The 144,179-nt window shown below is 36.3% G+C and overlaps 3 protein-coding genes and 1 pseudogene across 6 annotated transcripts; 1 reads left to right on the plus strand and 3 right to left on the minus strand.

Moving 5' to 3' along the window:
* Positions 1-14,238: 14,238 nt before the first annotated feature.
* Positions 14,239-37,452, minus strand: LOC149833362 (ribulose-phosphate 3-epimerase, cytoplasmic isoform-like). The gene is made up of 8 exons (XM_090015086.1): positions 37,310-37,452; positions 25,649-25,653; positions 23,879-23,941; positions 23,662-23,768; positions 23,455-23,552; positions 16,170-16,262; positions 16,032-16,073; positions 14,239-14,639 (listed from the first exon to the last, which is right to left on the minus strand). Exons 1-8 carry the CDS (start codon positions 37,421-37,423, stop codon positions 14,484-14,486), a joined length of 678 nt encoding a protein of 225 aa, XP_089871212.1. The 5' UTR covers positions 37,424-37,452; the 3' UTR covers positions 14,239-14,483.
* Positions 37,453-41,111: 3,659 nt separating this feature from the next.
* On the minus strand, positions 41,112-43,944 carry LOC149833363 (uncharacterized). Its single transcript, XM_090015087.1, has 3 exons — positions 43,616-43,944; positions 41,980-42,060; positions 41,112-41,878 (listed from the first exon to the last, which is right to left on the minus strand). Exons 1-3 carry the CDS (start codon positions 43,821-43,823, stop codon positions 41,382-41,384), a joined length of 786 nt encoding a protein of 261 aa, XP_089871213.1. The 5' UTR covers positions 43,824-43,944; the 3' UTR covers positions 41,112-41,381.
* A 20,805-nt stretch (positions 43,945-64,749) lies between these two features.
* On the plus strand, positions 64,750-70,030 carry LOC149833364 (uridine/cytidine kinase UKL1, chloroplastic-like; annotated as a pseudogene). Its single transcript, XR_016433231.1, has 6 exons — positions 64,750-64,828; positions 66,538-66,598; positions 68,030-68,123; positions 68,209-68,281; positions 69,262-69,345; positions 69,462-70,030. The product of XR_016433231.1 is annotated as a uridine/cytidine kinase UKL1, chloroplastic-like (transcript).
* A 2,707-nt stretch (positions 70,031-72,737) lies between these two features.
* On the minus strand, positions 72,738-103,759 carry LOC149833365 (uncharacterized). Of its 3 annotated transcripts, XM_090015090.1 has the most exons (28): positions 103,642-103,759; positions 103,330-103,501; positions 103,031-103,217; positions 102,813-102,937; positions 101,935-102,051; positions 101,659-101,805; positions 100,860-101,530; positions 100,162-100,283; positions 99,965-100,056; positions 99,640-99,871; positions 99,465-99,534; positions 98,151-98,299; positions 97,975-98,045; positions 97,697-97,870; positions 97,507-97,578; positions 95,012-95,113; positions 94,841-94,930; positions 94,146-94,221; positions 93,910-94,006; positions 93,747-93,816; positions 93,421-93,600; positions 77,127-77,249; positions 76,959-77,042; positions 76,614-76,798; positions 74,878-75,016; positions 74,725-74,784; positions 73,294-73,398; positions 72,738-73,179 (listed from the first exon to the last, which is right to left on the minus strand). In XM_090015090.1, exons 2-28 carry the CDS (start codon positions 103,468-103,470, stop codon positions 73,066-73,068), a joined length of 3,795 nt encoding a protein of 1,264 aa, XP_089871216.1. In that variant the 5' UTR covers positions 103,471-103,501; positions 103,642-103,759; the 3' UTR covers positions 72,738-73,065. The 3 variants fall into 3 exon arrangements, 2 of the variants coding, with proteins under 2 accessions (XP_089871216.1, XP_089871217.1); XM_090015091.1 differs by lacking the exon at positions 103,642-103,759 and having other exon boundaries at positions 98,277-98,299; positions 103,330-103,590; XR_016433418.1 differs by lacking the exons at positions 72,738-73,179; positions 73,294-73,398; positions 74,725-74,784; positions 74,878-75,016; positions 103,642-103,759 and having other exon boundaries at positions 76,746-76,798; positions 77,127-77,215; positions 103,330-103,590.
* Positions 103,760-144,179: the final 40,420 nt, after the last annotated feature.

Here is a 144,179-nt window from a genome sequence, read left to right on the forward strand (position 1 = left end):
CTTCACAACCCGAGCAATATTAGAGACGTATCTATCTGAAAATCTCAACTGTCTCAACCATTGACATACCTGTTTTGCTTGATCTAGTCCAAGCACATACCTTTCCTTTGCTTTCAGTATTTTGCCATTGTACTCTTTGAGTTTCAATTCTAGTCTTTTACATATTACTTTTAAATCCATATGAACCTTCGGATTATCCTTCATTTTTCCTTTCATATTCATTACTATATCAAACACATTATCAAACACATTTTTTTCCACATGCATCACATACAAATTATGTCGTATCAATAAGATCGGCCAATATGGTAGTTTTCAAAATGTAGATTTCTTTGTCCAATTGTGATCCTTCCCAAAACCAAGGGAGGGCGTCGGGCTACGGGCATCTGTCAGTCCACATGAAAAGTATCACAATCTTCTTAAAATATCTATGCCAAACAACCTTGTGGGTGGACCTTTCATTTCAATTGTGCCTGCTCGAAACACATTCCTTTGTCGTCAGAACAGAAAGTCGTTGGGTAGAAATTGACGGTGACAATCAAACCAGCATGACTTTCTTTCATGCGTCAATCTAAAAGATTTTGTATCCTCCATGCAGTACGGATATGTCAACCTCTCATGTGTGCTCCAATCAGATAACATATCATATGCAGGGAAGTCACTGATTGTCCATAGAACAACACCCTTCATATTGAAGTTTTATTTTTTGTGGGCATCATATGTTTGAATACCGTCATTCCATAGTATTTTTAGTTCATCAATCAATGACCTTAAATATACATCAAGATTTTGGCCCGGAGAAGTCGAACCAGGAATCAATAAAGACAAGAAAAGATTTTGACGCTTTATATACAAGCTTGGAGGAAGGTTGTATGGGGTGACAAATAACGGCCAGCACGAATATGGGGTTGATCTACCCCCAAATGGATTAAATCCATTTGTACATAAACCTAGCCTAACATTTCTCACTTCCATTGCGAAGTTCTGATGAGTACGATCAAAGTGCCTCCAAGCTTCCACGTCAATAAGATGTGTGATCTTGTCTTCATCATGTCAAACTTTATTTGCATGCCATATCATTTGTTTAACTATTCTCGAAGACATATACAATCGTTGCAATCCAGGGGTGAGAAGGAAGTAGCAGAGTGACATGTATGACACTTCTTTTGACCTCGTGTTACCATTTCCCCTTGTCTTTGGCTTGAACTGAGGATGTCCACATGACGGACATGATCTACTATTTTCTTGATCTTTGAAATACAACATGCAGTGATTTAGACAAGCATCTATCTTTTGATACCCCATACCTAGATCATTGACCATAACCTTCACACAGTAGAGATTTTCTGATAATTTCTCATCTTTGAACAACATACTCTTCACAATGGAGCACAGATGGTTAAAACATGATTGACTCAAATTATATTCTGACTTCAAATTTAATAGTTGAAGAACTGCTGACAAGATAGTGTGACTATCGCAACCATTCCACAGTGGCTCGTCAACATCTCTAAGTAAGTCATAAAATCTACTAACTGCATTGTTTGTTGCTTCTTCTTCTACTACAGTTCGTGCATCACTATGTCCCATAGCAGAACTTATTTCTGGTCCTGCAGCATCAAATATCAAATCCATATATGAATTATCGTGCACCATATCTATCAGTGCATCAAAATTATTTCAAAACTCTTCACCATGAAGCATCCAATTCTGATAACCACTAACAAAACTCTTTCTGTATAGGTGATGTCTAACGCCACGAGGTTCTACAAATTGATTGTTCTTACACATCGTGCAAGGGCATCTGATCCGACTAGTAGGATCCATTGTACTAATACTTGCCGTTGCAAATTCAATAAAACTGTCAACACCATCTATATATTCATACAACACCTCATTATCAACTATCCTACAGTACATCAATTTACGATTTGCAGTCATTTTGTCCTATAATGTTATAGATATTATCATCACAAGTTAAAAGAGAATCTTAATAATGCTATAATAAAAAAAATATTCAATTTATCTACTAACTCTTGTTTGGTGATTGTTTGTGAGCAATTTTTTGTTTCAATTAATGCGTAAATTTTCTTCCCCTCTATAGCACAAACATGCTTAACATAAAATGCGATTTCATGAACTATTATGCATACATTTACAAACTCAATATTTTTGTGTGTAACACCATCACATCATATTTATACACATCATGATGATATTTAGAAATATGAAATCACATTCCATAAAATGATACATTCATTTGAAGCATGTTTTCATGATACAATTTTACATGGAAGGCATAATCAAATGGAAAATAGCTTCATGCAAGCATGGATACAGATACATCAAACATTGCAATATATTCAAATCATTCATATCAAAATAATGTCAAACATATACATGCAGCAAACACATTCCAGTATCCCGCTAACTACTACTATGCCTAGCATGGAATCCGTACTCCAAAAATAAGAACACTCATATTTTCATACATTAAAATCCTGCTCAGCATGATCTCCAAACTCCATCAAAGCAATCCTAGATATCCACAACTAAGTGAGTGTGTGAACAGAAAAGTATTGCATTCAATAAATTAAATAACATGTGATGCACTTGCATCACTTACTCACCACGGTTATTTACCCGATTTGCATTTTGCTTGTTTATTTTAGCATAGCATTTTAAGTCACATGTGATGCTTAGCATCAAGCATCGCGCATTTTGCTCTGTTACGCACCTGCAATGCATATTATTCTTGCCCGCCAAAGACAAAAAAAATACCATCCCGACAGAGCAAACACAACGGTAGGCGACGGATCCCTCTGTTGTTGTTGCTTAAACGAGGGCAAGGGGCAGGAGCTTCTTGCCGAAAAGTACCAGCGGCAAGGGTGCAGGCCCCCCCTGCCGACCGAGCAAACACAACGGCAATGGGGAAGGATCCCCTTGCCGCTATTGCTTAAACAAGTGCAGGGGGGTCCGCCCTCCTGCCAGAAAATAACAGCGGCAGGGGGGGCAGATCCCCTGCCGCCCTTACTTAAACAAGGGCAGGGAGGTCCGCCCCCCTACCAAAAAATAACAGTGGCAGGGGGGAAGGCGATCCCCTGCCGAAAAATACTGTCGATAGGGGGGTGGGTCCCTTGCCGATAGTATTTTATAAAGAGGGATAGAGGGGAGGTGCCGGTACGGGAGGCTCACTGGCGTACTTTCCTATCGGTGGGTCGCCGGAGAGCGAGGGTAGTCGACGAGAGAAGGGGGCGGTCGTCGGAGAGCAGCACGGGGTTGTTCGGTGGAAGAGCAGGTGCGAAGATCGTCAGGGCGATCGTCGGATAGCGGGAGGTGGATGGGGCAGTCGCTGGATAGCGGAAGGTGGTCGGGGCTGACGTCGAAGAGATGAAGTTGGCCAGGGCAGTCGCCGGAGAGCGGGAGGTGGCCGTGAAGGTCGCCGGAGAGTGAGAGGTGGCCGGGAAGGTCGCTGGAGAGCAAGAGGTGGCCGGGGCGATCGTCGGAGCGCGGAAGGTGGCCGGGGCGCATGACGCAGATGAGAGAGAGAGAGAGACAATAAACACATTTTCGTGCCCTAGATGGGCGTTTAACATCGAAACTTAACGACAGATTCGTGACGAAACAATTCTGTCGCCAACACCGACGCTAATTAGCGACAGAATAATATTCGTTGCTACGCCGTCGCTAAGTTCCGACATGTTTTGAGATGGAATAATATTCGTCGCTACTTAGCGACGGATATTATTTTGTCGCTAATCCCGCTTCAAATTTCAATGTTAGGGACGGCTCGTTTCCTCTCGCTAATCTGTCACAAAATTGTGACGGATTATTTTCGTCATAAATTTCCGCCACTAATTGACATTTTTCTTGTAGTGATAGTGACAAACATTTTTATCGGCAATTTCTTGTTTTTCAAAAACTCGTGAGAAATTGAAAAAAAATCATAAATCTTGCATTTTTTTGCAAAATCTTGATAATAAAAAGTTTAATTAAAAAATATAAAAATTATTTTTGTAAGAAAATATTAATAAAAAATATTTAAAAATAAAAGTTCACAATTTTTTTCATGATAAATAGCCGTTTAAAACATAAATATCGCATTTAAATTGCATTATTTATGTTTTTTCATAAATCTCATGATATTTTGTAAATCTCGTGAGAAATTGCTGTTTTAAACTTTCAGGCAATTTCTCGCGATATTTGTCACATTGAGTGTGGGCAATGTTGTCAGCAACTGCCAGTATCGACACTTATCGTAAAGGCAAAAAATCGATACGATACTAACTTGAATCAGCTATTTTTTAATAAATGTAAAATATACTTTAAATTAAAAAATAATTGTTTTAATATTTTTTTAATAATTTTTACACGTGACACTCGTTCTGATTGACAATTTTTTTTAGCCAATTCAGAACGATTCACTTGAGAATCAGTATCAGCCAATTCACCTGAATCGTTACCGATACTGACAACTTTGAGTGTGGTGCTGACTCAATGGAATCTCATAGATGGATTCAGCATAGTCGAACGAGTTTGGTGAAAAAAACATGATCTTATGAGCTGAAAAAATATCGGATATTATAGGCATCAGTATGCACTGTGAAGTATCTGTCCCTGCTCGGATGGAGGTCTAATATTTCTATTTTTTTAAATTTTAATTACTTATTTGTCTATTTAATGAAATTTTGTACATTTTTTATATATCGAAGAATTGATAATGAAATTAAGAAGTTAATGACGTGTCATGTGATAAGAGTATATTTGCAATTAAAAGATACTTTTTAATAAGACTATTATAAGACCAACACACTTATACGGTGCTAAATCCTGGGCGACTAAAAAACTACAAGAAAATAAGTTAATGTTGTGGACATGAGTATATTAGAGGGATATTTCAAATTACAAAAAATGATAATATTATAAATGAATATATTAGAACTTGTTTAGGGATCTTATTAATAAAAAAAGTTTAAAAATAGCATTTAAGATGGTTTGAATATGTTGCATTAACATCAATAAAAATGGTGAAAATAATAAAAGTTAAAAGAAATTAAGAAAAAAAGTTTTTTTGCTTTAGGCTGATTGACATATTGCAATTTAAACTTAATTATATAAAAAAAATCTAAAACTTATCAACAATACGTTGTGTGTTGTAGTGGTTAGTCCCCCGTCAAGAGTACAAGTATCATTTTAGTTAAATAAATTTTTTACATTAAATAAATTCTGTTGGCAGCCCTATACATCTACCATCAAGCTTACTTTATTCGTACTTCTAGAATAAGGAAAAACTAGTAATTCTATTTCACTAGTTATAAGGGTAAAATAGTAACTTCGATTTATGATTTAGTGTTAACCAAATATTAATCAAACATTAATTTATTAGACCCAAACGTTTGGGGGGTATTTGAAAATTTTGTAGATCATTTTAGTCATGTTAAAGCAATTAATGAGCAGCTCATGATTGTGAAAATAGTGTTTGACCGGTTTGTTTGATAGAGACGGGGAAAGTAAAAAAAAAAAAAAAGAGAATTATTGTTAAGTGGTTGGCCCATAGGCTAGGAGTTGTGAAAAGACCTGGTGCAACATGATTGCACAAATATTTGTGCATTAAGCAACTGATCACCTCAGGTGTGGGTCCCAGACCTGATGGAGAGCGATCATGTGCTTAATGCATAATTTTTGTGCAATCATATTGCACCCGATCCGGAAAGAAGATAAATGCGATGTGATTGTACACAAACTTTTAATGTACCGCTGCACCTGACAACCTATCATCTGATATTGAACCTTATAGTTGACAGGTTGTAAGGTTTGGCTGATTAGGTGTAACAATAATCATATTGCACCTAACCCACTTCGGTGCATCAAGTGAAAATCCAAGTGGTACTTATGATTGATGTTGATGGTCAAACGAAGATTCGAACACACAAAAATAATAATAGGACAAAGCGTCCACAAAGTTGGAAGGCAAAACAGGACACGTGGAACTCAAAGTGTGAGATTGTCAAAAACTCAAAACAAAAATAATTAAATGAAAGGGTACTTCTTATCCAAACGAAGTCAGGAATTTAAACTAGGGTGGCTACAAATGCATGGTAAAAAAGAAAACATAATTTCAATGACAATATACATATATCAAATACTCAAACAAATAAAAATGCACGCAAAGCAATCATCAAACCATGACAGAAGTCAAAGATGAAATTATTATTATTGCTATTTGAAAAACAAATACATGCTAATTGAAACAAAAAAAAAATAAAATTCTCATATATGGTAATTAAAAAAAACTAAAATTTTATGTTTTACCTAAACTCAAATATTCATTTTTTATGTTTAATGTTAATTAAAAAGAAAAAAATACACACCACCTCACATTCGTAACATTTGATCTACAAAAAAATATAAATTTTTGAAGAAAAAAGTGATTTCTATTCAATAGTTTCTTACCCTTCATATATATATATATATATATATATATATATATATATATATATATATATATATATATATATATATATATATATATAACGGCACTCACCACTCGGCTCAGAGTCACCTTAATTAAGTCGGGCATGAGTGGTGCCCACCCTGACCCATTACCCCCTTGGGGGGTTTCTCTGGGTCAGGGTGCCCTACCCACAATGTGGCTCTGCCCCTGCTTCATTTTGATGCATAGCAAGCTTGCCATAAAGTTTTGATACTCCACTGTCATTTGGACTCTTTATAGTAACATCAGTCAAAATATGGATACTTTGACAGTTAGATGTAAAAGAAATGTTTTTCTTAATAGAGATATCAAGGAAGAAATCTAAACGCGGGCATCTCAAAATTATAATGAAAAGGTGCATAGAATTTATCCAGTGTTATATGAACTAAAGCAAACACCTAAGGCTTGGTTTGAGAAGTTCAATACATCACTAGGTTTTCAACCAAAGTTTGTTATTTTTCTTACCAATTGAAGATATATTACTTTGTTGCTTTATGGGGATGACATGAACATTACAAGAGATGGTGATCAGACCATTCATGCATTAAAGGGTAGCCTCAAAAAGTTTTTTGAGATGACAGATTCAAAGGTAATAAAGTGTTTACTTGCTTTGGAGATTGCTTATTCAAAAGGAGGGCACTTCAAATCACAACTCAAGTATGCTACAGATTTGATAGCTCAAGCACAACTTGATGAATTCACTGTAAAGGTTGACATACCTTCAGAACCTAATTGTAAACTTAGACCAACACATGTAGAGCTACTTTAAGATTCACTACTAATTATTAGTAGCTTGTGGGAAGCTTCGTCTACTTGATGATTTGTCAACCAGATATAGCCTCAGTACTCCCTTACCACCGATTTTTTTATCATTGGTACATCTCTCATTTCATAGGGAAGCAAGAAGCAACAAAGGTTGCTATGACCTATTGCTGAGACTGAGTATCGTGCTATGGCATACACCACTGCAAAGGTTGTATGGTTATATTGGCTGCTTAAAGATAGTAGTGTGGAGATACCTTAACCTGCATCATTACATTGTGATAATCAAGGTGTCATTCATTTTTCCAAAATTCAAACTTCCATGTATCAAGCGCATTGAGATTTGATTATTATTACTGTAGTCAAGAGTACTTTGCAGGGATTGTCTCATTATGATACATATCATCTTGGGGCATTCATCCTCATAATTCCATTCTTTGGTTTCCAAACTTTTGGAGTTTGAGGGGGAGTATGAAAAATAGTGCTTAGCAAACATGTGTCTGGTAGGAGCAGTTAGTTTAAGTCACCTTGTGTTGGTAATATGCTGGTTCAAAACCCAATGGTATAGTTGTATACTTGCCTAACCCCAACTTGCCCTTAAAAAAAAATTGTGAATGTCACCAAGTTGATCAGATGTTACAAGTTCTAAACTCACGAGTGGAGTCCGGATCAGGTGCAATATCAATGCACAAAAATTACCCAAAAAAAAATTACCAGTAGTACTAAAAGAAATTAGGTATCAAAAGAAGCGTGTACATGATGTATGATAAGTGACTATAAAATATCGATGGAGCAGAGAATAGGAAATCAATCAATGGAAGGATACTTATCAATAACACCAAATAAAAGAGAGAAACCAAGGGCCCCATTGGAAAGTTGAAACAACTTGAACATGTTTTAGGAAAAAATCTATAAAAATAAAATAAAAAAAGTTTGTGAGATACAGTATTAAAGTAAATATTTATTTGAACTAACCATGGTTTTTTTGAAAGGCAAACTGGGGGTTAGGCAGACCCTACCAGTTATATTCAACGTACCATTGGGGTTTGAACCTGCAACGTCCCACAACGAGGAGACGTGCACTGACAACTCCTACCACCAACCACGCAGAGCCTTGCTGGTAACTAACCACAGTTTAACTATGAAAAACTCGCGTGAGTTGGGATGGGCGGTTGTTTGATCATTGTTTTCTAAATCAGGTGCTTTGAAAAGTTAGGCAGGTATTTGTAATTAGGTCAAAAATTAGGTGGGTATTTGTATTTTTTTTAAATAAGCACCTGGGACAAAAACTCGGCTTATCCAATACTCCTCTCTACTCGGCCAAGAATGTCCACACAAAGCTGTTTTACACAATCCTGTCCACTCAATCAAACGCTTAAAGTTCAAGTCCAAGCTAACCTTTCAACTAGGGGTATCAACGGGTCGGGTTTACCCAAACCCGACCCAAACTAAACCCTATAGGGTACGGTATCATGATAAATAATAAGACCCAGGTCCCAACCCAAAGGTCTGATTAATACATGGAACTGGGTTGTAAAATTTTATACCAGACCAGGACCCGACCTGAGTTCCAATTAAGACCCATAATTTTTCAATTAATGTAAAAATGATAAAAAAATATGGTTTTACCGGGTATGGTCCAGGTCTGGTTCATGTAGTTCTTGTTGGGTCTGGGTATGATTTTTTTTATAGTAGATCCGATTAGACCCGGGTCCAAACCTGATACCATACCTGAAAACTGGGTCCAAGTCTAGTATCACCTGGGTCCGAACCAGTTGACACTCATACTTTCAACCTATGTCACGTTGGCCCAAAAGGATGCAGAACACACCATTTTTGTGCAATTTCTAATTTAGCATAGTTTTATAAGGGGGTTGAGAGGTGATATTGAAAATCACCACCATTGAGAATATTTTCAATATTCACCCTCTTTATGGTAGTACAGTGCACCACCATGGGGTGTCATTTTAAGCTCCTCTCAAGGGCATTTTCGTACCGCCCTTTGGACTCCCTCAAGGGATTTTTTGTACCACCAAGTCATTTTTTTGGTAGTAAAAGCATGCCTCCCTACAAGATGTGTGGTAGATATTGAAAATCACTACTAGTGTGGTGATTTTCAATATCACCTGATCCCAACCCTTTATAAGGGGCCGTGCACACAATAGTAAATTGAGGTATCCTTATGACATAGCTTTAAACATCATATGACCCACTTTGGCTGGGGCAATTTGACCCCAACTCTACCCATGGTTTCTCTTAGGCTATTTGATCTGAATGGTTCTAACTCATATGTGTTGTGATTCACAGTGATGCATAGCACTAGACAAGCACTTACTACTTAGTTCATGGTATGCCTTCAAATTACCCTACAAGCAATGACATTTTTTTTTTTTACACAGAAAAAACACCCCCAAGAATAGAGACCTAGCAGCGCTGGCTCTAATTGCGATACTTACGATTACTGTCTTGACAGCGTAAAACTCCGTGGGCTTACCGGTTGTCGGACTTGCTTACAATCAATGGCAGCTGCATGCTTGGATGAGCTTATAAACCTGGGTCGTCCGATCTAAGAATCAGACGGTCCAGAATGAAGAACTGTCATTGGCGTCCATGTGAATAGGTGGGTGACATTGATGTTTCAGTCGAGCCATGCCACACATACTTGGCCCTCAAAATAGGGCAAGGGGAATGAAATAGCGAGGGAAAATGATTGCTTAACTTGAAAATCAGGTTTAAAATTTGTCATCTTACCTGTTAATAACGTAGTTGTCACTAGTAAGAATCTATCTCACAAAGATATGGTACGATGCGATCTAGAAATTTTCTTGAAAAATACGATACAAGGGCGTAGATGTTATTTATTTATTTATTTATTTTAAATCCATTTAAGGCCAACCCTTTTTCCTTAATTTTCATACATTCTAAATATGCACCAAACTTTTCTAGCAAACTGTCAAATAGGGATAAGAGGTGTCAATGGGTCGGGTTTACGATATAGGATTTGGGTATGGTGACAAATAAGAAGACTCAAGTATGAACCCGAAGGTCCGATTAATATATGGACCTGTGTATAGTTTGTGAAATTTTATACTAAACCAAGGCCCGACCTGAGTTTGGATTAAGACCCGCAATTTTTCAGTGTAAAAATAATAATAAAAATTTATTATTTTATTGGGTCTGGTTCATGTAGTTCTTATTGGATCCGGGTATGGTTTATCTTATAGTAGACCTAATTAAACTTGAGTTTAGACCCGATGCTATGCCCGAAAATCTGGTTCAAGTCTGGTTCTACCTGGGTCAGAACCAAACCTGACACCCTTAAACATGGACCTAAAAAAGTTTCTTATATTGTCCCTTGAAAACCAAAAATTACTTAATTATCCTCATAAAAAAGTAAACAGTGTGAACTTTTGATGATGAGTCACTATTGTAATTTGACATATGATTTAACTTGAGTTAAAGGACAATAATAAATGCAGGCCCTTGTTTGACAGTTTTCAGACAAGATTTGACTCATATTTGAAATTTCAGAAACGTGTGACCCATATTTGAAATTAGGGGTTTTTAATTTTTTATTTATAAAAAAACTAATTCTGATTTTTAAATATTTTATAAAAATATAATTTATTGAACTATAATTCAAAATTACTAAAAATATTTTAAAATATTAAAATAATGTCTATATGTATATCATGGTAATATAGTGTGTCTCGTGTCACCCTTGACATGCACCCTAAATGGCGTGTCACTGTGACATAATTATGAAAGGTAAGAAGTGATACGCAAAGCAGGAGGTGAGAAGTGCGTAAGAGATGCTCATAGATGGAGCTTTTAGGGGGTGTTTGCTGGTCACGGAATAGGGTGCTACGATCACTCTTTTCGTGGATTCCTCTGTCGCAAAAACTGAATGGACCCCCCACAACCCACAGGAACCATTTCATGAGGCCATGTTTGTTTTGGCATTGTGGGCTCCACGAAAATGCATGCCTGTCGATGCAGTTTTTTTTTTTTTTGCGAAAAAACTCAGATTTTTCTTAACACGCAAGGAGTTTTTAAGGAAACAAAGAAAATGCAATACAACAACAACAACTACGCCTTCATCCCAAAACAATTGGGGTCAGCGATATGAACCAAAAAAGAAATTCATTTTGGGTCTTCCACATGAATCCTTTTCCTCCAATCATTTCTATCCAATGCCATGTCCTCGGTGAGGTTCAAAGAAAATGCAATATTATAAAAAAAAAAGGTTGTTTTCTGAGGTTGATAGTTGAGGTTGAAACTAAAGAATTAGGTTGCGGAATGGTCCAACTACATTAATAATGAAATGGTTGTTTATTAGATAATATGGGTGGCCCAGTCAACGGGCCAAAAGCTCAGTTCGGGCTGGCCCATTTATAAAAAACCCAGCCAAGGTCTGTGGGTCTAATGGAGTTGGGTCGAGCCTATTATATTATATGTTATATAGGGCCGGCTCATGGTCCGGCCGGGCCCACCCCTATAGTGAGGTAATTGCAGAATTTATTTTTTTATATTTGCAGTCAAAGTTATAAGGAATCTAAGTCTTCCACTTTTCCAATTTCATCATCGGACACTTAATCCAGAGCCTAATGATTGAAATATGTAATTTTTATTTAAATACAAATTTTCAACCACTTTTAACTGTAAATACGCATAATACAAGCATGTGATGCCGAAAGAACAATTTTTTTAAAATTAAGCACACAAGGGCTCAGCTCATCTGGTAGGGGTGACTTGTGAACGCAGCCAAGTTGACAGGATATCACAAGTTCTAAACCCAAGGGTGACGTCTCTTGTCACAAGGTCTAAGTTGGGTTTACTCTCTAGTGGCAGAGGGGACCTCAAGGGTTTTACCAACCGGAAGCCAACCAATGTGCAGTCGGTGATTGATTTTTTTCCTTGAACAATAAAAAAAAAAATCTTGCAAAAAGAATTTTATATTAAAGCAGCTCAATTTCATAATGGGGGGAACAAGCTTCTCATTTTCTTGAAAACGTGCTTCTCCTATGTGAGTTTCCAAATAAAAAACACAATTTTAAGTTCCTAAGGAGCGTTATGTTTGCTATCATATGTCCTATGTCACAAGGACACGCCATTTAGGGTTCTGTTGCCTGTCTAAGGAACATGCCACGTGACACATTATAATGCATATAAAATATTATTTTGTAATGTTTTAGCACATTTTAATATATTCTTTATAAAAACTATATAGTTATATATCAAATTATAAGCAATATTTTTTAATCAATTAAATAATGAAAAAGTGTATCTTTGTGTCTTATTTTACAAAAAATTGTGAATTTGCATCTCATACTCATACTGAAAATACATAACCGTTTTCTGCACTTGACATTGCACAAATGCCAGAATCATTGCTTCTTTTTATTTTTACAGTATATTAGCAGTTGGCATATCACTTCTTTAGTAACCAACAGGGGCTCCACTTGTCTGGTAGGAGCAGTTAGTGCATGACACCTTGTGTTGGGAGGTTGCAAGTTCAAAACCCAATTGTACCGTTGCATAACTGGTGAGGGTCTGCCTAACCTTAGCTAGACTATAAAAAAATCACTTCTTTAGTAATAATTAATAAATAATTAATAGAGACCTTATGCCATTAAAGCCGTGATGAATAACTCATTAGAACCATATGCAGTATGCTTTCTTGGGCCACAAAAGTAGTCACAAAAGCTGGAAGGAAAATGCTCCTTTAGAGGCAGGCAGTCGAGGACTGCCGCTAAATGCCTGTTTTTTGTAAAGCTTGCACCCACCGCTGACTGTGCAGGTCATTACTCTGCTCAATTCAGCTTGTCACGAGCTGGTTCATGATCGGTTTGTATAGTTGGCGAACCATGAGCAGCTCAGCTTAGGAGAGCTGGAATATATATATATATATATATATATATATATATATATATATATATATATATATATATATATATATATATATATATATATATATATATATATATATATATATATATATATATGTGTGTGTGTGTGTGTGTGTGTGTGTGTTTTAAATATAAAAAATAAAAAGCTGAATGCAAAAAGAGAAGGATGAATAAAAAATATATACATAAAATATGAACTATTAAGTGTAATATATAAAAAATATGTATGTATAAATAACATGTAATGTTTTTACATAAGCCAGCTCGTGTTCAGCTCATTTCATAGAGGGGCGAGCCGAGCTTGTTGGAGCTCAATCCAATGGTAAATGAACCGAGCCCGAACATGCCCTGTCTGGTTTGTTTGGCTAGTTTACCAGCCCTAAATCCCATGCACAAGCTGAAGCATAAAAAAAGCTTTCTCGATAAAGTGGGAGAGTACTGTGAAGTTCTACACCAGGCGTGCCAAGAAACAATGCACGGTCAACGTTTCACCCCTGGGCAATTAAAAAATTCTGTAGTTTGTCTCCAACAAACAGTTAGGATTCGGAACAGCTAAATACATGGGGGAGTCGGATCCAAAATAGCTACAAATTGCAAAACCTCCATCCTGAATCCGGCCCATTTGCATTCCTACCGACATCTCAAAAGAAAATAGACACCTAGAGCTTTGGTGAATCTAAGGCTGCTGTGCCTATTCTTTACATGTTCAAACCTGGATATCTGTCAAATTCAGCAGCAAAACCTAAAACCAAATCCAAATCCAATCAGTAATTGGATTCAGTTCAGCTCACAGAATCCAACCAATCATAGTCAGGACGTCAGATAAAATCTGTTCCATTGACATCCCTATAAGGCCCTGTTTGATACGCAAGGAAATCCCACGCTGCAAGGGACACCGCATCCCCGCGGGTGATTGTTCCGGCATGTTGTTTTCCAAGGGACATGCCAGTCACATTCCTAGGGATGCGACTGGGGCATCCTGGAACTTTTGTCCCGCACATCAAACACGCCCTAACTTGACATTTGTGTTCTATAATTCACTGCTCTGAAGCAAACGAAACAAAAACCTTACCCTTTAATGGAACAAAATCATCTTCTGAAGCTTATACAGAAATGGAGTAACCTTTTGTTCAAGAGGAAATACAAATAAGAGCCACATCACTCCAAATCAAGACTAGGATCAGGAAGAAATTATGTACTACAGGCTACATCAGGCCATAGGTCACATAATGGCAACATCAAAACAACAGGACCAATCATGTAGAACACTAATTATTTATAAGAATTCCTATGCCTGCAATGATTTGGTACACACATAATCAGTTCTGCCCCTGAGCTTCCACAACACCCTTCCTCAAGATGGATACAACTTCAGCTGGTTCTTTTGCTTTAAATACTGAACTTCCAGCTACTATGCAATTGGCACCAGCTGATGCTGCTTGACCAATCGTATCTGGGCCCAATCCACCATCAACCTGTAAAGGGACAAAAATTAAATAGGAAAGTACTGCATTATACGTTTATTGTTCTTCCTAGTTCTCCTGGTTGTATTCATTTAGACAACGAATTTATGAACCATGCTTGGCATTTTCCGTCAAACATGAAAACTAGATATAGAAGGGGTAATGTATTGTTACAAACGTTTATCGGTACAAATGCCTCTGGATCTCCATGGTGCAGGTTGTTTTAATCCAATGGGACCTCATAGATGGATTCAGCATGTCCAAAATAGTGGGGATGGGCTTTTGAATAATGTTTTTTCGACAAAAAAAATACAATCTTATGACCAGGGAAACTATCGCACATTGTAGGCAGTTGATTTTTGAAGCCTGAGAAAAACCTGCCTATGTGTTGTAATCGGATGATCTAAGAGCCGATTACCACTAAGAAAAACATCCACATCACATATGTAAGGTTAGTTTTATGAAAAACAACCAAAAATGAAAAAAAAAGAGGCATTTGTACCTACAAACGACAGTAGCAAATATGGTCCCCAACAGAAGTATTATGACTTCCAAAGTTCCAAGCATCCAGCAGGGAGTCAAAATGACCATATTGGTTTGACGTTAACTTGAAAATATAGAAACTGATATCCTGACCAAGAAGTTGAGCTTGAAAGAAAGAAAGAGAACCTGGGGGAAGAGGAGTATTGGCAGTCTGCTGTCAATATGTAAGGTTATGGCAGGCATCTTTCCAAAATGTCCATACTTTTTGCTAATTACAAAATAGCATTGTTTACAAATGGCAGCATGACATGACACAGTGGGTGTGACTTTTAAAAACTTTTCTCAGTCACCACATCACCAAAAACAAATGGTTTAGTTAGTCTTAATAGAGCCTCTAACTAATGAAGTGGAATCACTTGCTTGATGAAACAGAGAAGACCCCACCAAGGAAGAAAAGCTTGCCTTTCGACCAGGCTCTGGTATAATGACAAAGATACATAGCCAGACTCAGCTTTTTGTGGGGGCCAAACCAACAACCTTGTGGCAAGGGACAACCCCTGTGGTTTCGAACTGTGATCATCCTATATCAAGTGACAATCCACAGTTGCCTGAAGCCAGAGAGAGGCTTTGTGGACTAGCCTGACTTTGGAAGAAATTGTGTCAAAGGCTTATATAGGAGAAGGAAACTCAGAAAGCTTCTAAAATAGTTGCACCCAAATCATACATACTAGGAACCGCTACTTTTACTCCAGTATACCAGTTTCGAAATTAACCCTCGATCACCAAACTAAATTGCCAGGGAAGCAGCCAAAAAGCAAAATCAGAATATGATGAACCAGGAGATTTTTTTTTGGTAATAACAAGGAAATATTTAGCACTAGTAAGAAAGCCGTTAATATCAGACTATCAGATCATATGTACCTCTACATCAAGTGAAGGATACTTCTGTCTCAAAGCACGCACCTGAAGAATGTAGCCAAAAGGAAAACGGAAAATGGTTTAAAGTCGAGCGAAATTGGCAAACCATTGTCTTTTAAGAAAATGAGTAAGCGACCTCACCTTCTCCATCATTTCTGGCATAAACTTCTGTCCACCAAACCCAGGTTCTACAGTCATGACAAGAACCATCTCAACAGGCACTTCATCTTCTAACTGAACACATGAACATGCATATCAACTTGATGTCTATTTCTGACTCAACATCTTCCCACAGGAAGGGACATAAGTTTTTGGAAGTTACATCATATGACATTTCCGAGCAACATGTTGGACAAGATTCCGCATACATAAATGCGTGGAAGGGACAAGCAAGTTCAGGTATTCAAGTATATGGAGATTCATGATGTGAGCATGTATGCAGAGGCAAAGAATTAGGCATGCCAATCGCTGTCATAATTCCATCAAATTCACTGAGTTTTCATTGAACAATCTTGCATGCTATGAGCTATAGCTTTGATATGGTGGTTTGAGCAAACTGTATGACTGGGGCACACCCAAATTTACTAATCAGATATAAGATCAATTTTGTAGAAATAGTAGCAACAGAAGCATGAAACCTGGACATGGAAAAGGACATGGGACACACTATTGTTTTGTAATTTTCCATTAAGAAGATCATACAAGAGGGCATGAGTACATGACATGACACAGGGTTAAGTTGATGAATCCATGTGGCATAGCATGAAATGGACCATAGAACATACAGCAGAAAGAGGACATGACTAGAGAGACTCTGTAGACTCCGTGCTACACACACGTCTGCAAATGTGCAAACCAGAAATTGGGTATCGATGAATAAAATCTCACAAGTAATACATTTTTCGTAGATCTGACCATGTAGATGGATTAACCATGGTTCACTACCATGAATCGTGTTTTGGATCAATAGATTTAAATATTAAAATTATCTTAAAAAACACACAAATGAACTGTTCAGGTTGTACCAGAATGTAATTCTTAAAAAAATACTTCACACATCCAAATTGCTGGATGTGAAACATGATTCATACTAAAGAATCATGGTAGTGTTAAAATATATATGTTCTCACATATATATATATATATATATATATATATATATATATATATATATATATATATGTGTGTGTGTGTGTGTGAAATACCCGATAGGGGTATTTTTGTCATTTTACATAGTTGTTTTTAGAAATAACTATTTTATGTAAATAATTATTTTTAGTTTTTTATTTTTTTCCTTTTTTTTTTGAATAAGGGATCCACGCATAAGGGGCCCCACATAGAGTCGTTGGGGCCCCAACGGTCACAAATGTGACCGTTGGGGCTCCCAACGTCTCTACGGGGAGCCTCCCAATGGCTCCCCTTTTTTCAGCCCTCTTTTTTGTATAAATCGGGGTCTCTAACCCATGTATTTTTATGGCCTTTTAGGCCCTCATTCAATGAAGTATGTGCAACTTATGCCTCTTCGTAGGCATCTTGTGGTGTCCCTTAGTGGACCATTTTGTTATTCCCCATTATGGGGTTGTGTTTGTCCAATATTGGATCTTATGAATGCATTATGCATTCTTGTAATTCATTTCCGCATACTTTCTATCATGGTATCAGAGCTCGGTTGGGATCGAGTTGTTCTTTGGTGCATTGGGAAGCGTGTTATTCAAGAAATTTTAAAGAAAAATGGTAAAGTTTTCATTTCTCTCTCTCTTTTCTTTCTTAAAGTTATTTGGTAGGAATTCTATTTCTTTCATATGTGTTCTCTTTGTCATTATGTCTTTTTATAAGAGTTTGGGTTACTTGATACTCCATTAAACCTTTTTCGTATATTATACTTTTTCGTATGTTTTTCTTTGAAAATTTGTAAATGATAATTTCTAAAAACCGGCGAACTTGTTTTCTTTTTCAATTAAATATATGATTGCTCAAAACGAGCTTTAATGGGTCGGTAAAAATTTATGACCATTGGAGTTTTTGAATTTATATTTAACTTTGTTTGTAAGAATACCTTTTATATGAATGATAAATCTTTAAAGAAAGTTGATTAAGTTTTAAAATGGTCTTATGAAATATGGTTATTCACTTTACATCTTTATACTCATAAAGATTCTTCAAATTTGATTTCAAGAGTTTGTCTCATTGTAAAATTTATGGTCTTCATTAATGTTTGTTGCATACTTATTGCATTAGGAATTGGTCATAACCTATTAAGTCATATGTTTTTGATAAACTTATGAGTTTTGAATTTTTTTTCAATAAATATTTGATTTTATAGATTTATTCCATAGTGCAATTTTATTTTGTTGTAAAGTTTTTTAATAAACCTATTATTCTTCTTTGTTGGGATTTCTCCCACTTTTATGAAGTTTTTCCTCTCCTTTTCATGTGTACCCTCCTTTGAGGATTTTGCGTGTTTTTTGTGTTTGAACTCTCTTTAAGGAGCCTTTCGGTCCTTGCAGTGTTATTAAAAACGCGCCTCAAGGCGCAAAAAGCGCGTCTCGCCTCAAGGCGAGGGGCTTTATGCCTTGAGGCGCATATATAAAGCGTAAAACCTTCGAGGCGTGCGCCTCGAGGCGAGGCGCGCCTCAAACTGAGGCGTGTATGCCTGGGGCTTTTGGTCAAATGAGGGTCAAAGCCCTCATTTGACCAAAAAATAGGGTTTAAAGTTTAAACAAACCCTAATATTTTATGTTTTCACGCAGACTCTCTTTCTCTCATGCAGGCTCTCTCTCGTCTCTCATGCGCAGTCTCTCTCTCACACGCATACTCTCCCTCTCTCTCATATTTTTCTCACACAGGTACTCTTACCTCTCTCACACGCAGTCTACTGCTTTTTCTCATTTTCTTTTGGGGGAGGGATCAAATTGTTTACGAGTTTTGAGTGAGGTTTCATTTAAGAAAATGAGACTTGTGAAACTTGTGGATAGAGAAGACCAGAAAATATTACTTTTGGGCAATGGTGCATCCTATGGCATGTGGTCCAGTTAGGCATTTTTTCAGAACTTTCAGCACTGTGCAACGAGTTCGATAAGTCTGGCAAGTTTACTGAGAAGAGTGGAGTGGATAATTGTTCTTAACGCAGTTCGTAGCTCTATCCAATTTCAGGATGTTACATATTTTTGTAGTATGCGTACCACCCATCATACAAAAGGATGCACACAACTTATTTCTTCCATTAAATCCCACTTTCAGCTCCATGAGCATTTCTGATACTGACCGCATGAAAAGGAGAAGAGTGGGTACTTTTCCACCACAAGTTAGTGCCTTTCTGTGAGATAGTTTTTTCATGTCCTGGTGAAGTAAAAAGAAAACTATATTCCAATCAAAAAGCTCTATAGAACTACTTGCCAGTTAGTAGGAGTTCATTTGGTTGTCTTCTGATATCGGTGTTCAATCTCTGATCCTAACTTGATGAAGTGTGGCAATGAGATGCTACTTAAACAGCAACTAGTTTTGTCTTAATAAACAACTGAAAAATAATACATAATGCATGCTTCAATAGACAATAAATTGTGAATACATCACCATGCCTTTCATGACATCCCTAAGGTTCATTGACACTTTTAAAAAGCCTCACATTACATCATTTCTTTCTGCCTTGCAATTCCTCATTATATGAACATCAGCAGTTTGAGGGGCAATATCGAGGAATGTGTGTTTAAGCCATATTGGTTACAAAAGATAAATCTCATATATTTTTCAGTTATGTAATCAGTTTTTAGTTACTTTTATATGTTAATCTCACATTTTTTAGTACTTATTTGAGATTTTCTTTTTCTTATTGGTTGTTATTTCATCAATAAAGCATTTCTTTATTTATTTTTATTTTTAGATATTTTTTTTGAAGTTTTCAAAAAAATTATTTGAGGCTTACGCTTTACGCCTCGAGGCTTACGCCTCGCCTCAGTTTTTGGTGGAGCGCCTCGCTACGCCTCAACGCTTTTCACAACACTGGGTCCTTGTAATCTTCTTATGAGTATATACTCTATCAAGATTTCATGGTTATTGTGAGAAGACTGTTTGTGAGTATCGTTCTCTTGCATAATATCCTTCAAAGATTCATTAATAATTGTAAACCTTTGTGGATCTTTTGAGATTGATTGTGAGCATCTTTTTTAAGTTACAATAGTGGTTTCATGAGATTTTCAAACTTCATAATCTTACCATATTTATGAAGGTCTATGTTGTCCTAAATTTGTTATTTGCTCATTCAAGATTATTGTCATTCGACATCCTATATTGCGTAAAAGTGCATGCTTGCTCACTTTTTTTTTTGTATTTTACATATTTGTGCAAGTGTGGTGTAAGTGCATTTATGCACATTTGTTTATCAAGTATTTATGCTTGTATGCTCATAGCCTTTGTGCACATGACGTTGCTTAATATTTCATATTGTGTTTGTTGCATAATAAACCTTTTTAACTTCTTTGAAGAATTGATCATGATTAAGCATAATTCGTGTTTATGCAAAATCGTTGTTATGAAGCATATTGTTGTGATTGATTATATTAAACCTTTGATTTGATTTTTTCAAATCGACCCTCTTTATAAAATCACCTATTTGGAAAATGATTTCCCTAAGTGTTCATTGCCTTTTTATGGCATTTATATTTATCCATCACAAGTTGTTATATGATGCATCAATTCTTTTTTGCCTTATTATTGTTATATTAGAGATGTTTGTTGAGGTGAGTTATGGGCACCTCGTGTTATGTCATTTTAGATTGTCAACTTGTAGTTTGATTCTAAAATGACTTGTTATGTGATCTCTAATTATGAGTGTGTCACTCGTTTATTTTTTGCCATTGTTTTTATGGATGCTCTTAATTATGTGTACTTGTGATGGATGTATGAAATTTGAAACCTTAAATGTTTTAAGGTATATTGAAATTAATGTTTTATTTGTTAAATGTTTGTCATTACAAATCTTATTGCCTCAAAAGTCTTCGCCTTTTTATACCTCTTATCTAAGTGTCATCATATGTAAACAAGACATATTATTACACCTTTGTGTGTTGGTAGCCCTTTAGTGGCATATTCTTATGCTCTTTGTCTAGTAGCTGAACACATTTGTCTTGAGTGCAATTATATGTAGACAAGGCACGTTGATTCACACCATTGTGTGTGATTTTAGTCCATGTTGGCATTTGTGTCCTTGTTCTAGTCGTTGAGATATGCCCATGGTTGGCTTCTTTCACTCATTTCAAGTGTCATTTTATGTAGACAAAAGATGTTTTGTCACACATTCGTGTGTGTTTTTGCCCATGGTTGGCTTGGTACTCTTGTTCTAGTAGCTGAACATACTTGATTTTGAGTGTATTTTGCGTAGACAAGAGATGCTTTTGGTCCATGTTGGCGTGTATTCTCTTGTTTTTGTCGTTGATGCACTTATTTCAAGTATTATTACATGTAGACAAGAGGTATTTTTACACAACTTTGTGTGTGTCCTTGACCTTTAATGACATTATATTTATGTTCTTGATCTAGTAGCTTATACACTTGATTTATGGGTTTTGGAGGACTAATGAGGTAGTTGCTTGTAGTGGATGAACTATTGTTGAAATTTGCAAAATTTCATTCATAACTTGTGTTTTAAGATATTCTAGTGGATCATATCATTGATATGCATATTTGGAAACCAATTTAATATTTTGGCATTTAACCTATATATTAAGTGTTTTTTTATTTTTCGGCCACCTAATGAGTTTTTGTATTTGTAAATATTTGAGTAAGAATTTCCTCAATGTGTAAGGGTTTCTACTCAAATATCTTTCACTCTTGACTCTTGGGTGGACATTTTTTGACATTTGTTTAGAATTTCTTCCCTCTAAGATGTGAAAGAGATCATTAGATCATCTTGTGTTAAAATGTCTCCCTATTATTGATTTGTGTGTCAAATATGCTTTTGTTCGTATGTTCTTTTTAGGGAGCCATTAGTTCTTATGTGAACATTGTGTTCTCAAAGATATTTGTAATACATGAAACCTTTTTAATCTTATTACAAATTTCATAATTTTGTGTGTCTTTGTGCACTTGTGAGTGTTCTCCGTGCACACACTTCTTACTACCAAATATTGATAAAAGCCTTTGTGAGAAATATCTTTGGCATCGGTTCTAAATATATAAATTGTGCATTTGTGGGTGTCCTCTCTTGTACCTTTTAGATACATTTATTTAAGTATTCTTAGTATGGCCTTTGTGCACATATCCTTCTTCAAGAACATAGTGTGTTTTATCAATAGAATATTTAAGTTTAAGTCATTTTTGCATGATACTCAATTAAAATGCATGAAATATCTTTTAAATAGTTGTTTTGATGAAATCATATGGTCAATCTTATTTATCTTTTATTTGATTAAGATACAAAGATATTTTTTACTTGGAGTTCTTTTGGCTTGTTCTAAAGGATCGCCGAGATGAGACGAAAGAAGTATCTATGATACATCGTGGAAGAAGCTTGAAGATGATTATTAAAGACAGTTAAAGGCTGACATTTGCAAAGTTCTTTCATGTACTCTAAAGATGGCTTCCATTGAAGATTCTTTGAAGACCTGAAACCCTCCTTTTTGTATCTTCAAACTTTTCGTTATCCCCACGTAAAGTTTGAGGGGGGGTGTTAAAATATATATGTTCTCACATATATATACTTATAAGTATATATATATATATATATATATGTGTGTGTGTGTGTGTGTGAAATACCCGATAAGGGTATTTTTGTCATTTTACATAGTTGTTTTTTAGAAACAACTGTTTTATTGAAAAGGAAACCACACATTTCCTTCTCAAATCACAATATCTATCACCTTTGTCCTTATCACAATATAGTTCCAAACAACTTCTGACTGTGATAAGCTTACAACCCTTTTAGCAAACAATGATTCCTCGTGCAAACTCTCCCTAATTCAACACATCCTTAGTCCCTAAAAGCCCCATGCCTTTTGAAAATGAGCAATGCAGTTTACTCTTGAAAAACAGAAAATTAAGACTTAAAATTTATAAAATTATATTTCAACTTGCTAAGTTCTTGCTTGCATGTGTTCGTCATACTTTTAAGCATTACAATCTGATATTGCAGTCTACTAAGCAATAGTTATCTGCATCTGTCCTCATACTTGACGTTTGAAAGCAACTTGCACAATGTTGAAGCAAAAGGATCCAAAAATTAAGCAGGATTAAGAAGAGATTAAAATTTCCATCACTGAACTAAATCACTTAAAATGATAATTTCTTTTCTTTCCAAAAAAGAAATATTTATATTTTAACAACAGATGCCACCATATTCTATAATCACAGTATTAACAACACGGAGGCAATTAGAAAAGACAGCTGAATAAAAATAAAAGAGAATTCAGTGGGATAAGAATGGCATGCATACCAATGGAAAAATCTCAGTGACAGGAGTTCCAGGCTTCAATGCCACACCAGGTCGCATGCCCCTTGTTTTAACTCTTCTAATAATTTCTTGCCAATTATCTGTTACAAGTGCCATATCAAAACCAGCAGAAAGTACATTAATGCATTTTATTACTTGTCGGCAGTTAAAATCCAAGATGACAGATGTATTTATTACTGTGGCAATCACCTTTAGAAGCTTCAATATGGAAAGTAAAACCTGATGCCCCAGCTTTTGCTAATGGCTCCACATAATCAAGTGGATTTGTAACCATAAGGTGGCAATCCAGATATGCCCTACCATACACACACACAAAAAAAAAAAAAAAGACAACCACCCAAGAGGATGACATAGTTAGGGCAAGTCTGCAAATAAAAAAAATAGGAACAAAAAAAATGTATATTACTTGGTGTGTTTCCTCAGACTCTCAATAACAGGAGCTCCAATGGTTAAATTTGGAACAAAATGCCTGACGAAAGTAAGGTCAACACAACAAAATAAACTCTTTATCTAGAGAAAAACAATTATCACACTCATCATAAAAGTATGTGCATAATAGTCATGTTATTGATTCAACAATCAATTCCAAAGTTCTCATTATCACAAGACAAATGGCACTCGTCAAAACAATAAATATTAGAACAGGAAATTATAGCCTATTTAACAAAAAACAATATCCTTGCATATCATAGAAGTTCAATGAACTCACTAAGCCTGCAAAACAAGTAACAAACGCCAGCCAAATGCGCATCGGAAAAACAGCATATTTAAAACATATAGAGTAGGAACTACAGAGGATAATTGATTTAGTCAGATAATGTATAGTAGTTACAGAAAAGTACCACAAGGGACAGAACATATCAGATGCCAAAAGCCCAAACCAGTGACCTTGTGCCAAATTCAGTAAGCACATGTTCATATAAGTTAAGTGTTCTTGATTACTAACAAAAGTACATTAATTAGCTTGTGCCACACATTTGTAACAGATTATTTCTGATCCACAGATTAACAGGTGTGAGTATTCTATATATAAGCATATCTTCCCTAGAAAGAATATCAAGATATTAGAATTTATGATATGTTCATTCATTATTTCCCTTTTTAGAGGACAAATTATGTGTCAGATATACTAATGCTCCACCCAATCCATCTGGACATCTTGCTTCAAACTCTTTACACTAGGATATGAAATGGTCCTTTGCATTTATTAAGATGCTTTCTACATAAGCATCATCATTGGAATAGCTTTATTAGTCCAAAGAATTTTTTTCAAAGAACAATCAAATTCTTGTATAATTCTCATGTATATGAATGTGAATCCATATTAGTTTTCCTTTGTAATAGAGAGAGAGAGAGGTGCACTTTGGGGATTTTGGACTTCATTTTCTCACCTCATTTCTTGCATTCTAGTATCGGCAAGATTAAAACTGGCATTAGTTATACCATCTTTACCAACCAAAGACCCCAATGATGAAACACCTCCATTTACTTTATGATGTATCTATTGCTCAAAAATGTCTAATACATTCTCATTTATGTGTTCCAAATGGTGTAAATTCCAAAATATTATTATCTTTGTCACTCCCATCATATGCCCCCTCAAACAAGCCTTGATTTGTTAGGATGTTTGCAAAAGGTAAGCAATGACAACTTCTGTTGGATAATGTATTAATAAAAGTTTTTTTATTAGGATTTAACATTATTATTCAAAAAGGATCTTTTATTTGTGTTATCAACTTATAATGCTACTTACCAAATGCAGGTATGGCCATTTAGCTTATGTTTGTATTCACATTCTTCAAACATAGAGGCAAGGACACTATCTGACAATGAGCTGCATCTTGAATGAGTTGACTGTTCAAAGAAACAAACCTCATAATGAAATCCACTTGGTTCTTTAATAGATTGGTGAGCTTCACAAATACTATGGCACATTAAGCTCACAAAGCTAGTCAAACTATGTTGTTGCAAAGAGATTAAAGATTAACTAGGAACAGTGAAAATTTATATGACAAAACAGGGAACATAAATCAACAAATATCCATGATTTAACCATTGTGAATGCTAAATTATATACACAAGTAGAACAAAAATTGGCATGCAAATTATAACATATTACTTAAGGAAACAACTAAAGGAAAATTCTTTACAGTGTAACTACACCCCCTCCACATACCCATCCTGCACAAAACCAACATTTACATTGTGTTAGTATCATTTATGCATAAAACTCTTCAGATCAAGCACAGAGATATAAGATAATTGAAAAAACTGGATCACTAATAATAATGCTGACAAGACATGCCATTAAACACATCATCTTATTCTAATGTGATGCACTTTAGATAGTAAACAGAATAAAATACACAAAATATTACGTCTAAACAAACATCTTAATCTAACCTATGAAGCAAGCAGAATTAAGAACTGCAGAATCTACATGTAATCTGTTTGTCTCCATGTAAAACAGAATAAGGAGATAATGACAACCTTAATAATCGAGCCTTCAAGCTTCAATATACATAAGCATAATTAAAAATGGGGCTTACAGCTTTGAATTGCATAAAAGCATGCAAGTCAAGGAATGTTTCCAAAGAGAGAGCAATTACGACATATGCCAGATGCTGCCAGCATTCACAGTAGGCTGACATGGACAAGGAACTGACAACTATCGTATCTACCACAACTTCTTTTATCTTGGCAATAGCATGCATGGTGGGGGGGAAATCGGTGGCTATGTCACATGGATACGGCTGCAGACATGGGAATACCGCCATTTTTGTGAAGCTTTAAATATGACTAGTATATAAGGGGCCACAATACAAGGACCAAATGGAGTATCCATATGACTAAACGAGCACAGAATATTGAGAGAAAGGAAGAACACACAAAGTTAACGTGGTTCAGTGCAACAGCACCTACCCTACGTCCATGAAGAGAACCTCACACATTTTATTCAATCAACGTGTGTGGGTATTTACTATATAAGAGCTTGGTTACATTGAATAGTGGATTGATATCCATATTACATATCTTATCACATGTCCCTTGTGGATTGACGTCTACCTTACACATCCGTGTGAGGCAGTTTCTACATTTTAGGACTTCAAGCTTATCTTGAAGTGAAGCCACTTGAGCTCTCATGGATAGGCCCTCATTTGGTGCAGCATCTGCCTTATCTTTTGTAAGGTCAAACTTATCATTAGGTGGCATCTCTTGAATCATGTTGGACAGATCCACATTTGATGCTATGATATCCTTTGAAAGAGATTTCTAGTTTGACGCCACATTTGGTTTCCCATGTGGTGTTGTAACAGCTCTTGGATCGGGATCGGGATCCATTACTCTAACATCCCCTCGCAAACTCAACGGGTCAGGATGGACGTTGAGTTTGGATCGAAGACCATGAAAGCGCTCGGCTGGTAACGGTTTGGTCAAAAGATCCGCAATTTGATCTGTGGACGACTGTCACAGGGATTCGGCTAGCAGGGTGCCGCACCCGCGTCAACGCGACTCGACGCGGGTGCGGCACCGGGTGCGGTCAACCCGATTCTGGGTGCGTTGACCGCACCCAGGATCATTTAGGTCCATTTTTTTTGGATTTTTTTTTTAAAATTTGCCCTATGAAATGGGCTGCGAAATTTTTTAAAAAAAATCTGCTGTCAGCTGGTGATGGGTTGCGAAATTTTTTTAAAAAAAAATTCTGCTGATAGCTCCTGCCTTTTCAAATCTTTTTTTTCGTAAAGGATTTTCTCTCTCCCCTTTATATATATATATATATATATATATATATATATATATATATATATATATATATAACTCTGCCTGTGTATAACTATTTAGTTATACACTGCCGGTCCCAAGCCCGGATAAAGGAGGAGGGTTGCGGTAGGCCTGTGACAGCCAGCATAAAAACTTAGTCATACCCTATGAAAATGAACCAATATGAGAATTTCGTTGGGGCGTTCCCTACTGAGCGACGCGCTGTACTCTCTAGGCCCGGAGGCAGTGATAAATGGGCAAAGGTTGCTAGGTCGTCGCCCAGAAGCGACGCGTCACACCGGCGCCCGGGTGTGGTGTCAAATAGGCAAGGGTTCCCTCACTTTGTTGGACGGGTGGGGGTAAAGAAGTTAGTCCAAGACCATAAAATTAGGTTAGCCACTTGGAACATAGGGTCTTTAACTGGTAAGTTGGTAGAGTTAGTAGATGTTATGTGTAGGAGAAAGATTGATATTTTATGTCTTCAAGAGACCAAATGGGTAGGTGAGAAAGCTAAAGTGATAGAACCTTGGGGATATAAGATTTGGTATACAGGAATAAATAGAAAAAGGAATGGAGTAGGGATTGTTATGAGTCGTAAGTTTATAGATAATGTAGTTGAGGTCCGTAGGAAGGGTGATAGAATTTTACTTATTAAATTAGTATTAGGTACGGATATTATTAATATTATTAGTGTTTATGCACCTCAAGTAGGTTTAGATGATTCCATTAAGCATCAATTTTGGGAAGATTTAGATGGAGTAGTACAAGGGATATCTTATGGAGAAAAGCTTTTCATTGGCGGTGACCTTAATGGACATGTAGGCATTAGTAGGGATGGATTTGAGAGTATCCATGGAGGCTATGGTATAGGAGAAAGAAATGAAAGTGGAGAAAGGATTTTAGATTTTTGTTTGTCCTATGATATGATCTTAGCAAACACTTGGTTTAGGAAGAGGGAGTCTCACCTAGTAACATTTAAAAGTGGGGTTAATACGAGTCAAATAGATTGTTTCCCACTTAGAAAGAGAGATAGGGGTTGTTGCATCGATTGTAAGGTTATACCGAGAGAAAGTGTAGCTACACAACATAGAGTCTTAATTTTAGATCTTAGAATTAGACAATGCCGCAAAAGGGATAGACATAGGATAGATCCTAGAATTAAGTGGTGGGCACTGAAAGGAGCTAAACAAGGAATGTTTGTAGAGCAGGTAGTTAAGGAAGCTGATTGGTGTCTCGAGGAGGATTCAGAATCAATGTGGAATAAGATAGCGGGTGACATGAGAAAAGTGGCTAAGGAGGTATTGGGTGAGTCTAAAGGCGATGCACCACTAGGTAAGGATACATCATGGTGGAACGAGGATGTCAAATTAGCTATTAAGGTTAAAAGAGAGTGTTATAGAAATCTAAGTAAGAGTCGTGATAATGAGAATTTGGAGAAGTATATGATAGCAAAGAAGGAAGCTAAGAAAGTAGTTCGAAATGTGAGGGCTAAGGTATATAAGGAGGTTTATGACAAATTGGATACCAAAGAAGGCGAGAAGGATATTTATAGGCTTGCAAAGATGAGAGATAGGAAATCGAGGGATTTGGGTATGGTTAGATGTATCAAAGATGAAACGCAAAGGGTTTTAGTCAAAGATGAGGAGATTAAGGAGAGATGGAAAGATTATTTTGATAAGCTATTTAATGATAGTCATGCTCAAGATCTTGGAGACTTCTCCATTCCTTTTCATGAGATAAATCGTGACTTCATGCGCAAGATTCAAAAGAAAGAAATTGCAAAGGCTTTGAAGAAAATGAAATCAAGAAGGGCAGTTGGCCCATATGGTATACCTATCGAGGCTTGGAAATGATTAGAAGAGAAAGGTTTAGAAAGAGTACTTTGGTGCCTTTATATAAGAATAAGGGTGATATACAAAATTGCACAAACTATCGTGGTATAAAACTCATGAGTCATACTATGAAACTTTGGGAGAGGGTGATTGAGTCTAGGTTGAGGAAGGTTGTCATGATATCGGAGAATCAATTTGGTTTTATGCCTGGAAGATCAACTATGGAAGCTATACATCTTCTTAGACAACTTATTGAAAGATATAGAGAGAGGAACAAAGATTTGCATATGGTTTTTATTGATTTAGAGAAGGCATACGATAGAGTACCTAGGGACGTTCTCTGGTGGACAATGATGAAGAAAGGTGTTTCTTTCAAGTACATTAGTATAATTAAAGATATGTATGAAGGAGTAGTAACCAATGTCCGAACTTGTGGAGGGGTGACAACCAATTTTCCGATAACGGTTGGGTTACATCAAGGATCTGCTTTAAGCCCTTTCCTATTTGCGATAGTGATGGATGAGCTTACGAGATCAATTCAAGAAAATGTACCGTGGTGTATGTTGTTTGCTGATGATATTGTTTTGATTGATGAGTCTAAAGCTGAGGTTAATGCTAAGTTAGAATTATGGAGACAGACATTGGAAGCTAGAGGTTTTAAGTTGAGTAAGAGTAAGACTGAATATATGGAATGTCGGTTTAGTAAGCAACGAAGTAGTGATGGAAGTGTAGTGAAGCTTGGTGAGCAAGAAATACCGATGAATGATTATTTCAAATATTTGGGATCCATCATTCAAAAGTACGGAGAAATTGATGGAGATGTAAATCATAGGATAAAGGTTGGGTGGATGAAATGGAAAAGTGCAACTGGAGTGATGTGCGATCGTAGAATGCCATTGCGGTTGAAGGGAAAGTTTTATAGGACGACTATTAGACCCGCTTTACTATATGGTACGGAATGTTGGGCTGCCAAGAGACATCATATTCAAAAAATGAGTGTAGCTGAGATGCGGATGCTTAGATGGATGTGTGGAAATACAATAAAAGATAAGATTCGGAACGAGGAGATACGTAAGAAGGTAGGTGTTGCACCCATTGAAAATAAGATGCGAGAGAATCGTTTACGGTGGTTTGGACATATTCGGCGAAGGCCTAATGATGCTCCAGTTAGAAGGTTGGAGAAATGGGAAAATATATTAGTTAAAAGAGGTCGGGGTAGGCCTAGGAAGACTTGGATGGAGATGATAGGAAAGGATATGAATGCTTTGAACCTCACCGAGGACATGGCATTGGATAGAAATGATTGGAGGAAAAGGATTCATGTGGAAGACCCAAAATGAATTTCTTTTTTTGGTTCATATCGCTGACCCCAATTGTTTTGGGATGAAGGCGTAGTAGTTGTTGTTGTTGTTGTTGTTGTTGTTGTTGTATATATATATATATATATATATTTTACATTTTTGCCCCTGTTGCACCCCCGCACCCGGGTTTTTTGGAAGTGCTGAATCCCTGCACCCGCACCCGCGCCCGCGCCCGCACCCGCACCCGCACCCGCACCCGCACCCATGTGACATAGGTGGACGAAATGCGTCTAACTACCAGTTGCTTTTTTGTGGATGCGATCACAAACAAAGTGGACATCAATTTCCACATGTTTGCTTTGTTGGTGGAAAATAGGATGTGCATGTTAAATTATATGCATGTAATTTCTGTTTTGAGTCAGGGGTATTTTGGTCCTTTTTCTTTATAATAAAATATCCACTAGGGATAATTGCTTTTAGTATTTTTCTTTTTTTCCTTTTTTTTGTCTTTTATCTAAAGAGCAGGGGCTCTTTGGGCATTGACCCAAAGAGTCATTGGGAGTTCCCAACAACTCTTTGGAGCTCCCAACAACCCCTCCTACATGGGTCTTTTTTGTGTATAAATAGGGGTTAAAACCCCCTTGTTCTTTAATATTTTTTGTTAAGCATTTGGTGAATAATATCCTATATTTTTTCACTCTTGTTATTGCTTTATTGGCTTTTGTTTAGTTCCATACTGAACTTGTGTATGTGCACATGTGTAAGTGTAATCTTGTAAGCCCTTAGTGGCTAGTATTTGTGCTTCTGCATATTTCATTACATGGTATCAGAGTCATTGTGCTATTGGACTTGTGGAAGGTTGCTATCAAGTGTTTGTATCATGACAAAGTTTGTTAAAACTTTGTGCTCTCATTCTCTCATTTCCTCTCTCTCTTCTTCTCGTCAATGGAGACCAAAATCAACCTAGCATTCAAACTCAATGGGAAAAACTAGATGATTGGGGCCTCTGTCATGGACAATAATATCAAGGGAAAGAAGCTTTGGGGTTATGTGATAGGCACAATCCCCGAACCTCAACTCAAGCTCACCAAACTAGAAAAAGGTCAAGAGAAGGCTCTAGAGGGAAATACCTTAAGGTCAAGCTTTGTTCTTTCTCAATAAACTTTCGGTGTTTATACCATAAGTTTAAGGGGAGATGTTAAATTATATGTATGTAATTTTTGTTTTGGGTTGGCGGTATTTTGGTCTTTTTCTCTTGCAATAAAATATCCACTAGGGATAATTGTTTTTAGTATTTTATTTTTTTTATTTTCTTTTGTCTTTTATCTAAAGACTATGGGCTCTTTGAGCATTGACCCAAAGAGTTGTTGGGGGTACCCAACGGTCATAAATATGACTGTTGGTCACTCCCAACGACTCTTTGGAACTCCCAACAACCCCTCCTACATGGGTGTTTTTGTGTATAAATAGGGGTTAAAACCCCCTTGTTCTTTAATGCTTTTTGTTAACTATTTGGTGAATAATATCCTATATTTTTTCACTCTTGTTATTGCCTTATTGGCTTTTGTTTAGTTCCATAGTGAACTTGTGTTTGTACCCGTGTGTAAGTGTAACCTTGTAAGCCCTTAGTGGCTAGTATTTGTGCTTCCATGTATTTCATTACAGCACAGCCATGTACGTAGCACTAACATTATCACACCATAAAACAAGGATAGATCTAGAAGGGAAACCCAATTCACGAAGCAGGTACTGGATCCAAATTAGTTCGGCAGTTGTATTGGCAATTGCACGATATTCGACCTTGGTACTGGATCTAGCAATTGTAGGTTGCTTCTTAGAACTCCAAGAGAGTAAATTGGGTCCAAGGAATACAACATAACCGTCGATGGACTTTCAGTCATCAAAACACCCTGCCCAATCTGCAGACAAAGAGAGATCCGTGGTGGGTCTGATAAGCAGACCGAATTGTATAGTGTGTTTAATATATCTCAGGATCCATTTCACCATGGTCCAATGATCCACAATGAGACGAGCCATAAATTGACACACCTTGTTAACTGCATAGGCCAGGTCCGGTCTGGATAAAGTTAAGTACTGGAGACCTTCAACAATACTCTTGTATAACGTCAGATCATGAAAGCTAGATCCAGAGCTAGAAGAGAGAGTTTGAGATAACAGAGGAGTGAGCTGGTTTTGAGATGTAGGGAGAGCCTCAATGCCTAAGAAGAAATGAAGATTCCCAAGATCTTTGACAGTAAAGGCATGGCTGAGTTTGGAAACAAGAGTAGTAATGTAGAAACTAAAATTGCCTGTCACCAAAATATCATCCACATAAACCAACAAAAACAATGTTAAATGTGGCTCTGGGGGCCTGTTTGAGCCCATAAAGAGCCTTCTGAAGTTTGCAAACATGTGTTGGATATCGAGAGTCCAAAAATCCTGGTGGTTGGTCCATATGAACAGTTTCTTGGAGGTTCCCGTGCAAGAAGGCATTTTAAACATCTAATTGTTTAATAGACCACTTATAGCTTAAGGAAATAACCCTTAGCAACCAATTGTGCCTTGTACGGTTCTAAAGACCCATCTGCTCTACGTTTGACTTTGTATACCCATTTACAGTTGATCACATGCGAAGATGGGTAAGAGGGTTCAAGAGTCCAGGTACCATTACGAATTAAAGCATCATACTCACTTATCATGGCAGCATGCCATTGTGGACTCTAAATGGCTTGATGAAATTTTTTGGGTTCATGATCCTGGATGAACGGGGTTAACAAGGCAATAGGGAGGGGGATATAGAGTACAAAGATAGACCTTAGGGATATGTGTTCCATCTTGGGAACGAGTGACCATGGAGTGAGTGCGAAGAGGCTCAACCACACATTCAGGGTTAGGTGGGATGGACACATGGGGAGATGGAGCATCGTGCTAGTCAGGAGATGGTAAAGGGGATTGGTCAACCAACGAATCAAAACAAACTGTGGAAGGTAGGAGCCTCAAAGGTTCAGATGGGGTCCGATCTAACGAAGGGAATGAAGCAACACTCCAGGGAATTGAACCAGATGAAGACGATGGAGGATGACTGACCAAAATTGAAGGGGTCTCTTTTTGGAGAAAAGGGAATTGACTTTCATCAAATATCACATGGTGGGAAACAAGAATTTTCCGAGAGGTGATATTGAGACACTGATAACCATGATTACTTGCACTATAACCAAGAAAGACATGTTTTTCCGTCTTATAATCCAGTTTATTTAAACGGTAAGGTCATAAACATGGGCAACAAGCACATCCAAAAACCTTCAAAATTTTATAATCAGAAGGTTGCTGGAACAAAACTTCAAATGGGGATTTATTTTGAATAACAAGCGATGGAAGACAATTTATCAAAAAAACAGTTGTGCAAAAGGCAAATGACCAATATTTGGTAGGAATGGCCACTTGACTCATCAAACTTAGCCCAGTGTCCACATTATGATGATGCTTTCTCTCCGCTGCCCCATTTTGTTCATGTGTGTGAGGGCAAGAGATTATATGTGAAATCCCACACTCACGTAGAAATGAGTCTAGAACTCTATATTCTCCTCCTCCATCAGTTTGAAAAGATTTTATTTTTCGTCCAAAAAGGTTTTCGACTTTTACCTTAAATTGTCGAAATACACTAGCAACATCAGATTTGTGAGCAATCATATAAAGCCAAGTAAATTAGAAAAATCATCAACAAAATTAACATAACAACGATAGCAGTCCAAACTAAGAGTTGGGGCAGAACCCCACACATCGGAAAAAATAAGTTTAAGAGGTGCAGAGGTTTTGTGAATAGACTTAGAAAAGGGCAATGCAGGGCTCTTCCCTTATTGACATGCATCACATATACTCTGTATAGAGTTCTGTTAAAAGGGAAGACCAAACCGATGCACTACTTTTTGCACTATTCGATCATTAGGGTATCCCAACCTCTGATGCCACTGATCTAGAGATGCTCGCTCTACTACAAGGGCAACAACTTTATTATTTCTTTTATTCTTTTCTGACATAAATTTTATCCGATATAGTCCTTCACTGCTCCTCCCTCCAATGATCTCTTTTCCTGAAGTAGGATCCTTACCAGAACAATGTTCATGGTGAAATTCAAAAACAATATTATTATCATGAGTAAACTTATTCACCAAAAGCAAATTTCTGGTGTAGAACGTCTCTGACTGCAAATTTTGAATCATTAACAGATAAAGAAGAGGAACCAATGTGATGAATTTTCCAACATGATCCATCACCTATCTTGACCGCGTCCTTTCCTTCATATAGAGAGTGCAAAGAAAGAGAGTTTAGATCATGAGTAACATGAGATGCACATGAATCTGGATACTCCATCCAAATTAGAGGCTGAAGCTTGATATATTTGAGGCTGAGATTCCCGAGAATTGTTTGGATTCTTAGGAAAGTTTTGGGAGATCTGAAAGCAATGTTTGGCCGAGTGGCCAGGTTTTTTACAATATTGGCATATCACAATGCCACTGTTTTGGTCACTTGAGTCCATTTTGCCTTATTTCTTCCTCTGAATTGTCCTCTACCTCTTTGTTGACCAGTACCTCGATTATTATTTTGGTACTGCTTAGATTGTCCCCCAATCGATTGGTGTTGCACAATGTGTGCAGATGGACTAGACGCCAAATCATCATGATCAACATCACTAAGAGCAGTAGTAGACTATGAAACTCGTCCACAATCACCGATTCGTTCAGTGTCTTGATGGATGTTTTAAAAGTGGCATACTCTTGAGAGAGGCCTCTTAAAAGGTGAAGAACCATATCTTCATCACCTGCGGGTCGTGAGGCCACATCAAGTTCATGGGAGAGCATTTTGGCTCTCTGAAAATATTCATTAATGGTCTTGGTTCCCTTCTTTAATCTATGCAGTTGTTCTTTTAACTGCAAAAACTTTAGAACTGAATTGGGCAGCATATGAATTCTTAAGAGGAATTCCTACGTCATAGGACAACTTCAAACCAACAAATTGAGTATGGATGGATTCAGAAAGAGACGAAATAATCCAGCTAAGAAGGAGCTAATCATGTCTCAACCATGTCAAGTATTCAAGATTCATAGTTTGAGTTTTTTCATCACTGGACAAAACATATTTGTCCAAGCATTTCTTAGATCCATCGATAAACCCATAAAGATCATATGACAGAAGAAGGGGAGTGAACTGCGACTCCCATAACAGAAAGTTGTCTGCATCTAACTTAGTATTTAAAAAGTATTGCAGACTAGTGGGGCAGGTAACATAGGAAGCAAAGCAGAACTTATCTAAGAGGAGATTGCTGCTGAAGGTGATCCTGCCATTGATCTTCAGCTTGAGGTGCAATCCTTAGGGTGACCGAGTAGTAATCTCAATGTTGGCTCTGATAACATAAACGAGCACAAATATATATATATATATAGAGAGAGAGAGAGAGAAAGGAAGAACACACAAAGTTAGCGTGGTTCAGTGCAACAGCACCTACGTCCACGAAGAGAACCTCACACACTCTATTCAATCAAAGTGTGTAGGTATTTACTATATAAGAGCTTGGTTACATTGAATAGTGGATTGATATCTACATTACATATCTTATCAGACGTCCCTTGTGGATTGAGGTCGACCTTACACAGCAGTGGGAGGCAGTTTCTAAACTTTATAGGACTTCAAGCTTATCTTGAAGTGACGCCACTTGAGCTCTCGTGGATAGGCCCTCGTTTGGTGAAGCATCTGCCTTATCTTTTGTAAGGTCAAACTTATCCTTAGGTGGCATCTCTTGAATCGTGTTGGACAGTTCCACATTTGATGCTATGATATCCTTTGAAGGAGATTTCTGGTTTGAAGCCACATTTGGTTTCCCATGCGGTGCTGTAACAGCTCTTGGATCTGGATCGGGATCCATTACTCTAACAGTGACATAGGTTGGCAGGTATCAAACCTGATCTCTCAGTTAAGATACCAATGGAGCTGAGAAATTTCAGCCTTAAAGCACATTATTTGAAACTTGAAATACTGAAGACACACACACACACACACACACACACACACACACACACATATATATATATATATATATATATATATATATATATATATATATATATATATATATATATATATATATATATATATATATATATATATATATACATAGAGAGAGAGAGAGAGAGAGAGATCGGTCCTTCCTCATAGCCAGTTTAGGATTGTACCGATTATTTTTTCAATGTTTCATCCCATGATCACGTGTTTTTTAAACTGGAGAGGTCAAATGTGATCTTTTATGGGAAATACTTATTGGATTAGAGATTTATTTAAGCTTAGACAGGTTTTTACAGGAACCAAAAATACAATGGCTCACATCGCATCAAAAAATCTACATTGTAAGATCGTGCTCTCCGCCAACGCAATTCCACCCAAAGCATGTTTTTCTGGCAAGCTAGCATCTTCAGACACAGATTAAGCAAAAAAGGTGCCACCCTTTCTATTCATCCGATTCAAATAGAAATATGCAAATATGCATTGAGCGAATATAAATAGTCTTTATTCTTCAAAAGAAAATATATAAATTGGCTTTCAAAAATTAATAGAAACAACATAAAAACCATTAAAAACAGCATAAATCATCAAAGAGAGATAAAGACCCACTTTCACCAACAAAGAGAACTAAGAAAGATCAAAACGTGGTCTCTAATAGAATTAGCAATCACCAACCAATCTAACTCCCCTCAATTGATCGTCATTTCAATAAACAAACACAACCGCGAAGATTCGACTCCGAGCATCATCAAACCCGGGGAAGGATTCAACACAAAACACCATAGAATCTCTCATTTCGCTACTCGCACATACAAATTCTCAATCACCCACAAAAATTACACAGATAAAAAACCAGACCGACAATCAATCAAATCGAGGTAGCATTACCATGATGTCCATGTGCAGCCAGTCGGCCCCACAACGAAGCATGTAATCGGCCTCCGACGCGAGATTCGCGAAGTCCGAGGATAGCATCGACGGAGCGATCTTGGCGGAAACCATGGTTAATCTCTCTCTCTCTCTCTCTCTCTCTCTCTCTCTCTCTCTCAATGTCAGAGACATTTGGGGTTGGTGGTCTTAAAGGAGAGGAGGTTGGGTTGGTAGGGGCGCGGATTGACATTTGACGACGCCGCCGGATGGTAAGCGTAGGACTGGCTGTCAACGGGTGCGAAAATAGAATTCTAAACCCGGATTTGCATAATTTTAAATTTTTATTTTTTAAACATATATATATATATATATATATAGTACTCGGGTCGAGTAGGGTACCTGACAAAAAATCTGGGTCAGGTCGAGTAGGGTACCTGACAAAAAATCTGGGTCAGGTCGGTTACCCGACAAAAATCATGACCCAAATCCGACTCACATATTGCTCGGGTCGGGTTTAGGTCGACCTGAATATTATTCGGGTCGGCACTTTCCATGCCCATACCCGGGAATTCAGGTTCGGGATGGGTCAGTATCTGATACAAACTGGACCCATTTCTGACTGAGTAAAATCTAAATAGGTGGATAAGCAAATTGATTGAATCTTTGACCCGGATCCAAACCTGATTGAGCTGTAGCATCTGGTTGGTATATGCCTCAATCCCATTTCTCACTGTGAAGAAATCTAATTGGGTAGATATGCAAATTGATTGGATTCTTTGAGCCGTCTCTGGATGGTGTATGTCTGAATCCTGTTCGATTACTTTCGAACAAATGCTGAATTTGGGACTGGATGTTCCCAAGATGGAAACTGTAACAGCAAATTAGATATGTTGGTACTCCATGCTCTCTTCTCCTGTGGAGCGTCCTTCCGTGGTAAATGAATCGGACGGTTTGCGTTGATTTTGGCCCCCGCTTTCCTCATGATCCATATTTGCATGCACATGTGGGCTCCACGAAAAAGGTGCACCCCGACCCCTTTTTCCGTGACATGCAAACAAGCCCTTTGCGTGTCACTTTTTGCAGAAACACATTTTGATGAGACCCATCATGTCAACACAAACACGGGACTCTCTTTACATGACACCCCCCCCCCATCCTTTTCAGCAGAAACATGGCTCCATCTCCATGTAGTTATGGTGTTGAACCTCCTTCTTCAGCACACAAATGCACCCTTAAGGAGGGCCTATCTGAATCCAACACCTTGGTCATGTGGCCTAGGGCTGATGAAAGACCCGAAATAATCAAAACAGAGCTTGTTCGCATGTTCATGCTTGGCTCATTCACCAGTGGATTGAGCTCATGACTTGACTTGTGCTCGTGTTTAGCCAAGCTGAGACGAATGAGACCAGCCCAACACGAGCTAGCTCCTGTGAAAACATTTCATGTTATATATTTTTTATGTTACACTTAGTTTATATTATACATACTAACATATATATTGGCGCTTTTATGGTGTGCATGCTTGATTTACATAGATTTAATCTCCAAATGCAAAATCTGTCGTATCATGTTTAACATGTTCAGTTTACTATTTCCATGAGTTAAAGTTGACTTAAATATTATGTTTTATACTATTTTTAAACCACCCTTATTTTCATGAATTGTGAGTTGTTGATTTTTCACCGTCTGAAAATAGAATCTTGTATTAAACATGATAAAAACCTGTTTATCCAAAAAAAAATGATAAAACCTTCTAATATAAAAAATAAACCATGCTAAACTCATTTGTACAGTTAGATCTATCATTTGGGTGGCGAGATCCAGGCAAGTGTACGACTGTATGTTATCAGTGTACAGAACCACCCTGTGTATATATATATAAAGAGAGAGAAAAAATGTGCTACTAATGAAGGTAAAAAACAAATGAGTTAGAAATCATAGGTGCAAGCCCTATTGACTGAATCTAACAACATAGATGTGTTCAGCATGGTTTGTTTGCTAAGTATCAAGCCTTGGATATTGCTTTTTTGTAAAAATGTGATCTTTTCAGTTATGAAATTTTGACACATTGTGGTCTATTGATTTTTGAACCCCTTTAAAAACGTAATTGCTTGTCATAATCACATGATTCAAAACAAGTTTCCTGCTAAACAAACCATGGAGATCACATCCGTAACATTTGATTTACAAAAAATTAATTTTTTTGAGGTAAATTGTGATTTCTACTCAATAGTTTTTTACCTTCATTAGCAAGCAATATATATATATATAGAGATATATATATATATAGAGATATATATATATATATATATATATATAGAGAGAGAGAGAGGGTAGGTGGACGATCTTAACAAATTACTTCTGAATAAAACAGTAAACCCTATATAAGAACCATATACCATAGCATTTTGTGGCTCATTTTGCCCGTCTTTACAAGGACGTGGGTTGGAGTTCTACATGAGAATAGGTAAGAGTTGATGCAAATAGTTTCATTGCTATGGTTTAAAATAATTGGAAGTGAAAAATACAAGGAACTTAGTTGAAAACGTGAGATCTGCTCCTTACATTCCTGACACTTATAAAAGATGTAAGGAATATCTCTCCAATCAGGGGCGTAGCTAGGATTCATGCGAGGGGGGGGGGGAGCAAACTGGGGTGTAGAAAAAAAAATTGTGTGATAGTTGGGGGTTCGGGGGCAGCACCCCCGAAAAAAATTTTTTTGAGATAAAATAAAAAATGGCTACAATTATTAATAAAAATCTATTTCATATGGACAAATCAAACTATTTGCTGCAGTCAGGGCTGGGCTAAAAAATGGATAAAAATCTATTTCATATGGAATCAGGGCTGGGCTAGGACTGGGCTTTTAAAAAAAATAAAAAAAATTAACTGTTTCGGGAGGCAGGACTGGGCTACAGCCCAGTCCTGCCCCCCCCCCCCCTAGCTACGCCTCTGTCTCCAATGGTTAAATGTGAGGAGTTAAAGGAGTTAGCTGCACATGTTCTAGATTAACACTCTAATATAGTTTTGGCATTATGGGTGTGACTTTTCACATCGAAATTCTAATTTGAGATTCATGAAGTGTCAGACTTCTATAAACTGTAAGACTCACATTTGGTTGAAAATAACAGAGATCATACATATAACATAACCAACACAGGTATGAGGGTTAAAATGTGACCAAGATATGGTATCAAGAAACAATAACTAATAGCAATTACAGGAGTCGATCTTCTTGTTTGATTCGTTAACAATATTAGAAATACTACTTTGTTACAAAACGTTTTGCTGATCCTCAAGATTATGATTTAAAGATAGAACAGAAATTTTATCTTATTTGATAATCTTTTCATGTCAGTTTTGTCTGCCAGAAGCTATGTCAGGACACAGTAAAATGGACACAAGACACGTCATTCTTCAGCAGTTTCCCATTAAGAATAGCATAAAGTGGACACGACACGAAACTAAATTAGAGTACCTCTATGATAGGCCAGAAGGTTCAGACTTCAGGCCATTACCTGCAGTAGAAACCAAACTTCACTCTTTCATCTGAAAAATCAGTTTTGCTGCAGGTTCTTTTTTCCTGTTATAGGATACTAATTGCATTAGAGACATGGAATGGCAGAACTGTTATTATGTCAGGTTTCTTCTGAGCACTTTAAATGTCCAATTCCAAGCGTGATTTTCACTGCACCCATGAGAACCAAGATCTGGTTCAGGAGCTAGTAAAGCCGAAGTTCATGCAGAGCTTGGAAGAGACGACGGCTATGCAAAGCGTTATCCTCTCAGCTGGGTTTCCCTGCATTTAGCTCCAACACTGTTTTCTTGCAATTAACATGAGCTGTAGAATATGATAATACTCATACAATCAAAACAGTGTATTCCTATACACTGTACACAAACCAACTTACATGTTTTAAGATATAACCATGCACTGATTAACCAGTACCTTGTACCAAACTTGCTGCTCAGCGCTAAGGCTTAATGCAATCTGCAGCACAAACTTTCAAACTTCAACATTGACAGTTTCTGTCTTCCTTCCATTTACACCTACGCAAGAGTTGATGCTTAAAAATTGCTTCAAAGGCGCCTAAGCGACCTTACTTTCTATCACATGAACAGGACTCGACAGCTTTTTCTTGTCATTAAAGCTAAAGCTAGGCAAAGGCATGCAACACTGGCTGCCTTTAGCTGCCTTTCCGTTCTCAAGATTTAAATCCATACCATTCGGGGTTGTTCCACCGATACCACTGGAGTTGGCTTCAGATGGGGTGGGGGTGGGGGTTGCGATTAACACTTTTAGTGGCAATGGACCATTTGGCTTCTCAATCTCTGGTTTTTTACCATCAAACTGTTGATTGGAAGCTGAAGACTGTAAAGGTGGTAAGACATCACTCGCATTCTCATCACTTTCCTTGGTTTCCCTGAACAAGTCCTCTAGTTTCTTCTTGTTATCAGTTGGAGATGTTGGAGATGCTGACGCTTTGGCATCAGACATTCTGCTGACAATAGAAGCCATAGTGGGTCGAGGTGCCTCAGGAGTGCCCTCATTGTGATTCAGAGTATTTCCTCTGGATGGGGTGAAATCTGAACAAGGACCAATAAAAATTAAAAGTCAAGCTAGGGCAATATGAGTTTGCACAACTGTGGGAAATCCTTACTTTGGCATCGAGATCAAAAGATATTACCTCCACAGACACTAACAAAATCATCGTCACAGTCAGATTCCAACCAAGCTAGGGAATCAAAGAAAGTCTCATCTTTACTACCTGCCATGACACAGTGCAAAAACAACAAAATACAAATCTATCAGAAATAATAAAAGGATGAGGTAAGTGCAAAAACATCAGCTAGGCAAACATGTATTTAGTAGAAGAAAGCAGACTTTTGGGATACAACTAAAAAGAGATGACATAACATATGGACTACAACATGTAGTTAAGATTGACATGAACTGTTTGAATGGAAAGATGCCCAAGTTATCTGCTCATGTATTCCGCCACCACTCATTTAGGATAGTGCCTACAAACACAGAAAATATATCCGATTCTTCTTAATCCATGTGGCATTTTCTTCACTTTTCTTTCTTTGTTTCCACCTTGCTTTTAGTATACCACATGCTGAGATAATCAAAATTTTAGTGTTGGTTTATGTGTTCTTTGAGGATACACCCTGATTGTTTAGGCAAACACCGAAAAGAGGCATATTATACAAATGCAGGAGATCTATAGGACATGTATGGCACCAACATCTTCATGTGTCACCAACACGTATGTCATGAAAACGGTCCATCATCAACAAAAATATCATCACGAATCACCATTACATGGGCATCGCCACCGTGTGCCCCACTACCAAGTACCAACACCACCATTATCATACATCCGCATCACCATGGCCATCATCATCAGCAAGCCCCAATCAAAATCCACATCATGCACCACCATCATGATCATCATGAATCATCACTTGCGACCACCCTTATTATCATCCTACCGAACCCAATCATAAGATATGATGGAGCACCTCGTGGTTACCTCTTCTTCCTCTGCAGCCGATCATTCTGATGATCAAGCAAATAAAGCTTCTAAACTCAAGTGCCCACCAAGTTGACCTGAATCTTGTAAGTGCCAAGCTAACCACGTGAAGTTTGTAAGTTTGAATGCAAAAAATGTTCATGAACAAGCAAAGATGCAACTCCACGTCCTTGGTTAATGGTCTTCCAAGACAAACATTTGACATAAAATTGAATAAGTCCATCCAAGATAACAAATTGCTACAGATTCAAACAAGAAGAAGAAAACAAAAAGAAGAAAAGGCAAAATGGTTAGACTTCCATCGAACCACAACACCAAATAAACAAAACCCACAAATCACATAATTCAAAACATACATAATTAGCAACTTAAAAAACAAGGAAACCACAAATCAGAGAATTCAAAACACCCATAATTAGCAACTCAAAAAACAAGGAAGCCACAACACCAAATAGCCAAAAAACACAAATCAGAGAATTCAAAGCACCCATAATTAGCAACTCAAAGAAACAATGATTTAGCTATCACGTGAACTCCTTAACCAATAGAAGTATGATCCTTAAGAGACCCGTGATCACCATAAACAAACAAAATTCACAAGCAATTCGATCAACCAAGGACCACATAAGCAACTCAAACGCATCTAAAACCACGAATCCACCCAAATGCTCGACACCCATCACCGAAAACCCCGAAATCCCGCCACAAAACCCAGATATCTCCACAACCCACGATCCCAAGCCGAAAAAATTCTAAAACTCAGAACAGGAAGAAGAAGAGGAATCACCATAACTCCCGTTGCCCCGCGACGACCCGTCCGAATTGAGGCGCGCTTCTCCATTCTTCTTCCCGTCCCCGACGACGCCGTTCTCGCCATTCTCTACCCCCTCCTTCTTCCCCGACCTGGTAATCAACCTCTTCGCCTTCGCTGCAATCGACTGGCTCTGCTTCACAGAGGAATCAGGGCGTTTCTGGCCCGAAACGCAGGAACCCATCTCCCTCCCTCGGATCAACGCCTCAACCCACCATGAAAAACCGCAATTCTCGAACCAAAAGCCTTAGACAAGAAAATGGTGCACAGAACCGGAGAAGACGCCAGTTATTGGGTGAGAATTGAGTGGTGAAGAAGAACAGGAGAAACTGTGAGACAGAGAGAGAGGAAAAAAAGGACGGTGACAGAAAAGTGTGGGGAAGAAGATGGGAGGAAAGAGTGGGGAGAGGTCGGTGGTATGTGGGCTCCAAAACCAGTGTTTGGATTGGATTTGGGGGAGGAATTCTGTTGCGACGATGGTGATGATGCTTGTGACGATCCATGTGAGCGCAACTCGTCTCTTTGCGTTTTCTTGGGGCATCGAGAGGAATTTGCAATTATTGGGAGGGAGGGGCCCCCTATCCGTAATTTTGGCCCACCTTTTGATTGGGCCCGCGCGGTAGGTCTAGGAAACGATGCCCTCTCGACTCGGTTTGTTAAATATTCCGTTCAGCTCACCAATTTAACACGCGCGCGCGCGCGCACACACATATATATATATAAAGAGAGAGAGAGAGAAATTAGTCTTGCTATTGCTAAAAGAAACGTACTAAATTGGTTTTTAGGCTCTTCCAGTATTTTTTGCAGTTTGGACCCCATAAATGTGTTAGGTATGGTCAATTTACAAGAATCCACACCGGGATCATGTATTTTTTATAGAAAAAAAAATATTTAAAGCCTCAAAAATTTATAGAGATTTTGGATTATTGATTTTTCGAACATTATAAAAACTCACCCATGTGTCAGAATCGAACACTTCAAGAGTTGATTTCTATAAAATCAAGTACATATATCACATATGTACCATCATAATTTAAAAATAAAATAAAAATAAACCTGAAAACTCATTTAGCACATGTATATATATAGAGAGAGAGTCACTAGAATATGTGAACTGAAAATATGAGAACTAATGTATGAACCACTATTATTATGGACTTTTTGTTCTTTTCTCTTAAATATAATAGTACCTCCTCTTGAATCATCTGATTTGGATGCATAAACAAGATATTTTAAGGCTTTAATATGAATGACTCATAATCTTTATAAATATTCAAGCATTGAAAAATAGCATTTTTTTATCAAAAATCACAATCCAATGATTGAATCCTAGCAAATTCACCGTGCCAAGCACATCCACATGGTTGGATTTGCAACAAAGTGTTTAAAGTGCCCATATTTCTACTTCTCATATTCTAGTGACTATATAGAGATAGAGATAATCAAGTTTGTGTGTTTAATGTTTGTGTTTAATGATAAATCTAAACATTTAGATGTATTTATCATTACTTATCCACTAAGAATCATGCTTTTGATTGAATCAATTTAACACTAATTCTTGAGTTTTAGTTAAACAAGTTTTTGATGTAATATGAATGTTGGTTTTTTTTTGTTTAGATAAAAATACAACTAAATAGGAAAATTGTTTAAACCAATACATGTATTCTATTAAATAAAGCATATAGATCTCATCGATCTACACATTCAGTCAAAAAATATATGTAGATATGTTTTTTAAATGGGTTTGGGCAAAATGGGAGATAAATGGTTTCATTACTATATATATATATAATCAATTTTTTAAAACACTTAAAAACAAACTTTCATTTTAGAAAATGAACCACCTCATGATCCACTCATAACAAGCTCAGACTGAGCAACTCGTGATGAGTTCACGAGCCAAGCCCAAACAACCCCAGCTCAACTCATTTGCGGTTGTAACTTGGAGTTATTTTTCAATGCAGTAGAATTCTCCATCAGGATTTTCTCACAAACGAAGAATCTTGCGATAATTAAAGATTGATGACTTTTAGAAGCCATGGGTAAAGAAAATTTTGAAAAAAAACGTAAAGGTTGCCTTTTAATTGGTGGATCTCATGTTAATATTGTGATTTTCTTCAAGCATAGGTTAGTATCATTATATTTCGAGATTATATCGAATTTTCAAATACTTGGAGATATATTTTCAGATAAGCAATTACAAGTGATATTTATTATTTAGACAAAAGTTACGACAAGTTTGTAGTAGCAAGGGAAAATCTTTTAATATTTTGAAAATTTTCTTTTTCTCAAGAAAATGTCAAACATATATATGACATATAAAACACAAAGATATATATATATATATATAATATAAATAAAAATACAAAATACTATGAAGATAAAATGGAAACTTTTTTATATATTTTATTCTATATATTTTCTATATTTCTAATTATTTATATTTATCAGTTTCAAGATTTTCCCGATAAAAACAAAATTTCTTCATCACTAAATATTTTCTCAACTGAAACAAATCCCGAACCGAGATTTTTGACATCGGTCCAAGCTAAGTAAGCTAAGCGCCAAAAAAAATTCTTCCGAGTCATATTAATCGGTTCAAAATTACGAGTCACGAACGTATCGGAGTTTACCCGAGTCTCGAGTCAAACGCGGTTTCTTACACCCACGGGATACTTTTTTTCCTTTTGCGGTAAAGTTGCCACCATCTTTTTGGTACTCAATTACGAAAAAATTACGAAAACGCCACTTCGCTGAATTCTTTTCAGGCCAAATTTTGTTCACACGTTGAAATTCCATTCGACCCCTTTTTGTTTTTTTAATAGCTAGAAAAGATTTTATCTTGTAAAATATTCCTATTTTAGCATATTGACCAACTTCTTTTTCACCCACGCTGTCTGAAAAAAACTCGCCTGCTGTTTTGTGTCAACGGGTCGGGTCATATCCTATCAAACCCATACCAAGTAGTAGATGGACCCTACTCTGGCTTGAAAGATTATAACTCAGATCCAATCAAGACCCGAAACTTTACCCGTTTAGCTATTCCAACCTCGACTTACTTCTGATCTTACCTAAACCAGGACTTGTGGGACCTTGACCCGGACCAATACCAGCAACTCAAAATCTGATTTGCATCTGGACCCGGATCCATCTCTGGCTCAGTTCTGAACAGTTGACAGCCCAACCCACGGTGTAGGGTTTTGACCTTTGACCGTGTATTTATTGAGGCTGCTGTATGGACCTGACTAGGGCTCAAACCCAATCAACCAACCCTAACTCACTGATCAGAGTAGGTTTGTTGTATAAGTGTAGGTGGGGGCAATTATGGTTATGGTGCATACATTATGGTGAGCCCAGTATCATAATCGACCCATATCGGTTAGGTTGGGGACCAAAGCTTCGGTAGGCCCCACGATCGAGTCCAGCCTGTCTCAAAAGCTGTTTGGACGGCCCGTCTAGATTATTCGAACTTAACCTGGTGTATTATTAATAGACAAGCGTGTCCGACGTCGGCTCCGTACTCTGTCAATGGAATTGTGGGGTTTTCGAGCCTAATGCGCACTACTACTGATGCATGTTTGGATGTCACTTAAAACATGACCATGTTCATGATCTACCATGCTTACGAGGTCCAATTCGTCGTTTTTTTATTGAGGTCGTATTTCGGGTTTCATTTCCAACAGGGCAAAGTTAGCAAAACATGACCATGTTCATGAACTCCAATTTAACTGCAACATCTAGGAGTTTGAGTTCGTGAACTTGGTTGGATTATCATATTTGAAAGGTTGAATGTAGGTTCTACTTGAAAGGTGACAAAGTTTGTGAATTGATGCACCCCAAGTTTTTGTATACCTAGAGGTAAATCAATGCACAGCTAGGGTTCAAGAACCAATGGTATGGCCGGAAAGGGCTCAGCACACCTGTTGGGTGGGTTGGCTTAAGGCTTGCAACCTGAAAGGGAAGCAGATCAGGTCATGCTGAACATGAGTGTTTTTGTCATGCCGTGGCCGTCTGTTTGCATTTTGGATGAATGCCACGTGGTTTTGTTGACTTTTAATCTTTTTAAAATTCAAATCGGATGGCCAGATGTCAGCATGATAAAAAAACGCTCATGTTCAGCATGACCTGATCTACTTTCACCTGAAAGAGGTCAAGAGATCCATACCAGAGTTATGTGTTCTTTACCATAAGGTGTAAGGGCTTCACTCATCTGATAGGGGCGACTTGTGAATGTCACAAAGTTGACGGGACGTCACAAGTTCGACACCCACGGGTGGCGTACCTTGCTGTAAGGTTGAAGCTGGGTGTAGTTCCCGGTGGGCCGGGAGGACCTCAAGGATTTTACCAACCAGAGGTCCGCCAATGTGCGGTATATGATGGGGTTTTTTTCTCTTTAACTGAGAGAGAGAGAGAGACTATCCTTATCCTTGGTGGGCAATGGGGAAGCACTTAAGTTTTACACTGCAAATACCGACTCAAATCTACTGTTTTGGACCCCTTGATCAAGATGGTGCCTGGCATGTCTAAAGTAACATCCAAGTATAAAGGAAAACCACTTCCTATAAACCAATTGATAACATGACCTACCATTCTATTCTTATAATCAAAAGTAGTGATATCCTGACTCCCGAAAATGTGCAAAGGTTAAGACAAAGCATTGTGCTTTAGCCACGTGTATATGCTTGGCAATCACTAAACGATTGCGGTAACTTTTGCAAAGAGACTGAATCTTTTTTTTTTCCTTTTTCTAACAACTATTACACGTGGCAGAACCGCAATGTTTTACCTGGATTTTTGCACACTTTTTCGAATCAGCACATTGCTAGAGAAAACATCGAAGAGAATGGTAGTTTAAGTGACTATGGAGAGACCGGATAAGTGATCGACTTGAGGACACGTGTTGAGATTTGATTGTTGATCGGTCGTTGCTCAAATACACATGTTGACCGGTTGATTAGGGGTGCAAGTGGGTCAGATCTGGATCTTTATCGGATTCTAACCTGAATATGGTCCACAAAAGTAATGTCCTTTTTATAAACATGTTGTATAAGAACAAATCATGTCAGGTTTAGTCAGATCCAGGTGGGAATCAGATAAATAAATAAGTTCAGAATCAAGCGGAAACCAGGATTACTCAAACCATTATATATATATATATATATATATATATATATATATATATATATATATATATATATAGGAAAATGGGTCCATGCTAAACCCATTTGGTGCTAAACAACCTGGTAAATGGGTTTTTCGGGCTTCACCCGTGCTTCTTATGCGGTTTTGACACCATAAATGTGTTGAGCATGGTTGATTTATTAAAAATCTACACTTAGATCATGTGTTTTTGATGAAAAAAAAATGATGTTTGGAGCCTCAAAATTTTACTAAGATTTTATACCGTTGATTATTTTAACTTTATAAAAACTCACCCATTTGTTGTAATCAAATGCTTCATGAGCTGATCCTTATAAAATTAAGTACATAGATCACATCTGTATGGTCAGAATTTAAAAATAAAATGAAAAAGACCCCCAAAACCCATTTAGCATGATGTTTACCACGAACCCATTACTATATATATATTTGAAAGCGGGTTAGGCAGACCTTCACCTGTTATACATATCATTGGGATTTGAACCTACGATGTCCCATGATAAGTACTCACTGCTCGCAGCAGACAACTGGAGTCCCTGTTGGTAACCATTTATGACTTCACATTATTTGCAATGTCGCTGCGAGGAGTTCTTGAGACAGGTGCATTGTTCATCTTGTGAAATGTTGAGATGAATGGTGAGCAGTAGTATATTAGTTTTTATAATACAACTAATATACTTGTCTATGTTACAGGGATTCTTCAACTAGGTACCGCACCAGCATCGCACCTGCACCCACACCTGATATGGTCAACCTGACCTTAGGTGCAGTCAAAGCACCTAGGGTTATTTATGCGTAACTTTTAGACTTTATATATATAATTTTTTATATTTTTGCCGCACCCCCACACCCAAGTTTTTTGAAAGTGCCGCACCCCACACCCAAGTTGCACCCGCACCGGCACCCGCACCCATGTGACATAGGTACTTGTCCTGTTTTATGCAAATCCAGTGCGAAAGGGGGTCAGACCAAATCCAGAACACCCCCACTTATTCAAAGTTGGATCTAGTTTGGGTCAAACCTTAACTCATCGCCCCCCCCCCCCCCCCCACTTGATCATATCACACCTTTGCAACCTGGTCAGAGAGTCATTTTTTCATAAAATTAACCATGATGACAAATTTTGGGGGGTGTTTGTTACTTTCCCTTTAAAGGGACATTTTAGGACACAAAGTGCTTTTCCAGTGAGGGAGGTGTTAAATCGTTTTAACATGAAAGCTGCTTTTTTGCATTTATTATGCCGGGCCTGTCACATATTTCTCATGAAATGTTTGTTTAATTCCTAATAGGAAAGAAAGAGGGTATGTTTCATAGGAAAGAACATGAAACAAACACCCCTTTAGAATGACCAATATTTTTTTTTTGATATTTTTGCATTTTAGCTTAATTGTCAACTGAGGCACAGTCCACAGAGCCGGGTCAAGATAATGCAAACCCATCCAGCTATCACATTCAACCCTTGGTTGAGATTTTCTAATAATCCAATCAGCTTTTTTTGTTTTATGTGGGCCATCTTAGAAAATGACCGTGTTAAATTTTTTTAAATAAAAACAGTGAACTTTATTGGCTGACATATTTTAAAATCACAGGTACATCTTTTAAAATATCTAGAGGCCAGGTCTTTATATTATAAAAAATGTCTAGAATATGATACTATCATTATTATTTTTTTTACCTTTTTACCATGAAGGCATCAAGTGCAACTAGGGGTGGCAATGGGGTCGGGTCGATGGGTTGGCGGGTCAACATACCTCAATGCGAACCCGACCCATTTATTAAACAGGTCCGCTGTGGCAAACACCAACCCGACCCATTTATTAAACGGGTAACCCGACACGACACGGTTAACCCGTTTAATAAATGGGTTGGGTTGGGTCGGGTAAACGGGTTGGGTTGGGTCGGGTAAACGGGTTGGCGGGTCGGGTTTGGGTAAACAGGTTGGCGGGTTGGGTTCGGGTAAACGGGTTGACCCGCCCGCCTAACCCGTTTATTAAACGGGTTAGGCGGGCAATCGTGTCGGGTTGGCGGATCAGCATACATCAACCCGAACCCGACCCATTTATTAAATGGGTCGGTTGTGGCAAACACGAACCCCACCCGATTAATAAATGGGTAACCCGACACGACCCACCAACCCATTTAATAAATGGGTTGGGTCGGGTAAATGGGTTCTCATGTTCGCGGGTCGGGTTGACGGGTTGGCCGATTGACCCACCCGCCTAACCTGTTTATTAAAAGGGTCAGCCAGGTTGGTGGGTTGGCATACCCCTAACACGAACCCGACCCATTTAATAAATGGGTTAGGCAGGTTGACCCGTTTATTAAATGGGTTCATTTTTTCCAAACCCGAACCCGCCTAAGAGGCGGGTTGGTGGGTCATGTCAGGTTTTGCCACCCCTATAAACAGGTTAGGCGGGTCGACCCGTTTAAGCCAAACCTGAACCCGGCTAAGAAGCGGGTTGGCGGGTCGGGTCAGATTTTGCCACCCCTAGACCTCAATAAATCCAAAACTGTAATTTTTTTCTTTTATTTCAAGTAGAAGATCAGTGGAAAGAAGAACAAATTTTATCGTCATTCTTAATAAGAGTGAAAATCAAAAGTTTGGTTTGTCTTGTTAGTGAAATCAATCCCATTATTAGAGCAAGCAACATGACAAACAGTTGGCTTTTAAAAAATATAATTACCCTTTAATAATTCCTTGCCTAATTTGCATCTGCAATCATGCATGGGCCCCACCAAACATATCCCTATAGAACTTCACATGGCACATGATTGGTGGAACGGTGGTCACCAGTCTAAAGTAGCGTTTGGCAGTGTGGTCCAGTTTATGAACTTCAAAGTTCTACTTTCTACTTAGGTATAGTCCATATATATGAGCAATGACTTTTATGATCCCAGCAATTTAAGTGCTGGAGTTTATGATATTGGATATGTTCTTTTGGTAACCAAACACATTCTTAATAGAAAGATCACAGTTCGAGATCTTGATCATGGTTTATTGAAGTCTAAGTGCATCTTAAGCGCAAGGAGTAAGTCCATGGAGTTTTATGCTACCAGGACAGTGACCGTTAAGTATGGCAGGCAGAGCCAACACGGGCTAGGTCTCTGTTCTTGGGGGTGGTTTCTCCATATAAATATTAAAAAAATGCATCTTAATACTTTCTGAATGCATGCTTCCAACCTCTTAGGCTCATTTTGGGTGTAGGGGCTGCAACTGGCTCAGACATGGGATGGATATGGATTATAAGCCCTATATCTGAATCTAAATATAAATCAGAAATTGGTCAGTTGAAATAGATTGAATCTGGATCCAAATTTTTATTATGGTAATATTTGATCCAGTAAAAATGTTTGAACACGTATTCTCCAAAGGCATTTTCAATGTCTATTCTAAGATCCATAACAACTGTATCAGATTCAATATCTATTCTAAGATCAATATTAAAAAGTGACTATCAGATTCAATATCTATTCTAAGATCCTATTTGTGTACCTACTAGGGGGATGCTGGAATATGACTCAGTTTTGGCCTAACTTAGTTTGATTTAATTAACCACCTCCATAACCCAAGGTAAGTTCCTTGCCCCAGTGCAGTTCTGACCTAGGGTTTTTGGGCAAGGTTAGGGCATTGTTTCTACAAAATGTGAGCCATTCACAGCCTAAATTAGGGGTGTCAATGGGTGCGGTTTGACCTGGGCACGAACCATACCAGACCCTATAGGGGTCAGGGCTTGCTGATAAAAAGGGAGGTCCGATTAATAATCAGGTTAGACTCAAAGGGTCCCATTTATATACGGAGCCAGGTATGGTTTGTGAAATTTTATACCGGCCCCAAGATCCGATTAAGACCTGGGTTCAAACCAGATCTGACCCGTTGACACCCCTTATATACACCCCCTTAACATTTTTTATGGCACTTTTTTTTTCACAGGCAAGCTGTGGGATAACCCTCGTGGAGATTCGAACGCAAGACCCCTTGGTTTTAATAGTATGACCTAACCATCCAGCTGTCTCATTCGGCTGTGACTCGTGCTTGAAGAATCCGCTTCTCAGAGTGTGATAAAAGGATGCAAATGGGTCCGCAATCTGTCCTGTCATGACCCGACCCAGAGTGGCAACGTCGAGACTTGGCCACATACGCCACTTTAAATAAAAAAAGTAGCAGGTACGGAATTTGGATATCATTTCCGATTCAATTCAGATTTTGGCCAAGTCAGGCATGTGCATATCATTCTCAAGATGAGTAAATTAGGCTGTCAACCGGTTGGCAATCGGGTCGGGTCAGCGGGTTGGTGGGTTGGGTTGTCGGGTCAGAATACCTCAACACGAACATACGACCCATTTATTAAATGGGTAACCCGACTCTGACCCACCAACCCGTTTAATAAATGGGTTGGGTCGATGCTACACGATTACGTGACACGGTGACCCGTTTATTAAACGGGTTGGTGGGTCGGAGTTAAGGTTATATAAGTTTATATATATATATGGGTCGGCAGGTTGACGGGTTCGTGTAAACGGGTTGACCCGCCTGCTTAACCCGTTTATTAAACGGGTCAAACGGGTTGACGGGTCGGAGTTAAGGTTAGATAAGTTTATATATATATATATATATAAACGGGTCGGAGGGTTCATGTAAACGGGTTGACCCTCCCACCTAACCCGTTTATTAAATGGGTCAAACGGGTTGGCGGGTTGGCATACCCCTAACCCGAACACAACCCGTTTAATAAACGGGTTAGGCGGGTTGATCCGTTTATGACACGAACACGTTTAAGCCGAATCCTAACCCAACTAAGAAGTGGGTTGGCGGGTCGGGTTGGTAAGTCAGGTCAGATTTTGCCACCCGTAGTCAACACGAAGACCTGTCATGCCAATACAGAAAATTAGTGCACGCGTTAGGGATTTTTTTGTTAGGGAATGACTCTTCGAACTACGATAGATAAAAAAAAGCAAGCACGAGAAAAAAGCAAAGAAAAAAACAAAACAAAGATTTTACGTGTTTCGGCAAGAATTGTCTATGTCAACAACCACAGTGAGCCTAAATATTTATGGATTGAGATACAATACAAGAGTAAGATTGCCTCTTTTAAATAGGAGTCTATGAGTTTTAGCTAGTGTCAGTTGAATATAATAAAGAGTCAAGGATAAAATTAGAAAACTACCTTTCAAAAATTTACATGAGGCTAAAGCCCCTCAGTCACCTAACCAAACCTCATAACCGGTTTATCTGTTATATTCAATTCCCAACATGGATATGTCACTTGATGGCGATGTGTGTGGGCACTATCACAGTTTGCAAACGAGATCAGGGACGTGATGTACACAAAGCATATCTATGTCTGAACTCATCCAATTTCATTTTCCCAGAGTAGAGGCCCAAACCAAGCCTAGGCTGATTCAGGTCAGGCAGAAACCAGACCTAGATCTGATATATGTTGGAGCCCGTTGTAGCATTAAATAATAGAAAACAAATAGGCTCAGTTATGCATCGGTTGATAGTATTTAGATTTAACCATTAACAATGGAAAAGCAATGATAAGAAAAATATAAGAAATGAAGTAAACAATTTTTTTAATACAAAGAAGGGAACTAGGTGATATCATGTGGATCGTATGGTACAAGATACTGTTCCATTGAATCGTTGATACCATCCAAAATGAATTTTGAGGTCCACCAAATAAGTAATGTTTTGCATAACAACATAATTTGCATGAAATTTTATATTTTCCATGTAATCATTTAGTTCTAACTTCCCTCTCCTGGAAATTCAGACTTGCTATAAAAAAAGTGAAAAAACAAAACAAAATAAGAATTCACAGAGTTGTGTTTGGCAACCCCATTTTGGAACTAAATGCACTGTCTTGCCTAGGATCGATTTCTCATAATATCATACTGGTGGCTTGCCTGGTGGGTGTTCTTTGGGGGCTAGCTAGGTAGGGATGCAAACAGACACTTTTATGATTCTTTTGGTTGTTTCAATCAATGTTGTGAGTATCGGTATCGGCCTTGAATCGTTTGGCCACCGATTCAGTTGTATTCGGCCAATACCGATACTCAAGTGAATTGTTCTGTATCTGCCAGAAAATAATATTAAAAATTAATGTTTAGTTTTTTTTTTTTTTTTTGCATTTATTAAAACATAGCCGATTCAGGGGTGAAAACTATCGATTTTCTGCCGATACGATGTGCATTGGCCGATACACACCAATACTGATAACATTGGTTCCAACCCAATCCAGATCAGACTTTTTCTATGTATTTAGCTGATCCGGATCTGATCTGTTTGCATCCCTAAGGCTGGGGCACTCAACCTGAGTTTACTATCCAGGAAGAGGGGCCATCAAGTGACCTAGTTCTGAGGTAGGTTCTTGCCATGAAAAAAAAAACTTGAGAATCAAAGCTTCTTGTAGAAAAAAAATCCCAAAATTAGATTCACATAAATGTGTATTAAAGCCTTTGTTTTGAAAATATATTTAGAATTTCCCGGTTATAAGATGCACTTATCCATTTAAGTAGAAAAGCAAGTTCAGCATAACCAAGTTTCGGCCATAATTTCCATCTAAGAGATCTTGGTGCCCATGTAATTACACTATTGGACTAAACTACTGAAGTCATGATAATGAAGTTTAGCCAAAACAGGATCTTAGTATAACTTGAATGCTACTGCCTAACAATTTTTTGGATAAGATTGTATTGGAAAAAGAAGTTATCCAAACACAACATAAGAACTTTAAGGGTTGTATCTTCAATATCCTACCATTCTACTGATAAATTTATTTACCATGCTATAGGCCGATCGACTTAATGTTTGCTACCCTTGTGGGTAAGGAACCTCCTAGCGAAAAAAATGTAATATTTTTATTTTTTTTCACATCCAGTCCACCATATGTCATCTATATATTAAGTTTAGTAAAAACTGACTTTTGAATCATGGTAACATCATGCATGTGGGATTTTATGAGAGTTGAAAATTCAATAGCCTACAATGTACCAAATTTTCAAACTTCAGAAAAAACATATTTTTACATAAAAAATCTATGATTCAAGAGTAGATTTCCTATGAAAAATTAAACCTAATCTTATGACCATGCCAAATACATGGATGAGGTCAGATTTGATCAAAACAATCTTCCCCTATAAGTTCCAACTAAAGGATTCCTCATAACTCATGGCGGTAGTAAACCCTCTATGGGCTCCTAAAAGAATTACACCTAATCCATGACTCAATTATGCTTAATTAGCCATTGATTCCATCTCCAACTAGGCTGACTTATTCAAGCCTAGGAGAGCTGCAAAGTGCAAACCACAAATTGGCCATAACATGGTCCCATCTTATCAACCAATTGAAGCAGACAAAGAGGTGTGTTACGGTGGGGCCATCTTAATTCATGCCCATATACACAACCTTATTATTTTAAGGCTTAAATTCTTAGGGCCCCCAATTTGTTAGTATTTTGATAATGTTGGTCAATAGTGAGCTTAGGGGTGAGCATCGGGCTGGCCCAGAGATGACTTGGACCATTTATTAATGGGCCAGGTTTCGGCTCAGTTCTTAACGGACTCGGGTTTGAAGAGCAGCCCATGACTCGTCCCATTGGCTCAATTTGGCCAATGTGAAGCAGGCCGGCCCGACCCAAACTCAACTAATTAGGCAAATAATAAATAATTAACAAGTTTTCTTGCACCCATCTAATTATCTTTTTAGTTTTCATAGAATTAATACAACTAATTAGGTAAATAATAATAGTTGCCAAGTTATTATTTAATTAACTGATTTTTTTAATATTTTATATTATTAAAAATTAACAAATAGCTTAGGCTCATGAGGCCTGCCGGATAGCCTGCGGGCCAACCCAGACTGGGCCCACGTATATAACAGGCTGGGTTTGGGCCTGGTACGTAGCTAATGGGCTCGGGCTTAAAACCTTGACTCAAACTTGGCCCATGGAAGGCCAGGTTGGCTTGGCCCATTGCCCCCACCAGGCCCGTTGCCTACCCGTAAGTGTGCTTAATGCTGATCTTAACTCTACAATATATAAGACATTTCAAAGATTTTGTGTTTTATTATTAGAGAAAAACCACTGTTTTGATTTGGACGTCTCTGGAGAGACTCATTGGTCAGATCCAAGATAGAGGATCTTAATGGAACTTGAATGCTACATCTCATAACTCTACCTAACAACTTTTTTGGATAAGATTGCATTGGAAAAAAAAGTTATCCAAACATAACATAAGAATTTTAAGGGTTGTATCTTCAGTACATACACTACCATTCTGCTGATAAATTCATTTACCATACTATAAGCAGACGTAATGTTTGATACCCTAGTGGGTAAGGAACTTCTTAGCTAAAAAATGTAATATTTTTATTTTTTTCATTTTTTTTTTGCACAACCAGTCCACCATATGTCATCTATATATTAAGTTTGGGAAAGTGAGCCCTACAACTTACACAAAGGACCATGGCTGGTCAGGATGTCAAATAATCTGATGTGCTCTTTGGTTACTGTAACTTTATTTCAGTGTTTACATAATAAAACTCTAAAATAGGGATGGCAGTGGACCGGGAAAACGAGGCCCTGCCCCACCTGGCACCCTTTGGACCAGGGGGACGGAGGACATGGAGGAGGGAATCAAAACCTGTGCGGAGATGGAGGCAAGAATGGACTTACATTTTCTCCCGCCCAGCACAGATCCCCGTCTTGTCCCCAATCCTTCTTTAGGGATGGCAATGGATCTAGGAAAAATAAGGCCTGCCCCGCCTTACCCCGCTTAGATGGAGGTGGGGATGGAAGTTAAAATCAAAACCGGTGCAGAGATGAAGGGCAAGCTTTTGAGACGGGGGCAGGGGTGGACCCACCCCGGTCCACTGCCATCCCTACTCCAAAAGTACTTCCCTTGCTTACTGGAGACAACTTTTCATTGACTTTGGAATCACAGCAACAGCCAAGTACCTTGGGTATCGAACTCTCAATGTCCTTTAATTTGGGCACCTTAAACTGACCCACTTAGTCAGGCGTGATCAAATGCATATTTTTTCCAAGGAATCATTTGAAGTTCATTTTATTTTTTACTTTCAATTGACCAGGACCTCCATCCATATTTGTATGTGTGTGATGTCATCATTTGGTTAATGAATTTGATAGCGGTTTAGTTTATGACTTAGCACCAACAGGGACTCTGTTTGTCTGGTAGGACCAGTTAGTACAGGTCACCTTGCATTGAGACGTTGCAGGTTTAAAACCCAATGGTATAGTTGTATAACTGGTAGGGGTCTACCTAACCCAACTTGCCTTTCAAAAAACAAAAGTTTATGACTTGGCACTCAAGTAATTACAACTGAACTGCCCTTGCAGGAAAATGCCACCCAATAATTAGATAACAAATATATAAAAGGTGCCAAAGGAGGCTTGAATGAAAGACAACAAACTTAGAAGGGATGATAAAATAACCGAGTTAGAAATAAGTTCTTGTGGTCTACTCTAGAGACCCGAGGGATTAGCGTAGTTGGAACAGACTTCAGCTGTCAGACGGGCAGTCCTGGTTCGATTTTCAGGGCGTCATCCCCTTGCATAAGCCTAAGCCAGTGGTTCCCTGAGGTCGATGGGTGCGCCCAAGTTTTCACTCCCTTTGGGAGTGGTTTTCTCTTACTTATGGGAAAAATACTTGTAAAGTAGAGAAATATACGACATGATTTAAAAAAATATATAAAAAATGTCTAATGTGTAGATGTTATTAACACATCATTTCAAAGATTTTGGAGTTTCAAATGATCTGATTAATGGAATTCCAATGATACAGTGCTCGACAAATATTCAAATCTTCCTTGTTAGAACATATTGATTTGATCCCATAAGTAAGACTACGGAATTATGAACACAAAGGGTTATCACCCATTTAGGGCTGATATGAGAGAGAGTGTGTGACTCAGTCCATCCACAGTTTATTATGAATTGTTTTTTTTCGGCATTTAATATAGTAAATTTTCTGTCTGTGAGGCCGAAGCAGGGTATACTCTCTGGTGAGCAGAGGGACCTCAAGGGTTTTTACCATATGGAGGGAAGTTAATGTGAGCTGGGTGACAGGGTCTCCACTCCTGCCCCATTTCAAAATTTGAACCTTCATCCCTGCACGGGGATGGATTTCAACCTCCACCCCCGGTCCAAACGGAGGCGAGGCGGGGGTGGGGCCTTGTTTCCCCTTAGTCTATAGTCATCCTTTAAAGGATTGGGGGTGGGGTGGGGTGGGGTGGGGCGGCGCGGCGCTAGGCGGGGAATTGATAAGATATCTATCAGTTTGTTACAAGTTGAACATTGTTACCCTAAAATTTTAGGTGAGCAATGAACATGAAATGGCATGAGGCAAAGGCAACATTATACAGGATCCCAGGACCAACTTACGATGCTTTTTGTATTCGTATTTTGAATCCTAAGTCTTTTAAAGTAGTAAACCAACTATGATATATATAAATATGCATATTTTGTTATGAAACTTTGCTTACACTTTGATTTCTAAAAAATATTTCTTCAACTTGCGATCCCTCAGATTCGCCCGATCCGAACTTCAAGCCATAAAAACCCAATTTTCTGTTGTTCAAAAGTTTCCAACAAAATTTTTCAAAAATTTACACAAAAAATTTGGGTTGGGGGTTTCGGGCGTCACATTTTCTCTTAGACTAGCCAAAGGAAAATAATAATATTTTTTTTTTAAAAAGAAAACAAATAATAAATAAAACCAAAGTGAACTTTTTATGGTACAACTTTATTTAAGCTTTTTTTTTTTCTCTTTTTTCTCCCCCTGCTTCTTTCTCTTGCTGTCATTGTTTACTTGTGAATCTTATAATGTTTTCAATGCTACGAGGAAATGGGGAACTTATATATGTTAGAAGCGGTTAGTGCATGTGACCATTGATGGGAAATCACAAGTTGGAAACCCACTGGCATTTAGTTAGTTGAATAACTGGTAAAATGAGGGGTTCCTAGGCCTGTTTGATTGGGCATCTTGTGGGATGCCGCAGATGAAGCTCTCACAAGCAAACAATGGTTTCGCACCATCTGCTGCATCTCAAGAACAGTAATTTACCATTCTCCTTGTTACACTTCAAGCGGGAACAATGAGAATGGTAAGAAGGGAAAAAAAAAACAACAGATGTTAAGGGATACCCCCAAGACCCCTCGTTTAGCCCCCACCCTTCCTAACCTTGCCTCTCCTCTCCTACCCACCCTCTCTTCTCACTGGTAATGCCGTCGCCAGTGACATCGCTCCAGTGACTCTTTTTCTCTCTCTTCCCCTTCTTAGTTTCTCTCTTTCTTTCTCTTACTCCCAACATAATGGGTTAAGGTTTTATTGATAATAGCTTTTGAATGATTAGGGCTTTTGAATTAGGGTTTGATTGATCAAGGCTTTCAAATTCAAGTTTTTGAATTAGGGATTGATTTATTTGGCTTTTGAATTAGGTTGATTGATTAGAACTTTTGATTAGGGCTTTTGAATTAGGGTTTAATTTGATTACAGTTTTTTATATTTAAATTTGTAAGATTTTATAGATATTTTTTCTTTATTCAAATTTTGATAAGAACTTAAGAAAAATAAAAAAAGTTGAAATTCTTATAGCACTATGATTGTCACAAAATAAAATTATCCTAGGGATTGTCTCTTCCAACTCATAGCAAATTTTGTATCCATATCACTTATGAAGAAGCTACTGTCATGGCTTGGTATTCGACTTCTATGCTGGATCAGGCTACAACCCTATGTTTTGGACTTGACCATGAAGCCAGATTACCTCTAACAAAAACACAATATCTTGAAATTAGCTTTTTTTCATTTGGATTGCCTGCCCAATTTGCATCTGAATAGCACAAGTATGAATAAATCTTTTTTATGACTTTTTCTTATAAAACAACTCATCACCTAGGGTACCCTTTAGATACCCTAAAATTTGTTTTATTGCTTCCATATGGGTGGTCTTTGGTTGATGCATGAATTAAGACACTTGGTTTACTACATGTACAACATCTGGCCTCGTGGAGGTAAGGTATTGTTGTAATGAAATTCAAGTGCACAAGCGATATGCCACAAGAGGCTATAAAGAATGCACAACCACTAAAGTGAGAAGCCACTAATGAGCAAGATACAAAGCGCCATGAAGGGCTAAACACAATGTTCATAAACAAGAACACATAAAAATAATCAACAATGTCGTAATAATATGCTTCAAAAGCATTAAAGAAGGAGCTAACAACTCCTATTTATACACCAAAGAGGACCAAGGGGGGCTCCCATAGAGTCGTTGGAAGCTCCCTAACGGTCATATTTATGACCATTGGGACTCTATGGCTAATGACCATAGAGCTCTTGGTCAAATAATAAAAATAAAATAAAAAGAGAAAAATACAAAATAGTCTCTAGTGAATTGTTCTAATTACAAGGGATAAAAAGGATAAAAATGCCCTTGGTAGGCATGACAAATTACAAAACTATATATATAAACTCAATAGTTCTTTTCAGATGCTCATCACGTACATAGTGGCAGTTAATCTCAATGTGCTTTGTTCTTTCATGAAAGATGTGGTTGTTTGCAATGTAAATTACATTTTTGTTGTCACAACACATCTTTGAATGTTTGAAGATGAAAACTCTTATGTTCCAAAGAGAGTTCTTAACCATACAAGTTTCATTGTTGTCGTAGTCATTGCTCGATATTGTGCTTCAATTGAAGATAACGAGACCTTCAGTTGTTTTTTACACTTCTAAAAAATTAAGAAATCTCTTAAGAAAACCCAAAAATCAATAGTTGATATTCTATCATTTGGATTATCACCCCATCAGTATCAATGTAAGCAGTTAAATATAAGGATGAGGAGGAAGATAAGAAAAACCTTTTTGAGATTGTCTTTTTAATATATCGAACAATCATCATAATTGTGTCCATGTGTACTGTGGTAGAAGCATGTTGAAACTGTCTTGCTGCATGGACTGCATGAGCGATATCAAGTCGGGTGATAGAAAGATAGGTGAGAGATTCAATCAATTAGCGATATAGAGTAGGATCTTCGAGCAGTATGCCATATTCAAGTCTTAATTTAACATTTATGACTTTTGGGGTCTTCACCTTATTTTTATCAGAAATTCTTAACTTAGCACATATATCAGTAACCAATTTCATTTACGAGAGAATATATCCTTTAGGTGAGTGGCAACCTCAATTCCTAAAAAATATCTCAAAAATCCTAAGTCAAACATATCAAAAATTTTCTTTAAAGCATATTTAGTTTTAATAACTCCCTTGTCATTTTCTGTGATGATCATGTCATCAATATATAGTAGAAGTATCACAATCTTAATTCATGTTTTCTTGACAAAGAGACCAGCGTCAGTATAACAAAAAATAAATTTCAAACCAATCAAAACATTACTAAATTTATCATATGAAGCCTTAGAGGCTTGTTTAAAACCATACAAGGTACAAGGCCTTTTTTAGCTTCAAAATTTTATTGTTAATATCAACTCCCGATGGGAGATCCATGTTAACTTTCTCACAAAGTTTTTCATTTAAAAAGACATTCTTAACATCTAATTGATAAATTAGCTATTATTGGATTGAGGCAATGATAATTAAGGTTCAGACACTAGTCATCCTAGCGATAGGGGTGAATGTTTTCTCATAATATATTCTATATTCTTGAGCATATCCTTAGGCGACCAATCTTGCTTTATACCTTTATAAAAATTCATCACTTTTGGTCTTGACTTTAAATACTCATTTACATCTTATAGGTTTCTTGCCTATAAGAAGATCAACTATTTTTCAAGTGTTGGCTTTTCTAAGGGCATCGAATTCTATTTTTATTGCTTCATTCTATTGAGAGTATTTTTGATATCATTATAATGGGATGGTTCATAATAGGTGTGAAGATTTATTAGAATTCTATTTTTATTGCTTCATTCTATTGAGAGTATTTTTGATATCATTATAATGGGATGGTTCATAATAGGTGTGAAGATTTATTAAACATGCTCTAAAGTTGGGAGAAAATGAATGATAGGATACAAATCTACTAAGAGCATTAGAGTTTCGATTAGATCTCCTAAGTTGAACTTCCTCTAAGAATATATTTTGAGAAAACTTGACAAGAGCACATGGATGATTACCTTGTCCATGCCAAGTATAAATATGTATATTATTAGAGACATTTCCAATTAAACTTTCATTTTGATGACATACTTCATCAACAACCGGATGTTAATTATTAGAAACATCATTCAAAGAATAAAAAACATCAATAGAGTCAAACTCATCATATCTTGGTAAAAGATCAAATAGAAATATATAGTCAACTTCCTCTTTACTTTTTTTGTTATCAAATCCAATTTTATTTTCTAGGAAAGTGATATCGTTAAAAACATGAAGTTTTTTTGTTCTTTGGGTCAAAACAACGATACTCTTTTTTATTTTTCTTATATCCCAAGAAAACATATCCAATAGCTTTTGAGATAGTTTATCATTTTTTTGAGTAAGCACATAACACTTACAACAAAAAATTCTTAATCTTTTATAATCAAATCATTTTGAAAAAAAAAATTAAATGGAAAGACATTTTGTAAAGAGGATGAAGGTATTCTATTTATTAAGTAGATTGAGGTTAAACCAACTTTGACTCAATGTTTTTTTGGAATATCCTCATAAATGAGAAGAGTTCTAGCACTTTCTATTACATGCCTATATTTTCTTTCTGCTAATCCATTTTGTTGAAAAATTTTAGGGCAAGACTTTTGATGATAAATGTCATTTTGTTTTAAATAATTTTGAAAATCATTTGACATATATTCTTGTAAAAAATCAAAGAACCTTCAATTACAAACCAAATATCCACCAATGTTTCACTTGAGTGGGTAACAATAAAAGTGTTCTCTAAGGAACATACTCACAAATCCCAGAAACTAAAGAACACACTCATAAATCCTACAAGAAAATACACAACAAGGCACACAATATAAAAAATATATTTTATTCAATAAAATGAATGTGCCCAAAATCATAAAGGGAAGAACACCCTTATTTATACACAAAATGAAGAGGAGAGAGCACTTGAAAAGAGAGAGAGCATTAAAAGGTAGGAGAGAGGCTCCCAATGGCTAGAAATTTTAGTCATTGGAAACAAGTCAAACTGATTTGACTTACTCCAACAGCTAGAATTTCTAACCATTGGGGGTCAAAGTCAAATCAGTTTGACTTGTCCAACTATATATATTACAAAAAATATATATACATAAATGTATACGTATGTCCACTTTAACACTCTCACTCAAACACTTGCGATAGAATAACCAAAAGTTTACCTAAAAAGAAGTGAAACTTAGGAGAAAAAGAGGTTTGCTAAAAAAGTCCGTCAACTCCTCAATAGATAAAGTTAATCTCCAGCTTTGATACCATAATAAATATTTATTAGGATGTTCCCAATGAGAAACCATGAGATATGATGCTCTTATTTATAGAGTATGACATACAGTCCTTTCTTTACAACAATACCTATTTCCTTATACAATTAGAAAACTAAAATACAATGGTATGTTTTCTTAGATAAGAAGTAAACTGAAAAAAAAAACATTAATGATACGAAAACTATACAAACTTGGAAACAACAATAATACGGAGACTGCACAAACCAGGAAACGTGATGATTCATGATGAATCTGGGTATTGGATCTAGATTAGATTTGGATTTGAATCCAATATCTAAACCCAGCTGACGTTATCTCTGGATAGAGGTTGTTTCCCCAAAAAGGGGTTTGACGTCCGTGAGGTCCATGACTCCATGGTGATTCCTGTGTAATGTAACTCTCATGCTTACATGAATTTGCTTCCCCTAGGTGAGGCCATGGAAGAAAGCAAAGTACATCCATGGGACTGCTTATATATAGCATAATTGTGATTGCCATTACTGATGCCAGAATTTTATCAGGTTGTAGAGCATGGTCTCGGCCACTTGCCATTCACAGAGAAACAGGTCATCACTTCCACAGGTTTGTTTACTGGAAAAAAAAATTATTTGCAATTTATGGCGTTCACTTTTGATTATGTTTCACAATTTATTAATTTTCTATATTTGTTGAAGTCTCACCTCCTTAACTGCTAGGTTGAGTTTAGGGATATGTTGGTCAATCATACATTTTAGATTCACCTGAGAACTTGAACATCCATAGTTTAACAACTTAAAAAGAAATCCTTGCCTAAAAATGTCTTCCTGGATTCTGAAAGTCTCTTTTGGTAAACTTGTTGAAATAAATCAAAGAACAAGCATTTTCGTAGGCTTACTTGATACAGAGCCCCCTTCTCTGTTCGGTTTTTTCTTGTTTGTTTCTAGAGCTTACAAAATGCTATTCCAGCTTCTGTACCACTCCTTTAAGGTTAGATACTGTTGATCATTGAGAGCCCTCTTCTGCTACTAACAAGATGGTTCTAATTGAAACCAAGCTTATAAAAGGATCGAAGGCCCATCTGGGTCACACTGGGCTAGGAATCACCTATATAGATGGGACCCTGTAAGATAGCAATTTGTGCTGCCCATTCCCCTACAGATCTAAACTTGTAAACCAGAAAATCTGCATTTTAAAGTCAGGCTTCTAAAAGAATTGTCCCAAATTTTATGGGATCCAGGGGATCGTGTGTGTTTGTCCATCATTTGTATAGAAAGGGCCTGATAAGTTCCAGTTAGTGCTGGCTGACTGATTGTGCTGCCCACTCCCATATACATCTAAATTGCAAGCTAAAGCTATAAAAGTTACAGTCTGAAGTCATGGTTCTAAACGATCATATTAGACATAATATGGTTTTCAACAGAAATTTCTAAGTGTCAAAGGGACATGATCGCTTGTTTTGCTTCAAGTGTATGCAATTATCACAGCTGGAGTTGTTGGTTTGGTCTGCTGTGCACATGCTGCACGTACTACAGCTCATCCACTTTACGGGCTGGTCTCTTATTCATTGTGATTGGCATGTCTATGGGTAACTGATCCGAAAATGACATTTTAACTGTGATACGTTGTGTCATGCAAACCCAAACTGGATTTTACCCCTATCCTGTTCCGAGGATAGTCTTAATTGGCTATATGTTAAATTTCGGAGTTGGTGTTTTGTTATAAGCATTTTTATTAATGCTACCATCATGTGCCATGTCTAGCACGACATGTCAAAGCATGCATTGGTGGGATATAATGTGCTCATTTTGCACATCACTGGTTCATCGCATATGATCATGACTTGATGCGTGTTGCATATAAACTTGCTCATATAAAACAGGAGTTTTGTTGATTCTCTGGGTTAGAGATGAAGTTGCCAAGGTTACACGAACCAAATTCCACAAATAGTTAAACACTAAGTCATAAGGTCCCTGTTACACATTGACATGCTTAAGACCATGATGTGTTTCTCTATCAAGTTCACGAGTTGCTTGCAGATGTTATGCTCTTGATAGGGGAAGTGGTAGAAGTATGTTTATTTTTATGTTTCTGTAGTTGTCAGCAGAACATTTGCTTTGGAAGGTTGGTTACTTCATCTACACCGGAACTCCTCTTCTAGCTGTATACTGACATGCTATTCATACTTGTTCATGTATGTTTTTTCTCTTCATTTTTGTTTTAATCAGTTTTTTTTTAATCTCAATAGTCAAACAAAATTGATATTATAACTTCATGACTGAGAATGACTTTGTCTTTCACCTTGCAACTTGTAGGATCTGTATATACTGGAGTTGACTTTTCCAAGAAATTATGTGGTGTGTCCATTATTCGAAGGTTTGAACTAAAACGATGTATTTAGGTTTTGATTGCTTGTGCTCTTATGGTATTTGTTTATAATCTGTTCTTTTCATAATTCACCATCGGGACATGGATCTGATTCTGCAATATGTAGTGTAGCAATACCTTATGATTTTCTAATCCTGTGGCAAAGATATATGGATGTGCAAATGGTACTCATATTCATGTGTTTAGCAATTGCTTTCTTTTCTTTTTCAAAAAAATCCAAAAACCATTGTCACAATTTCGTTTCTTGATTTTTCTACAATCGTAAAATGGGAAAATTGGATGGAGCTCCTTCTGAGGGTAAACTATTTTTTTTGCCTTTGTTCTTTTTTAAGTAAAATGTCAAGGGCTCACTTCCCGCCTAGTTCATATATGGTTCCAAACCAAACTGAACCCATACCCGATCATATTCACACCCAGCTGGATTAGACCAGCGCCCACTTATGTCCAACCCATATCCAACTTGAACATCTCTGTTGTCCACCATGGACTGACTTGTGTCCAACCTACCCAACCCAGATCTGACCCACATGGAATTGACTTAGGTCTACTTTGGTTTGATTGGACTCTCTCCTGGCATGATCAGAGCCCATTGGAAACCATAAGAAAAAATCATATTATGATCATATCTGAAGCCACCTGCATCCAAGATGGACCAGACATGAGCCCAGATGACCAGGATTTGATATTTACCTGTTTAGATCCAAGGTGCACAATTTTGTTGTTGAATCTCTCTCTCTCTCTCTCTCTCTCTCTCTCTCTCTCTCTCTCTCTCTCTCTCTCTCTCTCTCTCTCTCTCTCTCTCTCTCTCTCTCTCTCTCTCTCTCTGCATAACCTAGGTCCAGAATGGCTGGTCTATCTGAATCAGATCTAGACTGGATCTCAGGTTGGCCCATGATGATCTCAAGCGGGTTTGAATAGCCCATATGTGTGTCTGTTGGATCCTAGTCTGTGTCAACCCTAGTTTGGGCCTAGGCTGTTTTTTTCCTTTTTTCTAAAGTAGTCAAAGGTTTTAGGTTTTAAAGGAATTCCCTCCAATTCTGTTTTGACACCTAATGAGAAGGGCAGTCCAGAAAACCCCACCTTTTTCCTGCAAAGCACTAAGCTTCAGGAAGGTTATTTGTTAATGCTTTCTATTTTGTTTTAGCTATCATTTCTTGTGTGTAAGCTTCACAATTATGCAAAATGACCTTGCTGGAGACACTGCTAGGCGATTACCTAGTCTGAGATAAGCATCTTCAGTTTTGTGAAACTAATCGCAGAGCTAGGTGGTTTGGTCCATCTAAGCAAATCTTTTCTGCCGTTTGAGTCTCAATCCAATTCTATTCTGGTTGAACCTGGCGCATCTTTACTTGGATAATGCAAACAAGTGAGAATTTGGTTCATTCAAATTTATATTATAGATCATATGGTCCATTTCAGGGGTGAGAGCATGGAGAACGCCCTGCGTCCTTGTTGCGAAGGAATTGAAATAGGGAAAATTCTGATCCACCGTGATGGTGACAATGGGAAGCAGGTCTGTTTTGTTTTCCATACTTTATAACTAACTAATGCAATTGATATCCCATAATAATTCTTTTCTTTTTTCCTCCTGAAAACAGCTCATTTATGAGAAGCTTCTCAAAGATATTTCTGAATGCCATGTCTTGCTTCTTGATCCAGTTCTTGCAACAGGTATCCCACCGTCTCCTTTTATTGTGGACAAATATTTCAAATTATATGTTATGCTGTCATTTTTGTCTCAAAGATATTTATATTTCACTTTGTGGAACAGGAACACATAGGGTTGAATGGAATTTGATCCTATGTTAAACTGGAACGTCTCTTGTATATATTTGCATGTGCAATTGTGTCTTGTTGTATGATCACCTTTGTCTTCATTCATCTGCCCATACACCTCTCTGTAATGATTACTTCTGCAAGTAGTATGCCAGAAATTGACTGGCGAATACGTAGTATTGAACAAAAATTCCCATTGTGATTCATAATGTTTGGCTTCAACCCCCTTATTTTGATAAAACTGTCTACCAGAGTTGGGGTTTTGGGGTATTTAATTTCATCCAGTTTATTTTGGTTCACATTGGATATTTTTCAAGTTTTTAAGCTTTATGGATGGAGAGGGTGCCATTGCACCGCGAATCATTTGCATTTTGTTGAATTATCTTGGGCAGGGAGAACATCTTAAGTGCATGTTTGCTGGACTGCATACAATCCATGAAAATAAGGAAAATATATCTGCAAATGATATTCATGACATTGAATTGATAAAGAATAGGAAAAGAGTTGCATAGAAATAGAGGATGAGAAAGTTGAGTTGGAATGGCAGGAGAGGGATGTAGGAGATGCTGACCTATTTATTAGGAGTCACTTTATATTTGAAATCTAGTCTTGACGTCACTCTTTTTGGCAACAAAATTGGTTAATATGGTGAAAGGAGAAGGGAAATTTTGAAGCATTTTAAGATTTCTATTTTTTGTATGCACCTTTACTTTGGTCCTTTCCTGCTAGTTTTTATGCACTTCTTTAAATTCCATACCATGTGTGCTGTAATAGCTTCTCAAAATTGTTGCTCTGTTGTTTCATAGAATATCATTCTTATACCAATGCACTTTATTTGACTGTAAAATAAAGTGTTTTTCATTGTATAAATAAAGGTAATTCTGCCAGCCAGGCAATTGAGCTTCTCGTACAGAAAGGTGTCCCAGAATGCCATATGATTTTTTCTCAATTTTATTTCGGTAAGATTTTCCTTATGCATTTTTTTTTCTTTTCTGATGGCACGTTGGACTTTTTATTTCCAATTTCAGTGTTGGTGCCTTCGTATTTAACTTGTTGGCACACTACAACATTTCAGGCTCCGGAGTGGATTCACACAATATGCAAACGATTCCCATCCGTAAAAATTGTTCAGAAATTGATGTAGCATTGAACGGCGAATCGTGTCATTCCTGGGATGGGTGAATTTGGTGACCGCTATTTTGGCACGGATTAATTTCATACCATGCATCATTGGTAATTCCATTCAATTTTATCTTTTCAAAATTACCTGTCTCGGTGAAGAAATTTTAACACTGATGCCATATTGTCTTGTTTCAAATTTCAGATAAATTTTCAGAGGTCCCCTTGTTTTGATGTCTTAGTGGCAACAGAGTGGAGCAGTCTGTTCTACGTGTTAAACATGACGCAAAAGATACAATATGTATAATTCTTCTGTGAATTGAAGGTTATGCGTGTCACCGGCTATATGTTGCTGTTAGTCTTGTTTAGTTTATTTCCCCACTATATCTGATTATCTAAATGGACAGATCATGTTTGGGGCTTCTTGTGAGAAATCAGTGAATGTCGTGGTTCAAGATGGTTTGGACATGTTGCACTAAAACTTATTTAGTTTCCTGTGGAAAAGGTTGACATGATAGTAAATGTGTCATTCAAAACAAGTTAGGAACAATTATTTAAACTAACATCCGGAGTCAAATCATTTTTCATTTAGGTCTTATTCTAAGAAGCATGGTACTGTCTTGGGACCGTTTATGGCGCTGCTTCCTATCTCTCTCACTTGTTATAAACACGACCTTAAGGCCTTGTATATTTTCAATGCTTTCTTAAGCATTTGTCTAATACAAAGCATTTATTTTTATTCTTTTGACCCTTTGTGTGGGTGGTGTGGATTGGTCAATTGGTGTTCCTTTGTTAAATCTGTTCTCAGAAATCCAGCAAAGATAAAAGAGAAAGAGAAGTTGAAGAAAAAAGAAAGAGGATGGAGAATCTGGGGAATTGTGCCCTCCTGTCTTAAGACATTGACCTTTCCCATACACATTGACAATTCATGAAAATGGCCCCTGAGATTACACGCAATTGCGAAACTATATTATTGCAGCAAGGGCTACATCATCTTAACCCATTAGTCCTCTGTTTCGTGTAACGATTAACAGTAAAAGATGCAGCAGGAGGTGCAATTTCAATATATCCTGGGTTTCAGATTTCATGCTTAATAGCAGAAGATAAAATGAAAAGAAGGTTACTCCAATGAGTATCCAGAAGCTGAGAGGAAGATTGATTCTAGTTTATCGTTAATGTGGACTTTCATACAAAGATACGCCAGAGCAGAACAGCGAGACTGCTTCAATGGCTGCACAGCCTGACTGTACGAAAACACACTCTCGACTGCGTGATGAGATCAAATGGTGTCAAATATCGAGAATACACTGACTCAAAAGTGGGGAGCAGAATAACAATTTTTTTCACCTTGGTGCCTCACATAGGAGACGTCTGAATCGGATCTTGTTCACATGGACACTAATGTTGGAGGGTCCTGAAATGATGGCTGGTATTACGTAGTATTTTAAAGATATTTTTGGGATGCTCGGGACCTTGTTTGGCAAGCTCATCGATTTTCCGTTTGCTAGACTTTCATTGCACCTCGCTGCTGGCTTGGTACAGCCGGTCACCTTAGATGAGCTCAGATCAGCGATTTGATCAGTACTGTCTGGCAAGGTTCCTGGACCGGTCAGCTTTCCAACACATTTTTTCAAACAGTTTTGAGAGGTTTGCAAGTTTGATCTTATGCAGTTTGTCTTCGAATTCATTTTCAATGGTGTTATGCTAAAAGAATTCAACCGGTCAAAATTTATCTTAATTGCATGCTGAGGACATCACTAGAACAGCTCGTACAAGATTGTGGCAAAACTGCTGGCAGAAAGACTAAAGCTCGTCTTGCCCTTGCTTATCTCCCCATGTCAATCAGCGTTCTTGAAGGGTCGGATACTACATGATGGTGTGTTCATGGCAAATAAACTTGTTCACTCTATAGTGCAATCAAGTCTTTACTAAAACTAGTCATTCTTTGCAGCAATGCTTGAGGGACTTGGCACTTCCATCTACTTTTATAAGTTGGGATATGGAATTGCTCTCGATGGCACAAGTTGTCTCAAATAATGGCGAATGTGGTTCCTTCATTAGTATGAAAACACAGCCTTAGCCATGGTTGTCCTCTTATCACCTCTTCTATTGAATGATGTGGGTGGCTCTTGATGTCATTTTCAAGAAGGCCAAGACATCAGGATTCATCGACCGGCTACCAATCGACGATCTTGATAATTTGTCACTACTCCAATATGTGGATGATGTAGTACTGTTTGGTGTTTGGTTCAGCCAGAATTTGGTTGCTATTAAAAGCATTTGAGATTGTTTTCGGACTCAATATTAACGAAAGCAAATGCAAGTTAGTAGTCATTAATGCCCCACAACATTTTGTATGCCTTGCAGAGATCCTCTTCAGTTGCAGGCAGTCTCCCTTGCCTCTAGACTACTTAGGGCTCAAATTCTTGCATAAATGTCCTAGGCAAGATCTTTGGGTGACCCTTGAGGACAAAATCCGTACTCGAATTGATTCTTGACATGGTCTCTCTCTCTCAAAACCGGCTGGGGTTATTTTAATTAGACACGTCCTGCATCATATTGCCCTATTTCACATGCCTAAAAAGTTCAAATCAAGGATAAGCATGGTTCTCTCAAATTTTCTTTGGGGAGGAAAATGTCCAACTAAAGTCCTGGTAAACTTGAAAGGGGTCACAAGCTCGTTGCAGAGTGAGGGTTTTGGGCATTAGGAGGTTGTCAATGTTTAATATTGCTCTGCTATGTCGATGGTGGTGGTGTTTGATAAATGGCGATCTTCCTTGGGTTGAGTTCTTGCTTGCCTTTTGATAGATTCGAATGGTGACAGACTTTAAATGGTCACTAAGACAGGATGGTATATTCACTGTCGCTTCATGCTACTCTGACGGCATGGACTGCTTTCCTAGAAGGGTCATTTAGGGTGTGGGACCTTCACCTCGTGGTCAATTCTTGGCTTGGCTCTTTGTGACCGTTTGCAAAAATGGAGAATTCAACTAGAAAACCGATATTGCTCAAGCTAACAAGATTTCGAATCAACTGTGCATCCATTTTGATTATGCTCATTCCTTCAATTTCTGTTTAAATCAACATGGCAAACCCTTTCCTTGCAACTAAACCCGGTTTGGCTGAATGAAGATATTTCTTGGTTAGGAGCTTCTTTGTTGGGGCCCTTTGTTAATGTAGCCGCGGTGGCTACCTCCTCTATGTAAATTCTTCTATCTTGAGACGAATCCTCTACGTCTATACTGATTCTTTCATTAATAAATTCATTCTTACAAGGCCAGGAGAATGAGAATAAATTGCAGAACAGGACTGAATGAACCGACCGTGGGTTATCATCCCCGTGGGAGAGAGCCGGTTAGCACCCAGACAGCCCAAGTCATCCAGTGCGAGTACAATACATATACACGACACATATATTACACAAGGCATACTCAACCTGTCTGCAATTGGGGCACGTTGTCAACCCAATAGACGGCCTATATTCGCCAGCGGAGAACAGAGAAGAGGACGGCATCGACAGTGAAGATGCGAGAGCATGATAGATCATCTAAAAGTAGCAGCTACATGAAATAGGAGAGAGAGGTCTTCTTTCTTGATCCACCTTCCCCATACAAATCATTCCACTGTAGCAACTCACTCATATTTGTTGATTCTGACGATACACTCGCACAAACCTGGCAGGCACACATTGAACGGGATTGATGAGAGAGAGAGAGAGAGAGAGAGCAATGAAAGGGCCATTTTAACATTTTAGGAATCTGGAATTCAACAAAAATAGTTGAACTTGCCTGTTCGTGGGCATATCTGAAATCTTCCATGTTCAAAGACCGTACATCTGCACCGCTGCTTAGCTCAGGAGCTGGCCTACCTTCCATCAATGCTAATGCCCTCTCCTACAAGCACAGATCACGTGTACCTCATAAGTGATTGCATGCTTAAAAAGGGGAGAAAATCATATTCAAGATGCCAATCAACTTTATTTTTTTTCCATCACTGCCAACCAATCTTTTCAAGAGTACTCCAATCTGCACAACAAATAACTCTGGATTATAATACCAGTCCTATAGATAAGACTGGACAAGCTTTCAAATCACTTTAGTTGGTTGTTTCATGCCAATTATGGGCGACCTTGCTTGAAGAGAAGACCCTGAGCCTTGACACATGCAAGTTACAGTGACTTCAGATCCGCAGAGGTTTCTGTTGTAATCTACTAGTGTATTGAGGAAGTGAATTTATATCGCATCTATCTGTTCTTCTAGAATTATCTCTCAGATATTAGTGTAAAAAACATAACTCCAACCATGAAAGATGGTCTATCATGTACGACATATGATACATGTGGCTCTAAATGCCAAGTAATTGGATGACCCATATATAAAAACATTACAAGAACAAGTTGACAATGTCGCATGATGTACGGCGTCACATTATAATGTCAATTTCCTCATGATAAGAGTTTGTTGGCCTTACAGACTGGTTTATCGTACCTAAACTTCATTTACACAAGAGCAGTGTATTTATTGAACACATCCATCAGGTTATTTCAATCACACTGACCTTAAAGATTTGGGAAGATATGCAAACGGAAACTGAATTTGGCGAAATAACTGGTCAGTGTCACTAATTCATAGTCATCGCAATGGAAACATGAGAAGATAGACAGAACTAATAAGTTATGTATAGAACCACCCTTACAGGCGGCAGAAAGTCCAAGGATCACAATGCACATAGATTAAGGCACCAGAGGGTAGTGACTTATCAGCTTGACAAACCATCCAGATCTTGCAAGGGAAACCTGATCTAGACCTAGGTGAGATCTATGTTTGAATCTATTCAATCCAGATTCAAATAACATTTTCCTGTATTAGCAAAAATGACATGAATCACACCCAATCCAACCCAGATTGTGAGGTCTGGCTCCATCATGCAGGAGCAAGTTCTTATCTGGATCCAGATTCTTAAAAAGAGCTGAGTCCATGTCTAGATATATCAGCCCTAATGCCAGCCCTATATCAGTATACAGCCATTAAAAAATGCACATATAGGAAAATTGATAGAGATACCAAAGTGGCAAACTAGCACCATGTGGCAGCTCTGAACGTATAAAATAAATAAGGCAGAAGACCATGAGATGAGATGGAAGAATCTTCACGTATGCAAAATATATAATCAGAAGCAGAAGAGTCAAAAAGAGGTTTCAAACGATGACTGATTTCAACCTTTTTTTCCTTCGCCAGTATTTCCCGAATAGGACAGTGTGCAGCTGTAACACAAAGGTTCTGCAACATTATGGGGAAAAGAAAAAAAAGTGGAGTCAGAATTAAAGCAGTTCAAACATTTGAAGAGAACTCCCAGTGAAGTGCAAAGAAGACCTTTAGATCACTTCCAGAATATCCTTCTGTCATATTTGCAAGTGTCTCAAAATCAATATCTGGTGTCAACTCTTCCTTTATCAATATCACTTTTAGTATCTTTGCCCTATTTGGTGCATCTGGCAAGTTGACCATTAACCTAAAAATGTTTAAAAGTCAGATAGCATGAGTTCAATAATATCAAGATCCACGTGAAATCAAAGTAGTAAGTTTAGAAATCCCACTAGTAATTGGACAAATAACATTTTACCTATGTCACAGGGACATGTTAAAATGGTGCCATGTCATGCCTGACACGCGCAGACACGAGATACGATGCAGTTAGGACACAACACGTGACTGATACTTTTGTGACCAAATCAGACTCGATCAACTGTGTCAGGCTTTTCAGGGTCAATTTTGACCTTTTCTGAAGCTTAAAAAATAAAAAAATAAATCGAGAAAAGAGGGGAAGGGGTGTTCCGACTGAACCCTAACCCCTGTCCCCCTCTCATCTCTCTTACGCTCCCTTCTATTCACCTGTGGCGAGCCGGTGATGGAGATCGACCCCTCCAGCCGACAACGGCATTCCAACTAGACGAAGAGGTGAGTGGTTGGATGATGCATGCTGCAGGTCTCTCTCTCTCTCTCTGGTGGAAGACCAAAAGGGGGAAGAGGAGGGTTGTGCGACAGTCCCTCTCTCTCTCTGAGGACCGAGGACTGCAAAGGAGCAGGAGAGTTGATCCTTCAAAAATGAAAATGAACCCCTAGGTTTTGACTTTTGATGGATATTTTTTGGGGTTTTTGGTTATCTGGTGCAGAAGTTAAATGGGTTGTTCTGATTTTTTGATAAGCTTCAAAAAAAAAAAAAAACCTTAGTTCTAGATAGGTTTTTGGTTTTTTTAGTTTGTTTGGGGTTCCGGTTTTGGGTGAATGGTGATGGCATGATGGGGCTTTCCAAATATCTATTGAATATTTGAATTTGTGTTTGTAAATTTCTGTTGCTTAATTCTTTCTTTGCTTAAAATTAATTGCTTTATTGCCATGTTTACAATTTAGTTTTTTTTTCAGTGAGTGACTAAGTGCTTCTGGGTTTTGTGCTTGACTGGTTGTAACTGGAGGGGCTGCAAGCTTGCAATTGTGAAGTGTGAATCGTGGCGTGTGCTTGTGAAATTTTTAACTTGTTGTCAGTTGTGACTTGTAAGTATGAAAATCAAGGGGAAAAATACACAAGGGGATTCAAGTTTTAGACTTGTTAGTTGATGATTGCTACTTAAGATTAATGCATGATAAGTTGGAATTTTAGATTTTTTTGCATAGTTTACAATATATATATATATATATATATATATATATATATATATATATATATATATATATATATATATATATATATATAATACATGCATGTCCTCATGTCATATTTTTAAAATTTTCTCGAATCCGTGTCACGCATCTGAATCCTGTATCCGTATCTTTCTGTGTCTTTGTAACATAGCATTTTACAAAATAGGGGACCATACAGTGGGAGGATGGTCCAGAATCTACAGTTAATTCTGGACCGTCCATCCTGCAACAATGGGCAGCCCCCCTCTCTCTCTCTCTCTATATATATATATATATATATATATATATATATATTGCAAAATGCTCCTGTTGCAAGGTTACTCCCATCCTACAATTAGCATTTATGATTAAGTGAAGGTGATGAAAAACAAGTTTATGTTGGTAGTCTTCCAAAAATAGAAAACAAGTACCTTCTAGGGAGCCTTCTAATAACAGCCTCATCAAGGTCAAAAGGCCTATTTGTAGCTGCCAGTACCAGCACGCGCTCTTTATCTTTAGTGCGCAATCCATCCCAGTTGACCATAAATTCATTTTTCATCTTCCGCATGGCTTCATGCTCACCAGGATTTTCTCGACGACCCAGCAGACTGTCCACCTATTTAGAGAGATAGATACACAAATCTCAAAATATTAATCCATCTTTAGACAGTTCTATAAATCAAGTGAAAAAACATTATACTTGCGTATCAGAAACAAATACTAATACACCGTAATTTCTTTAGGAAATTGCAGATTGCATGAATACATGAGCTTACCTCATCAACAAAGATAACACTAGGAGCAATTTTGCTAGCAAGAGAGAATACAGCTTTGACAAACTTTTCACCCTCACCAAACCACTAATAATAAATAGAATGATTATTTAGTCATTCAGGGTAGTGAAAAGATGTGCTTATCTTAACTTAAGCAACCACTGGAAGTACCTTAGATGTTATGCTTGACATTGAAATATTAATAAAATTTGCACCAGCTTCAGTGGCAACTGCTTTTGCAAGCATTGTCTTCCCAGTACCTGGGGGGCCAAATAAAAGTATGCCCTTGCAAGGCTGTGAAAAGGAGTGCCCATCAACATAAGAACGTGTTTGAAACATTAATAAATAACTCAAAAGACCTACATTACAAATGTGAAGGATCAACAGAAAATTCAGGATATCTTGCTTCTATTTTTTTAACAGGAATGATATATGAAACAAGCTTTCATAATAAAACAAGACTAAAATTAACTCAAAATGAGGTGGAAGTAATTTTAAAATTGTATGCATGAAGGCAACTCAAAAAAAGAACTCTAGCATCACATTGTGGGAAAAAAACAGTGAACTTCCAGCAGCAAGAAGCATCCCAAGGTTAAACTCCACAGAATTCTGCAAATCAAAATCCGCATGGACATCACACATCCACAGATCTTGCCTGATACTTCTCAAAGGTTCATTGGAGACCTTTTTTCCCCAGCAGGCAGTATCAGAAGCACTCTACTCATCCAAAACCGCAAGTGTTGTTATATCTCAAACTGGCAGGATTTTATTATGTCGCAGAGAACATCAAGGGTTGGTAGTTTTGTTATCCCGTTATAATCAGAAGATAAGGACTGCATCCATCATCTTGGTATATAGTTTATTTGGGCCCATAATAGAAAACCAAATCTCCTAATCAAGCAGGCTTGTAAAATGAACTTAACATTATAGACACATAAGCTTTCATTGTTTCAGTATCAAAAGTCTCATTTCTCCAACTATTGGGGAAAAGAGAAAGTTTCATCCATCTCAAAATTATTTCCAAACATTTTGCTTTAGTTTCCCACTATTTTCCAATTTTCTTTCATAAACAGGAAATTCAATCACCATTCCCTTTTCAACATTTTTATATTCATTTTATGTTCTTATATTTCAAATTCTTGCCCAGTTTTCCTCATGAAAATTGGATGGAACATAAAATATGAATTTCAGTTCCATTACATGCTAGTGGGATTAAACCTTTGAGTTGTTGCCTTTGCATCTGCTTATCCTTCACTTCTTATGCCATCAAGACAAATGACTGCAAAATAGGTTGATCAGTTCCCTCAAGTAGACAACTTGCTAAAAGATCACCTTAACGAAGACCAAATGGATGACTAATGACTCAACTACCAATGGAGCAGGTTAGCAGAAAGCATCCCTTCATAAAAACACTCAAAAAAGGATAAGTGTGTCCACTAATTCCAAGTAACAGACCAAAATATGGTCAGCTCCCCTTTGATAATGGCAAACCAAATCTCATCACAAACCATACACACACATCCTGATCAAAATTCTCTATACCCTCCAGCTCTAGCAGATTCTAACATTCTTAAAATTACCCCAGTTTTTGCCTCAAAGCCAGTACAATTAACATGGCTGAGATATAAATGTAGGACCCTGGGTCATGATACCTAGGGGCTAAAGGCGTCTCTATTGCAAGCACTGCATGGAGGCCGGTCAAACCATTAATCAGATGTTCCACAGAAATTTCAACCTTGGCACCCAAACCACAATATGGGGGTGAAGTTTCTCCTGACTTTGAGTTTTATTATCTCCAGGACAAGACCGGTAGGTGAGATGTAGACATACAAGGGGTTGGTAGTTTAGCTTACCGTATAGGGTTTCATATTTGATGTTGATTTGTCGATGTCATCAACATAATTTTTGTTAAGCAAAAGATATCCACATTGAATCAGTTTCATGTTTGGCAGTCATTTTAATTGAAGTATGCTTCCTTCTCAAGATATGATACCTGGACACTCCATTTTTCCCTCCGTACCCATGTCGACATGCTTGTCCCATTTCGACACCTGGACACGCCATTTTATGCTCCGTACATACAAATTTGTATTCAATTTATAATTAAGAATTATATTTTCCAAGGTTGTAAGCATTGTATCGTAACCCATATCGATCAGGCCCAAAGTTAGATACGTATCGTATCGTAAAAAATCGTAAAGTTTTAATAAAAAAATTCTTAAATTTTCAAAAAAAATAAGAAAAATAAAAAAAAACTTGAAAAAAAATCTAAAAAAAAACCATAAAATCACATATGAAGCATTTATGTCTCTATGAGCTGCATAAGACATCATCAAACAATGATGAGTTGCATAAGATAAAACTATAATATTACATATCAAAATAATTATGTGCTATCAATGGCATGCATAAGACATTGAACCTTAAATAATCAAAATAATATGCTATAAATGGTAATCTCACAAGGAAAATGCAAACTATGAAATAATATGCATATTAAATAACGAATTTAAGCTAAAAAGTCACAAGATTCATAATAATGTGTGTTTACATAACAAAAAAAAACAGTGTTTTTTAATGCTTAAAATTTTTATATAACTATTTTTTTTATTTCAAACAAAAATGAATTAGATAACATCAATCATTGAGTATCATCAACATTATCTTCTTCTTTTTTGGAAAAAAATCTCTCCAAATCACTCTTAAGCTCTTTAGGGATGAATATGAACCAGCCCCAAGGGGCCTTATATGTTTTCGAATTTTTTTTTGAAATAAGTGCATTTAAACTGCATTTATAGCATATCTTAAGATACACCCCGTATCGTAAGATAAAAGGGGCGTATCATAAGATACAAGGGTGTATCTTACGAAACATCCGGATCGAGATACGGGTATGTATCGTATCGAAACACCCCATAGAAATGACACATATTGTACCGTATCATACGATACGGTATTACTCTTACAACATTGATATTTTCAATTTATAACTTTATATTTTCAGTATATAATATATATTTTAGATATAGCATATATATTTAGATTATATTCAGTTTATCTTGAATTTATTTTGCATTTATGTGATATTTAATACATATATATAGTCGTGTTCTTGTACCCACATTTTTTGAAATTGTCATGTCGTCCCCGTACCCGTACCCGCACCCATGTGACATAGCTCTCATGCATGAAAAAATATTAGCTTAATTTGACGAACAGTTAACCAAAGTGCAATGGCCTCTAGAAGAGAAGGCGTTTTAATACTTACAAGTTGTGAGTTACTTGAGAACCAAGACATCCATCTACATATGAAGTTAACTGATTGTTGTTGATTTAAGGGAGAAGAAGAAAAAGAAATAAAAGAGGAGATAAAAATGCAAGGGGAATCAACCAAAGAGGGAAAGAAATAAAAATGAGGCAGATTAAAACTCTGGAACACTAGAACACAATAAAACTCTTCCTTTTTAATAGCTTTTTCCCAAAATTTAAAACTCTAGAACACAAAAAACCAGACCCTCACTATTCCCACAAACTCTAGAACACTAGAACTCAATAAAACTCTTCCTTTTTAATTGTTTTTAGTTTTTCCTAAAAAATTAAAGCTCTAGAACACAAAATAACATACCCTCACCATTCCCACAATATCCTAGAACATTTTTACTTAAGCCCTAAAACTCTTTTTATTTGAGATAATTGGATGATTTGGAATGCAATCAAATATGCTCACATACAATTTATAGCTTCCCAATACCATAAAACACAAAAAATAACCAAAGCTAGCAAAAGATCACACTGGTACCAAAGGGACAATCAGCAAGCCCCCTGGAAAACATCCGTTATGAATATGACTATAAGGGATGTTCTCCAACCCACAGCTACATCTTGATGATTTCAGACCTCTTTCAGTTGTGAAATCAAATAACAATAGAAGGGAAAGAAGAAGAAGAAGAAAGGGACACAAGAGAGACAGCCAAAAGAGGATATGTTGTCCTGTACTTCCCCTCTCCTTTTTCTATTAACTTTATGTGGGGTATAAAGTCAAAAATACCCCCCTTTACAAAAAGTAACTACAGTCTATGTACAAGCATATTCAAACGTGAGAAATATAAAGGATGACAAAAAAAGACCTCTACCTCATAACACTCCCCCTCAAGTTGAGATGAAAGACATCTATCATTCCCAACCTGCTTACAAGGTCATCATGATTTGCTTTGCTCAATGCCTTAGAATATCCGCCAGTTGCTTTCCAGTATGAATATACACCACTTTGAAAATCTTCTTCTCAACTTTTTCTCGAATAAAATGGCAATCAATGTCAATATGTTTGGTGCGTTCATGATGAACGGAATCGTTTGCTATATAAATTGCCGCCCAAAGACTTCTCAACTCATTATAGTATTCACTTAACGTTATTCCACCTTGTTTGCAACTATGAATCCTATCCAACACATTGCATTTCCTCGATAGCCTTCTTTGACTATGCATCTATCACCGCATCCCAAAGCTCCTTGGCAGTGTCCAAATTCATAAGTCTCATGGTAGGATCCATTGATTGCAATAACTAAGCCATAACTAAATAGTTCTCACTTTCCCAATCCATATAATCGGGATCATTCTCACTAGATTTGCAAACACCACCATTAATGTATCCAAGTTTTTTCCTTGACCAATGGCTATTTTCACCGACCATGACCAAGCTTCAAAGTTTATTCCATCAAAACGAATACTGGGGATTTGCAAATAAGAGTTATCACTAGCATGAATAACAATAACACTAGTTTGCTTAGTGCCACTAGTTTTTTCTCCCAATGTGTATGTAGGTTTCTCCACACCGGAATTTGAAATCTTTTCAAACAAAGAAAATAACCATTTGCTCACCAAGAACTAACACACAGGAATTTGACATTTTTTCATGTAATATCGCACATGTTCACACTTAGCCAAATTGGAGATTTTCGAAAATTTGGCTAAGTATAGAAGAAAATCAGTTTAACCGCAATAATAGGCCTATGTTCTATGAGTCTGGGATTGACCCAGGTCTCATCGAAAAGGTCTAAACGACACAACTAAAAAGGTGCAAAAAAGTTTTATTTTTGACCTTTAAATTCAAGCAAAATTCGGGTTAAATTCGAACAAATTTCAGAAGCGAAATCCGAGTTATATATCATTGAACGCATCTCGAAATTCTGAGCATAATGATATTTTACTTTTCTGAATTCGAACTGTTGTTGGCCCAAAAAACGTAATTTTTCAAAAAAGGACCGCCTTTACAGGCCAGGTTCTGGATCCAATACATACAATCCAAATTAATATGGATCTAAACTCAGTCCAAGACCTATATTACTTAGAAATTGATCCAACCCAAGATCCAAATGATTTTTGGATGTGGATCTTAGATTTGGATCCAAATCCAAAACTCATACTCAAAGAAAATACCGCTTTAAATTCAATATACAAGTTTGAATTGAAGTTATTTAAAGTTAAAAAGACTCCCAAAAGTTTTTGAACATTTATTTATTAATAAATACTTAATAAATAATTAAATTAATATTAAATGGTAATTAATTCCGAATTTCAGAAGTTAGCTAATTAGGTTCTCTCGAAGAATCTACTTTAACCATAAGATAAGAAGAGTAAAAAGGTAAGTCAAGGTGAAAGAAGGTAATTAGTAAAAGAAATTTGAAAAGGTTACCAAAAAAGACAGAGTTAGAGAAAATGTAGGAAAAGTAAACATTGGAGATAGAGCTGCCCCAATATGAGAAACCCTAGAGGGGCGTCACCTTCTAGGGGCTCTCTTTATTTAAACACAAAAAAAAATCGTGTGTTAGAAAGAGAAAAAAAAGAGAAAGAGAGAGAGAGAAGGGGAAGAAGAAGGAAGAAGCCATCTTCCTCAACGCATATTTAAAGCTCTTCCGATCTTTTTTTTCAAGCTTTAAAAAGGTACGGGTCTGTTTCTTTTGATTCAATTAGGGAAAAAGAGCGTAAATGTGATTTAGGTGATATTCTCTAAAGAAGATCATGAATCTGGTCCGTTTTCCACATTCAAAATAGGGAAAACTGACATATGTATGATAATCTAGTTTTATTTCAGATTTGGGATTTGATTTCCATATAACATGTGTTATTTGTATTTCAGAGTTATATACATATGTGCATGTATATATATATATATATATATATATATATATATATATATATATATATATATATATATACTATGTCACAGGGATTCGGCTAGCAGGGGGCCGCACCCGTGTCAACATGATTCGACGCGGGTGCGGGTGCGGTCAACCCGATCCTGGGTGCGTTGACCGCACCCAAGGTCATTTCGGTCCATTTTTTTGGATTTTTTTTTTTAAAATTGCCCTACGAAATGGGTTGCGGAATTTAAAAAAAAAATCTGCTGACAGATGCTTGATGCTGCTCTTGTTTTATAAAGGGGCACTTGTGTCCACAACATTTCACGAGCTTTGTTGGCATCCCAGATTCCCATGCTATTCCTGCCTCCAAACAATTAATTCGCAGCGTTGGAAAACACACTGTTAACTTGAAAATGATGATCCATCTTCCTCAAAAATTAAAACCAAAATTCAAGAGCCTTTTGAAGTCTTTATCTTTCAAGGCTTCAACGATCCAGATCCTTCTTCGTCAAGGATTTTCTCTCTCCATAATAAATGATAATGATGGTGGTAGCCTTGGTGGCTATTAGTATTCACTTTTCTCCTGACGAGATGGGTGCTCTAGTCGTAGCCTTGTGTAGACCTCTCTTTTCCACATGTCAAATCCAATAAATTTCTTTTAGTTGTCTGTCATCTGTGTGCAACTGTATATAAAATGAAATTTGAAGAACCCTAAGCAGTGGCGTGGCAGTGGAGCCGTAGGCCTCGTGAAGACTCTTTCCAACAGACCACATCAAACCTTTGCTAATATTTTTTTTCGTGAAGATCAGGGAATTTCAGACATGATTGAAACATGACAGTCAGCAGAACGCAGTAGGCTGGGTCGATAACTGGACCCCGACCCGCGCTGGGGGAACCTACGGTATATATATATATATATATATATATATATATATATATATATATATATATATATATATATATAATTGGACAGACCTGTCCATGGAATAATCAGACAGATCCGACCCCACTTCAGTTCTGGACAGAACATGACAGATCTGTCCCAATGCACTTGTTGTCCAAACTGGACAGATCGGTCCACTGCGATGGTGGACAGATCTGGAAGGGTGTGCTATGTTGGCTATGGTATAAAAAAAAAATTGGTGTCTTTTTGGTCCAAGACAGGACGGACAGTTGTCCAGTCCCAGCCTGGACAGTCGGCTAGGACAGAACAGTTTGTTGTTCATGTTAAATTATGTATCAAATATTGTAATCTCATATATATTTTATATATATAAAAGGTGATACATATACATATATGATATATATGTATATGTATTTACCTAATTATATATATGAAATATATATTTCTTTATTATTAGTCGTAGGGGTAGTTTAGTCATTTCTCTATTCTTGCGCATATTCAATTTACGAATATGCTTGTAATTTTGGTTTTTTATTTTCCTTTTATTTATTATTTTTTGTTTTTTTTTACTAAAGTCAATGCACCTTGGGGGGGGCACTCTCATAGACGTTGGGCCCCTCCAACGTCTATGAGTTGGCCCCTCCAAGGCCCTCCTCATTGTATAAATAGGGGCATTCCCCCTTGTATTCCCATGGCTTTGGGTCAAAACCCAAGTATTAAATAAAGTTTTTTTATTCATTTTTAGTGCATTTGTGAGATTGATTGATTTGTGCTTTTGTGCGCAAGTGTTCTTTGTGTTCTTATTGTGCATGTGTGTACTTGTTATTCATCAAGAACATTGGGTCTTGATTATAGTATCTTGTTGAAGATACTTTTACAAGGTATGAGAGTTTGGTTTGAGGAAGAAAGACCGTGCCTTCTCCACATTCTTAGGTGCCTCAAAAAACGTGCCTTCAAGCCATTGGAGATAGAAGTGGATCATTTCCTTCGGCCAATATTTTAGAAGTCTTCTTTGTCAAGAAAGACTTAAACCTATTGAGGTACGCGTTTCTTTTTATTTGTATCCTCTCTAATGGGCGAAAAAGACTCTCACTTCTCCCTCGGGTTTAAACTCAATGGTTCAAACTATCATGTTTGGGCCGGTAATATGGAAGCCTATATTAAAGGGAAGGGGCTTTGGGGGTATGTTCAAGGATCGTTACCGGAACCCGAACAAAAAATTACTATTATGGAAAAAGGAGATATAAAGATTCTTGAAGGAGAAGAAAGACAAAGAGCTCTTGAAGATTATTCAAAGAAACATGACGAATAGGAAATGAAAAACTTCAAGATCTTATAGTGGTTTTTCTCATCCGTTAAAACTAAGATCAATGCCAACATCATCAAATTCAAGAAGGCTTCCGAAGCTTGGCTATATCTTGAAAAAATGTATACATCAAGAGATTTATCGCACAAGTACTACCTTAAAAAAAGGGCATTAACCTTACAACAAAATGAGATGACTATTCGGGAATACTTTGCCGAATTGTCTTCCATTTGGGACGAATTTGCTATACTTGAACCCAAATGGAGTGGTGAAGCTATCGAGCTTAGACACAAGCAACTTGAGAAAGATCGCTTTTTTAACTTCCTAAATGGCCTTAGACCCGAATTTGAACAAATTTGGTTCTTTTTTCTTTCTTCTTTCATGCCTCCCTCCATTGAAGATGTTATTACTAAATTGAGAGGGGAAGAAACCCGTATGGGTATTAGTAAGAACAAACCTAGCATCCTTGCTACCTCTCCTATTCAAGAAGAAAGCGAAGGAGTGAATGTCGTTTCAAGACCAGGTAACAATGTGAAGACTTACAAACCTCCTCACTTCAAAAATCAAAATCAAGGAGAAAATAGGCAAAATGGAAAAATATACTATAGCAAACTAAATTGTCATTTTTGCAAAGAACCGGGGCATATCAAACTTATTTGCCCAAAATGAAAGAAATTGCTTACAATGGCTACCACATCTCAACCGGAAGAACAACCATCCTCTTCCAATGGGTCTCTCTCTTTACAACAATTTGTGGAAGCTCTTCAACCTCTTCTCAAGGGAGAAACTTCCGGAACCGCTATGACAACCTTTTTACCCCCGGGTAAAATATCTTGGCTTTTAGATTCCGGTGCATCATTTCATATGACCCCAAGTGCTGGTTCTCCTTCCGAATATTCTAAAAACTCTTTTCCATCTTTTGTCTCAACGACGGATGAAACATCTCTTGAAATTAAAGGAATAGGCAATTTTGAAAAACAAGTTTTTTTTATTCCAAAAATTAGATTCATACCAAAACTAAATTTGAATTTACTTTCAGTTTCTCAACTCTCAGACTGTGGTTGCGATATAAAATTCTCTTTTGATAAATGTTGGATACAGGATCGCCGGTTCGGGAGGTTGATTGGGGAAGGCTCTAGGAGAGGAGATCTCTACTATGTTGACTCTCTCCAACTTCCCAAGAATCAATTTTGTAATGTTGTCCAAAACAAGGATATTCATGTATGGCATAAGAGACTTGGACATCCAAACATTGTTAAAATTTCATGTTTACCTTTTGTTAAACACCTTTGTAAAGGAGATTTTGTATGTGATGAATGTATTCTTGGGAAAATGAAAAGTTTACCATTTTATCAAAGATCCATGTTTATAACGAAACCTTTTGAAATCGTTCATTCCGACGTATGGGGTCCGGCTCCTGTGATATCTAGAGAAGGATTATCATATTACATGATTTTTGTTGATGATTACACTAGGTATTGTTGGATATATTTTCTCAAACATAAACATGAAGTGTTTTCGACTTTTAAAACTTTATGATTTTAAATCAATTCAATGAAAACTTAAAAATTCTTAGATCAGACTCCGAAGGAGAATACCTCTCAAATGAATTCAAGAGTTATCTTGAAAGTTATGGCATTCTCCATAAAAAATCTTGCCCAAAAACTCCTCAAAAAAATGGATTAGCAGAACGAAAGCATAGGCATATTATTGAAACAACTCGAACTTTACTTATTTCACAAAACATGCCAAAAACCCTCTGGGCTGAGGCAACCCTTACTTCAATCTATCTTAGAAATAGACTTCCATCAAAGAAATTGAACAAAATTTTTCCTTTTGAAAAATTATACAAGAAAGAACCTGACTATAGCAGGTTAAGGGTTTTTGGTTATAAATGTTTTGTCCTTACGAATAAAAATGATAAGCTTTCTCCAAAGGCCATTTATTGTGCCTTTCTTGGTTATTCAGAAACCCAAAAGGGTTTACGGTGTTATGATGTTAGAAATGACAAATTATATGTATCCAAAAATATGAGTTTTTTGGAAAATCTTAGTGGTTTTGAAAGTCTTAAAACTCATAATGAGAATGTGGATTATTCCTTTCTGTTTGAATTGTTAGCTAAAGATGATGATACAAGTGATGATGAGTCAACTCAAAATGACTCTAAGTGATAACGAAATCGAGAAAACTATCACTCCTCTGCTCTCCCCGCCATATCAATATATCGATGAGGGATCATCTAGAGATCCCATCACCTATGTTCATAGAGATAAAAACACCTTCAAAAGTGCTCTTGAAAGATATGATGACACCAATAGGTCTGTTCCTCCTAGGGAAGAGAACCTACGAAGAACTGAAAGACCTAGGAAAGCTCCCTCTGGGTTTATCTCATATGACTCTTTTTCACCTAAATATAGGGTCTGTCTTAGTGTCACTCATTCTTACGTAGAACCTAGAAATTTTGAGAAAGCACGAAAATGTTCTGAATGGGTAGAAGCTATGGAGAATGAACTTGGTGCTCTAAGAAGAGCCAAAACTTGAGAGTTTCAAGATCTCCCCAAGGGTAAGAAAGCAATAGGATGTAGATGGGTATTTAAGGTAAAAACTAAGAGCGACGGATCCCTTGAGAGATATAAGGCTTGTTTGGTTGCAAAGAGATATAGTCAAGAATATGTGATTGACTATGAAGAAACTTTTGCGCATGTGGCCCGAATGGTCACTATCCGATGTCTCATCACTGTTGCTCCCATCAACAAGTGGAACATCTATCAAATGGATGTTAAAAACACATTCCTAAATGACGATCTAAATGAAGAGGTATATATGAATGCTCCACCTAGAATGGAGACTCTCAAAGGGAAAGTGTTTCGCCTTCGAAAAACACTTTATGGTTTAAAACAAGCCCCTATGGCTTGGTATGATAGATTTAACTCCGTAATGTTAGAAAATGGTTTTTCTTCCTGTTTCACTGACACGGCCTTGTTTGTTAGAAAAGCCAATGCAGGGATTGTAATCTTGCTTTTGTATGTGAATGATATGCTTATAACCGGTAGTGATTCTAAATGAGTTAAAAGCATAAAATCAATTTTGAAAAATAAATTTGAAATGTTTGATTTGGGTTTTCTAACTTATTTTTTGGGTATTGAAGTAGCATACTCTCATAGAGGGTATTTTTTTATCTCAAACTAAACTTGTCCCTGAGATTATAGACAGGTCTGATGATAAGGTTTGTGAAACTCCTGCTATAGTGGAAACCAAGATGAAGATTGATGATGGTATTCCTCTATCCGATCCCACCCTTTATAGACAGCTTGTGGGATCATTGATGTATCTAAGTATTACTACACCAAATATTTCTCATACAGTTCATACTGCAAGTCAGTTTCAACATGCACCAACATTAGTTCACATGAGTGCCATCTTGCGGGTCATAAGATACATAAAGGGTACACTAAATAAGGGAGTATTATTATTTTCTTCTTCCGAATTAAAATTAATTGCTTATACTGACTCTAACTGGGGAGGTGACCCAAATAATTGCTTATTCTTATCACTCCACCACTAGTTTTGTGTGTTTTTAGGAGACTCACTGATCTCGTGGAGATGCAAAAAACAGCAGAAAGTGTCTATATCCTCAACTGAAGCTGAATATCTTGCTATGACAACTACTACCATGAAAATCGTATGAATTCATCAGCTACTAAAAGACATGGGGATCACATTAGAAGGGCCCACTAAGCTATGTTATGACAACAAGAGTGCAATTTATATTGCCAAAAACCATACCTTCCATGAGCGAACTAAGCACATTGAGATGAACTGTCACTATGTTCGAGAAGCCTACCTGAAAGGAGTCATTGATCTTCTATATGTCACTTCAGAATATCAGTTGGCAGATTTCTTCACCAAAGCATTGTGTGCTCCGCAATTCAACTTTCTCCTTGGCAAACTTTTGGTCATCTTGCCCTAAGTTTGAGGGGGAGTGTTAAATTATGTATCAAATATTGTAATCTCATATATATAAAAGTTGATACATATACATATATGATATATATGTATATGTATCTACCTAATTATATATATGAAATATATATTTCTTTATTATTAGCCGTAGGGGTAGTTTAGTCATTTCTCTATTCTTGCGCATATTTAATTTACGAATATGTTTGTAATTTTGGTTTTTTATTTTCCTTTTATTTATTATTTTTCATTTTTTTTTACTAAAGTCAATGCACCTTGGGGGGGCCACTCTCATAGACGTTGGGCCCCTCCAACGGTCACAATTGTGACCGTTGGAGGGGCTCCAACGTCTATGAGTCGGCCCCTCCAAGGCCCTCATTGTATAAATAGGGGCATTCCCCCTCCTTGTATTCCCATGGCTTTGGGTCAAAGCCCAAGTATTCAATAAAGTTTTTTTATTCATTTTTAGTGCATTTGTGAGATTGATTGATTTGTGCTTTTGTGCATAAGTGTTCTTTGTGTTCTTATTGTGCATGTGTGCACTTGTTATTCATCAAGAACATTTGGTCTTGATTCTAGTATCTTGTTGAAGATACTTTTACAGTTCAGTCCCAACCGACTGTCCAGGATGAGATTGGACCCCTGTTCAAAAATAATTATAAATAAAAGAAAAACTTTTATTTTATGCTTTTAACAGGCCCAGTCGAGCCCTGGGTTCGGCTGGGCATATGTTTTTGACTGGACCTATCGGTTGGGTGAGTTTTAGCAGGGCACAGACCTAACCGACCTGAGTTTGGCTGCACCAGGTACCTACAAAAAGAAAAAAAAAATATTTGGGTAGTCCCTTGACTGCTAAAGAGCCCAGCCACTGTTGGTTGGGCAGAGATGCAAAGCAAATGAACAAATAGGCTGAGCCACCGTCAGTTAAAAAGATATGTGGGCCCAGCCAACTACAGCCACTTGACTGGCGAACCCAGCCGACTGTCAGCTGGGCAAAGTGTGAACAAAAAGAAAGTACAACAACAACAAACAACAACAACAACTACGCCTTCATCCCAAAACAATTGGGGTCAGCGATATGAACAAAAAGAAAGTAATACAAAAAAAAATTAAGATGTATTTCCTTTTAAATCTTTAAGGGTCTGTCAGGCCCGACCGAACCAGGGTCGGCTGGGGGGCTGTTTGGCAAGCTGCCAGGCCCAGACGAACTTGGTTCGGCTGAGTCTACAAGCAAAAACAAAAGAAAAACCTAATGAGAAATTTGGGTAGATTCAACGAAAATATAAAAGAAAAAGGCTAAACAAATTACAACAGAAAATTAAATATGTATAATGAACAATTCAGGGATACTCAGAATCACATGTAATGTATGTTCATGTTTACATATTATACGTCCAGATTTACTGTTCAAGTAGGATCACATTTATATGCATGTTGAGTGTATGTTAATGCACATGATTTTTGCCTAGATTCAAGTATGTTGAATGAGCATAGTTATGTCCAGATCTGCATAATCGCAATGTTTATAATTATGGCCAGAACTGCATATGCAAAAAGTATAGATTTGAGATGGGTTAAACATTAGATTTATACATGTGAAATATGCAGAATAGTATATCTGAACATGTTTAAATTTCAATATGTTTATAATGGATTGATATGCATGGCCATACTAGAACATACTCATGTACCTACCAATGCTGCCCAGCATGCGGACAACATGGTTTAGACTCGGTGGGTATGTGTATTGTACCCCAAGCTTGCCAAAAAGGCTAAAAGAATTATTGTTGATGCATGATTATGATATTTTTAATGTGATGCTTATTTACATGCGCATGTAGTGGGTATATGCCAACCCTGAATTTGATGTTGTTTTGCATATGCATATTCGCATAATGTTTACATATCGAGCATGAAATGATTCATGAAAAGAAACATGTATTTTTGTATAATCATATGAATACATGCATGCGAAATTGGTTGTTCACGTAATTCTGGTTTAGTATGTATGAATGTGCATTTGAAAGCATGTTAAAGGAATGCATAAGTAGCATACTCATGATGGTTTTTACATTAGATGCATCGGTGGTCAAAAGTGGATCATCGTAGGTCGTGGGCTTCGAGCATGTGTTGCTCCATGTTTAGTTTTTCTTATGCATCGCAAAAATCAACCTAATGTTTATTGAACTAATTGCACGCTTTCATGTTATAACAGGCTGTGGTCCCGTGACGAGTTTCGCATGTTGAATTACAAAATAAAGAATTGAAATAAATCATTATTTTAAATGAAAAGATAAACGAGAAAACAATTTGATTAATGTTTTCCTGGATGTTCCTTCTTTAGTTTGGGAATCTTGGACTACGGTTTTGGGGAACCGTGGGGATACTAAAACTCTGTGTGCGTTTGTGCTCCTGAACCCAACTAGGTGATTCACCTTCAGGCCACGGTTTTAAGAAGATTCCGTCACTTTGCTTGGGATGGTGTGTAGACACAGTTGTTGTTATTGATATACTAAGAAAGTGGCATTAGTGGATGTTGAATTCCCTAATGTCCCAACGTTAGATATTGAATTCTAATGTTCCGATCGATGGTGCTGAATATTGATGTCGGTCGAGGGCCAATTAGGAAACCTAGTATTAAAATACAAATTGTGTGTTAAGCTACAATTAAGGACCCAACTTGAACTCGGGAATTTGTTGTGCCTGTTTTAAGTATCCGTGGGTTTTAATGAAAGTGAAATTAAATATTGTGTGCGTTTAATAGAGACATGTATACGAAAGAAAACTCTGATAATGACTTAATAAATTATTCATGCATGTGCATTGAATCTAAGCATTTTACTCTTCTACATTAGATCATGCATCTTTATTCCTTTATCTAATGTGATATATCATGTTGCATGATTTTTACTCTTATAATGCATGAATGGGTAGTTGAAGCATGAGATAATTGTTATAATTCCTCTAAAAATATTGTTTAAATTAGATTTATGTTCTCTTTCCTTATTTGAGTTGTTAAAGGGATTCGTACGTAGGATCAATGGTTCCGACGCCCTACATTTTGTCTTTTTTACAACCTCTGAGACCTAGTGATGGGACCAGCTGCTTTGAGAAGCTACGAGGGCTACAGGACTGCTTGACGATTTTCACTTTACTCATCTTGTATAGAACTTCACATAACTCCACCATACTTGCAAAGATCAAGCCCACACTTGTTTTCACACCCTTAAACACCAGAATACAGCAACTCCAACCTTCAGATCTGCCTCCAAACCTCCAGACAACTCGAATAGCCAAGAAAAAGCATATAGAGGGGTGGCAGCAGGAATTACTTAAAAAATCCAAAACCCACACTAGTCGAACTCCAAAAATAATGGAAAATTCACCAATATCCTTCGAAAATATTAAACTGCTGAATGCATAATGTTTTAACCTGTAACATCCCCTTTCACGCGTGATGGCATGAGCTGACATCTTCATCTCACTGGCTGAGTTGATTTCTCTGACTGCTGGAGCATTAACATGGCTCCAATACCATGTTTTCCAACCCACAGCTACATCTTGATGATTTCAGACCTCCTTTAGTTGTGAAATCAAATAATAGAAGGGAAAGAAGAAAAAGAAGAAGAAGAGAGGGAGACAAGAGAGAAAGCTAAAAGAGGATTAGGAGTCTTGTACTTCACCTCCTTTTTCTATTAACTTTATGTGGGGTATAAAGTCAAAAATACCCCCTTCTACCAAAAGTAACTACAGTCTATGTACAAGCATAGTCAAACATGAGAAATATAAAGGATGACAAAAAAGGACCTCAATCTCATAACAAGGGGAAAGGATATTTCTTATACAAAAGCAGACGGCATATCAATTATCAACCAAAACCCATTCTTTCCAGAAGGACACCATCTTTAATCAGCACATAACTTCACCAGACATCAAATAATTTCAAAGATCTTCGCTAACCATTTTAGATCAGCATATGACTTGGCTAGACACATCCACTAATTTAATAGATTAAAAGCAATTAGCAGAAACTACAAAATAAATCTATTAGAAATGGTAACAACGATGAAAAGGAGCAATATCATAGATTATCAGAACTGTGTATTGCAACTTATATGCAAAACATACAACTAAGTGTATAAGCAATATGCAAACCTTTGTTAATTGGCCCTTGCGAAAAAGTTCAGGCCTCTGTAAAGGAAGCATCACCAACTCTTTTAAAGTATCCTTGACATTTTCCAGTGCACCAATGTCATCAAATGATACCCCGATGTCACTTGGTGGTATAACGTCAGCTAAAAGTCTTTTCTCAAATTCGTTCTCGGTCACAACATCCTATAATTCACACAGCGGTCAAGTGATAGGAACATGGAGAATGACTAGATGGATAAAAGCCAGATTAAGACAACTATAATTGTCTTAAAATGAAACATAATGCACAGAAACATTTTTGAAGCTAGAGGTAAAAGTTTTAAGGTAACCTTAAGTAACTTCTTCGAGCTTTTAGTTTCACTTTGAATATTCTGCAGGATTTCGAGCCCGTGTAAAATGCTGCCAGAATAGGACTTTAGTGATGTTTATATTCAAGCCTCATCAAGTAAGTTACAACCTAAAGATGAGAAGAACAAAGCTTATATAATATACCTCTCACTTGAAATAGTAAGCTTTGCAGCTTTTGCATCAATATCAAGGTTCTTCATCAGATGGTAACTTAGTGCCCATCCAACTATCTTCTCTGCACCTGCAAGACAAAGAAGGTAGTTAATCAGTAAAAAAGTACATATCCTACAAGCAAATCTTTTTTATGGAAGTCAATCTGCGCTTTCTTTTTATAAAATACTTAAAATAAAAAACTGGGAACTTAAGAGATGAATACATACTTTCACTAGTAAGCGTCTGGTCTTTGATGCATATGGTTTCCAGTTCATTACACTCCAAACTGTTTCGTGTTAGAACCTGTTAATGATGGATGAACTTGATAACAGAGCACTAGAAAATAGATAATAACAACATGCTGCTGCAATGATCAGTCAGTGCATCTGACTAAGTTGTGCTATTTTCACTTCAACCACTCACCTAAAACAGTTCAATTAATGTTGACCATGAAGTTATTATATCATGCTGGTGTGTGGTAGCCTGCAATTTTTTTCCTATCCCTATCGAATAAATATTGGAAAACAGGCTGAACTTCCCCTTTTATATATCTTCTCCATTAATGTGTAGACTGTAAACCATTGGTTTGTGTGTGCATATGTGTGCACGCATCTAATCCACTCTCCAGCAGCAACTTGCAAAAAAAATTGCGTAAAATCTTTTAAAAACAATAACTAATGACATGCATAAACCATGAAAATGGTGCCAGGAACTTGCATTGTAGAATTTTTAATAAACTAAGATGACAATTAGGCCACACCAGCATTTCCCATTTGAGCTCAGATTCAAGTTAAAAACAATCATTAAACCCTGAAATTCAAAAGACAGGCAATGATAATGATCTCATGCAAGGTTGGCAAAATTGTAAAATGATGTGCACTGCAATAAATAGCATGCCATCAGTTTATTTGATTGTACTTACTGAGCGAATGTGAACAAGGTTTCCTTTTTCTTTAAGGGTTTCAACATCGCGATCAAGCTGTTGTTTCCAGTCCATAAGAAGAGCTTCATCCTGCAATATTTAGCAAATATCTTTAAGATCTTCATAATGCATCAAAAGGAAGGTTTGTCAAGAAAGCAAAAAATTAAGAACCTGTGGCAATTGTATAGTAATTTTATTTGGGAAAAGCTTTGACAGTAGCTTCATTGTCTTTGGAATTTCTTTGCATCTATCCTGCATCCTGCTGAGACTATCCTGCAAACAGGAAGAGAATCGTCAAGCCTTTGACCTACAAAAAAGAACCCCATGTGAACCAATAAATCACGTAGCACACAGCTTCAATACATGATTTATTTAACCAGGCAATAATCCTAAGATAAGTTCCTTCTGTAAAACCAGATATTTAAAACAATAAGAATACAGATCTAAAAGCTTGTGTCATGATAACTACCTATATAAACTATAAAAAAGAACAAAACAAGCCAAACAAACATGTAACTGAGTTCCCAATCCAATGATTGAACAGTTATAGACCTATTATTTGACAGATTGTCTCTAAGAGAAAATAGCACCAAAATGAATAGGAATAAAAGAGCCACATATATCACAAACGGTATTAACTTGGCTACGAGCAATCAAAATAGAATAGCTCTCCTCAGGACTTTCACAACATCAATTCCTCAATCACTCCCCTTCTCTACTATTACGAGGTAGAATTATGAGGATGGGTGCTTTTCTTTTTTCAGGTAAAATTTTCACCCAACTCACAGATGAACAAGGGTGCACCAATGTTTACCACTAGACTTAGCCATCAATCACCCGAAGAGCAGAAGCAATATAGTGTTGCTTCTGTCGACTACTATGCTTCGCTTGCTTAGCTATGGTACCCGGACACTCCATTTTGCTCTTTGTACCTGTGTCGACACCCGAACACACCATTTTACCCTCCGTACAAACAAATTTGTATTTAATTTTTATTTTATAATTATATTTTCAGTTTATAACTTTATATTTTCAGTATATAATATATATTTCAGATATAGCATATATATTCAGATTATATTCAGTTTATTTTGTATTTATGTAATATATATATATATATATATATATATATATATCGCCGTGTTCCCGTACCCACATTTTTTGGAATTGCAGTGTCGTACCCGTACCTAGGTGACATAGTTGCTTAGTTTACAAACAGAGAAAAGGGCAGCTAATAACTAGAAAAACACAAATGAGTGTGATTCCATAAGACAAGCCATAGTCGCATTGAATAATAAGGCTAATGAATTCTATAATGAGAATCACTCCCATTCGCACTGATTGTCAGAACTATCATATCTATATCTTTTGAAATAGAACAAGTGGTTACCTAAATATCCTTAAATCCCATAGTAACACCTTCATTATAATCCAACATAAGGGTCAATTTCTATGCTTTTACTTTTCAGAAAATAATTTTCTATCTACCTTTTTTATCAGAGGACTGTAAAGTTAAAGGTATTGCAAGAAGGTATGAGGGTAAATGAGCAAAGGAGCTTGCAAGCTACTCAGATGCTTAGCTCTTGAAGGCTCATTTAAACCCAGAAAAATGTGCCCAACAGCCAGAGCTTCCATCTGTTTCCTGAGCTTGGTTGTGTAAACAATGCAAGCTTCGCTCAACTTTTGGAAATATGATATAAGAACACTATAGTTATGTTAAGATAGTCATATAATAGCTATTACATGTATTGTAGTAAGGGAGGCTTGGCTGTTACCCCAAGTTTGTTTTAGCCTCCTTTTACAGTTTATCATAGGCTCGTGCTTGTCCTTAGTCATCAATTAATGAAGCTCAAACAACCAAAACACAGCCTCAGCCCCTCATTTACAAGTTATAACTCTACATCTAAACATTGTCAAATTCCTCAAACCTATGTTCAGCATCAAAATCTTTCCAAGAAAGGTGTTTTAAGTATTGGAAAAAAGGGACAGACAATAAAAAAATTAAAAAAAAAAACTATACTATGTGCCTACAGTAATCCTAGAATGGGGCCAATTAGTCAACCATATTGTTGGATTAATGAGCCAATAGTCAACTTGCTAAGCACGGCCTTGGGGGTGTGATGCCTGCTCTATGGAAACTCTCAGCACTTTATCACCCAATATTTTGTTCTCTTGTAGATAATGCAATCTAAAGATCTTCATTGCCCCTTCTTCTATTCTATTTATAGATTTTATATAAATAAAATTCCTTTAAATAAGGCATAGCACAAGTCATGAGGTAAAATCTGCAAAAGGGTACAAAAAGCAAAATCTAAAACATTACTAAACCATTCAAGTCTCTATCCATGAACTTTACATATTGTTATTCAATAAAAGTACTGGATGATGATTATACAAATAACAATTGAGGTTTGGACAGGACAAGTAATGATAAGTGAATGTTCCTCTTTGATCTAGAAAGTATATAATCAAACAACTATTGGATATATGAGGATACATATGCAGAAATAAATTTAGATTAACATTGATTCAAAGTCTCGAGTGTGAAAAAACAATAAATAATGAAAAACTAAAAAAAGAAATTGCTTGATAAGAATTCAAGTGCAAAAAAAAAACTTTGAAATCATGCACATAAAATAATTTCCTGGGCACCAGAATGTCATTACCGGGAAACCAAAGTCGAGTAACGCAGTTTGATTGTTCCCAAATTTGGTGAAAAGGAGACCTCCAGGATGTGACTGCATTATAAACATCACAACAGTTCGAAAAAAATAAGATCCAGGTGGGTTGGAAGAGAGAGGGGTGGGTGTTGATGTTGGGATAGGCAGCAAATGCAATGGAGATGAAACACAGTACCCTCTCTTTGCGGTTATCAAGCTGTGTATGACAGCCAATTACAACAACATTATCAGATAGGGTCTCAAGCTTGGTTTTGAAAGCTGCATAAGAATCTGAATTGCCTGCGATCGACTGCTCAACATCTTTCACAAACAATATAAAAGGACCATTCTTGCTCTCATCAGACACTACCTGAAAAAGGAAAAAAGGATAAAATGTTAGCTCAAAATAAATGAATGCAGGATGCAGAAAGCAACACCTTTTAAGCTCCTTAACATCATAGCACTCAATGCAACCTCAAATAATGTCTCAATGGCTAATCTGTCCATATCTTCACCAGCAGTACTTTCCAATCGGAGATCATTTACTACAGATCAGATGAATTCCACATTAGAAATAAATGTGAAAAGGTAGGAATAATTTTATCAACTTAGATCAGCAGAAAAGTAGCAGTGATGTCTTTAAGCATCACCATTGCAGAAGAATCCATGATCTTCTTCACAAAGACCGCCAAGGTCAACACCCTCTGGTATGGGTTTATCAAACCGAACACCAATTTTTGAGGAAGTGTTCTTTTCAAATGGCAGCAGCACTTTACCTCGATTGCCATAGGATGGACCCCTACACACAAAAGGAGAATGAAGTGCTTCATGCTTTTGGCAGTTATTACAAATACAATTACTACAAAGTGATAGAGCAACACAAATGGAGAGAGAGAGAGAGAGATGATATTGACATTCTTCGTCAACCACCTCAGTAGATAGAAAGCAGAAAACAAGAACAGATATACTATGAGGTTGTGGAAAAGCCACTATGAAGATTATTAGCACCTCCCAGTCAGAAGTTTGAAGCTCACTTCAAAGTAACAGCGTCTGGACATATTAACAACTCTGTTACCAGGACATCACGTATCATACTTCCATATCCCCAAATGCTATTTTAAAAGCAAGATACCACAAAACCATAGATACCTGTGTTTCATATCTGCATCCCAGTAACGTAGGACAACAGATATTTTTTCTTTCAAGAATGCAATTCCATTTGCATAAAGAAATATTTGAGAATTAAGAGTTTGCATAGACCTCAAACGTCGTCAACGCTCTCCAATAAAGGAGAAAACACAAATTCAGTTCATTTCTAGCAAAAAAGTATAATAAGCAGAAACAAATATCTAACAAAATGTTCATAGGTTCATGAAACATTCCCCCATATAACACATTCAAGATTTTAAGTTCAATTAAAAATTTATTAATTGATATTAAGTTCTCTGTGTCCTTTTAAGGACATGCATACACATATTTACCCCTCCATTTCACTGAATGTTCCCAATGAATCAGCTTACAAGATAAAAGTTCAAAGGCAAATTGCATCATCGAAGGGATGATACAGGCAATCCATGGAAGCATCCCTCCGAAGCAGTTTATTGTTCTTTTAGAGGTGTCATGAAATCGCAATGCCTCCTAGTAGGATACTTCACATTGAATTCCCAATTGTGCCAAAATGCTCACAAGCAATATCATTTCTGGAACACCCACAAAATCCTATATTTGGCAGGATATCACTATGTTCTCTTTTGGTACACAATACATTACCTGTTTACCTGTTAATATGAAGATGACAATCTAGAAAGCGAGCTTTTTTCTAACAAATAAATATCCATAGATTATGATAATTTTAATAGTTATCTTTATTTATTTAATTATTTTTATGACATTTGATGTCACATGAAAGACATATCTATCTACTGCTACTCACAGAATTTGGTGTCTTTGAAGAACAAAGGTACCTTGATGGAAGCTGGAGGGGTGATGGGTACCCAGAGGTTTGTAGTAAACCAATGAATTTTACTCTGTCACCTAAGCATTTGACATGAATAACATTACTTTATTTCCATATCCAAAAAATACCAAAACTTAAGGATTTGAAAAAGACTTCTTTTATAAGTAGCAAATGGGTGATACCTCTTTTAAAAAGACAGCTCTTAGTTGGCCCAGGTGTTGCTGATAGCTCCTGCTTCAGTTGAGATTGATGACCAACACCAGAAGCTGCATTTTCTGAGCCAGATACATCAGGCTCAGTACTTGGTGCTACTGTCCCTTTGGTTGCATCAGAATGCCCAGAATGTTTGATACAAAAACATGATTTATCAGCTATAGGTCCTTTGAACCAATCTACATCCTTTGAAGATAAACCCTATAGAATAATGGAACTTTCAGATATAAGTTCATCTACTAGCAACAATAAGCCAATGCAATAAAAAAGTGAAGATTAGAAATATAATCTTACACCCAGCATCAAGGTGGTATCAAATATGAGCAGTTTGGCTCCAAAGTGATTAGCAAGGGCCTTTGCCAATATCTCCTTATAAATCTCAGACCCTAAAATCCAAATGATAAAAAAGAAAAAGTAAAGGGACAGATCAAAATAAGGAAAATGAGTTAAATTCATAGACTCGAAAAATGAGACTGGTGATCTTGACTAACCTGCAGGACCTGAAAGCAAAATCCGTGGGCTTATGGTAGAAAGTTTGGATGCATACTTAGCAAATTCCTTCCGCTTCAAGTGTATAAATACTGAAGCAATCAAAACATTTTTTGTGTCCTCACTAACACAAGACAGAAATGGTCCTTGTCATCAGTAACCAGAATGATTGACATGCCAATACAAGTTGCAGAAACGCAAAACATATCAGATCAAACAAGGAAATATATGTTTTTTGAGCAATTAAAAGAATGAAGGATGTGTATATCAATGATATGGCTCACAACACAATGCCTTAAAGGCTTCTTTAATTGTCAAAACATTTTAACACGTATGTAATCATGCTAGAACCATACTCACATATATCAGCTTTGGCTATATCTTGACAGCACAAAATCTTGGGATATTATAAGTTATTTGATAAATATTGAAATAATTTCAGAAAATCATGACATTAAAAATTAATAAATAATAAGAGTTAAGAAAGTAATAGGTTTTCTATTCTTTTTCTTTTGGCATAGATGTAGAGAAAACATAGAAAGGTTCTTAAAAAACAAAAAAAGATAAAGAACAATGCCATACTTAAAATTATAAGAAAAAGACACAAATGGAAAAGTTTTTGCACCTGCCTTATTATAGCTAAGTGGGGACAAGAAGAAAGAAAGATAGAACATCAAAGAGTAAGAAATATCATCCATACCTCAAAAAGTATGGGAAGTTGTCGAATGATACTTCAATTTCTCTACCATCGAGCAGTCCAGATTGCAGCTCTTCCTTAAATGCTTGGAACTTGTTAGCAGCACCTGAAGTAGATGCTGTCTGAGAATCTCTTGCTAGTCCTCCTCTTCTTTCAGCATGGTCAAGTATGCTTTCGCTTAGATCCAGATCACCAGCCACACCAGTCAGCATTCGAAGGATAGGCCTTAATGAGTCATTAATACCAGAAATTTTCTCATTATCCATCCCAATACCAGCCTCTGGACCCATGCTCTCCAGACCATCGGTTGCCTCGCTTTCAGAGTCCAGCATCATTTCAGCTTTATCATCAGGAGGTGGCACTAAAGAATCAAGATGCTCATCAGAGCTTGATTTCCTTCCAATGTCCAGTGGGCATTTTTCTAATGGCATACAAGTGGAAGGTACTGAAGGCCGTTTAGCATCCTGATGAGCTACAGAACCATTTTTATGAAGTGATGAATCTGAAAAATCTTGTGCAATACTGGACAAAGATGCCAATATTGATGCACCTGCTACATCTGAAGGATCCCCAGTCCTTGGTTCAAACTGCGGACCTCTGTTCTGGCCTTCCATCAAACCAACCGAAGGGGCTGGAGCTGCTGATACATTTTCATTTGAAAATTGCTCGAAAATCTACAATGGCAGAAAGAGAAAACAAAAATAAACAAAACACAACCTTAAAGAGGCAGACAAAGATGGAAACGAGTGCATGCACAGCAACTTAAGAATATGGGAAACGTAAATAAGAGTCAGAAAAGTACATATGCATGGCGCCCAGATTTACTAAAAATCAGTTCATCTCCTGCACGTATGTCAATGCTGGAATTCTTCCTGACGGCTTTGCCATTTACTTGTACAGCTCCCTTGCTCTCCAAGCTCTCGAGCACAACTACAGTATTACCATCATTCTGACCATAGCCAGAAAAAACACATACTGAGCAACACAGATCACCCATCCATAAACCAAAAACAGATTTCAGTATGATGACATCAGCATTGAAACTATTTATATGCACCATAATTTTATGATATATTACCTTCAAATGCTTGATTTTGCACAGAATGCTGCTGACTGATGAATCATGCAAAGATAAGTTGCAGTTTCTCGTTCCACCAATCGTAAAAACCGCACCAAAGAGGGATACATGAGGATTCTGAAAAGAATAATAGTTTCAAAGCTCATTTTCACACCCAATAACAGAACTTTACGTGAACATTCAATTAAATCACAACATTAACTAATCAAATATCCATTTTAAGCAAAAGCCAAGACTTAGAATACACTAATTAGATTAAGCAACCAAACCCTTTAACTCAACAAAGTTAAAGATCCCCTCTTGGGGTGATTCCGTTACAACATTCTGAACATCATTTAAGAATTAGAGCAGAAGCAAGATAAGATCTTTAGATCAATGCTGACACATTCCCGAACGCTTTCAGATAAAATGACTCACAAAGACCAATTGATTCATCTCATCTTGCTATGCAAATCGATGCCAAAAATAAAAAAATCAAAGAGCAACAGAAATCCAATAAAGATCGCGTAAGACTACAAAAGGAACCTATCTCAGTATCCATATCTTGGTTTACATTCTGAACAACTCACAAAGGCCAACTGATTTATCTAATTTCAGCAACAGAAATCGACACCAAGAATGAAAAATCAAAGAGGTGCAACTACTATCCAATAATGATCATGTAAAATTACAAAAAGAAACTATCCCGATATCCATATCTTGGTTTACATTGCGAGCCTGCAAGAGAAGTTCCACTAACAGCAGTACTAAATCCTTCTTCAGCAAGAAACATGCAATCTTTCACGCCCACAAACAGGCAACGTCGCAATCGAATTACACCAAACTAATCAAGATACACTAAAAGCGAACCGAAATTCACAAGAATTGTGCTGAATCACCTCCGGATACTGCGAGATGAGCCTGCCCCATGCATGCGAAGCCCCTGCGCTCCTCTTCTGGTGCAAGCACAACGTCTTCAGGGAGCTCTTCATCTTATCGAGCATAGCCGGCGATGGCCGCAACCCTGGTAGATCGATCCAGCCCAAATTCACCGCAAATTTTCCAAAGAAAGATGGAAAATAAAAGTAAAACAACGAGAAGATGAAGTATCACTTGCCATCTGTGCAAGGAGCTACCACAGGACCAGCCTTCTGCGAAGCTCCATCGTTCTTTGCAGCCGGCCCAGATCGATCTGGCCCGCCACTCTCGGCCTCGCCCGCCGCCGGCGGCGGGTTGACGGAAGCGCGCTCTTGACAATCGCCCTCCGGGGCCACCAATTCCCGATCTCCGGTGACAGCTTTGGTCTAACCGACCCAGAAGAAACAAGGGTTTCTTTAGAGACAAATCCGAAAAAAGAAACCAGAGAACTCGAATTTCGGAACCAAAGAGAACGATTCACAAGCCTCTTTCTCTTACCTTGGAGCGCTTGCACGGAGCCGCAGCACCAGGGTTCTCAGACGACGATGCGGCGGCGGGTGCTTCCGCCGAAGAGGACGGTCGTTTTCCGGCGTTTCCGCCGGAGTTGGCTAGAGATCCGCTCCGCCTTGTGGAGACCATGGCCAATTTCCGGCGATCGGACTCTCAATCTCTTGGAAGAGAGAAAATAAAAATGAGAGGAAAATAATAGGAGAGGAATTTACGAGCACAAATTAAAAAAGACGATGTAAAGACGTTATTTCTGCCTAGTTATATGATAGTACATGAAAGAGCAAAGAAGATGCATCAAACCTTTTTGTTGTGTATTAAAAAATTTAAGTTTTTCTTCTTATTTTTTGTTGAGGGTTTTTTTAACTGTCACATGGATAGACTCGAATAAAATCGTTTTTATGAAATTTCTAAGCACAGTAGGCTGAGCGCGGTTTTTCTATATAATAAATCTAAAAGAAAATAATATAACTCATACACAAAGAGATATGACATGAAAAGTTTAATGGAATATCCATATGACATATTTGGAGGTGTTGGTGATGGTAGTTGTGTGTTAATTGTATATGTTAAAGTGTGTAATATCTTGTTTTTTAGTATTATAATTAAGTTTTTTTTTTTTTGGAATTTTTTGTAAGAAATTTTTAATGCAAATGAGATAATGGATGGATGAATGGGGGAGGAATGAAAGGGAAGGGGGGATGTTTTTCTAAAGAAGTTGGGTTTTGATGAGGATGGGAATGAAGAGGAGGTGGATTTTTTTTTTTTTTTTAGTTTTCTAGTAGAAAAAATTGCCACAAGTGGTACATGCGTGGGGCCCATGTGAATTGTTGTCTTAGGGTGGTACCAAATACATCCCTTTGATGGCGGCGGTTTTTTTTTTTTTGATTTATTTGCCATTTATTCTGTTTGGTTGGTAAGGGAATTACCTTAACTCTAGTTGGGTGAGCCTTGCAACGTTTGAAGAATATAGTTCTCTTTTATAATTTTCAGATCCACTTTTATTCGGAATTTGGATGAACCTACTTATCTAGTCAAAAAGGATGATGAGTTGGGATATTGTAAAAGTGATATCTCAGTTTTTCAAATATGCTATCCCATTCATACATCCTTTCATGTGTGCATGTGAGTGGGGGTGTCAACCGATTGGGTTTGGTTCGGACTTAGATGGTACTAGACGCGAACCCGGTTTTCGGGTATGGTATCGGATCCACTATAAGAAAAACTATACTCAAAACCGATAAGAACTACATGAACCAGACCCGGACCATACCCGATAAAATCATATTTTTTTATTATTTTTACATTGAAAATTTATGGGTCTTAATCGAAACTGGGGTCGGGTCCAGGTCTGGTATAAAATCTCACAAACTATACCGGGTCTATGTATTAATCGGACCTTCGGGTCTGAACTCAAGTCTTAATCCGATCTTATTATTTAGGTTTTGGTTCGGTCAGGTCCGGGTAAACCAGGCCAGTTGACACCCCTACATGTGAGTGAGCATTCAAACAACATTGAGAATGAAAAATGTGTCTTTGTATACCCATGTGACTGCATGTGTTGTCATGAATACATTAATATTTTTATTAATTAGATTAGGCCTTCTTTTTTTTTAATAACAGAGAAAAAACTACCTTGCTCATCGAGTTCATTATCCACTCGCAGGAGCAAGCTAGTGCACATAACCTCGTGTTGGGACGTTGCTGGTTCAAAACCCAATGGTATAGTTGTATAACTGGTAAGGGTCCACTTAACCTCGGCTAGACTTTCAAAAAATAAAGCCCTCTATCTCCCATACCAACCAAGGAGTTCATTGATGCATTTTGGTGATCTTGCAGCTCCTACCAACCTTTTTTTTTGTTTATGACATGGAGAAACCGCTCCATAGATGAAGACCTAGTTGTGTTGGACTTAGTGTGCCTTATGTGGGTGCACCCCTCCCTTCTTTGCTTCGACTAATGCAAGGCGAGTGACGCCCATAGGAATGGCCACAAACCCCTTTGGGTATAGCTCCTACTAACCTCTTAATGACAAGTTTTTTTTTTATTGCATGAATTTTAAAATTAAATTTAAGGGCAACAATAATAGATTTTGTTGGTTAATTTTAGAAAGAAAAAAAAGATATGTCTGCTAGCTAACTGTCTTTGAAAACAGTCGGCAAATGCACAAGTCTAAGTGGACCCCATTTGGTGAATACAAATTTAGACCTTTTCCCCCTTTCCAATCTCCATTTGACCAGCCTCGAGATCAAATCTGGCTGCCCAATCCTAGCAACTTGACCCTACCCAAGTCCCCACCAAGCTAAATAGATGCCCCAGAGGAGTTTGGCATAGTGGGATGGGAGCTGGGTTGCTAGGCATGTGATCTAGTTTCAAATTTCACGAGTGTCGCTCCTTGCGCAAGCCGAAGCGTGGCGACTCTCTGGAAGAAAAGAGTAAGCTCACAGAGTTTTATGCTGTCAGGACAGCAACCATAAGTACGGCAGGCAAAGCATAGACTCTGTTTGGTTCTTTCTCCAGCCAAAAATCCATTTTTATCTTGAATCTCAATACCTCTCAATTGAAGCAAAGAGCTTTATTTAGGTTTCAATGGAAAAAAGTGATTAAGTAGCTAGACAGAGCCTTGTGAGTAGTGGGTCTTGTGACCATGCAAGTTTTGGCCGATGCTGAGGCAAAGTAGACACAATGGGGGCTCATGTTTGTAAAAGCCATAGGCATGTTTGTTACACGCTAGGCCTAGGGAATGCCACGTGGCACCAATCGCCCCTTCTGTAGGAAATTGTTTTCCCATGAGGTGGTGTGACATGCTTTTCATATGAAACACAATGCTTTGTACGAAAAGTTGTGGGCACCACCTTTCGGATCACACGGAATTTCTTTCACCCCGTGGAAAAGAGTTTCAATATTTCATATGAAAATGAGTTTCTTTCCCTTGTTTTGGGCTGAAACAAACACATCCTATGAGAATCAAATGCAAGTAGAGAAAATGCAACCAGTGAAAGCAGGCTAGATCAAAGGGCATCCCTATGTCTAAGCACCATTGTAATTCAAACCCCAAACTTGGCTTGCTCATATACTTCCTTGATCGAAAATGAGCTCTCTTTCTTAATTCAAAAGCCTGACGCACACGTAGTGGGGTGGGGGGTTTGGCATAGTGGGATGGGGCCTAGGCCGCTAGTCAGGCAGTTTAGGTTCAAATCTCATGAGCGTCATTCCTTGCGCAAGCCGAAGCATAGCGACTCCCTGATGGCAAGGGGTAAGTTCACAGAGTTTTACATTCTTGGAACAACAATCATAAATACGGCAGGCAGAGCGGCTAGGTCTTTGATTACGGGTGAGGGTGGGTGATGTGATTTCTCTGTGTAAATATAAAAAAAAAAAACTTTTGTTACAAATTGCTTTATTAAAAACAAACACTTGTTACTATGGCACTTCCCATATCAAGCTGACCAGTTCAACTTAGAGCCAGTAACACCAAATTGGTGCAGCTCAGCCCTGGAAGAGCAAACACTCCAGTGAAAAATAGGCAACCATATAATGGAGCCAAGTGGACTCAATCCCCTAAAATCTGATTGGAACATGTGTCAGCGGCACATGAATCATCTTTTCTCAACTACTTTTTTTTTGTCTCTTAGAAGCATGACACGTCAGCAGATTGTCCTTTGTGGACTGTCCTCAATTTGACCAGCTGTCTTCTTGCAATAAAACTTGCACCCCTACATATTATATACAAGAAAAAGTAAAAAAACTAGGACAGATGAATATGAAAGATATTTATAAAACATTTTGTCATTGATGTTGAATTTTATATCAACTTTTTAGGGCTTCAAAGTAGGTGGTATGAATGGCCAGTAAGCCCAGTACAGACAGAGTCTGCCACGTGGTCATTGATAACTCCAACCCCAAAAGAGCCCAATCAAGTATTTACAAATGAGAATGACAAGAAAAACATGTATTTTTTTTTTTTTACTTTGCTATGCATGACAAGGACCTGATTGGGATGGAAGCATATCGCTCATGTTCAGCATGACCTGGTCCGCTTCCGATTGGGATAATGAGATGTCAAGTTGTCACAGTTATAGCAAGATGGACCTTTTCAATTAGGGATGCAAACGGTTCGAATCCGGAACATCCAAATACATAAAGATTGAAAAAAAGATGGACAAAAATTGCAAAACCTTCATCCTTGATCCGACCCATTTGCACTCCTATTTTTTTATCATGGCCTTTGGATATAGGGCTGTTTGTGCATCGGTTCTGGGCCGAGTTATGACCCGCCATTAGGGTTGCAGGCGGATGGACATAGATCGGGTCATGCCTCGCACCGATGCTTATTGGTTTTTCAGGGAGTAGGGGTGAACATCTGGCAAGGTACCCAATGGGCTTCAGGGAAACTGGCTCGAGATGGGCTGCACATCGCTTGCTCGGGTCCAATTAGCTAAATGGGTCTGAATAGGAGCAATTTTAATGTGAAATTGCATAGGCCCAACCCAATTAACTAAACAGGCCCGGCCCAAGCCCAATGCAAACCCGATTAAAACCAGAGGTTTGGGTTGGGCCTGTCGGGCCCTGTTCACCCCTAATCGTGAGGCACGGATTCTGTAAGTGAAATGGGATTTATATATATATATATATATATATATATATATATATATATATATATATATATATATATATATATATATATATATATATATATAGGAAAATGTAAGAAAAGGTTCGTTATAAGTTGAGTCAGACCCAGACAGGGTGTCTATGCTTACCTAGTTCCAGAACAGATCCATCTAGATCTGACCAAATACGTTTCCGATATGCATTACCATATCTAATAATATGATTGGATCCATTTGGCCCAGGTTCAAATCCAATCACCTTGCACCCTTAATTTTGCACATGCAAAAATATCCTTGTTCCAGAAAGAAAACATACGTCTGGTTCTGATGGATCCCTCTCACTCGCACTACTACCCGCTATGGATCCACTTCCCTTGATGTGGATCAGGCATGACTATCTGGAATTTGGGTTGTTTTGGATCTCGGTTTAGAGGATCCGTTTCTCATTTGACTTGTAAGACGCATAAGTTTTGTTTTCTATCCCTCTTATAGATGGGTTATAATTGAGGAAGCAGGATTATAGCTTGTATTACTTGACAAGCGGACATGCAACCAGATCCGAATCCAATGATATTATATACGGTTGGATTTAGCTGGCATGAAATTCGAATCCATTCTGGACCCATCTAGATTCATCATGCATCAGGTCCTGTATAGAGATATATGTATTGGATTGGATTCTGTTAAAGTCTGAACCAGCTGGGCCCGAACATATGTCGGACTTCGGCACTTGCAACTCGCAAGCCCCACATTTTCTCTGCCTCTGAACAAAAAGACAGCTGGATGCTCGTCAGCTAATATCTGTGCCTAATTTATGGTGCCAATAGATCAGACATGGGTCTGATCATAGATGATCCAAATCCAGAAACAGCTTTAAAAACCAAGTCCTAACCTGAATTCGGATCTGAATGAGATCCAACAAGGCAGAGTTGAATCCAAATCCAAATGTTATATAGTGAAACATGCAGAAATTATAAATGGACTAGATTCATCCCGAATCCAAACATAGAACCGGCCGAAAACATTTAACCTACCCTAAATCCAAAAGACCCCACCATGACTCCGAATCCAATCGATTGCACATTCAGAATTCATTTTTAATATCCACATCCAAAAAAAATTATATATTGGATACAGATCAAAGATCCGATTGAATCCAATTGGTTTGCAACCCTTGATTATCAATCATGACAAAATTCAATGGTATGACACTATGACTAGTAGCTAAGGCTGGCAAACGAGACGAATGAGCCAATCTTGGAGTGTTCAAGCTTGACTCATTCTTGTGGAGAGCCAAGCCGAACTCATAATGAGCCTGACTTCAACAAACCAAAATGGAGCTGGCTTCTTTTATAGAGTTTTAGAGCTGGAAGAAACAGGATTACAAATAAAAAACATTATTTTAGAGCTAAAAGTAATAAGTTGTTACCACTAAACTTATTTTTTGCAAACAAAATAGTTCATTAATATATTTTACATATATTATATGATATAAAATATATTTAAAATGTATTTTTTACTACTTAATGAGCTCATGCGAGTCAAGCCGAGCTGAGTATCTATTGTTCATGTTCAGCTTGACAAGCCTATTTTTTCGAGTTGGAACGACTCTTTAAGAGCCAAACATCTCAGCTTGTTTTCTAACCCTACTAGTAGCCAATATACTATATATGGACCAGATCTAGGTCAGATGTGTTTCCTTGAAACCCTAGAATGTTAGGGCATATCCATGATTGATACATGAACAACCCCTAGAAACGCATAAACGTGTTATTTTTTGCTGCATTTATGGATGTCCTGTGCTCGTATGAAATGCAGCTTTATTCCGACTCCTCATTGTATGGGACACATGGGTGCAATACTGCAAAGTGACAAAATTCAACGTAAAGGCCAAGTTATATAATATTATATTCACGATGAGTCACTTTCGCAAACGTTAGGGACATTGATCTTTTATCTCAGTGCATTATTAAGTTGCCATTTTTGCTCTTTGTTTAGATGCATTAAAGATCAAACATCTCTCTCTCTCTCTCTATATATATATATATATATATATATATATATGAAAACTGAAATATGTTTAAATATGTTTGCTTGTATGAATTAAGATTTTCATAGTTTTTTGCAAATTTAACTTGGTAGGTGCATTTATTGTGGTCCATTTGTTAGAATCAACTATTGGATCATTGGAATCAGATCAAGAAATGTGATCTTTTATGCTTGAATAATTATGAAGATTCCAGGCCATTGATTTTCAACCCTTAAAAGAACCTTATTATATATCGTAATTAGATGATCAAAGAGTTTGTTTCGTTGGAACAATCGGTGACCAAAAACATGATTTAGAAAAATTGAGATCTCAAGCCTAGAAGCACGTTTTTAAGATCACTATCTTTAGAACTTCAATTGCCCTACTTCAAAATTTTTGAATATGCGAAAAGGGTTTATTACGACTGAGTTTTCAGGATACAACTAGGCTTGAACCTCAAGAGAGTCACTGTTTTGCAAGATTAAGTGACCTCTCTTACACTTGAACTTGGCAAACCAAATCAAGAACAAAAGAATAGAAAGAGAAAGCTTGAGAATAAAAAATTCTAATGATCCAAAAGACGAAAAAATGAAGAAATTTATTGACTTTAGAAAGGCCAAAACCTTTTGTGATAAATGAGATTCAAGGTCATAAATCCAACGGTTTGAAAATTGGATGAAAATGACTCTGAATATTCACCCGCCTTTGACTAATGATCAAGAACCTCCAAAACCATCCAACAGTCACAATGCCTTATAAATGCTATATAAATGTATTTTTAAAGTCTTTCAAACGACTAGACCTTTCGAAAAACATAAAGTAAAAAATGCTTTGATCAAAGCGGACATCAACACCTCACATGTATTGTTGCTAGCGTGCAAAGTGCAAAGTGTGTCATCAAAATGCTATATTGTGTCTTAAGCGCCCTTGCACGCACACACGTGTGCAAGAATGACACATTTGTTCTTGCACAAAGTGCAACAACGTCCACAAGTCACCCTAACACACAAGGTTTACCAAAGTAAAGAATAGAGAACAAACACTCTATTTAAACCACCAAAAAAATTTCTCTTATATATGGGACTAAACATTTTCAAAGTACTTTTGGTGAGAAACAATAAATCACCAAAACTTTACAAGTATGCTATATTTTAAAACTTTTTCTATCAATCCCCCACTAGTTTTAAAATATATTTGGCTTGCATAGAAAACTTATGCATTAGTAAGAGTGTCTGCAGGACTTGAACCCCGACTTAGTGAAAGAAAACCTAAATTAACCAAGGTGTTAAGTAAACTCACCTTGAACTTAGCTCCTTATATTGTTAATCGAGTTTTCAATCACACATATGTTTTCAAAAGTTCAATTATGTGAATTTCAAGTTGGCACATTTGGAACCTTGTGCTTGCTTAGATTCATGAGTGCTCTAGAGATTTGCCAATTCTTATAAGAAGTAGCACACACTTCTACACTCACATAGGTGTGTTTGTTTAGGTGTACTGTAATACACACCCTAATCTTAAGGCCTACAAACTCATTAAGAGCTATTAGCTCAACCCTCACATTAGTTACAACTCATGAGCACACATCAGTAATGAGTTCACATAAATATGCTTAATATCTGTCATTCATTAATTCATTTCTTATTGAACCTAGGTATGTGAGATCTCTAGCGCTTTAGGTTGGGTATCCTTAAATGATGACTTAATTGACTTAATTCTCATTTCCCTCGATGTTTTACTGATGGCATCTCTCGAAAGGCCTTTCGTAAATGGGCTTGCTAAGTTTTGACTTGACTTCACATATTTCAATGATACAATATTGACATCAATCATTTATCTTATAAAATTATGTCTTAAATTAATATGTCAAGACTTTTCATTGTATTTTATATTATCTGCTTTACATATAGCTGATTGACTATCACAAAACATTAAAACAACAAGTATGAGCTTCTCACCTAGTAAAATATCTACTAGCATATTTTTAAGTCATTCAGCTTCTATACAAGCAGATGCCAAAGCAATAAACTCAGATTTCATTGTAGAATGAGTTATACAGGTTTATTTCTTAGACCCCCATGCAACTGCTCCTCCACCAAAGGTAAAAACCCAACCACTCGTAGATTTTGAATATTCAAATTCAATGTTCCAACTTGCATCATTATACTCTTCAATAATAGCAGGAAACTCAGTATAGTTGATTCTGTAGTGTAAAGTATGCTTAAAATATCTAAGATTCTTATTCACAATATTTTAATATTGATGTCCAGGATTATTAGTATACATACATACTTGCTCATTGCATAGGCTATATCAGGCCTTGTGCAATTCATTGTATACATAATACTACTTGCAACACTGACATATTTTAACTGTTGAATACCTATACCATCATTAAGAGTCAATTTCGAATTTGGATCATATGGAGTGCATGCAATCAATATATCTATACTTTGTAAGATTTTTCTTAAATAATGTGATTGACATAATGCAATGCCATTATTATTTCTCACAATTTTAATTCCTAAAATAACATCTGCAACACCCAAAGCTTTCATACAAAATATGAAAGATAAAAGTATTTTTGTTTGGTTTATGCATTCACTATTAGAACCCAAAATAAACATATCAGCAACATATAAACAAATAATAATAATAGAATTACAATCTACTTTACTATAAAACACACATATTAGCATAATATGTTTTTAAACCATTATTTACCAGAGAACTATCAAATTTCTCATGCCATTGCTTAGGGGAATGCTTTAATCCATATAAGGATTTCTCAAGTTTGCAAACTTTGTGTTCTTGCCCTAACACTGCAAAACATACAGGTTACTCTATATATATCTCTTTATCTAATTTTCCATTCAAAGAACTATTTTCACATCCATTTAATAGATTTTAAGCTTATATATGATAGTCAGGGCAATCAGAATTTTAATAGTAGATATTCTGGTTACTGGAGCAAAGGTATCAAAATAATCAATACCTTCTTTTTGTTTAAATCCTTTTACAACCAAACGAGCTTTAAATTTATCAATTATACTATCAGCTATTAATTTCTTTTTTAAAATACATTTGCAGCCAATAGTTTTGCAACCAACAGGCAAATCCACTAATTTCTAAACATTATTAGACATAATTGAGTCAATTTTATTATTTATACCTTCTCTTTAAATGGCAGCAACTTGAAAAGGCATTGCCTCTTAAAAAGACATAAGAGCATTCTTAATTAAAAATGTATAAAAGTTAGAACCAAAATTATTTGGTTTTCTAATGCGTTTATTGTGCCTAACTTTAGTTTCAGGTTTAACATCACAATCATTAGAATATTCAATCATGTCATTAACCGAATGTTCATCAACTACAATACGACTACCATCAAGAAGGGAATCAAATGCATTTTTATGTTCTATGAAAGATGCATATCTAGATCCAACAATAACATCATTAGCAATATCTAAAAATCTATATGCTTTACTATGATCAACATATCCAACAAATGCACATTTGAATGCTTTGGGTCCAACCTTCTTTCTTTTATTTTCTAGAATTTTAACATATGTTAAACAACCCCAAACACGAAAATAACTAAGATTAGGTTTCTTACCAAAACATAATTCATAAGGTAATTTTTCAGATTTGGAATAAGTAACTCGATTTAGAATATAACAAGCTAAGTAGAGCCTATCCCCACAAGTTGGGATGTAAATCCATATTAAGATGCATATCATTCATTATTTATACAAGTGTTCTGTTTTTCCTTTCTACTATAATTTTTTGTTCATGAGTTTTAGGGGCAAAGGTTTGATGGATAATACCATTATCTTCACAGAATTTATCAAATTTTCTACCAAAGTGTTCACCTCCCCTATCTATTCTTAAATGTACAATCTTGGTTTTAAACTTATTTTGGACTCCAGCAAGATAAAAAAGGAATTTAGAAAATGCTTCAGATTTATGTTTCGTCAAATAAACATAATAGAATTTTGAGTAGTCATCTATAAAGGTAATAAAATACCTACTGTCACCACGATTCTGAACATAATCCATCGTACACACATTTGAATGCACTAATTCAAGTCATTTATAATTCTTTTCTACACTAAGAAATAAGAGTCTAGTTGGCTTAGCTTGAATGCATGTCTCACACTTATGATTATGTTCTATTTTAACATGACAAGGAAGCAGACCAAAATTATTCATATTATGAATACAACGATGATTAATATGTCCTAATTGTGAATACCAAAAAAAATAGGAATCAATCATATAAACAGAAGTAATAGATTCATTTGTGCTTATCTTGAACATACCACTAGTGGCAAACCCTTTTCCTATAAAGATTCTCTTTGATCACAGTTACAATCCCAGACTCAATAATAATTTTGAAACTATTTTATGATAATAGATCTGTAGAGATTAATTTTTTATAAACTTCTAGAGCATAGTGGATATTCTCAAGTGTTAAGACTTTCCTGAAGGTGAACTTAATTTCCACACTCCCTTTTTCTAGCACTTTAGTTGAGGAAGAGTTTTCCATAAAGAGATTATATCCCTCTGCCACTACTTTATATGACTTGAACAAGTTTTTGTTGTTTTCCACATGAACAGTGCTTTCAGTATCCATATACCAGTCCTTATTCGCCGCCACCATGAAGGTTTCAAAGATTACAACAACAAGCCTCTCTTTTGACTCATTTAGCTTGGGACTAGTCATTTTTCATTCTCTGCATTCTCTAGCAAAATGGTCAAACTTGCCACAAACACAACAACTAATTTTCTTTTTATCAGTTAGCTTTTTTTCTTTCACGAAATTCTTTTTATTTTTCTGGGTTTTCATGATTTTGCCTCACTTGTTACTAATAATATTCACTTTAGGATAACCTTCTTTAGGACTCATTTTTTTTCATGAAGATGAGTCTCTTTCTCAATTCGGATGTCCTTGAGAAGACCATTTAAAGTGATTTTTCTATTTTTATGTTTTAGGTGATTTCTATATTCTTTCCAGAAATCAGGTAGTTTTTCAATAATGACAGCAACTTGAAAGTCATCATCAAGATACATACATTCTTCCTTGATCTTATATGTCAATATTTGTATCTCATGAATTTGAACAAGTATAGACTTATCATCAACAATAGAAAAATTAACATACTGGTCAACAATAAACCTTTTATTACCAGCGTCTTCTGCATTGTACTTGATCTCCAGAGCATTCCATAATTCTCTAGTCGACTCCAAAGGAGAATACAAGTCAAAGAGAGAATCAGCTAAAGTGTTTAGGATATGTCCTTTGCATCGGTAGTTGTCTGTGTGCTACTTCTCTTGTTCTTTCTTCTATTCTTCCGTCTAAATTTCTCCAACAACAATAGTGGGACAAGACTTTTTGAGGATATAATCGATGTGCAACTCGAATAACAAAAAAGAAAACTTCGATTGCCACCGCTTGAAGTTTGACCCATCAAACCAATTGAGTTTCTCAAGGTCACAGCTAAGCAGTTTTTTGGAGTTGAATGTTGAATCAGAGGCCATATTGAAGTTCTAAAATTGTTGGAACAATTGGTGACCAAAAACAAGATTTAGGAAAATCGAGATCCCAAGCCTAGAGGCACGTTCTTAAGATCTCTATCTTTAGAACTTCAATTATCTCACTTCTCAAATTCTGAAGATGCAAAAAGGGTTTGTTACGACTGAGTTTCTAGGATACAACTCAGCTTGAACCTCAAGAGAGTCACTGTTTCGCAAGATCAGGTGACCTCTCCCACACTTGAACTTGGCAAGCCAAATCGAGAACAAAAGAATAGAAAGAGAAAACTTGAGAATAAGAAATTCTAATGATCCAAAAGATGAAAAAATAAAGAAATTTATAGACTTTAGGAAGGCCAAAAATGTTTTGTGATAAATGAGATTAAAGGCTATACATCCAACAGTATGAAAATTAGATGAAAATGACCCTGAACGGTCACCCACCTTTAACTAACGATCAAGGACCTCCAAAACAGTCCAACAGTTACAATGCCCCATAAACGCTACATAAATGCATTTTTAAAGTCTTTCAAATGGCCAGACGTTTTGAAAAACAGAAAGTAAAAATGGCTTGGTCAAAGCGGACCTCAGCATCTCACATGCGCCGCTGCGAGCATGTGAAGTGCAGAGTGTGCCATCAAAATGCCACATTTCACCTCAAGCGCCCTTGCACACACACACATGTGCGTGAACCACACATTCGTTCTTGCATGAAGTGCAAAAATGTTCGCAAGTCACCCTAACACATAAGGTTTACCAAAGAAAATAATAGAGAACAAACACTATTTAAACCACCAAAAAAATTTCTCTCTTATATATGGGACTAAACATTTTCAAAGCACTTTTGGTGGAAAACAATAAATCAACGATGCTATATTTTGTAACTTTTTCTAACATATTTATATTAAACCAAGCATCTAGATCACATCTGCATGGTGAAATTTTTGAAAAAAATAAATAAAAAAACCTATGAAAATCTTGGTTCATACCAGTAAGTATATTTGGTTGGTAAATATATTCCAGTTACCTTATATATATATATATATATATATATATATATATATATATATATATATGTGTGTGTGTGTGTGTGTGAGAGAGAGAGAGAGAGAGTAAAGCACTCGTTCTGCCCCATTTTCTCATTCTACATCGTTAGGCCCATTCAAATATCATAATTTTTTGTATTTGTTCTCACATCTAACAATATAAATGTAATTTATATGTTTTGTTTAGTGGGAATGGGATTTTGAGTCACCGGAATCTGACTTTTATGCAGGGTTTTTTCAGTGATCCAAAATCAATGGTTATGAAGGCATCAATATTTTTTGCAAATAAAAAAATATATTTTTTTGTCAAAAATACATGATCTATGAGTCAATATATAAATCGAGCATGCTAAACATATCTAACAGTTCATGTCTGTCATAAAACACTTCAACCTATGAGGCATAACATGCATAACGAGAAAATAGGGCCTAATATGTTCAGTTCTCTCCATTTCTATAAAATCAAGCATGAAGATCATATTTGTGGTGGTAAGTAGAGAGAGAGAGAGAGAGAGAGAGTTAATTGTGTTAGAGTACAGTATCGAGATCCATTACCAAGATTCATCTAGAAGGTCAATCCAATTAACCCTCTCACAAGAAGCCCAAGAAAGCTAGACTTCAAGATTAAGGAGTTGGTGTCTTTCCCTCTCACAAAGAAAATCCCAATGGGACTCTTGTTTTTTAAAATGAGTCATGAAGTGACCTTGTTCTCTTTGTTCTCCACAAAATGTGGCCTTATTCTCTTTGTTCTCCATTGAGCCATGATTTATGACAACTATAATAAAGCTCTCTAATTACAATTTTTTTTATTTCACTCAAAGAAATTTCCCCTAGTCCAGGGACCTAGCTGCAGTGGCTCAGCCTACCATACTATGGTCTTTGTCCATGTTGGCGTAAAACTCTGAGAGCTTACTGTTAGAAAATAATTATGTGGGCCTACATATGTTAAATCACACATTATAGACTGTCTTAGGTATAGGCCCACTTGATGTGATCTAGTTCGGTTGGGCCATATGGTATCTCATGTGGTATGGTAAACTGTGTGAAGAAACTTGTTCTGTCTGTAATTCTGTAATGGGCTGAATTAGAGACAGACACTTAATTGAAAACAAATTAGGTTATGGTTCTCAAACCTTATATAATGGCCCTCTCTTTGAGACTCCTCATAACCATCAAGAGATTCAGTCTCTCTCATAAGGTTTAGAGAAAGGAATAAGGTCACATATATAGGTTCTGGAAGATTATACCCTTCAACGATCTACCAGAGCACATATGAATTCAGGTACGCTTTCGCATCAAGTTTTGTTTTAATTTTTTATTTCAATGATTTAGCGAGAACATGTTTGACAATCCTCTTCAGTTTTTGGTAGTTTTTCAAATCCAATAATTGGTATCAGAGCTCGATTCATGTTCCTATTGAATCATTGAAAAAATGTGATTTTATTATATATATATTTCTATTTTTTTTACGATGATCCATCATGATCGTTGGATCACCATCGGGCGACATGGGGTTTTGCCTCCATTCTGCTTACTGGGCAGAAGGGCCTTTGAGAACTTCCTTTGACTGCCAATCAGATGAATTAGGCCATTTTTATTATCGATAGACCACCTTTAGGTGGAACAGGGGCTTGCCCCTATTCAGACCACCGGACGGGCGGGCGATCGGTTCGATCGCCATGGCTCATGCCTATTTAGATCCGTCAGCCATGAGGGTCAGTTGTCAGACCCTCAGATGAAGGGGATCTGATCCCCCTTTTGACCCCTTCTGACCATCGTTGGCAAGGAGCTTACCTTCATCAGGTTTTCGTCGGCCATATAGGGGTTTTTCCGTTATGGTTGTCAGGTGGAGTGTTACCGGATCGCAATGTCGGATGAGCGCCCATTTCTCAATGCGTCAGACGACAGATGGGTCGATGTTCGTTCAAACTTGAGTTCATCAGCATCTGGGGCCGATCTCGGCCATCGCTGGATGCGCTCGGTTTGTCGGCTCCCCACAAACCATTCTTTTTGTCGTTGCTTTTGGGTGCAGTCGTTTGCCAGATTTTGCCTGTTAGCTAGCATCCGGGGTCAGATTCTTCTATTGCCAACTTTTTTGAGGGCTGGCGACAATTGTCATCGAGTTCGGCCCTCTGCAGACAGGCGTGAGTGATCATTTTAGGTTTTTTGGCGATTTATTTGGGCCTCAGGTATTGCCCCCAACTCAAACATTCACATTTTGGTCGACCCGGGATGAGTCGATCGAGTCAGGCCTGAAAATCCGGTTTTTAAATTGATTCGGTGTGTCATTGGTTAACTCAACCAAGATAGGCGGTTCGATAATATGTTTTAGCCGATTTAGTCAGTAGAGCTAGTTCAACCATTAGGATGAGGCTGTTTCGACTATATCTCGAGACTGATTCGGTCTGCAGTCAAACGATTCAGCGACCCAGGTCTGCTCAGGGCCGATTCGACCTTGAGCTGTTTCATTTTACCTGGGATGTTACCATGCCATTAGCCGATTTAACCGGTTAGGCCGGTTCAGCCTTTCAGCAGGCTAGTTTGGCCTCTCAGCAGGCCGGTTTGGCCTTTCAGTAGGCCGGTTTGGCCTTTCAATAGACTGGTTCAACCTTTTCACCAGGGCCAGTTCGACATTCAGTTGAGCCTGAACCGACTTGTTTTGTTTTATTTTTGGGTCAGGGGCAACTGATCCAGTTTTGTCCTCATTTGGTTGGCGAGACTGAACCGAGTTAGGTGTGGGTCGAGCCTATTCTGACCCGACTCTATGATTGGCAGCCTACACCCGGTTGTGGTGTTTTGGGTCAGACCCATGTCAGGTCAAGCCAGTTTTGACCATGCATAAGCCTTGTAATATTTTAAAAAGAAAAAGGTGTAAGACCCACAAATTTTCTAAGATATTATCTAATACAAGATGAAATTTTGTAATGCAATTATCTATCTATCTATCTATATATATATATATATATATATATATATATCGTATGGATATTACATTGAGTCTCTACATTTTATTCAAAATATATAGAATTACTTGAATTGCTCCATCGAGAATTTTAAATGCCTAAGTTCAAGGTATTTTGCGAAATTCTGAAAATAATGTGGGTTTTAAAAGAAATTATGAGTTTTATCAGAATTTTAAAAAAAGAGCATTTCAAACCCTAAAGGTGAATTTTAAATAAAACAAAAGATAGGATTGTGGTTGGGTTGTGCTCGACCCAAAGAGCTTGGACCTAGACCCTAGTTGGGCGTGTTTGACCAGCTAGGGGGTTTGACCAAGCTGGGCGGTGGCCCCTTTGTAATTAAAAGGTAAGACTTAAAAGTATGAAAGCTTATTGGCCATAGGGGCAGCAGCCCTATGGCATTTTTGAAAGAAAAACTAAAGAGAAAGAAGAATAAAAGCTTATTGGCCACAAGGGGTGGTAACTCTGTGGCATTCTTGAAAAATTATCAAACCAAAAAAAACGTGAATGACTTAAATAAATGGCATTTTTGAAAGACTTTTTAGAGAATTTAAATGTTTGAATCCTATAGGGGGTGTGGGAGGCATACTTGAGGTATTTCAAGTATGTCATTGCATGAATGGGTGTGTAACATATCCCAGCCATTTTTTTTTTGAGATTTAATCTCAGCCACACATTGTTAAAACCCGAGTTTATAAGCTTTAGAGGAGGAGAGAGAAGAACAAGGGGCGATTTTTGCTCCCTCCCTCTCTCTCTCTTCCTCTCTCTCAATCGTGGGCTCCTTTGTAGCCCCTTTATGCTATTGTGTAGGGTTGGGTACCGAAAATGGACTCCCCTCTACACATTGAGCCAAAGGGATTCCCCCTTCTTCGGATTTTTGAAATAACAAAGTGAGATTTTCTACCACTTTCATTTTCGTTTTGAAATAATAAAATTTTCATTTTATATGCTAGCATGAAACCAATTTTTTCTTCTTGCATTTTATGAAATGTAAGGAAAAAGATGGATTAAGTATGTAAGTGGTTGTTGTCTAGCAACTCTCCCTTTTTACCTTAGAAAAATATCATGTTTGGTTCTTCTTTACTACTCATTTTTCTTTTCTTTTGTTCATTGTGGATTTGCAATACATATTGACTGCTATCAATATACTGGGAGATTAGAAGCATTTTCTATTTTAAATGTGATATTCAGCCATATCTGAATTTTTAGCATTTTGGTTTTATCTAACTTTGTTTTTTTTGTCAAGAAACGAGCTTCTCGATTCCAGAGTTATGAAAGATGACTCAAACGAATCAACTATATCTCTCTGGATACTGGTCTGTTTTCAGTGTTCTTGGACATTCTGGAAAGGTAAGACACCATCCTTCAACTTTGTAGTTGAGAACTTGGTCTGATTCTATCTAAAGAGTCCTTTGAAATCCCTGTCAAACTGTCAGACAATTGGATTTTTGTCAGGCTCTATCCAGTCCAGAGCGACCGGGATAGTGTCTCATATTTTTGAGATTTCTCTCAACTCTTTTCATAAAAATTTGATTTGTTTAATTATGTGGAAAGTTAAGACATAACTCTATAACTTTCATGTTCAGTGTCGTGGCTGAATTTTCATCTAAGCATCTAAAAAATATCGATCTTTCTGCTATTGTAGGAAGTCATGAATTTTTTTTAGCAGGTGTAAATATCCTATTTTATATCTCTCTCATTTTTGGTTGAGTGAGTGAGCCTGAACCAGCTGGTCAGCAAGCTGACCAGTCTGTGTGTCAGCTCGGTGGTGGCAGCAAATTGTGGCTGCTTGGTTCGGCTGCTGAGTGCTCTAGCCCTTTGAGCCCGGACATACCTCTTTTGCAAAATCGCATGGCCCTTCTTTTCAGTGCCCTGGCAGGCGGGTCTGGGACTGCATATCAGGCCACACCAAGCCGTTTGTTAGCCCAGCCGTGGGCTGGGTACCTGCCACTCCAACCAGCCTCTTGCTGCAGACTTTTCCTGCACAATGCTTCCTCATGGCAACACCTGCTTGCTGCCCATTCTCTGTTGAAAGTATGTGCTGCAGCAGCGCAATGTTTGTTGCCCACCTTCAGCTGAGATGTGTATGGTAGCAACACATGTTTGCTGCCAAGTGCTTGCAAAAATTTTTGTTAGTTGGTTGCACATGCTTGCTGCAACTCTTCCTGCACAACGGATGCGGTTCTGGACAGCACCTTGGTTGTCGTTGTTACGATAAATTTGTCACAACTTGAACTATATATATATATATATATATAATTGTTGTCATTTCATTGCCCCTATAACATCTTTTGGATGCATTTACATTTTTATAGCGTAGTTCGAGCCCAAACGAAGTTATTGCAACTTGAATATGATGTAGCACACGCATACCCAAGCACGGTTATAAACTTTTCAATGTTAATCATAAGTTCAAGGGTTGTAGCTTTTCACAATATGTGATGAAATCACTCATAACACGTGTACCTGTCACACATCTTGACACAATTGTAAGTATACAAATGAACATGATGTGGCATAAAAATATCAATGTTATAGTACGATTGAGCACTTGTTACTTGCACATCATGTCACTGAACTCAAATGGTTTGATTGAACCATGATTATAGTCAAGTGTCTATACCTGTAGTTGAGCTATGTATGTGCAATGTTACTATTTGTATAAATGTCTCAAATGGACTCTTGTACTTTTCACATCACATGGATATATTTTCACACTTGCCTCTTGATTCGCCCCATAAATGCAAAGGGAACTTGGGCCACATGGTGGGGGTATACTTGTCTTTGAGACTTGGTTGAATGTTAGAAACTCTGTTGCGAGTTACGTGTGGGCAATGGACCCACCTCGTGAGTCGAGTTCACTTATGTTAAAAATGTAGGGTTATTTGTACCTTTCTTCTTAGTACATATCTTGTGATAAGTTTCTAGAGAAGCTTTTCCTTGGTTGCATGTTTCTAACCTTTCCATCATGCTCACTTGCTTAAACGTTTGATGTTACTGTCTAAACATGTTAATACTTGACATTGTCGCTTATTGCTCAACATTATCCTGTTCACTGCTTCTTTACTTGTTACAATTATACTTGTTTAATTATTGCAAATGTTCTAATTGTTCCATCATGTCAGATTCACTTCTGCTATTGCCTTGATTATATATGTTAAGAGATGAATGCTTATGTTTTTCATAAATGGATAATTGTGGGTATTATCTCACCAACTCGTTAGAGTATTGACCCCATTTTATGGGGATACAGGTGACGACTACTAATGGTGTGATGGCGATCGATGTGCGGTGGAGAATTGAACCCACACTCTAGAACTTAGCGATCTTAGCAAATGGTTTTGGAAAATCCCTGGTCTGAGAGACTTTTGTAATGGAAAATGATGTATAACTTCTTCCTTCTTATTTTGTAAACTATGGTAAGGAAATGCTACTTTTGTTGATTATACTGTAACTCACCCAAGATTTTCCAACTGTTTTTCCTCTATGTTTTTTCTCGCTTGCGCAATGCTTTCAAAAAAAAATAAATTTACTCTAAAAATCTAAAGATTTTTCAAGTTGGGATTTTGGGGCGTTACAAAAGGACTTTATAATAAGGCTATTTAGTGCATAGTGTAGGCTACTTTGGTGGGTGATTTTTGGTCATTTTTTGGCCTATGCATGCTATGTCTATGCTTTCTTTATATTCATATGCATACATTGATATATTCAAACCTTGGTAGTTATGATTTTGGGTCCAATATTGTAAATTAAATTAATTGAATCAATATATTGCCAAAGTAATCTTTGTTGTGTAGATTAGTTCGTTTTAGAATATTGTGGTATTTTAATATTTGTGATTCATGCAAATTGTGATCGGCTCAAAGGAAGATTACTATTTGGTCGAACATATATATATTTTTAGTAATAAATATGGGACAATTATACAGTTTTTCATGTGAATAATGAGTCGGTTCAAAGAAAGGGTTGTTGTTTGACAGGTCTAATTGTCCATGTTTGATTACTATTTTGAGAGTATCACTTACAAGTTGACATTTCTATCCAAAGACTAAATGTCAATGTTGTGTTGGGTATCTTGTGATAGAGTTCACCACTATTTAAATATATTGTTTTGTGTCATTGCATACAAAAATATGTGTTAATCATGCACTTTTTTGTTCTTGATTCAGTTAATACCTCTGCTTCTAAAATATCTGTAAACATTAATTTCATCCCTGTTTTGCGCAGTTTTAATTTTAAAATTTGAAAAGTGAATGTCATGGTTGTTCTTAGATGTATGGATTTGGATCTTATACTACGAGAATATCAACCACCTACTCTTACAGATAGGAGATTTACTGAGGATAAAAGGAACTTCGAGCCATGGGATCGATCTAATCGCATGAGTCTCATGATTATAAAATGTGCAATTCTTAAATCCTTTAGGGGCACTATGTCCGAAGAGGTGAATGCCAAATGTTTCCTTGAAGAAATTGAAAAACATTTTACAAAAAATAAAAAGGTTAAGACAAGTACTCTTCTCTCGAGTTTTGTCTTAATGAGGTATAAAGGTAAAGGGAACATTAGGGAGTACATTATGGAAATATCTCATCTTGCTTCAAAACTCACGGTACTAAAGTTAGAGTTGTCTGAGAACTTACTCGTGCACTTGGTTTTGATGTCCCTTCCTATACAATACAGTCAGTTTAAGGTCAATTATAATAGTCAGAAGAAAAAATGAACTCTTAATGGGCTCATTTTTCACTGTGTGCAAGAAGAAGATAGGATGAAGCAAGAAAAGACTAAGAGTGCTTATTTCACAGTAACCTCTATGGACAGATTTAAGAAAAAGAAAATGACTAAGAAAGTTGCAGTTGACCCTTAATTGAAAAAGAAATAGGAAAGACATCAGGACTCAAAGTCTAGTTATTTCTTTTATAAAGGAGAGGGTCATATAAAGAAGGATTGTACCAAGTATCATGTCTGGCATAAGAAGAAAGGTACACTCCTTACTTTGGTTTGTTTTGAAGTTAATTTAACTTCTGTGCCTGAGCATACTTGCTGGATGGATTCTGGTGCTACCACTCACATAAGTGTGTCTATGCAGGATTGCCTAAGTTGCCGACTGCCAATTAATGTTGAAAGATTCATCTATGTGAGCGATGGCAAAACAGTTGAAGTTGAAGCAATAGGGACCTTTAGGTTACTTTTAAAAACTAAAAAATATTTAGATTTGAAAGAAACATTTATTATGTCATCTTTTAGGCAGAATTTAGTTTTTTATTTTCATTTTAGACAAATATGGTCATTCTTGTTTATTTAGAAATAATGAATTTAAATTATTTCTAGATTCAAATCTTATTAAGATCAGTTTTTTATCTACAGTTAATTACCTTTATTGGCTTGATATTGTTGCCTCATTTAATAAAACCTTGCATTTAAGTTCTCATGGTATAAAACAGAAATTAACAAATGAGAATTTTGTTTTATTATGGCATAAGTGCTTAGGTCATATTTTTAAACAAAGAATTGAAAGGCATGTGTCAAGTGAGATTCTTGATTCCCTTGATTTCACTGAATTTCAAGTTTGTGTTGAGTGTATAAAAGAAAAATAAACAATTATAAGAAAATTAGGTGCAGAAAAGAGAACATACGTCTTAGAACTAATTCATACAGATATTTGTAGGCCCTTCCCTACGACTTCTTGGAATGGTCAAAAATATTTTATTACGTTCATAGACAACTATTCTCATTTTGGGTACCTATATTTAATTCATGAAAAGTCTCAGTCCTTAGACATGTTCAAATCATTTAAGGCAGAAGTTGAAAACTAATTTGACAAAAGAATTAAGGTCTTTAGAACTGACCATGGTGGTGAGTTCTATGGTAGATTTGAGGGATCAGGTGAACAACGTCCAGAGCCTTTTGCTAAATTCCTAGAAGAATGTGTGATCGTCTCTCAGTATACCATGTCAAGCACTCCTAGTATGAATGGTGTTGATGAGAGACAAAACATGACCCTTAAGAATATGATAAGGAGTATGATTTCTCATTCTACTTTACCAGTCTCTGTGGAGAGAAGCATTCAAGACAACAACTTATATATTGAACAAAGTACCAACTAAAACAATAACCAAGACCCCATATGAAATGTGGACAAACAAAAAGCCTATTATGAAGCATTTTCATATTTAGGGATATCCAAGTTAGGCTAGGTCCTACAGGCTACATGAAAAGAAACTGGATTCCAGAATGGTTAGCTGCTATTTTGTTGGGTATTCTGAAAGGTCTAGGGGCTATAAGTTTTATGACCCTATGAATAAGTCTTTTTTTGAAACAAAAACCGCTTATTTTTTTAGGGTGTTAATTTGGGAGTGATAAGGTAAAAGACATTGCTTTTATAGAAGAGTATTTTTCTCTTCCTACAGTTGTGTTTGACAATGATTAGATTTTTATTCTTGACATCGTTCCTACAAATCCAGATCAAGGCAATGCGTTAGATCTTCTTATCCAAAATCAAGCGTTTACTCTTATAATATAAACTCAACAAATTCAAGAAACAACTCAAGAACCAGTGCTATTAAGAAAATCCACTAGAGAAAAAAGAAGGGCAATTTCAGATGATTATATTGTTTTTCTACAAGAACATGAGGGTAATACTGATTTAATGAAAGATGATTCAATCAACTTCCATCAAGCCACACAAAGTTCTAACTCTCTAAAGTTGATTGAAGCAATGCATGAGGAGATTAAATCTATGAGGGACAATGACGTGTGGGATCTTGTCTCATTACCTGAAGGTATGAAACCCATTTGTTGCAAATGGATATTCAAAACTAAAAGGGATTCAAAGGGTAATGTAGAAAAATATAAGACCCGTCTTGTTGCAAAATGATTTACTCAAAGGAAAGGCATTAACTACACAGACTTTATCTTCGGTTTCTATGAAAGATTCTTTTAGGATTATGATGACACTTGTGGATCATTATAATTTAGAGTTGCATCATATAGATGTTAAGACTATATTCCTTAATGGGGACATCGATGAGACAATATACATGATCCAACCAGAATATTTTGTCTTAGGCGATGCCAAGAAAATAGTTTGCAAACTAAAGAAATCCATTTATGGACTTAAGCAGGCTTTCTGTCAGTGGTATCATAAGTTTCATTAAGTAGTCCTCTCATTTGACTTTGAGATGAATGTAGTTGATAAATGCATATACCATAAGTTTTGTAAGAGTAAATTTATTTTTTTATTTTGTATATGGATGACATATTGCTTGTCAGTAATGATATAGGCATACTGCACGAAACCAAGAGATTTCTGACAAAGAAATTTGAAATGAAAGATCTTGGGGATGTCACTTTTGTATTATAAATTCAAATACATCGAGATCGTTCTTAGGGTATTCTTGAATTATCGCAAAAGCACTATATTGAAAGGATTCTGGAAAGATATGGCATGAAAGATTATAAATCAAGGGATACTTTTGTTGCTAAGGGAGACAAGTTTAGTCACGCTTAGTGCCCCAGACACTAGTATGAAATTAAGGTTATAGAAAAGTTTTTTTATGCATTTGCTATTGAGAGTCTTATGTATGCTCAGGTGTGTATACATCGGATGTTAGGCAGATATCTTAATAACACAAGTATGAATCATTGGAAAGTAGCCAAATAGGTTATGCAGTATTTACATAGAACAAAAGGTTACATGATTACGTATATGAAGTCAGATCAGTTGGAGATCATTGGGTATTTTGATTCTGACTTTACAGGATGTCAATACAGTCATAGATCTACGTCAGTTTATGTTTTTTTTATTAATGGTTGAGGAGTTACTTTTTGAAGGAGTGCTAAGCAAACACTCATTGCTTATTCCACCATGGTAGCATAATTTGTAGCTTGTTATGAGGCACCCAACCATGGAATATGGTTACGTAATTTTATCACAGGGCTGCAGATTTTGAATAATGTTGAGAGATCGTTAAAGTTATTTTATGATAATAATTCAACAATGCTATATTCCAATAACAATAAGAGTTCGTCGAAGTCAAAGTATATTGACATTAAGTTCCTTGTTGTTAAAGAAAGAGTGCAGAATGGTCAGATATCGATAGAACATATCAGCACAAACTTCATGATTGTGGATCCACTTACCAAAGGTTTGCCACCAAAGGTCTTTCACATGCATACTGCTCTAATGGATGTTTTATCTTTTTATGATATGCTGGTTTAGTAGAAGTTTGTGTTTGGACGTTCTATGATATAATAAAGTTCTTCAGAATAAAGTTAAAGTTTCAGTTTCATTCTATACTCATTATATTGTGATCTCACTAAAGTTTTAAGAAAGGATCAGTTGAAAATAGGCATGTTTGATCACATTGTATGTAATTTCCATGCTTCACATTCATACTTGATCCATGTCATTTGGTTATGTCGATATATGTGATCATTGATGGGTTCAATTATGTTATTTGTAATGAAGACCGCTTTGGTTCTATGTTGACATGATCAATGGACAAAATTGATAGAGATATCAATTGATAAGACAATATTTTTGAGCTCATAAGGATATAATGTGTGATTATAAGGTTACATATATGGCCCAAGTGAGAGATTGTTAGAAAATAATCGTGTGGGCCTATATATGTTAAATCACACATTATAGATTGTCTTAGGTTTAGGCCCATTTTATGTAATCCGGTTCGGTTGGGCCATATGATAACTCATATGGTATGGTACACTGTGTGAAGAAACTTGTTCTTTCTATAATTATGTAATGGGATAAATTAGAGATAGACTCCTAATTGAAAACATGTTAAGTTATGATCTCCAAACCTTATATAATGGCCCTTTCTTTGAGGCTTCCAATAACCATCAAGAGATTCAGTTTCTCTCATAAAGTTTAGAGAAAGGAATAGGGCCACGTATATAGGTTCTGAAAGATCATGCCCGTCAATGATCTACCAGAATGCTTATGGATTCAGGTACACTTTCGCATCAAGTTTTGTTTTAATTTTTTATTTCAATGATTTAGCGAGAACATATTTGACGGTCCTCTTCAGTTTTTGGTGGATTTTCAAATCCAACACTTACCCCTAGACCCCAAGGAGTCGCCAAGCTTTAGCTTATGCGGGATAGCACCCATAAAATTTAAACCTAAACTGCCCGTCTAACCGTCTAGGCCCCATTTCACTAAACCAAACAACTTGGGTCACTGTGTGAGTGTTGTTGTGAGGCTTCCCGTAGATGTAGGATCATCAAGATCTGAATCACTTAAATTCGTGTTGGCATTTCGTGTGTTACACATCATATTGTGCTCGTTTAAATTGTACCTCCTAATTAATTAGCCATTTTTCCCCCTTCCCCTTTTATTTTTTGGGTAAATCTAACCTCATAGATCTGATCTATATGTTCTGTTAGTAGGAATTAGAATCTAACATATGTATATGTTTTCCTAGCCAAACAAGAAGTAACGACCATAAACACCTCAAGGCCTTTCAACTCATGGAAACATGTTTTCCATTTAAAAAACAAGATTCAGTTATCGTTTCTCAATGAATCAACCATGCTGAACATATATGTGACATTAAATTGAGTAAAAAACGATACTATTACCGACCTTTTTTATGGGTGGGTATGGTTATGGATCTGGATCTGAGTTGGAAAACATGACACAGTTTGGGATTCGATGTGGACTATATAGGATTTGCTATACAATACATAAAACGGGTTGGGTTGTACTCGGTTCTGACCCAGAACCAACCTTGTATATTTGATTAATTCTGGTTTGGATCCGATTGATTCTAGTGTTCCTTTTAGTAGACTAGATCGGAATGATTACCTTTGGTTGGGTAAAAATTAGATAAAAATCCAACCGACTTGCAACCCTATACCTTAGGATGCCACTTGTAATCTCCAGCGCTGGAAGGCGTGGCTAGGTGATCGAACAGAGTATTTTACAAAGTACTCGGGTCACACAAAACACAGAGCTAACACCTCTTGCAATTTTAAACACAGAAAGTTGCTATGCATTCAACAATTTTCTGTGTAAAACAAAAAACACTAAAATCACTACATGCACAACGATTTTTGTGTAGTCCGAGTACTTTGTAACATGTTCAATCAATGGATCTGCTCCGCATGAATAGCCCAGAAAATTGGGAGTTGAAGATAATTTAGATTTTTTGTTGTTTTTGAAATTTTTTTTGGGCGCGTTTGGAAGTGAGAAAATGGTAAGAAAAAAAAAGTAGGAAAGAAAAAATGATAACTTTTCAACCATTCTAAACAAGAGAGTTTTTGAAAGAAAAGTTGTTCTAAAAGGTGTGTTTTTTGATAGAAAAGATTCTTCTACTTGAGGGATGGTAGAAGATTTTTTTCTTTTTGATGAGGGTAACCATTCACCCCCAACACATTTCATCTCATGGGCTACCACAAGAAGAGCTTTCTCCATCTTCATTTTTCTCCCACCCACCATCATTTTCAAGATTCTCCCTATCTGAGAGAGGGTTGATCTCTCTCTCTCTCTCATGCTACACAAATAATTGAAAACTTTTCATATACAAAATTTATCATATCAAAACTTTTCATAGGCAAAATTTTGTTTTCCTGTGATAATTTTTCTTGCTTAGAAACTTGCCTAGGAAAAGATCACATTTTTATGGATTTTATTAGTTTTCTGAAAATATTGAAATAATTTTGCCATAGTTTCAAATGTCACCAATATCTGCAACTATTCTTTCAAATAGGGTTATTTTTTTTCTTTAAGAGAAAACTAGGGTTAATTTGTCAAACCATGAATTGAGTATTGCCTGATTCTGACATTAACCAGATCAATTAGGACCAGTTTTCGGACATAGTTAAATAGGTCATTGCTTCGGCTGGCTTTGAAAGAGTTTGAGTAACATATGGACCTGGGTCCACTTCATAACACTCCAATCCAAATCCATATCTCGCCTGAGCTTCAATTAAGGTTTACTATTCCAAATGTGAAAAAAACAATAATTAAGATTTCACCCTGTCTGGCATATGCGAATAGGGGTGGCAATCGGGTCGGTTGGCGGGTCAGCATACCCGAACCCGACCCGTTTATTAAACAGGTAACCCGACACGACCCGCCAACCCGCTTAATAAACTGGTTGGGCCGGGTAAACGGGTTGGCAGGTTAGCGGGTCAGGTTGGCATGCCCCTAACACGAACCCGACCAGTTTAATAAACGGGTTAGGCGGGTCGACCCGTTTATTAAACGGGTTCATTTTTGCCCAACCCGAACCTGCCTAAGAGTCGGGTTGGCGGGTCGTGTCAGGTTTTGCCACCCCTATATGCGAATCTATATTTGAACTTGGATCGAGAGCTGGCACCACCATATCAAAGTCGGACCCTGGCCCATACCATGAGGTCTGGTACGGTTAACTAGTACACTTGGTTGATCAGTTTAGCTTTTTCAAAAGGCCCACAATTGTGCCTGGGATTTGAATCCAACAGTAGGAATTCAAATGGGCTGGATCCAGAATGGAGGTTTTGCAATTTTGGCTGTTCTGGACCAGATTTCGATTCTAAACTTTATGTATTTAGCTGTTCTGGATCCAAACTGTTTGCATCCCTATCCAACAGGGCCAATGTAATATAAGTGTAGGGTTTGAAGTAGACAATAAAGTGGGAATGTGGAAGGAGGTTGCTTAGTCACGTCCACCTAGAACTAGGTGAGCTCCCTGAATGTTGGATCCATGTGAAATCCAGAAAAAATTAGGGTAATTTACATAGAGGTCCCCAACGTATGGTGATTTCACATTTACCTGATTTTGGTTTTTAAATATTTAAGATAAATACCTACCTTTTCAAGAAGTTGCTCAAATGACCACCTGAGTAACAAAGATATAAGTGTCTAATGTATTGCAATTTTAGATTTAGCTGCCTTCAGTTTCAAACAAATGCCTAACATTTTAAGAAATTACACATATAATCTCATAGGTTACTTTTTATTCACCTAACTCTAAACTCTTGAAAATGGCAGTTTTAGCTTTTTTCTTTTATTTAAAGTATTAAATGTTACTTTTGTAACTCTCGCTACAAAATAACCTCTTTTACTGGCTGTGTCCCCTTGGTGTGCCAGTAAAAGAGCCTTTTCACTGGCTCTATTTTACTTAGCGCTAGTGAAAAAGTGAATTATGCTGGCAATAACTGTATTGCACCAATACAATGAACTTTTCTCTACGCACACAAAAAGTTTGTCAATAAAAGTAATTTTTTTCTGGAACAACAAATAAATATGCCAGAAAAAGAGTTTTTTTTTTCTGGTGCACTCACATAATGCGCCGAAAACATCTAATTTGATGCATGCCTATTCTAGTTTGCCTTGTGTCATCCAATTCGTGAAGTTCCTTCACACCTAGTGAGCATTTGGTACATGTATAAGTCCGTGGAAGAGTTACAAGGTCACCACTACGGAGGATCTCCCCCCTTAATCTTAGTGATTTTGATGTTATTTGGACAAATTTCCTAGCGTTTTCACTTTCTATCAACTCCAAATTATCTGGCGCATCCTCTGGATCTCAAAGCGAGTCAAATTAAAAGATGATTCATGTATGGTGAAGGACCTCTAGACCAAGGTTGTTAAATGCAATGAGGCGAAGCGAGGCGTTGAGCCTGTTATGAAGCGAGGCATAAGCCTCGAGGCGTTGAAGAGTAAGCTTCATGATCAAAATAATAAAATATATAATATTAATAAAATAATGAAAATTTAAAAAAAAACTACTAATAAACGACAGTATAAAATAAATACTACTTTCCTATAATTAACTCATATTATTCATTTTCTTATATGTATGCACATGTAAACCACAATTAAGTTAGACTCATAGTGCAAGATAAAACAAGTTATATCTATAATCACGAAATCATATTGAATACAATGAGGGCTCCGCTTGTAGGGTAGGAGCTGTTAGTTCACATCACCATGTGTTAATACGTTGAGAGATCAAAAACCTAATGGAATGTTGTGTAATTCCAGCATGCACACACACGTATACTCATTTATCCAACAATTTGTGGTAAAGATCAAGTGCCACCAAATGAAAACTGAAGGAAGCTACTTCCATTAACACATCTAGTGGCCGGTGGTTGGGCTTATGTTCAGTACTTAAAGAGTTCGTTTGAACTAGTAAAATGGGTTTGGTGAGCCGAACACGAATAGCATGTGTTGAACTCAATTCGGCTCTTACATGCTACTTGAATAATAATGATTGTATCTTAAATATATTTTACATCCTAACAAGTTCAAATCCTATTGCTTAAAATCTTGAAACAATGCAATTTCTTTGGCAACTGAGCCAACTCTGAGTTCTCTCAATATGTCTAGAGTTCACTACCTGATTCGCAAACTTGATACTCCCCCAAGTCCCCAACCACCACTCAAAGAGTCAAGACCCCAAATACCAAAAGCCCCTCAAAACACCTTCCACCCATACCCCAAGCAAACCTCAAAACCCTAATCCCCACCATCCAAACAACCCCACCCCATTTTCCCAATTATGCAACTCCTTTGAACCAAAACCCCTCACACCACCACCAACCAAAACCATAAAAAAGAATGGTTACCAAAACCCACCTCATTCTCAAGACCCTCAGCCCCACCACCATCATCACCACCACTTGCAGAAGGATCACCACCACCCCATTCTTCCTTCCAGAGCCGCAACTCCAAGAACCACCACCAACAACAATGCCTATCCCACCGAACCCATCAACAGGCAGCCCTCTGTGCCAAGAGAACTGGTGCAACCCCCACCCGGACACCCTCCTGTCCCAATTGTTGGTCCCTCTGGGACTCATCGACCAGACGTTGTCGCGGTGGATCCAGGCGTTCTCATAGACGCTCGACCTTGCCAGCCTCATCAATGTCTTCGTCGATTGGATGACGTTGCAGTGGTGGTCCAACCTTGAAGCACACACCTTAGAAGCGAAGCCCGCCTCGATGCGAGGCATGCGCTTCACCCATGTGAAGCGTGTGCTTCAAGCATGCAAACGCCTCATACAATGCCTCAGTACCTTGAGCTTCGCCTCTGAGGCGTACGCTTCAGGTACTGAGGCGTAAACCTCTCACAACACTGCTCTAGACCACTTTACCGGTTCAGACCAAAAAATCTAAGTGAAAAAAAATTTATGGTTTTTTTTTGGCGCACTACAAGGGTGTGCCAGTGAAAGTAAAAATGCAAAAGGGGCAAAATGTGACCCTTTTGCGTTTTTACTCTCTCTCTCTCTCTCTCTCTCTCTCTCTCGTGTCTGACTGCCGGCCATCGACGACTCTCTCTCTCGCACGCGCGCGTCCGAGTGAGTTTCCATCTTCTATGTCCTTCGCTCTTAGCAGTTACCGAACATGTGCATTCTGCCTCTCTCTCTCTCGCCTGCCCATGCTAAATCCATTTTTTTCATGTATGCTTTACATTTTAGGGGTTTTGTATTTTGATCAATATTTTTATAATTTATTCAGTGAATTCATGCTAAGTCTAATTTTCTTTGTGTATGCTTTAGATTTTAAGGGTTTTACTTTTTAATCTATATTTTTATAATTTATTGAGTGAATACATGCTAAATCCAATTTTTTAAAATATGCATGCTTTAGATTTTAAAAGTTTTGCATTTCAATCCATACTTTGTTATTTATTTAGTGAATGCATGCTAAATCCATTTTTTTCTCATTTATTATTTAAATTTTAGGAGTTTTGAATTTTGAATTTTAATTACTAATTTTATAATTTATTGAGTGAATGCATGCTAAAGATGCTTTTTCTATTTTTAATTCCTAATTTTGTATACTTTATTTAGTGAATGCATGCTAATTTTATTTTTTTCTCATATATGATTTATATTTTAAGGGTTTTGCATTTTAATTCTTAATTATGTAATTCATTCTATGAATGCATGTTAATTCTAATTTTCAAACATGTATTATTTAAATGTTGAGAATTTTGTATTTTAATTGTTAATTTTGTTTTTTATTTAGTGAACGCATGCTAATTCTGGTTTTTTTCTCATGTATGATTTAAATTTTAGAGGTTTTACATTTTAATTCTTGATTATGTAATTTATTCTATGAATGTATGTTAATTCTTTTTTTTCTCCTGTATGATTTAGATTTTAAGAGTTTTATATTTTTATTCTTAAATTTGTATAATTTATTTAATGAATGCATGTTAGTTCTATTTTTTTTCTTATCTATGATTTAAATTTTAAGAGTTTTGCATTTTATTTTTTAATTTTGTTATTTATTCTGTGAATATATGCTAATTCTATTTTCTTCTCATGTATGATTTAGATTTTATGGGTTTTATATTTTAATTCTTAATTATATAATTTTTTTATGAATGCATGTTAATTTTATTTTTTTCTCGTGTATGATTTAGATTTTAGGAGTTTTGTATTTTACTTGATAATTTTTATGTAATTTATTTAGTGAATGCATTCTAATTCTATTTTTTTCTCATGTATGATTTATATTTTAGGTGTTTTGTATTTTAATTCTTAATTATGTAATTTATTCTGTAAATTCTTATTAATTTTGTTTTTTATGTATAATTTATATTTTAAGGCTTTTGTATTTCAATTGTTGATTATATAATTCATTCTATGAATTCATGCTAATTTTTTTCTTATATAAGATTTAAATTTTAGGAGTTTTGCATTTTAATCGTTAATTTTTTTATTGATTTAATGAATACATGATAATTCTATTTTTTCTGATTTATTGTTTAGATTTTAAGGGTTTTCATTTTAATTGTTAATTTTATAATTTATTGAGTGAATGCATGCTAAATCTATTTTTTTTTCTGACATATGATTTAGATTTTAGAAGTTTTGCAATTTAATTCTTAAATATGTAATTTATTCTATGAATGCATGCTAATTCTATTTTTTTCTCATATATGATTTAGATTTTAGGAGTTTTGCATTTTAATTATGAATTTTATATAATTTATTTAGTGAGTGCATTCTAATTTTATTTTTTTCTCATGTATGATTTTCATTTTAGAGGTTTTGCATTTTAATTCTTAATTATGTAATTTATTTTGTAAATGCATGTTAATTCTATTTATTTTCATGTATGATTTACATTTTATTAGTATGCATTTTAATTGCGAATTTTATTATTTATTTAGTGAATGTATGCTAATTTTATTTTTTTCTCATGTATAATTTAGATTTTAAGAGTTTTGTATTTTAATTCCTAATTTTATATAATTTATTTACTGAATGCATGCTAATTCTATTTTTTTCTCATGTATGATTCATATTTTAGAAATTTTACATTTTAATTCCTAATTTTGTATGATTTATTTAGTTAATACATGTTAATTCTGTTTTCCTTTTCTCATATAAGATTTAGATTTTAAGGGTTTTGTATTTTAATTTTTAATTATATAATTTATTCTATGAATATATGCTAATTCTATTTTTTTCTTGTGTATGATTTAGATTTTAGAAAGTTTGCACTTTAATTCTTAATTTTGTGTAATTTATTTAGAGAATGCATGCTAATTTTATTTTTTTCTCATGTATGATTTAGATTTTAGGGGTTTGGCATTTTTATTGCTAATTGAAAAATATATTTCGTAAATTCATGCTAAATCTATTTAGAATTTTTTTCTTATATATGGTTTATATTTTAAGGGTTTTGTTTTTTAATTGCTAATTTAAAACTATATTTTGTGAATGCATGCTAAATCTAATTTGGATTTTTTTCTCATGTATGCTTTAAATTTTAGGGGGTTTGTATTTTAATTCTTAATTATGTACTTTATTTAATTAATGTATGTTAAATCTGTCATTATATATGACTTAGAATTTTAAGGTTTTGCATTTTAATTTTTAATTTTGTTATTTATTGAGTGAATGCATTGTAAATATGATTTTTTTCTTACATATCATTTAGATTTTAACTTATTATTCAATTTTTAATAAATATTTTTTTTAAACTAGTATCATCATAAGAATCGATACATGAATCTGAAACTCTTGTTGAGTCATTTGATATTTGTTATGTCATATTGACAATGTAATATTGTTTATGGTAATTAACAAAATATCAATGCATATTTTTTTAATGCAGTAACTAGGAGAACAAGAGGACATACACATGTTTTGACTATTATAAGTCTTCGCTCGGGACAAAAGCATAAGCTTGTCATTAATAAGTATGAAAAACTCAGAGGGCAAGAGACACAATACCTTAGCAGCATAATAGGAACCATCATACAAGATCCTTGCCAAACACCTTCACATTTTTCACCTGGTGTCCATTACCATCTTCATATAAGGAGGATGCTTGGATTTTAATTCTAGTATATATTTCAAATATAGATATTTTGTAATTGATTTGATCTTTAACATTTATTCATTCAATAATAGATAAGATACATATATTGTTAATGCATGAAAAGTATGAAATTTCAAAAATGAAGAAGGAATAAGTGCTGAAAGAATATACTAAAGTTTGGGAAACTTCAGGTTCAAATTTAGGATGATCTATAAGCAGCATAATACTCTTGAATACAAGCAACATATTACTCTTGAAGAGAGCCTCGCTCCACGTTTACCTTATATCCTTGACCATCGGTGGGGAAAGATTGATGTAGTATTTTGATTCTCGCCCATCGAGGGTTTGTATGTTTTTATTATAAGTTAATGTTCTATATATGCATTCATTATATCCGATTGTAATAATATATATATATATATATAGACACACACGCACACACACTTATATGTCTAAGTATACTAAAAAAAGCCAATCGCGCTAACAAAAAATTATTGCGCATACGAACACTAGGAGTTTCACACAATATCGATAAGAGATTGTACATATCATATTTTGAATGGTTGTCATTAATGTATAAGACTTTACACTTTTAATCATATTTCATTTATTCATAGGTTGATGATGATGGGGTAAAGTCTTCTCGATGACAGATGTTTTACATAACTTGTACCAACAAAAAACTTGGGGTTGTCAGTGTGGAAACAAATCAAGCTATGACAAGACATATTTTCGTTATTATGGTTCATTGTTATTCGTAGAAGAATTATATATATATATAAACAAAGTATGAAATTCTTATTGAATTAAGACGTCTTGCAGATGGAGACTAGAGAAAAGATAGCTTAGTTGTCTCAAATTTCTAATGCATTGCGAGGGAATGTCTTTCCTCAAGTTTTGAGGGTAGACAAATATAGACGTGTACGAATGTTTGGCATGTGGGTGTCCAATAAGAAAGTACTCGGTGCAAGTCCAAGCCGAGCAAAACTCTTGCATCAAAACAAAATGAATCGTGAGAAGATAGATGTAATGCAAGAAGAGCTCACATGTTTAAAATCTAAGGTCACAGAGTTTAAGGATCTATTTTTTAGCGTAGTGAACAACAGTTAATCAAGTTCCTCGCATGCTCCTTAAGTAAGTTATATATAACTAAACATTATAATCTTGTGCATGAATTTATATTTGTTCATATATATATATATATATATATGTGTGTGTGTGTGTGTGTGTGTGTGTGTATAATTCTTTCATCTATGTTTATTCGTAGGTCTTGTATACAAGCGTGGTCCACCTCTAATTCTGATATTGTCTTATTTCTATGTAATTTATAAACTTTTAAACTGTATGTATAATACCTATGAAGTTTTTCATAATTATTAAGTAATTAAAAGATGAATTTTATGTCTTAATTTGTCTTTATTTAGAATTAATTTTGAATATGAACTTTATGTTAATTTGAATCTTGTGTGAATTTGAATTTAGAATTTAATTTTAATTTAGATTTAATAAAATATGAATTTGCATTTAGAATTTAATTTAATTTGGATGTAATTAAATGTGAATTTGGATATGAGATTTGAATTTAGAAGTTAATTTGAATTTAGAAGTTAATTTGAATTTGGATTGGATATGGATTTACTTAAATAAATTCAGATCTAAATTGTATTTGGATTTAATATAAAAATCAATTACAATTTAATTAGGAATTAATTGAAATGGAAATAAGAAATTAAATTTGATTTAATCAAGCAAGTAGGATCCCAAGAGAGGAATGCTCCCTACGTGGGCTCATCCTACTTGGCAAACCTTTTCTACTTTTCTATTTTCTAATTTCCTAGAAGCCTCTACCTTATCAAAGTCAATAAAATCTAATAGATTTTGTAATTTAAAACATAGGCTAATTAGCTAAAGGACTTGAGAAATAAAATTAGAATTTGATTAATTAAGCTAATGAAGTTCCAAGGGTGCCCCACCTTTGTAGGCCCCTCTTAATTGGCTAAGGCTTCTACATTGAAATAAAAGTCAAGAAAAACGATCTAAAAAGTTTCTTAATGTCAAAACAAGGCTAAGACTTTGATTTTTCAAAAGTTTCTTAATTAATTTAAGGAGTCAATTCAGCTTAGAAAATTTAGAGAATAATTAAATATGAAGTTAGAGATTAGGGAAGGAGACTTACCCATGGAGATTTAGATCCCACATGGGCTATAAAATGGGACCCTCTGACACGCCCCCCTATTGGGCTCTCTAATTCTCTCTCTCTCTCTCGTTATATCTCTCTTCACTCTCCCTTTCTCTTCTTTTTCCTCACTCATATTTTTTTAGGAGTGTCTCCATTGAAGAAGTGGTGTTGGTGTGTTGTACATCCCTTGGAGGTGCAGCTTGTGGAGACATCTGAATCCTTGAAGATGAAAGATTCATAAACCCTACAATTTTTTAGGTAGGGGCATTTTAACTGTGTGTATTCATAGGACCAAGGTGCATATGTGTATGCATGTTGTGGAGAATTCACATATGCACGTTAATGTGTGTATACCAATCATATATATTACATAAGACTGATATGACATTGATCATAACAGATCAAAGCTCAAAACGATTTTCGATGAAAATCAATTTTAAAGAAACTAAAGTACTTATTTTATTAAAAATATTTTTTTATAATGTGAATTTTTTTTTTGCATAATTCATATATAATAGATCACATCCATGTTAAATTTGATATTAGATATGTAAATACAAATTTATGACTAAAAGCTTAATTGTATAAAAATTAGTTTCAGGTTTTTAATGTCTTTTTGAGAAAAATATGCTTATACTATTTTGAATTTTAGTTTAGTATGATATTCATGTATGGATTTGGATTCATGTTATAAATGTTATTACATATCTACGAATGTTATAAAATACAAAATCTATATTAAACAAAATCAATTTCGGTGTATGATATCTCATTTTGAGAAAATTAGGTTTTCATATAAAAATATATCGAATCTTGTATGTTATTCATATTATGAATTTGATATTTGTGAATTCAGTATATTAGGATGTGTACATGCATGTGTATAACATGGTTACGTTGAATTAAAATCCTAAAATACAAGTTTAGGGTATTTTCTTTATGAAAAATATGTATTTAATTATGTGTATGCTAAAATTACATTATGTCTTATGTTTTATATTCTGACCACCACCAACAACAACAACTTCGCCTTCATCCCAAAACAATTAAGGTCAGCGATATGACCAACAAAGAAAATCATTTTGTGTCGTCCACATGAATCCTTCTCTTCCAATCATTTCTATCCAATGCCATGTCCTCGGTGAGGTTCAAAGCATTCACATTCTGTGTTTTATATTCTGACCAGTCTAAAAGAAATACATGGTTCTCTAAAATGGTGAATCAATTTTTTTTAAAAATTTATAGAGATATTTGAGTCATGTAGGAGTAATCTAAATAAAAAAATTGGGTTTGTTTGATGTTCAGATTGAGAGATATCATCTTTGCAAGTTAGAACAAGATTTTTGTCCTAACAAAATTTTTGTAATAGCTTCACAATTTTGTTGATTTTATTTCTCCCAATTTATTTTATACTTATGGCCAATATTTTTATCAATGTTAGTTTATATAATAAAAAACAAACGATAAATATCTAGTGTATAGATTCATTACGATTTATGAATTATAAATCATAGAAGTTTGTCATAGAAATTAAATTTTTTGGAACATAGTATGTCCTAGAACATAAAGAGGTTACAGTGCATGAATTTTAATTCTCAGCTGGTATGTAGTTTAAACCTAATTTATTTTGAAGATTATATTAGACATACCCATCTAACTACAATAAAATTTATAGAATTTGTTTTATTTTATAAATTCACTAGATGATGGTTCTTCAGTAAAGCTAAACCGAATAGGTCTGTTCTGTGAAAAAAATCAGTTTCAATTAAAGATTTATTTATTTTTGATCCATAATGAGATTGGACTAAGGTTTTTGGTGTAGATAGCTAACATTGTTCATTTACTGTAGAAATTTCAGATTTTATTTCATTGTATTATGGTCACGGCAGAATTTATACCGACTAATAAGTTCTATCCATACAATTTTGAATTGAAACTCTTGATTATATATATGACATGGTTCAGGAAAGGCACGTGTTTGACATGTATGTTTCACATAGTTGGACTAGATTGACATACATCATATTTGAGTACATTGTGTAGGCCCAATTACAGATTGTGCTTTGACTTGGGATCATGTATTGATTTTTACATTGAAATTTTTATTATAATAATAACATGATTTGCATGCCTGTGATTTATGCATATGATATTGTGTATATGCTGAGATATTATGTATATTATGTATATGATGATATGTAGTATGTTGCTATGCACATGAAATTAACATGTTGACAGAATGGTTAAACATGATTTGATATGCTAATATGTTCTTACCTTTCTATCATAATGCAATATGTTATGTATGATGATATGCGTTTACACGAGATGACTCATGTGTTGATGTTATGTTTGATGTATTGCATATTTAAGAGATCATTGTTTTAACTTATTTGATTATTTGAATGCATATGTGTTACATAAATGAAAACCCAATAGAAATTGGGTTAATTGTTGATTGAGGCCTAATTGATCTTATGCATGTTTGAGCCCAAAATGGTAGTTATGTCTGTGCCCAAATTGAAGGCTATTGACCTTATAAATGGATAATTATGTTAATGTATGAATAGCAGAAAATTAATTAAAATTAAATATAAAATATGCATTAATTATTTTACACTTACAAAGAGAGGGTTAACGGTACTCTAGGCTTCGTGGTATTTGTTTATACAATGAAAGCTTACTTTCTCCAGCCATAGAGAGAGGGAACTAAGTTACCAATGCAACCGCAGGGTGATATGTATATAGACTTTAACTGAAGGGAATTATGATATATTAGGTTAGAGGATTGGGTTTCTCTCACAACTTTGGATCGCCTATACCTCAAAATAATGAGGTTATACAAGGCCAAGTTAATAAGTTACAAATTGTCTAAATATACACTTGGGTCATTGCCTATTATGCAGATTGTTTATGTTGGTACTTATAAAAGATTGTGTTATCAAAACAATTATGAATTATGCATATAGTTAAAGCATTGCATGAATCATTTAAGAAAGGAAAGATAACGAAAAACATAAAAGCCACTCATGCATTGGGGGGTTGTATGATTGTTGTGGTAAATCATGCATTGTTTAACTGCTCATGCATAAAATATGGTAGATGTCATGTATTTTTAATTATTGAATGTTCAGATATTCTCCACACACACACACACACACACACACACACACACACACATATATATATATATATATATATATATATATATATATATATATATATATATATATATATATATATATATATATATATATATATATATATATATATATATATATATATATATATATATATATACTAGTCTTGATATGTTTGTATTGCTGCACTGATTTAAATTGTCATATCTGTCCACTGAAAATACAACATAACATTATATCAGATTGTATTGCATGTGTTTGAAAAATGTATGTTTATGCATACTCGATACTGTGAACACGTGCATTGTTATTATGTTTTTACTTAAGCTTGATGAGTCTGACTCCTTTATAATTTGGTTAACTGGATTGTGGTTGGACCTTGCTTTGGCATGCTATGGGGGTTGGGGGTTGGGGGTTTGGGGTTTGACAATGGACTCTGGGTTTAATGTATTGGTTTCGAAATCGGACTATTATGAATATTTTATTTAATTTAGTGTTAATATATGCCGATTTTTAATTTTGTAAAATTTACTTGAATGGTTGGTGTTTGATATTGTATCTGTAGCATTCTAGATTGCTTGTTTTTGTAATTGATTTAAAAAAATGTACTCTAAAAAATGAGTTTATAAATTGTTATAGTATGCATTTAAAACAAATCTTTTTTTTGTTATCTAACACTGTTTATATGTATGTATTTTTCTATATTGGTTTGAATATATGGGTGAACTTTCAAACTATATCCTCTTTAAGCATACATTTTTTAATTGCGGGTTGAATATGTACATGATAGAGTTATGAAGTGTTAGAGTTATGGATGTCTATATGTGAATGTTATAATTATGGAGGGTTGAAGGAAGAAATATATATACTTGTATGTATGTATGCTTTAACTATTATATTTTTTGTAGGGCTTCAATTATAAATATTAAAGTTATGGAAGATTGGAGAAATATATATAATTGTGTGTATTTATGTTTTAAATATTATGTTTCTTATAGGGGCTTCAAATGTAAATGTTGGAGTTATGGAAGGTTGAAGGAATAAATATATATAATTGTGTGTGTATGTATGTCTTAAATATTGTATTTCTTGCAGATCCTCAAATAAGAATGTTGGAGTTATGGAGAGTTGAAGGAAGAAATATATAGTTGTATATGTATACTTTAAATATTGTGTTTCTTGTAGGGCTTTAAATATGAATGCCGAAATTATGGAGGGTTGACGAAAGAAATATATACAGTTGTGTGTGTATGTATGCTTTAAATGTTATGTTTCTTGCCTGAGCTTTAAATGTTGTATTTCTTATAGGGGCTTTAAATATGAATGCTGGAGTTATGAAAGGTTGAATGAAGAAATATATATAGTTGTGTGTGTATGTATGCTTTAAATGTTATATTTTTTATATGTTCGTTATTGAATAAATGAATGAATGCACGTAGGAGTATATTCATTTTTGAATTAATGATTGAATGTATATATGAGCGTGTTCATTTTTTAATAAATGAATGAATGTATGTATAAGCATGTTCATTTGGTGATGAACAAATGAATGATTGTAAGAATAAGTTAATATTGAATGCAAAAAATAAATGTATGTATAAGTGAGTTCATTTATGAATAAATGAAATGAATGAGCAAATTCAATTCAAATTCATGAGATGAATGTATGTATGATCATATTCATTTTTGAATGAATATATGTATAAGCATGTTCATTTGATGATGAATGAATGATTGTAAGAATTGATTTATATTTAATATAAAAAAAGAATGTATATATGAGCAAGTTCATTTATGAATGAATAAAATAAACGTGCAAGTTCATTTTGAATAAATATGATGAAGCATTTAATCGTAGGTTTATTTTTTTAATGAATGTATGTATAGGCATACTCATTTGGTGATGAATTAATGATTGTAAAAGTCAATTCATATTGAATGAAATTTTTTTTTATGTATGAGCAGGTTTATTTATGAATAGATGAAATAAATGAGCAGGTTCATTTCAAATGAATGAAATAAATGTATATACGAGAGTATTTATTT

Source organism: Nuphar pumila, chromosome 7 (assembly GCF_984573655.1).
Source record: "Nuphar pumila chromosome 7, dmNupPumi1.hap1.1, whole genome shotgun sequence".
In the NCBI taxonomy this organism is placed as follows: domain Eukaryota; kingdom Viridiplantae; phylum Streptophyta; class Magnoliopsida; order Nymphaeales; family Nymphaeaceae; genus Nuphar; species Nuphar pumila.

Bases quoted from the DNA above. Each gene is read 5' to 3' on its own strand.
- LOC149833362 (XM_090015086.1), bottom strand. From the start codon at position 37,423: ATGGTTTCCGCCAAGATCGCTCCGTCGATGCTATCCTCGGACTTCGCG. The intron at 16,074-16,169 runs GTGAGGTCGCTT...TACATTCTTCAG, and splicing joins TGCCAGAAATGATGGAGAAG to GTGCGTGCTTTGAGACAGAA. The intron at 14,640-16,031 runs GTACATATGATC...GTCCCTTTACAG, and splicing joins ATCCTTCACTTGATGTAGAG to GTTGATGGTGGATTGGGCCC.
- LOC149833363 (XM_090015087.1), bottom strand. From the start codon at position 43,823: ATGGGTTCCTGCGTTTCGGGCCAGAAACGCCCTGATTCCTCTGTGAAG. The intron at 42,061-43,615 runs GTGATTCCTCTT...GTGTCATGGCAG, and splicing joins GCGGGGCAACGGGAGTTATG to GTAGTAAAGATGAGACTTTC. The intron at 41,879-41,979 runs GTAATATCTTTT...GTCCTTGTTCAG, and splicing joins TTTTGTTAGTGTCTGTGGAG to ATTTCACCCCATCCAGAGGA.
- LOC149833365 (XM_090015090.1), bottom strand. From the start codon at position 103,470: ATGGTCTCCACAAGGCGGAGCGGATCTCTAGCCAACTCCGGCGGAAAC. The intron at 102,938-103,030 runs GCAAGTGATACT...TCGATCTACCAG, and splicing joins GGTAGCTCCTTGCACAGATG to GGTTGCGGCCATCGCCGGCT. The intron at 98,300-99,464 runs GTACCTTTGTTC...TTTTGTGTGTAG, and splicing joins CCCCTCCAGCTTCCATCAAG to GGGTCCATCCTATGGCAATC.